Source organism: Colossoma macropomum, unplaced genomic scaffold (genome assembly GCF_904425465.1).
Source record: "Colossoma macropomum unplaced genomic scaffold, Colossoma_macropomum, whole genome shotgun sequence".
Classification (NCBI taxonomy): domain Eukaryota; kingdom Metazoa; phylum Chordata; class Actinopteri; order Characiformes; family Serrasalmidae; genus Colossoma; species Colossoma macropomum.
In genome coordinates this window covers 20,262,867-20,370,336 of record NW_023494786.1, presented here as the reverse complement: position 1 = coordinate 20,370,336, position 107,470 = coordinate 20,262,867, and the positions used below count along the sequence as shown (strand labels likewise).

Here is a 107,470-nt window from a genome sequence, read left to right as displayed (position 1 = left end):
AAGGAAAAACGGGTAGATTTCAAGAACTGTGACAGGAAAGGGCTGTTTGAATGACATGCAAAATATCCAATCATGCACAGTTTAGTGCAACATGCACAACGAAACAAACTTGAAATACCAGGCAGCAATTGCATGAGGATACTTTGTTTGCTTGCCACATTTTCCTGTTTCAGTGACTAGGCCTATATTTCACTCTGAAAGGTGCATGACCAAAACCATGGCCAAAACCAGTTTAAATTCTTCTTGAGAAGTGAATTTCTGAGAACTGTAGTGATTTGTGGGCTGTGTGCGTTCTAAAAATACTTAATCTATTTTTAATATGTTTAATTTATAAAAAAATATTAAGTCACTCTAAAAATTAATATGTTCTCCACAGTAAAAAAAAACATACAACTTAATTCTTGGAAACCAGACACAATGAAAATAGCACCATACACATACATATGTGAAGACAGAGATAATGAAAGCCATGCTGTTGGCCGCACAGTTAAAGTGAATAAAAAAAAGGGATACACTAAAATATCCTGTGGAAAAAAACATATTCTACATCCCAAAAATAAGTGAGTTGACTGACATCAGGACAAATTAAGAGAGATTTAATGACAGGCAGACAGGATTAGATTCAATACATGCTGACTGCCTGATTTTCATGCTGACAGTCTTTCTGCTACTAAACAGATATGAATACTGTTCAGAGTAAAATCACTGTGATTACTTCCTTCAATACTACAAAAGTAACAGCCAGCATTAGAAGCGCCTTTGAAATGAAATAATAAAAAATAATAATTATTCCCTGACTTTGCAATACTGTGTGTTACAATATCAGCACCTTTGCTGTGCAAGGGAATGGCTGGAACCTTTGAATTTACAGTTGTAACAGTCAAACGTCAAACTGTTTCATCATCATCTTACGGCTAAGTTCATAGGCCAGAAAGAGTGCACCATTGGCAGGGAAGGTCCGGATCAAAGTTGGGGTCAAACCTGAGTACAGAGGCCACACTCCTGGAAAGAGAAAAACAAGAACTATGTTGCAGTCCACTACATGCTTTCTTAATCAATGTCAAAATATCTTTTCAAGTAAGATAAAGATTTTCACTAACACTTAGTGAACAAGCACAAGAACAAGAGCTATTATTCATAAAGCTACACAACAGCTACACAGGCCTTTCATGAGAAATGACATAATCCTATTTTTTTGTAATAAAAGCTTATTATAACAGATGTCAGCTATCATAAAGGTTGCTTTTGTCAACTTTCATGTCGACTTGACATAAAACCTACGTGAAGTGACAGATGGTTGTAACATAAGGTCGTGTCATGACACTTTCTGGGGTCATAGTGCATTATGACAACTGACTTTTAGTGGCATTTAATTTTTATCGGTATTGCATCCATTCTCAGTGTACTTTTAGTTGATGTGATTCTTAAAATATCCAAACGGCTAGTCATGCTGGACACTTGAACATTGCGCTGCATCTACGTAAATATATGTGGATTTTGATAACATGAGATTGTGTTCTAATATTTTCTGGAGTGAAATGACATAGCAAGTTATAACTGTGTAGATCAGTGTATTATTGGTTAGTCAAAGGGACATAACGGTGGTGCTGTGACAAAGCTTGCCAAGTGAGGTTAGCTGCAAAATTTAACAGAAATGCTCACATCTGAAAAGATGTAATGTGACATTTGGCCTTTGTGGTAAAAATGTAAATGTATCTGCTGTATACCATTTACAGTTGTATGCAAAGGTTTGAACAGCCCTAGTCAAGTTACATGTTTTGCTTATGTTAAAGATTTTATAATCCTCTACAGGGAAAAAACTTAAATATGGCATCTTTCAGCAAATTTGAGCGCACAATTTCTATTTATTTGCCGAGTTCAACATACTGGAAAAAATAAAACCTAAAAAATATAAAATGTGTCATAACTTTTGCACAGGCCATATTTTATGTTTTTGCTTTCCAAAACATTAAATTTAGTAATAAACAGTAATTGAGCATTAAAATGTGTTCTCTGTAGTAAATGTGTATTTTCACTTAGAAAATCAACAAAAATTGTAATTTGACCAGGGGTGCCCACACTTTTGCATAACTCTGTATATAGTGAAGGCTGGTGATGTGAAAGTCATTACCATTTAATGACAGAGTTATTTATGTTCCCTCAACAAAAACCTATGTGACCTCACATCAAACGCTTAGTGTTAACTAGAGGTCAATTTTGTACACTTTGTTAAAAAAATGATACAATATTCCTTTAGGATTTTGAAACCCAGCCTACTCTGTATGTTGTCAACTCTTTGCTCCTACACCATATTGAATCTGTTGTTGAAATATTGTACTTCTCAACCACTTAAGTTTATTGTTCACATCCTAAGGCTTATTATTCAGAACCTACATTGGAAACAATGACAAATGACAGAGCTATTAATACATTTTAGGCGTAAGGCCTAGAAGTCTGGACGTGTCAACAGATCTGTAGAGATTAAGAAGTACTACACAACAGTCGTACACAGGCACTTAAGTGTAAAGCCAACACATATGATGACATATCATGGTTTTTTTGGCAGTGTATGTACATTAGTGTTAAACTGACCCTCACCTTCATTTCGCACAATCCCCATGAAAGTCCTGAGGAAGCCCTCCTGCCTCCCAGCTAAGGACAGCACTTGAATACGGGACTTTACGCAGTCTATTGGATAAACTACTATCCAGAGACAGGCCCCTCCAAACCCACCACTGAACATCAAGGGAACGACCCCTGACAAACAGATGGACACGTCAGTTAGAAGCATTTCTTTATGATGTGGCATAACTTCAACATTTTGTAGTCCAAGAAAGCCTACGTTTAATCTGGACTAGGTCTCAGAAATTTTCCAGTCAAAATAAAAATCAAGGAAAATAAAAAAAAAATAAATCCACACCTAAAGTGACATCATCACTTGACAACGTCAACTATTTACAATCTTTGGCAGTTCATTGTGAATGAACTTCATGGTTTCATTCAAAATACAATTGTTTCACATAAAAAAACACATTTAAATATATTTTATATTAGAGGTATCAATGTTAATGCTTTACTCATATCATTATATTATTATTGTAATAATACCACCAAAATTTTTTAAAACACTGTTAACTCATTTTATATTATGACCTTTTAAACCATCCTTAGTTCCACAAAGCTGAAGTTAGCTTTCAATTCGCCAGCTTCTTATTTAGATTTGCAGTTCCACCTTAAATTGTGCAGCAGTCAGACTCTCCATTTAAGGTGGACCAGTAAATTCGAACCAAAAGCCAACTTCGGCCTTGTTGATGTTTCGACCTATATGAATAAATCAATTAGCAGTAAAATAACAAAAGCAACAGCAAAGTGAGGAGCTCCAGTTTCCCTAGAATATACTCATATATCAATTTTATTTCAAAGCATCTAAAGTTCATAAAATAATCAGGTTACCTATGTTCTCCTTGTCCCTCCCCATGGTGCGGGCAAAAAGGGAGCGACTCAGCTCATAGCCTCCAAAAAAGCAGAAGTAGCCAGGGATCTCACGTACTATTGTAGTGCTCAAGCCTTGATAGAAGCCCAGAGGACCATTTGTCCTCAAGACATTCCTGACCACAGACCACACTGTGCTGAGAAAGGGAGAAACAGGAACAGAGTGAGAGAGATTTAGATAAGTGAAGTGAGGATTATATTAATAAAAAGACGATTGACCACATGAATACAGTTCATCTGAGATTATACACTGAAACTGTCAAACAGCATTTCAGAATATTTTAAACTTTTTTGAACACTACCTTTTCTGTCCACTGGCGATTTTCCCAGATGCTTCCATTTCGTGCATGGCCTGCAGGCGACACTTCACTAGCTCAGTGGGACAGAGAGCCAGAGAGGAGAAGATGGAGGCCACAGAGCCAGAGCATGCCTTCTGAACGTCACTGAAACACAAAACACCTTTCATTAACCACTGCATGCATTCATTATCTCTCACATTAGGCACTAGACTCAACAGTTACAGTCATCTAAAGCCTCCAACCATTCCACTCAGCTGCTACATATTTACAATATTCATAATAACTACCAAAGGGACCTCATTCCTGTAACCTTACTGCGCAGTAATTGCTAATTACTAAACCAAGTGACGATTAACCCTCCTAGGTCCCCCATGGCGTACGTGCTGTAGAACACATCTTCTTTCATTCTGATGAAATATGTCCCACTTTCTCTTTAGAAACAATTCTGTGCAGACTCTCAGAAAAACGCTGAAAAAATGACTGTGCTGTTCATTAAAACTACATGCCATTGTGGTTGAAAGTGAAAGGTGAAAAGATAATCATTTAAAAAAGTGGTTAAAAAGATGTAAAGATTAGTTTCTGTGCAAACCTTTAACGGATACTGCATTTGTTCTTGAGCATAACAAAAGACATTTTATTATGATATGAAAGAAAAGTTTTGTGGAAAGAAAAAACGTCTTTTCGATTTTTGTCATGTTTTAGTCATTTTTTTTCCAAACAAAAAAGGCAGAAGTGCAAACTCGAACCTGTAGATACAGAATGTTCATTTTACATAAATGTAGTTATTATATAACTATGTAATTAATTATGTAAGTCTGCAATTACATCTAAAAATATCTGTAAAGTACACTGTAAGAAAATGCTGTTTTCTTGAAATATGGTGTGTTGCTCCAATCTGCTATGAAATCTGGGAGTCGATATCCATTCTTAGCACTACTGTAGATCCCAGAATCTCCTACGAAACTTACATAAGTAAAATGAGAAAACTGGGACACTGTTTTAAATTCCACAACATTTGAACACTGACAAGAATATATAATATACAGTCAAATGCAAAAGTTTGAGCACCCCTGGTCAATTTACGTGTGTTGCTGAACTGAAAATTAGTACACATTCTCCAAAGATAACACATGTCTACACATTTCAATGTGCAATTACTGTTTATTTGCTGAGTTTACCATATTGGAAGAAAATAAAACACAAAAAAGTATGACCTGTGCAAAAGTTATGGTACATTCAACATTTCATGTTTTATTTTTTCCTCAGCAAATAAATAGAACTTGTGCATTAAAATTTACAGAAAAATGTCACATTTAAGTTTATTCCCTTAACTTATTTTCACTAAGAAAATCAACAAGACATGTCATTTGACCAGAGGTATTCAAAAGTTTGCATATGACTCTATACATAAGTTTAAAATGCTTTCGACATATCATAGAAGAGAAATAATAATCATCAAGAACATTATTATGGCTTTGGAATCAGCAAATCAGTAGCTTGTTGCTGTAGCTAGTGCTATAGTTACATAACTGTACAGTGTTGCCCCTACAGATTCTGGCTATCAGGCCCTGAAATAAGATTGCAGGTTGCACCTTGGTAGTTCACACCAGTGAGTAAGTATTACCTGTAGCTGTACCCAAATGTACTGGCAACTAAACTGACCTGAATTTGTTGTAACATTACTTGTTTGTCTAGTTTAATGTAGTGTTACATTTTCTGTATACAGGAACATACCATCAGTTTACAATAGTTTCTGTGATTTTAGCCATGACTATAAAATGTCTACTGCAATACTGTACATTTACAATATTTTACTGGCAATGAAGATTCTTGTAATTTAGTGCAATCTATAAGGTAATTTTGAATGTTTAACAAAATAACTATAACAGCTCTAGACTTCTAAGGTAAAATTCCACCACTAGAACAAAGTATCTCACCTGAGTTCGGCTCCTCTGTCCAATCCGATCGCAAAGCGCACCACATCCTGGCAGAAGCCATAACTCATGAAGAGGACAGCGTTTTCGGCAATGTTGGCCAGCAAAGCTGGGGTGGTCCCCTGGTACAGACCACGCAGGCCCACCTGTCTGGAGATGGACACGAAGCAATGCATAAAGCCTCGGTACATGTTGGGGAAAGTCTGCATCTTCACCTTGGCAGTGTCGAACAGCTGGCCACACAGTACACATGCTACACCACCTTAAAAAGGCAGGAGGAAATGTTGTTAAAAACAGTGCTACTCATGTTACCTGCAGGTGCAGTAAAGGTGTAGGGATTTGTTTACAGAAACATCTATTTGTGTTCTACACCTCAAAACATACGTGTTACAAACAAAAACTGCATGTGTTTTAACACAAAAACATGCTATCTTACACTCAAAACAATACATTTCTGTATGAAGTTCAATTATGCCACACATTTCCATTCAATCAAACGGTGCAGACTCAGCACACTGCATACAAAAAATGTAACTGCAATTAAGGTCAAAGTCAAACATCACCCCTGGTTTAGTATATTTAATGGATATTCAACACAAAGATGTCTTCTAACTACACAATACAAAATACATAAATACATGTCTGTCATTTTAGCTTATTGGTATTTAACAGAATCATCATGCTAGTTGTATTTCAACTCTGTAAGTGTTGTAGTAATGCTATATTGTTGTTAAATTTTGGTTGGAAACAAAACGGTTAAAATTTCTTTTCTCTGTAGTATGTAGGTAGATCCAGGCAAACAACCTTTCCTATTGGTTAGGACTGCAGGAGCTGAACTGAATTCCTTGCCTATTAGATTAACCACCAACACAATTAGGAAGCAACAATGAAATCATCCAATCATGTGTTAATTTACAATGAGTGGAACAAAATGTTTTTGTACTAAAAGAGACACTGCTATATATATATTATCACAAGATAAACTATACGGTCCTTTGCTAAACACTCCTGGTCACATTACATGTTTTGTTAATAATGCTGATTAAGTGAAAGTATGTTAACACATCCTCTACAGGCAACTGACGTAAATAAGCCATGTTTCTGAAAAGTTTAGTGCACAGTTTCTCTTTATTTGCTGAATTTAACATATTTAAAATGCGCCATCATTTTTGTGCAGGTCACATTTTATGTTTTTTTCCCCTAATATGTTACATTTCGCAAATATTGTACACTAAAATGTGCATTAGTGTGTTGTCCATAGAGGATGTGTAACCTTATTTTCACTTATAACATTAACAAAACATGTCAGTTGACTAGGGTCTATGTTGATGTCTGTTACAAGCTTCAGATTAAACATATAGAACGTCTTCCACAAGCTTCAAATGCCCATGTGTAAGGCAGAACGGTAAAAAAATGTTCATGTGCATCAGTGAAAGCCTAGCTCTAACATACTATTGGACATCTTATAGGGTTGCTACTGACTAGCTACAGGTGTATGAGCTTATTTTTACTAAAAACAGAGGTAAAGAAGAAAAAGAAAGTGAAAAGTATTAAAGAAAGTTGAAATATTGTACCACAGGCTCCAGCAGACAAGTCTATGATGGCTTGAACGACAGAACTCGGTGCCATGATTTCGTGATCCGCTTTGTGTCACCACCTGTCAGAAACATTTAAATTAACAATGAAAACAACTTTTTCATCACATTTTCATTTGCATGGAATCACATTGTCACTGTTTAAAGATATTCTCTGTAGTTTTAAAGGCAACTCAGAGCTCAGAGTGACTTTCTAACATTTTAATGACCCAGAAAATTAAGGTTTTAGATCACACTGTCCACTAACAATCATAATAGAGATAACATGTTTAGGGCTGGCTTCTTGTTGGTCTAAATTGCAATGCCAAAGGCGTTTCGCCTTTAAAAATCTCATATCGTCTAGGCTTAGGCTAGTTTAGGCTAGTTTAAGCTTAAACTGGGTGTGGAGAACCAGACATGAGAGATTTAAAACACCTTTCATTAGACTTGGCTCATATGCATAAACATTTCAAATGAAGTGGCTGAGTGACTGCAGTTTTACATAACACCATTACATGTGTGCAAATTCACACACTCGCTCATACTCACTCACACACACTTGCACTTGTAATACTATTGTAAAAGGGCAATCCAGCCTAAAACAGAAAATGTAATATATCATTTAATTTGTAATATTATGTAATATTGTATCCTTTGGTCTCATCAGTTTGACAGAATTAACGATTTTGTATCCTTTTGTATTTTCATGTTCCTTGTATTTGTATTTTCGTTCTCTCACTAGCCCATAATACCCATCATGCATTTCTTTCTCGCTGCGAGGGAATCCCCTTAGGGGGTCCTGACTGTAGAGAATAAAAAAATACAAATTCGGCTTCTTAACAGTAACTTTAACTGTCTGGCTTCTTCTGTGTTAGCCTGACAGCCCACCCTCAAAAATCCACCTCAGGCCCCTTGCGATTTTTAAAAAGTTGCTAACACCTTCAAGGTACATCACCAAAAGGGGGTTTTCCTTGACTTTAAACCAGAAAAGCTCACACTAGAGACCACCAAGGACCACAGTAGGAAGCACGTAGGCATGTTTTAACAGATATAGTGATGGTGACTTTTTAGATATTTGCCTGAGTGCCCCTTTAATGCCCCTTTAATTAACATGACTAGCCAGGTTATCTAATGACTACAAACCTAACCACAAAATCATAATTACCTCTTTCAATATGGTTTCAGTTATTTTACTTTAATCAAAACTGGAAATGACAGCTGAGTAGAGACTGTTAGAGGCTCTGAGCTCACAGCGCTGTAGTCTTTCAGCAGTTTCATAAAGCAACAGGGAAACAGCCTGAATTCAGTAAAGCCACGAGTCCTTCTTAACCTAACCCTGTTAGGCTTTTTAAACGTCAGCTAAACGTAGCCATTTAAACGTGTCTTCTCCTCGTAGCTGTTAGACTAATGAATGACTTCATACTCACGGCAGCTCCTCACTTCCTCACTTCAGGTGGTAGTGACTCGCCGGCTAACAGCTCGCTCCACGCGTGTCTGCTACACTGACAGACGGCACTATAGCAGCAAGAGCTCTATGAGCTTTTTCCGGTCACACGGCGAGCGTGTCTTAAGCTCTTGCGAAGGTGTGCGTAGCTAAAGGGTGTGTCAACCGTCGTGTGGCTGCTTGCTGACAGCCGGAAACTTGAGATGACGTCAAAATCACGGCTGCAGCCCAAACCGAGCACCTTTTTGCTGGCACATTGTCGCGGAAGACAGGCCGCTGCTCCTCGGGCGATCATGGTCATCACAGGCGTTTCGCTTCATCCCGGATTGGCCTCAGGGTCTCCCTACAGCGCCTTGCCTGCTGGAAACTGCGTGTAATCTCTAAATCAGCCACAAGGGGTCACCAAAGTTCTGCGAGCCACAATTCAGGCTGTCAAACGAGAGCAGTCAACAGTAAAATGATCTGGAGTAGTGAGGCACATTTTGAGTGATCGGATGGTTATGGGACAAATAAAATAAAAATACAAAAAATAGAATAAAGAATAATAAAGGGCCGATGTGAAAGGAGCCAAAGAGATGTGTGAAGATCTGTACAAATGCAGATATGAATATCTATACATAGGCAGGTCTGAGTAGACATTTAACATAATAACTATATACAGAATATTACAGAATGACATGAACATTTGTAGAAAAATTGCATTTGTACAGTTGTGCAAATAAGCATTACGTTCATATTATGTTCAAAAATGTATATAATAATACAAATGTATAATAATTGTAAATAAATGTATTAAAATAATGTTTGTATTGTATGACTGTATTTGTTGTTTTTTAGTTGTGATTAAGATTAATCTAACATGTTCAAAATATTCAGTCAATAGGATTTTTGACTTTATTAACTTTCAATTCACACTTTAAGACTCTGATGTGTCTTATGAAAGGCTGTGCTGAAAACTTGCATCTATAAATATCCTCAGTCCTTACTATCTATCTGCTGTCTAAGTAAGTAAACTATACTTTAGTCCAGCACTATCAGTTGTCTGACAGTTATGTAATTACACTATAATTACACAGCTATGAGAGCTATTCCTAGATGTACAGACTGTACATGTTAGCCACGGTTCAGTCAGCAAAGTAGGCACAATAACACTGCAGTATTTAAACTCTACAATGTTTATTAATGATATTTGAAAACTCTCTGTGCACTTAAAAGGCAACCACTTTCTAAATTAAAAGTATACCTTCATGTGAGGCTTTATGTGACCGTGTTCACCTGCAGTGTGCTGAGGAAAACTTCACTTTAAAGGGCCCGTATTGTACTTTTTTGTAATTTATTTTTCACCCTGAGGTCCACTTATAACGTTTGTGTGATTTTATGTATCAAAAACAGCTGTAATTCATTTTACGTGACTGTTCTCTCTCTGTATGCCTTACCCTGATATGTAAATAAGCTCTTTTCTGATTGGTTGCTCTGTACTGTGCCTCATTCAAAAAGCACTCCAGGCTGAAACACTCCTTACAACGTCAGTGCGGGGGCTAAACTGCTGTAGGCTGAATGCTTGGATGTATGTAAATAATATGGTTTCTGTGACATCACAAAAAAATTGTCTGTTTTTCTAGCTTAGTTTCATATAGGCACAGTAAAGACTGGAGAGTGAAACTTTGAAACTTTAACAGTAGCGAAGTTTCAGCCTAGCTATTGAATTGAATTCATGCAAATAAGTGCGATATTTCTTTAAAGGGTCCATAACACAGAATAACTGAATTTTCCTCCGTTTTAATAATGAAGAAGTCTGATATAGTATGTAAACGCAGTTAACATTTCAAAATGTACCATTCACTCGCCAGTCCATGCAACCAAATATTTACATATTTCTAAATATTCAGCCTAAAGTATTTTAGCTCCTCCCACTCACGCTGAAGGGTGTATCTGCTTGCACTGTTGTTCACTTTGAATAAGCAGCCAATCAGAACAGAGCTCATTTACATATATCCGTCTTAAGGTAACAAAACAGACTGTTTAATTCTGAAAGTTAAAGAGAAGTTGGTAAATGATCATGTAAAAATGAACTGTGTGTTTTTGGTCAAACAAAAAACCTCACACACATTATAAGTGAACCTCAGGGGGCAAAAAACAAAACACAAGACAAATATGGGACACGGGCCCTTTAAGAAACCGTGTTTACAAGCGTCGAGGGGAAGCCTCGCGCTGTTTCGCTTTCAGAAAGCTGAGCTGTCAGTGGCGCACGGGGCCTGTCAATCAAGCAGTGGGCGGGGTTTTCTGCCATACGAGCGCAAGTTCCACTAACCCCACTTTGAACACACGCACACACACACTCACTGACATGTACACACACTCACACACTCATATACACACTCACACCGCTCAGCCTGCGACATTAGTGACAGGAGCGAGACGGAGACCGGAGCGCTCAACTAGACCACAACTCCGACCAAAACAACGACAACACTTCTCTCATGTGAAAGGCAAACGCTTCTGTCTGCTCGCTTTTTCCTCTTCGGTTCTGCTCTTTCCTCACTTTTAAACCCTCTCAGATGTAGGTTAGTGAATCTCTGACGAGAAAAGTCTAAAGAAACTACTTTCTTTCTATTTTTCCTCGCTGCCTTTCAGTTTTCAGCCCGAGTGAGGTTAAGTTAGTTAGTTCTGTGTGGTTGTTTTCAGCTCACTTTTTCTCTCCGCCGGCCGTTCCTTATGTGCTCGGCGCCATGGCTGAAGCGGCCCCGCGACACACGGTAGAAATCGACCCGGACTTCGCGCCGCTCCCGCGGCCGCGCTCATGCACGTGGCCGCTGCCCCGGCCGGAGCTCACGAACCCCGCGGATTCGGGCACGTGTTCGCCGGCGTCTTCTGGCCAGCGAGAGGCGGCGGCTTCGGCGGGCCATACGGACTTGGTCGGTGGCCTCGGCTTGCTGGAAGAGAGCGAGGACTATGAGGAGCAGAAGGGGCTCGACTTCGACTGTGTCCACCAGCAGCAGCAGCAACAGCAGCAGCAGGTCTCTAGTCCACAGCTGGCTCAGCAGCAGCAACAGCAGCAACAGCATGTACCTCTGCTGTCGTCCGTGTCGGCGCAGAGGAAGAGCAGCTCCTCCCGGCGCAACGCATGGGGCAACATGTCGTATGCGGACCTCATCACCAAGGCCATCGAAAGCTCCCCGGAGAAGCGCCTCACTCTGTCCCAGATCTACGACTGGATGGTGAAGAGCGTGCCTTACTTCAAGGATAAGGGAGACAGCAACAGCTCCGCCGGCTGGAAGGTAAGTTAGGTTCCCATGCGCCCTCATGCGCTCAGTGCTGACCACTGCTGAGTGGGTCAGGGCAGTGTTTTCCAAATCTAGTCCCCACAGTGCACACACTTCTTCAGTCACTTCCTCCTGCAGCAGTTTAGGGGTATCCAGATCAGTGTATGTACCTTATGTAAATGTACTGTACATGCACATATGCGACATATAGGACCTTGCACTACAATCGTGATTGACATTTCTGAGTATTTTCAAATCTGTGAGGAAATGAATGCACTTTTCAAGCCCAGTTCTACACAATTAGGTCCTAAAGTTTTAAACTAGTTCTTTTGTGCTGGTTCAGCATTCCCTCTTTCACTTTTGAGCTTTAGTATTTTATTTTAGACCAAAGAGATTCCAAAAAGACCACCTAACAAACTTCATTTCTATGGTATAGATGCTGGATGTGCTAGGATCAGATGCAGGTCTATAGGGAACTTGGGGAACTTGCTTTTGGTAGCTGCTTTTACTGGCTGACTCTGCTTAAGTCATAATTTCAGATTGAAGTATCATCACTTCAATCTAAAGTTCTGTTGTCCCCAGTAAAACTGTACCAGCAATTCAGTGCTGTTGATTTCTTGGTTCAGGCATATTGAGAAGTTTCAGGTCTATCTGCGGGTCCCCATGGAAGTGAGTTGGAAAACGCTGTTCTTAATGGTTGTTACTTTTCAGCTGGTGTGAAGAATTCGTTCTAAGCATGCAGCTCTTTGTGAGTCGCTTAACTTTTTTCTGTCATGGGATTGTCAGTAAATCCCCATTCACTGATTTGTATAACGGCATTGGGTTCTCATTATATGTGGCACATGGTGAATTTGAGTGGAGACAACAGGTCACTTGCCTGCTGTGACCATTGGCAGTCATATGACTGGTCCCGAGTAATGTTTGATATGAGGTGTCTGCTGACAAAGAGGTTTTGTGTTTATAGACATACTATTTGGTTAGGTTGTGTGAATCTATGTGTTTGTATGTGGTGGGATTGTGCTATTCAATGAATTTTAGCAAAATAATTAGGATGGCACTGATGCTATCATGCTTTGTAGTGTTCTCTGTATGCCTGAAGCTACCTGACAACCAGAGAAACAAGAAAACAGTCCTGTGGAAATCCATGGAAACCACCTCGTGAGATGGGACCAAAGTTACGTTGTTAGGCGTAACGACTCGTCACACCACACGCTATTAATAACCAAAGGCTTATGTGTCTGTGCCCTTATGATGCTTGCCAAGTATCTGTGCGTGAAAGACAGCACTTGCAGGTAAAGCTCTGTTTCCGCCCACAGATTTGGGTGCGTTCTCTCAACATTCCACAAGCTTTGTGCTTTTGTGAGTTTGCCGTGCAAGCTTAAAGTACTATGACCAGCTTTGCTGTGGAGCATGAGTAATGCTGTGAGTGCTAACCATTGTGAAGCGACTTTGCTTTTCACCTGAATTCTGTGACACATACTGCATGATAGTACAGGTAGTGCTTCAGTCACTGTTTTCCCCCAGTATTCAGAGGAGAATCTGTGCAGTGATATATGCAGCATGATGTTGGTTTACAGCCACTGCCATCGTTGAGGCTGTAAAAAGCTGAAAAGTCATGTAATCTCTAAGTAACATTGATTAAATTATCCAATACTGACTCAAGGATGAAAAAGGATGCAGTCTATGAAGCTTGAGGTCTGTTGGGGGCTTTTATATGTTCTTTCTGGTACTATAAAGTTGTGCAGAATGTGTAATGGGTAATGATCTGTTTAACAGCCCCACAGAGACCTAACATACACTTAACCGTGGCCTTATATCACCCCTCTTGTTGTAAGGAGGCAGAGGTCTTCAGGCACATTGGCTTAACTACGTCATGTGTAAATGGTTTTCATAAAATGGCCAGTTTTCAGCAACACATCTATGTCATGTGGCTTGTGGTATCTGCAGGCAAGTTACTGCTGCTATATAACATCCAGAGCCACTTGTGGATCACATACCATATCGTTCCTGATATTAAAAAAATCTCTAAAATTCTTACGTTACAGGAGAGTGCAAAAGTGTTCTTTGTTTTTAATGTTAGTTAATAAAAACATTTCTATTGATCAATTAATCATGAAGTTTTCACACAAAGTAAAGGACATCTTTTTCAAATGATGCAGAAAAATAAAAATCGAGATTTTTTTTGGACAGCGACGATATGTTAGATGCCTTTATACTATTTTATTCATTTATTTTCATCAGTTGTTTGTTTCTTTTGTTCTGTTCATTTTCAAATTTTCAAGTGCATTTTTGCAGATGTATTGAATACATTTTTGTAGTTTCTCATTTCCTTTTTAAATGTGATGTTATTGCATTTTGTCTGCTTTAACTTATTTACAATCCCTAGAAAAATAAACAGTGTGATACATCAGGTATCAGGTTTTGTTATATTTTGACCATTGCTTAAAATGTGTTTCCTGTGCTGTCTGATTGATAGCCACAATTCAGGCAGCAGTCTAGTCTTTGCTGAGATACTTTATGGGCACAGTGCCCTGGACAGGCTAACACTGTGCTGTCATTGACTTTGGTGTGTTTGAGTGGCAGAGAGAGTGAGAGTCTGTGTGGCTGGGGTAGGTGAGTGTGGGAAAGAGAAGCATTCTCTGCACATCTCTTGTTTATTCTTAGATGTCCTACTGAACTCGGATGGGGCTTTTTCAGCTTCCTTTGTCAGGGCCACTTTTTATCGTCTGTGGGTCGCTTGCAGGAGGCGGGTGTGGGGTTAGAAGAAAGAGACGACAAAGGAGAGGACACAAGCGCTTAGCATTTTTCCTGATCTGTTCTCCATGGATATTGGGCATCCTTTTCAGAAAAAGAGAGAAAGTGTGTGAGAGAGATAAAGAGAGAGACTGATTCAGAGCTACTGGCTCCTTTTTGCTCTGCTCATGGCAAAAGAAGGCTCTTTGACAGATGTATTTTTTTCATCCTCCTCCACGACCACTCAAGCTCTCCTGCTGATTCATTGAGCTAAATTGTTGATTCGTGGAGTGGAGAGGAACTCTGAACTGGTTCCAGTTGGACCCAAGTCCAGAGTGTAAACTCATTCTTTTTACAAAGTAACTTTAATGTCATACCTCCCAGGGTGAAACTCAACTCGTCTTGCCACATTCACTATGTTGAAGCTATTTCATCTCCTCTTTGTCATTGAAGACCCCGGACTTTGTGTCGCATAGCCGCTTAATGAGAGGTGGACTATAAATTCAGTTTCATTTATTTTTCTTAGTTGAAAGAAATGACCATAAGAAGAGAAACTATATTAACATACAGAAATGTTGTCTGTCTGAAGTTCCGATTAGACTGATTTCACAGGGGACATCTACAGAAATGTTCCATGACCATTAGGTGTGTGCATTGATATCGGAATCATATCGGTATCTGCAGGTGTTTGCTGAAAACAGTTATCAGCATGAGACAGATGTTTAGATTTGGCTGAACTGATTCAAACTGATATTCGATGATATATTGTACTCTAGAAGAGCAGACCATTTAGGAGACACTGGGATGCTGTGCTAAAATATCTGCACTGAATTCATTTTACTGCATTTGTAATCCTACAGAAATAAATGTTATATTTCTCTGCAATGCTGTATCACATTTTTATAAATGTTTATATATATATTTTCTGAATGTAGTAACCAGTATAAAGTGAATGGCACTAACGCTAAATGGAAGAAGTGAGCCATTTTCATGCAGCAGAAGGTGAGTCATCATACTCTTCTCTGTTGAAGCCTTTTTCAGCCTCTTAGTGCATGTAGACTGCCAGCCATGGCACTCATGTAGTACTGGAGAAATTTCAAAGAAAGAGCACATGAAGTACTGTACTGAAGACCCAGAGCGGCCAATGAAGCACATTTCATGCTGACACAGTCTCTCTCTCTCTCAGTTGCTTACTACATTTCTGCCACAAACTGAACTACAAACTACTTTCAAAAGTAGGTAACAGTTTGAAGTAAGATAAAATGTTGGTAGCATTTATGTTCTCCCTGGAGTATTCTCAGCATTGTGGCATTGTGGCTGACTCTTTGAAGTTCCTCAGTGTGTTCGTGTCTGTAGAGTGTTCAGCTTGTGTGGTGTGCTGTGTATTTAGAAGTCAAAAGGTAACATGTGACTGCGCACAGCAATGTATTTCCACACAAACACACCTAGCCAGATGTCTTTGTTTCATACACAGTTGACCCCATGTCTGCTCTTCCTGTTACTTTTATACAACATGGACGTCACTCCGCTAGTTCAAATATTTGATTCAGCACATGGCCACCAATCATGAGCGTTGTCTTTCATGCTCAGAATCGATTTTTCCTGCCCTGTAGTACATCACACTTTACTCTCATCATACCGTTACCTCAGCCAATCACCTGACACTGTATGAAAACAGGGGAAACTGTTGTGAAAACAAACTCCATGTTCCAGCGTCCTTCTGAAGGTTATCGTATTTCAGTAAAAATCCTTTGTGGCTTCTTTCATTTTACATAACTCATGAATGGCCAGAGTTGCATGACTGCAGATGTACCCACTGATATTTTGCAAAACTCTTTAAAATTTCAGGCTTATTACATGCTAAGGCTTATTATCCAGTAACTACATGGACAATAATACAAACAAGGTCCTGGCTTTTTAAGTAATTAATTACAATAATAGTGTTCAAGTTATTATAAGTAATGGTAGCAAAGGTTCTTGAGGGATCTGTAAGGAGTGGTCGTCAAGAGTGCTATTGTGCTTTAATGTTGGCAAAAAGAACTTTAAGACTGTGTACTGATTGGGACAGATGTGGCCATTTTTATGAGAAAGCATGTAACATACTATGGAATCAATGCATAATATACTATTTTACTGTGTATATAGTGTATATAGCCTGTGAGAGAAGATGGAATATCAAAGACATTGAATTTTAGCAATTCTATTCCAGCTGTAATCATATTGATCTTTCACTATCAGGGGAGAAAAGATGTGTTTCAGTAGGGCTGGCTACAATTATGGAACATATTATTGTCAGCAGGCGTCCACTGCCTGGCTGGCGGCTTGAACCCATCTTAGAGCCCTGTCAGCTCTGAAAATGTCTTCTTGTCCCAGTTTCTGAAAAAAAATACATTTGGTCTGAGCCAATGGTGAAATTTCAGTACATATCATCAGAGAGTGCACTGACCTCTTCTTTCAAGGACCTTTGGTGGCCTTTTACTGCCTTATTCCTATTTTAATTAATATTAAACAAAATAGTTGATTCTTGAACTAAGCTACAGATGATCTCTGCTTTTGCATGAGCAAAGAATATCTGCAATTTGAAGAGCAACATCACATCAGGGTAGAGCATCTATGCCTCGAACATGAATCTCCCTTTGGGATGTACTAGGACATGAAGGATAGTTGTGTTTTCCAGAATGCCCGCCCCTCTCCAAATCCTCCCACCTCTTCCTCCCCTTACATCCTGGCAATAACTACTCTTCCGCTGCTCGTCCCGCAATCAGCACGGGACGAGGCACTCTCTCAAACATGACTTGGCATCAGCTGCGGTGGATTTCAGCTGGCACAGCCGCCCACAGTGAGCTGAAGAACAGGGCGCTTCTCTCTCTCACTGCCCCCAGGCTCTGACTGCCTCAGTGCAGTGTTCACCCTGGGTTCAGATAAGGTGACACCTATTAAAGGTTGCATAACGAAACATTTACTGGAATCCGAGAGCCCCAGGCCAAAGTCTGGTGCCACTTGTTAGTGAGCGGAACTGTTGCGGCGGAGCGTCTGAGGCATGAGGGGTGCCTTTTACCAACACACTCAAAAACTTGAGCTATGTTACTAAACAGGGAGCTAGCTGGGGGAGCAGATTGGATTGACAATGTTTACCACACTTTCATGTTTTAAAATCCACCCAGTTCACTTTAAACCAGCCTACACTGTCTCTGGAAATGAACATTAAATCATTCAAAAATATGGCTAACACAAGCTCTAAGGACCTGTCAGCATTCTGAGATTCTTGTAACAACTATTATTATTACATTTATATTATTACCTGTCATTACCAAAAAGATATTCAAATAATAAGTGAATAATAAGCAAGATTTAAGGACTTAAAATGTGGTCTTTTATGGCCAAAACTAAACTTGAATCATGTAAATTTAGACATACAGTTATCGTCTGCAGAATTATCGCAATAAACTATATGATAGTGATTCATTTTTAGTTAGGAAGTACCACATATAAGCATGAGTCCTACCCTATAGCTTGCATTTTTCCTGATGGTAATGTAATTACCTCACAATCACCTACTGAGCTACCTTCTAATATTATTTATAATGTAATAATGTTATAATTACTTATGTTACTCATAATAGTAACAATATTCTACGTGGCTGGCATGTAACACTGTTAGCATACTGTGGTTATCCATGTTTGTTTGGGCGGAAATCAAAATACTGGCACCTTTTTTCTCATCAAGCTCATCGCTTTTATTTTCTACCAAATTTTCTTTATTTCATGTCAATGTTCCTCAGCATTTTTTGCCAGACTAAAAATGCATTACTACATTATAATCTTTCCAAGTGGCATTCAAAGTACCCAGTGAAAGAATTTGCATAATCCTGCAGTTAGTAGTGGTCAGTATGGCCAAAAATTTATATCGCAGTATAATTAAGACTTCTGAGGGTTTCATTCATTATATGTCGCGGTATAATGTATTTATGAATATTTTTATCAGGTATACCCATTTTGTATGCTAAACCTATTTTTTGTAGATCAGTAATGGCATGTTATTCTGATATGTCCTTTCACTTTTACTAAGCACGATTTTTAACAACTAAAGTAAATCTAATATTTTTTGTTGGGTGAAATAGTAAGAACAGATGTAAATGATAAATAGATAGATGTCAGTATTGCTTTATTACCCTAACGAGATACAGCTTCTCCAATCTTGGCAAAAACAGTGCTAAATGTTGTTGTTTTGTGACTGAATTTCTCACATCTGTCACATCTCTTGCGTTGGTGCTTTCATCTATGACCATTAGACGCTGCTGGAATTTGGTAAATATTACAAGCCATTCACACTATCAGTTTTAGCTGAGAAGCTGTGGAGCCTCTTGGCTTGTAGCGAGAACCAGACCCTGAGACCATGGCATCGCCTAAAGCAGCTGGCCGAGTGAGGGGTGCTGTAGTCAGTGCGCACAGAAGGCCGGCTAGTCTCCAAACTAGGATAATGGGTAATCGCTAACCCCTACGTCCTGGCTTTTTCTTCCACTGTTCTTGTAACTCATTACATTCTGATTTCTGCTCCTTTGACAACAAACTTACCTCAGACTACAACTCACTACAAGGGAGGTGAGGGCATTACCGTGTTTTGTGCTTTATGTATGTTGCTTTACCTTCATTTATTTGCTGCATACCAGAATAACAGAATTACAAAATTGACAACTTTAAGAAGCAGTATATGCTAGATGAACTGATATATCACCCACTACTAATCGCAGTATTTGAAAAAATATCAATTATTGGCCCAAGGCTATTGGAAACCACATAGTCTAGAGCGCGGCAGCTGCAGCAGACGTTCTGGTCCCAAAGGAGTCTTGCTGCTCTTTTTTAAAAACACACTTTCTTTTTTTAGAAGAATAGTTGTAGGCATTCTCTAAGTTGAAAAAATCTTTGCTTTGAATGTTGTTTGAGTCAGTTGCTCTTTGGTGTCAAGGAAGAAGAATCAATGAGGTAAAAACAGAAAAAGCTCTACAAACCAAGGCACTCCTTAAATTAAAATGTCTTTAAATGTTTTTATCGTGCCTTCTTCAGAGCATAACACAAATAAGCTAAAGGAATGTATATTTACATGCAGAGTTAATTAGTCAGGTGCCTGTGATCAGTCAGATGAAAGGTGCACCAACTTTGTTTTTCTTTCCCACCCACATTGTTCTGTCTCTTAGACTTGGCCTATCATCTTTCATTTCATTCTTTCTTTCTTCTCTTTGTCTATCCATTTGAAATTCTGTTTTGGTGAATGTTTGATGTAGTGAATCACTATTCCTGGCATGTGAAGGATAACGATCTTATAAAGCAGATGTGTGTGTGTGTGTGTGTGTGTGTGTGTGAAAAGAATGTACTACTATAAAGGAGTGTATTATGAACTTGCACACAGTTCCTGATTCATTTTAAACAGAGCAAACAAAGCTGAAAAAGCTAAGTGAAGCTAAGTGAGTAATTGGTGAATATACAGACAGATGTTCAGACTAGACTTGCCAGTTGTCATTTATGAATTTCTGAACCCTGTTTACCTTTTTGGCCTTCACCCCAGAAAGAGAGAGAATGAGGGAGGGAAGGAGGGAGGGAGAGAACATCTTTGTGCCCCTTCTCCAGACTAAACATACCACTGACAAGGCAAAAAAAGAGAAGAAGAAAAACGAGCAGTATTTAGCATTCAACGAGTACTGGCGACCTCCAAGAATCGTAGTAGTGAAGCAATGGACAAGTTGTCAGCACCTTTCCAAACTACTACAGCCAGGGCAGTGCATGTCTATACTTTGTCCAAAGAAAATGCACCAAGAGGATTTATGATTATAACAGAATCTGTTCTCAACGCTGCATCATTTTTTACTCTTTTTGGAGTGTCTGAAGCCCTATCTCTCTCTCTCTGCTGTGTCAGTCTTTTTCAGAAGTTAGTACAGTACGTCATTTGGCCTGATTCTACTCGTTTTAACTCTGAGGTGGCTGATTCTTGTTCTGATTTTGTTTATCAAACAAGAGGCTGTGTTTACCCATCCAGCCAATCAGGTAAGGTCATGCATTTCCAGCGGCATTACACAGCCGCCCAAGCTTCCCATAGAGTTCCCAAACTTGAAAGCGAAAGCTCGAGGGGTCAAATGGTTCCAAGTAGGGCAGGATAGGCAACAAAGTGGAGCTCACAAAGCATGGCACAAGCACAATGCCAGCTAGGGGGTTTTGGTGGGGATGAAAGAGTGGAAGTATTTTACTGCATGATAGCAGAGCCAGAATAGGGCTGGCACACCAAGCTGTGCCCTCCTGTGCCCATCCGTGTGCTCGGTCAGGGTGGCGTAACAGAGACCTCCTGCTCAAGCCACAGCACATGCCGTTATTTCAGCATACTGCTGGCCAAAGTCCAGGGACAGAACATCACAACCTCATGATTCAGTTTAGCAGTGCAGGAGATCGTGTGTGCTTGTGTGTGTGTGAAAGAAAGAGAGAGAAAGTGAGAGAGAGAGAGAGAGAGAGAGAGAGAGTGGTTGAACAGTATGTTCAATATTTTTGCAAAGCTTCTGTTTGAGTGGTGGACACTGAGCATATAATACTGGGGTGGGATGGGAGCAGAGAGCAGAGAGTTTCATCAGAATACGATATTTTGTTATGATTTGATCTGATTTTTCAGATCTGACGTTTTTTAAACCACTTAATCTTTAGGCTTATTAGTTATTAATCTTAAGATTTATAAGAGTTATGAGAGTGAGGACCTAAAAAGTAAGCCCATCTACTTAACATTTTTCTCTGTTAAAAAGTGATAGAATTTCACAGTGCTGATGCTGGATTTATTTTGATATGTACAGAACATAATCTAATAGCTGAATATGTGTTTTTGATTTAATGTGGCACGTTTGAGCATACAGGCATATGAATAGGAATGCACTTCTCACATCACTCACCTTTATTATTACTTTAATGAAACAAATAAAAAATACCTTAGTGATCTGACTTCTGTTCTGAATGTGAGCTACTGTAACAGAACAAAGAAATTTCACTTACAGTAGCACAACGTCGGAATGATGTAATTACGTTGGTGACAAAGTTGTTAGGAGTCGTGTCTGTTAGAGCAGCAATGTGCCTTCCTTAGGGAATTTTGAACCCCAGTGTTCCGTAGGTGGAGTGAGTGACTTAACCACTCTGCTAGAGAGCCAGTCTCAAAGCACACCCACTTGCACAGCTCAAAAAATACTCTATACCGTGAAAGGCTAAGCTGTGAAATTAGATCAATCATGATGATTATTCTCAATTCAGGTGTTACATGTAAAATGTGTGGAGCAGTAATGGCCACTGTCACAACAAACCTGCATCACCATAAGAAACTTTTTTAAGGAATTAAATGTATTTTTTTTATTCATTTCTGTTGGCCTATATAGATATATTTTATGATGTAAGAAGCTCTTAGTGTTTCATTATTTTTATTTTGTGCCCAAAGGTGTGGATAGTTAGTTAGATTTCTCTTTAATTACACAGAAAAAACAAAATAAATAAAATCAGAGACTGTACTTACTGCGCATCCAACCAGAGACACGTTATTTTAAACATAATTTGTCACTTCTCTTATTGTCATCTCAAAATCCAATAGCTTTAGCAAATATTGCATTTTCTGTCCATATTGTTTAGCCCTAGTCCACACAGTGCTTCTTTTATACTGAGATAGAATACATGGTACCACGCAGAATGCTTCATTTCTACATGCTGATTCATTTTGCTACGGCCAATATATGGCAGCAGATTTTACGTCTCTAAATGTGGTGCATTAGGCAAGATAAGGTTAAGACTGATGCCAAACTGTCATTAAGATTAAGAAAAAAAGATTAAAAAAAAAACATTATTAGGTTAAATTGATAACTTGAGTTGACCAATAAACCCTGACATGTTGGTTTAGAGGGTGAGTGAGTGAGTGTGTGAGTGAGAGACTGACATGATGTCTGTAGGCCCCCTGAAGTCTATATGACTGAAATAAAATTGTTTGGGTTATGGGAGTAGCATGACAAATTATGTCAGTCAGAGCTCCAAAAGAGCTTGAAAATACTCGTCTGAATCTACTTTTCCTGCGACTGTTTCCCAACATGTCCATGATATTCAGCCTTAGAGTACAGGTTGAATATCTTCATGTGGTACACACTAAACGGGCCACAGACAGTGTATTCAAACAGAACCAACCCCAGCTCCACATGTAGCCTGATTTATTCCAGGGCACAAGCGCAAACCGGTTTCTCCGCCTTGTTTTTCTCTTTCTGCTCCGTTTAGGAAAGTGTCTGATGGCGAGGATAGACATATTGGACCATTTAAAAAGCAAGTAGTCATGGCGCGTGAGTCAGAGTGAGTCACAGAGCTGTTTTGGACAGCGGCGGGAGGAGAGGAGACGCGTGCGAAGAGAAAGGCTATGGAGCTCTGTCCTGCTGCCCCAGCTCTGTGCTCCACCCCACCTCCAGCCCTCACACGCTTCAGCTGCTTCAGTTACCAAGCGTGCGCAGCCACACATTTTTGGTGTGCTTTTTACAAGGAACAAAAATATTAACCCCTTAAACTCTAGACTTATTATTCAGTTATTAGATTTAAGGCTTATTATCCAGTAACCATTAGGAATTACTCAGAATGTACTGAAAATAGAACAATTCTGAGAAGTTCTGCTATAAATGATTCTAAACTTTCAATCAATTTGTGCTCAGGAGACAAAAAAGAGACTTTATGATTCATATTTGATTCAAAGTTGTTTTTATGCGTACAGGCTTGCTTTGCAGAAAGAACAGCATCCTTTATATTTTTTCCATGTTTTTGACATCAAAAGAAATGGAAAAAGTCAGAAGTGCAGAGTTGAAGCTGCTGATCCAGAATGTAAATCGAATTTAAATGTAATTAATTGCTCACCATCAAACTCAACATGTGATAATATGTAATTACATAATTGCATGGTAGTATAGCAAAATGAAAGTAATAATAAGCGGTTAATGTCAGGATATTTTGGAGTAAAAGTTCTGTGAGTCCTGTTCTTTTATCTTGTGTTTGGCAGTGGAAGCTTTTGCATTTCTGATCAGTGAAGTGATTTTGGAGTCGTGCTTGACTTAGACTTTTAGTTTTGTAGTGCTTTGATCTGTAGGCCTCCTCTGTTTTAATGTTTCTTGTGATACCCAGGGCCACTTTATGGCATTTAAAGGGGAATTCCACCAATTGTTTTAACATTCCTACATAATTCAACCATTGAAATGTCATTCAGAGAGGTTTGTTGTAAAATACTGCATTGTAGATAAACTTACTGACTGTGATTTACTGACTTACTGATTTATATACTATGATGCTGATAGAAATCAGAGGTTGCAATGTCTGCAATGCAAATAAAACTACCCAAAGTAACCAGTGAACTTTCATGTGTCTTCTGAGTTTTTATATGTAATGTTTTTAATACTAAAATAGTGGTAAATCTGGAAACATACATTTTTCTTTGGGTACTGTTTGACCTTACAACACGCTGCATGTACCTCTTCACCGTGAAGTTCTAAACATGCTTTAGGTCAAATCTTTACCTCAAAATGATTTCTAAAACAATGTTTTAGAAATCGTGCAATATATTTATAAACATTTCATTTAGTAACTTTCTGTCAGGTAACTTTTAGAGGAAACTCTGTTCCTATCACTGTCACTGTGAACAATTCTGACTCTAGAAAATGATTTGCCAGTAGAGAGGGTCACTGATTATCCACATGGCCATCCTGATCGACCACAAACTGAACGTTATGGACGACAGTCACAGTTCTAGGCACACTGGCCTCTTAGTACTTACAGTGCATGAGTATAAGTGTGTATGTCTGCGTATGAGTGTATGTGTGAGTAAGAGAGAGAGAGAGAGTGAGATATAAATAATATGTGTGTTGATTCCAGTGTCATTGCTTGCGTTTCTAGCAGTCGTTTTTTTATTAGCCCATTTGCCGCCAAGGGCCTAAACCACAGGCATTAGCTTCTCCACATTGTTGTGCAAGTCCTGCCCTAAAGCGATTATAAGTGGTGCCTGTCAGGCTGGCCCACCATTATGACACACACACACGCACACATGCTGCCCAGCTTGCATCACACTCACACACACATATCTTAGCACTCATACTGTCTGCATGACTGCTTGACATTTTATGTATAAACTGTATACAGACAGGCAAACGCACACAAACTCCAGTGCCGGCTTTGCTGGGAGAAGATCCACAAATGAAAATGCGCTATTTTACCTCTCGCTAGATTTGCAGCAGACCCAAAACGGCTCTGCTGTCCAGAGTAGATGAATGTGCTCCTCCTCTGGGCTTATCTGGCACACACTGTGGGAATTCCTTTCACATCGTTTTGCGTATCAGTCTACTCTGGCATGTGTTTTCTTTACTCACTCTCTCTCCCTCACGCTCTGTCTCTCTTACTTTCTCTTTCTTTCGTAGTTCAATATTGTTTTATTGGACTGGCTTTATGAGATATAGTATTGCCAAAATGTACCAAAGTACGGTTGTGACAACTCAGGAAAAACAAACAAAGTAGTAAACATATTTCTCTCTTACCCTCTGTTCTTTGATCTTTTTTGCCTTAATGAAATAGCTGAAGGTCAGCAGTAATTAAAGTGATTTGAATGGAACCTGTTTGTACTGACTGCTCTGCGGTGTGTGTCTTCGATTGGGGGGGGGTTCAGGATGGTAAATTCCTGAACTGACGCAGAGCCAGTCAGGCAGATTAACCGTGTGCCCACATGTGCACTCATTTTTGTCTCAATGAATCATTGATGTTGTGTTGGTTCGCCAGCCCGAGTGGAAGAAGTCAGTAGTTTTGAGCTGCAGTGACCTGCTTTTTACACTGCTGTGTTCATGAAACAAGATTTCTGTGTGACATTGTTTCCCTGTCGCAGGTTATAGCCTGCGCTTGACCTCACAATCATCGGAAATAACAAAAGAAGGTGGAATTCTTAGCTGTGGCTGTGCTTCTACAAGTTTTTCTTTCTGCAGTATTAAATCACTGCTGCACTAATCCCACTAAGCATCCACTGCATATATGCTACTGCCTCAATTTTGGATTCAGAGTACAAACATTGAGTACTGTTCCCAGTATCATCACTTACTCTGAAAACAAATATGTGCCCTAACATGTCCCTTTTAAGAGCCAAAACACTAGTACTGTACGGAACAGAGGCAGTATTTGAAGTGGTAAATATTTGCTTGAACCCAAAGCTCCAGTGTATCTGTATCTCAACCCGCATGCTGCCCGTTTGTGGCCTCCGTAGGTTGCAATTGCAGTTCAAGCAGATTGATCTTACTAAATGTGTAAACAGTCCCCTTAGAGGTCAAAACTTGTTGAATGCTTGGTGAAACTTGGTGAATGCTTGTTTTTTTGCTCAGCATGGCTCTGTGCCTTGCTTTTTAAAGCCCCTGTCAAAATGTTTCAAATGTTCAAATGTTTAGTTTTAACAGTAAAGATATGCTGTGGAAAAGGTGTTTACCAGTGTTATTTACCAAGAAACCTCTATACATTAATACAATTTAATAGTATATAAATGCTCCAGAGATTCTGGCTGCTCTCAAACTGCTCTTACTTGTGTGGGCGTGTCAGACAGTGTCGTCTCCCAGGCAACATAAACATCCTGGCCCTCGCTGCAGTAAAACAGACTGATCTTCTCGACTGGTCTCTGAATGGTGAGCAAAAAGTGCAAAAATGGAAAACAAGTTATCTGATTATTATTTTGCAAATAATGTTCGAGAGCTCAGACTTTCATCTTATGATCGATAGATCACAGAAGTACAGTGTCTGATATTTAAACAATCAGCAGCAATATCGTTACATCCGTAACCTGTAGCTATCTAGCTAACTGCTGGGCAGTGCTCCTGAAACGGAGGTTACACAAACTCCAATTTTAAGTCGACATAGTTATATTTGCAGAAACAGTGGAGAAATTTCTGGTGTGCCTTATTGTGCACCAGGCCTGTAAAGTACAATTGCGGGGAAATACTGTGAGCCTTAAAGTCAGGGGACTAGATGACATATTAGCTTTTTTATTCCTACATATAAGATGGATCCCTATCTGTCACACTCTCCTAACTTAAGTTAATCGCTTATAGTAGGATCTAGCAACAAATGGCCATTGCAGTATAATTAAAATTTCTGGAGGGTTTGGTATATTTCATGGTGTAGGGTATGTACAGTTTATTATTATTATTTTTATTATTATTATTATTATTATATTATTATTATTATTATTATTGGTGTTGTTGTTATTATCCAGTAACCATTAGGAATTAGAACCATTAGAAAAATAGTAACAATAGAACAATATATAGATGTCAATATTGCTTTCCAAACCTAGCAAGATAAAAGGCTTGTGAAAGCACTTAGTGGCTTCTCTAGACCCAGCAAAAAAGCGCTAAGTGTTGTTTTACATCCAAATTTCTCAAGTCTTTTTTCCCATGTGCGCGTTCCATATAGTTGTGGCCAGTGGACACTATCAGATGTTAGTAAATATTAGAAGTTGCTTGTGACATAAGTAGCAGCTGAGAAGCATCTTGGGGTGAAGACCAAGCCCTGAGTCGCTGGCATCATCTGATGCAGCTGACCTTGGCAGGTGGTGCTACAGGCGGTGTAAGAGGAAACAGATGCACAGCAGGCAGGCTGGCGTCCATGCTAAGCTAAAAGCTAACCCCAAAAACTGTCCATTCCTTCCACGTTTCTCTGTATTTCTTTATATTTGTCTGCTCCCTTCACCACAAACTCAAACTTTGTTTTCGTTTTGACTGAAACGCATCGGAAACGTCCCTGATGCAGTCATTCTGCTGAACAGAATAATGTTAGCAAGTACTGTGATGTTTGTTGCATTGCATTGATCTACGCTTATTTGTGGCAAACCAGGAGATTATGACTGAACCCATAACTTACAAGATGGAACCAGTATAACACCCACTACTAAAGTGAAATAGCACAACATACTTTTGTTGTCACCAAGAACCACTGCAAATTTGCAGCATCTTCACTTTTCAAGTCAGCTGACCATTGCGAATGAAGCTAGTGATCTTATTGAATGATGTCCAAAACCTTGCTGAACAAAGAAACCGCTATACCAGATGCTCTGAAGCATTTGAGCATTTTAAACATTGTCAATGAATACAGTGGATATTAATATAGGATAAGATAAATGCCAACCTAGAGTAGATATTACATAACAAAAAAAGACCTCAGGCCTCAGTTGATGCCCCAGAACTTTAGGCTGGACCACATTTCACTTGCAGTATATCTTGTCCCCTGAACTTGGTCACAGCATGACCTAGTTATATAATTTCCAATCACATCACATGCCTCTATCTCCCTTTCTCACGATAGTCCCATTGATTCAAATTGGCCTCACCGCTGATAGGATGTGGTGCTTTGAAGAAGGCAGCAGGGTATGTAGCAGTGCATTGATGATGTCAGCATCAGGGGCGGAGCTTTGACTCTGACGCCAGTCGAGTGTGCTCTTCCTGTTCTACTTCCTCTGTCTCCGGTATCTTTCATCCTTCCTACCCTTATGCTCTTTCCTCTTTGCCAGTCCCTCTCCACCACAAAGCTCGACTGGAATGTTACAACAGCAGCCATGGAATTTGCATGATGGGTTTTTTGGTTGACAGGAAGCCAAGAGGGATTGCAGACAACTTCCGATAAACAGCCTTCCTTGAAACGTGTTTTGAACCAGAGCTTCTTCTGTTCTGTAAGATGTTCTGTCAAATGCATGGTTCCTGGTTATTTAGACTCATAAATAATAATAGACTCATGAATGCTGTATCAGTAAGAGCAATTGGGCAGGACTGCTCATTCGTAAATGTAATTTAAGGTCATGTCTAAGACTTGAAACTTTCTTATAGCCTTCTTTAAATCTTTAAAAGGCCTCACCTGAATGGAATTGATTTAACTTCTCCAAAGGTACAAACCAGTGTTTCTGCAAATCAGATGACCCATTAGATCCTCTATTTAGCTTAACTGTGATGTCATTTGCTGGTGTCTCTTCCTCTTGCATAACTTGGACAGATTTCATTGAAAAAAGCCAAGATGTATGTCAGTGGTGGCCATCAGTATGAAACCGTCACAGAAAGTTTGGCCATAAAGTTGTATATGCACTCCTGAAGGACACTGGCGTATTTTCTAGCATTCATGAGAGAAGATACAGCACCACTCTGAAGGAAGTTTTCTGTTGATGTGTATTTTTCTCTTTTTCTCCATCATTAGCCAACTTCTGTGAGCCATATATTCTTTTTTCAGGCTCTCTTGTTGTTATCACCATAAAGTAACCAGTTTCTTAGTTCATAATGCACTTTAATACATATGTCTGGCCGTTGGTCTGGGTGTGGAACAAAAGCTGACTCAGAATCTTGCCCACAGTTAACACACACTGTATTCCATAGACACAATATAATTACACAAAGCAGACACAACCTGTTCAGCATGGACTGTGCTAATGTAATGAAGGCGCATGTAGCCTGACTTGTGTCTGTCTGGTGACGTCAGCAGCGTCATGTACTTGTGGTTGATGTAAGTAATGTTAGACGCCTGTTCAGTTCTGGCTCGTTTACTTGTTTATTTGTTTCTAATCATCAAAAAGCCTAAACTCAGAATTTTCCAATTAAAGGAGAGATTGCGTCAGGACATTAACTGAAGCTTGGAGAAGAACATGACATTTATGTAGTATTTGTTTTAGAAATAAGCTTAGCTGTTGTGCAGCTGTGGTTTTGCTCAACTAGGCTAACCAGTGTTTCAGGAGAAAATGGGAGGATATAGAAATAGATCCCATACTGTTTCTGATGGCACATATATCTCAGCACTTGGAGGTGTAACAAGCAAGGATAGCGGCTATAACTACAATAAATACTGTCACTCGTAATACTGTTGCTACTTTAACTTCATTTTACTGAATTCCCATTGTTTTTTAAGAGTTTAATGTAGTATATAAACATCGTAGAAGTTTCAAAATACGCTGTTTACTCCTCAGTCCACTCTGTCCAAAGGAAAAAGTGTATCTCCAAAATAGTAGCTTTACAGGAGAGAAGACAGCACTGCTGAGTGGTTTAACCCATTCAGGTTTGGTGGAAAGTAAATATATAAAAGCAGTAGAGCTTACCATTAGGGGATGCTTGAGACTGGGAAAGGATGAACTGAACAAATTGGATCCTCAGTGAGAGCTCTGCAGAAAGTAAACAACGTTAGTTGTATGAAGCTGCCTTTGTCCAAGCCTACAGAAGTACTCAGGTTATTGCCCACAAGCCCTACTTTTAAAGGGGTAAATAACCTAGTTAAAGGCCGCTTTGAGCCTCATTTATTCTGTAAATTACATTTCAGTGTTTGTTCTTATTCTATTTGTTTTCTCATCACTTGTAAATATTGCACACGTTTTGTTGCTTTCTTGAAATTTAATAAAGGCATAGCCATTGGATTGGAACTCCTTTTGCCCTGGCTTCCCTAGCACCTCCCCTTAGACACTTTGACCACACACTCTCATCAGCAGAAGCTTAAAGCTGTTTAGCCTGCTGATTCACGTCAAAGCCTGGCCTGAAACGCAGTTTGAATATGACACAATGCCGGGCAGCCGATTAGAAAAGAGCTGATTTACATATGTCAGTCCAAAAGTCAAGTGAAGTTTATTTATATAGCGCTTTTTACAACAGGTGTTGTCACAAAGCAGCTTTACAGAAAAATCCAGGTCCAAGCCCAAGAGCAATATGAACAGAGAATAAGGTTAGTATAAAATATTAAAAATACAGAAAAAGGGAAAAGCATGTGAGGCAGTGGTTATGATTAAATGGTACAATATTGAATTAGCCTGTTTAATACCAGGAAAAAATCTATAACATATGTTTGCATGAAGTAGTCTTTGGTCCTCATTCTCTAAAGCTGAAATCTCTAACCACCCTCACCTTAGCAGCAAAAGTTGCGTGACAGTTAGCCTCAGTTAATGTCCACAGGTCCTAAAGCGGGTCTCCTGTGGCCAGGCTGTGACAACACCCCAGGGGCAAAAGTCTGTGAGGCTGCACTTGAGCACTGTACCATAGTCTGCCTGTAGCAAACACGCTGACTGTAAGCGAACCCACCAATGAAGCCCCGCCTCACCAACACTGACATGAGCTTGTGTGTCACTCTTACACTGGGTCTTTATACCAGTACAACACAGCCACTCTACCCCAGGACACAGACACACTCATGCACACACTCCAAAATATCGCTTCCACCACCCCTGACCGCTACAAACATGGCTCTGTCCATTCATGGGGTCATTCCGAGAAGACAGCAGCAGCACAGATGCTTGTATGATGGCAAGTGCAATTTAGAGTTGGAGTAAAGATGAAGAAGATATATTTTATATGTTTTACTGTTTCTTAAAGGTGTTCTTTGTAGAGCTGTGAAATATGTCGGTCTCCAATGAAAACTGTTGTTTAGAGTACTTAACAGCATCTCAAAAGTTCTTTATCAAAGGAGGAAAGCTTCCTTTACTGCTAAGGATCAGCTCATTTCACACTTTATTTTTCTTTGTGTAGTTAAGATTTCAGAAACAATGCTTGTAACCAAGACTTATTATAGAGATGTATGCCGTAAGACAAGATAGTACATAAAACAGAGCATGATGGGAGCTGTTGACATAATTTATAGCCTACTATCAAGTTGGCTGAATGTAGGGGTGGGCCATTGTGGCAAAAATACAATGTCACAATACTTTTGATAGGTTAAAACAGAAAAAAGGCTCCAGTACTGTCACATTAAAAAATATACAATCAAAAAATGAGGGATCCAACTTTTATTCGGCATTTCACATACTGCACTGCACTAAATCCAATTAAACAGGACTAGTAATGCTATCTTTTTTAATGAAACATGAGGTTGGTTGGTGCTCTTTAGAGGGGAATTCCACAGTTTTTTAAATTTTCTGCATAAATACAATGGTTGAGATGTAAATAAAGTTATTTAGAGTGGTTTGTTGTGAAATGGTTCATTGTAGAGAAACTTACTTACTCAGATTTCTTCGGTGGTGGTGATAGGAACCAGGGGTCACGATGTCTACAATTCTGATGTGTCCATTTTATTTCTTATCCAAAGGCACCAGTGAATCTGCACTTGTTGTCTGTGTTTTTATGTGTAATGATGATGATGGTAAAGTAATTGTAAATCTGGAAAAATAGTCTGCAAATAAACTGTTTTCTTTGGGGGCTATTTTGCCTCACGGTGTCCTGCATGTACCTCTCCGCCACATGTCTGGTTCCTATCACCACGGTTGTAAGCAATATAAAATATTGCTAGGATGCCTTCTCCTAATTAAAACATGCGTAGGTGACAATGAATAAAAACTACTGAGGACCAGTTGAGTATGAGCTCATTTGAGCACTAGCACTGTTAAATAGTGTTAAATGTATTTATTTCTTTCTATCCTCATAATAGACACACCAGCAGCTGTTCTCAAATCAGCTTCTCTACACAGCTCTGTAAAGTACCTGATCTTTTGCCCACATAAAGGTTACCGAGGTATTTCCTGTCACTAGAGGAACATGGTGGATCTATAGAGTCTGTGAGAATCGAAGCGTGAGAGGTGCTATCGCTATGTTTCCTCCAGAATTGCTTACCCAAGCCCTCAGCAGCTCTCTCAGTTTGATTCATCACCTACTTTCATGCTGACGTCATACTGGTTCGTTAGTCATTCTTCGGCTCGTCACTGTGTGGTGAAACCCTCATGCGTCCCCTGAAGGAACTTGCTTCTTTCACATGTTCTGCAGAAGCTTAGTTGACCAAAGCGAGTTTTTTTTTCTTTCTTTTTTTTCCTTTTTCTTTCAATCTGGATTAGTTATGACATTATTAAGAACATTAGCCTGTTTTCTGTGAGAAAAGCAGCACCCATGCCAAGAGGAAATGGCTTATAGAGAGAGGTGCTTCATTCTGTTGAGTAGTAACTTTGTGTAAGCACCTTTTTGAAGTGCTGCCTTACAATCTAGGCCTTTAGGAACCATTGCAGCTGCAAAGAGAGGAAAACCTGTAGGAGGTTTCCTATTTTCCTCTTTTTCCTCTTGTTTTGCGCTATCAGAATGGCGCGTTTTGATTAGGAAATGTTAGCTCTTGAACCCGTCGTCTTCAGATAGTTTGTAGCACTTGCCCTCGCTAGGCGGACGATGACTCCAGTGTTTTTGCACACAGTGCGGAGACATTAGCGGGATCAGTATCAGTGCTAGCCAGCACTTCCTGTGCGGATACAATGGAGGAGGAAGTCTGCTAATAGCAGCACACTCGGTGGCTTTGCTTTACTCTGTTGCTCTTTGCCCTCTAACCCACACCCACCACCGATTCATTCCCGCCTAAATGCCACAGAGGGGCCCTCAAAGTGTCACTGAGTACACAGGGCTAATAAACCAACACACTGCATTGCACTGCAGATCACCCATCACAACATTAGACTATTATTCATTATTATTTTGTTGGCAGCACACAATACAGCTGTATTTTTCGGTGTGAACCATTCAACTTAGCTTTCCTACATGTCAGGTCTGGCCCAAGCCTTTGCATACACATCAGTCACTGGTAGATTTTTGCTGATCAAGGACCACCTCCCCCTACTCTTTCCTTAATCTTTGTAATAGAAACTATTAACCTGGTCTCCCATAAGCAGCAAATGGCATTATACGCAGAGACACTGAGCTATATTGAGATCAAAGCATTCTGTGCTATTCAAACTTGTAGCATTTGCAAAAGGGTTGACTTGTATGTGAAACTGTTTCGTTTATGAGAAACAGACTATTTCTAATGAATTTAACAACTGAAAGAGAGCCACAGTCATCTGTGTCTGCGCTCATTCTTTTTGCAGACAGATTGTATCATTGCTTTTCCTATCTGTCTCTCTGAGGGCAAGCTGATTACAAAATGAATATTATGCTTCATTTAACATGCATAAACACACACACACACACACACACACACACACACACATATATATATATATATATATATATATATATATATCATTAGCAACATTTTAGCATAAAGATCTACTGATACTGTGGATTACTTTGGCAGCAGAACAAGTTGTGTAGCATTACGTTTATGTGGAAAGACAGTATTCTCAAAAAAGTGCTTGCATGCAGCTTCGCCAGCATTTAAAATTCAGTGGAAGTCAGTGGGGTTCTTCTTTTATTTTGCCGACGTATTGAGCATGCGAAAAATGGTCCATTAGGACAAGAGTTCCTCAGTATCTTCTAACTCTCAGCAAGTTGAGCAGTGTAAGGTCAGAAGAGTGACACAAGCACTTTTTCCAGGAAGCCCAGAGCAGTGCAGAGAGAGCAAATTGGATTGAGGATCTCCACACTGAGCACTCTGTCTAGCAGGCCTCTCCTCACCCATAATTCAATTAGCCAGGGCTGACGTAACTGCGTGACTCAAGGACTCTTTTGTGACCACCGGGCTCAGCAGCACAAGTGCATGATCAGCTGGGCTCTGTGTGTGTGAGTGGTGTGTTTCAGAAGAGGTGGAACCAGTGGGACAAGGGGAAGGAAGGCCCCTGATATCTACTGGTTCCTGAATGGTATATTGGATATTGTGACATCAAAACATCATTTAAAAACACTTGAGGACATTTGGATCAATGGGAACCATGTATTTAACAACAAGAATATTCAGAATGGTATATCTAAACTGTCAACACCTCAGATATGTTTTCATAACTGTGTTTTGTGTATTAAAATCCACTTACTGCTTTAGGATTTCCCTCTGATCTGCCTCTTTTTCCTCAGCTGTGATACCTTGGTAACATGACGCTGGTTGCCAGGTACTTCGGAACTGCAATGACAATTGTCAACGGGAACTGTTCATAATGAGAGGAGCCATGTAAATATGAGTGGACGCCAGTGGCATCATTGCTCCCCATGATCCTCTCTTCCACCAGACGTTCACAAGCTCCTCTGTATTGACTTTGCAAAAGTAGGCCAGCGCGCATCATCGTGATTGTCCCCCATTGGCCGAGATAACTTATCAAAGTGCAAACACAGGAAATCAACACCGGTTTGAGGAGTTGCCATTGTCTCCAGTGAGCCTCCCAGTTTTATGGTTATTAGACCTTTCTTCCATTGCGGCCCTTTCTTGATAAGTCCATTTAATTGTTACTTGTGAATTGCTCAGGCGTGGCTAGGGCCATCAGGCACGTGTTGTGGTTGGGGACTATTCACACGTGAGAGGATTGCTTTGGTTTCTTGAATAGGCTAATATTTTAGAGTTTACTGACTGCGACCCCATGCAGACAAGGGAATATTTGACCCTAATGGTCTTTTTAAAGAAATACATCAGGATCCACACAACAATGTAATCATCAGCTGTTGATGTACTGAATGGAACTGTGGGGTCCATCTGTTGGTTCCCCGAAGATGAAGAGTCCAAAGCGGCACACATTTGGCCTCGGCCTCATTTGAGACCCTTCAGTGTTGAGTTCATATCTTCGTACTGAAGAGCTACAGTCATCATGCTTTTCCTAAAAGTGCATCTTAGGACGTGTTTACACTCGGCAGATTTTGGTTTGGTTAAAACAAACCGTGGATTGCTATGTTAGTGCAGTTCGTCAGAACAAGGGAGAACACTGGTATTCGAACCCTGGTGTGCACCGAACAACAGACCTCCTGAGGGGGCCAGTCTCGGTCTGCTTCCAAATGAAGTAGTTTATTTGAAATATGAGCGCAATACAAGCAAGGACATTTAAACAGACCAAACACAGAAAGAACTATCATCTCTTCTTTACATACCTGCAACAGATGAATTGTTGAAGCTGTTTTCGCATGTGGGTGCATTTGATCATCTTTTCATGAGCTCTAGATCAGTATGGTATGAATAGTTTCTGGATTGTCTGTATGCATAATTATATTATGTGTTTTGTTTATGTTTATGTTAACTTTTGTTTACATCTTATGGTTTAATGTGAAATACATGAGTACACTCAGAGAACCAGAACTGAAATGCAACAATGTCATTTTCTACTGTGTTCCAGACCTTGGGAACCAAACTACAAATGTAAACACACCCCAGGATAAACTTACTTGACTGTTCTGTGCAAAGTACCTTCCTTTATTAGGCTACATGATGTTGTAACAGACTTTTATGTAGAAACATTACAAAGAATGCTTATAATCTCTGATTGGCTCTCCTCTTCTGAGAAACTTTCCGTCCCAGGACATCTTTGTAACCTGCAAATTTGCAGCGGTCAAAAGGAACAGGAAGTGCATGGCAGGAAGTGGTAAAGCACAGTGTATCTGCCACAGGGTGCAAATCTAGGAGCAGATTATGTTTGTTTTTTATGCAGCTGCAAGTAGGACCTACGTAATTCTGACAGAATTATTGTATATAGTGATTTATATTGGGATTGTGATTAGCACAGATTTGCAAATCTCAAGAGATAAAAACACAGGAACCTGATTTGTTAGACTCTGATAAGCTTTCTGCATGTACTTATGGAATAATATGTGCTATCGTCTGAGATTGGACTCTATTTTAATTAACACTGTTTACATTATCCACTAAAAATATATCCATTAACTTCTATTACCTTACTCGAGGATCCCCGTTTGCCTTTGCTCTGACTATAGCAATAAGATTCTTGGGTAACTGAGAGGGGTCATTTTAAAGGGTTACACTTCACGTTGCCCACCCAGAGAATTTCCATTTAATCTGACTGGATCTTTACAGTATTTATAAAGTATTTAGTTGTATAAATAACATAATTTGACTTTGCTTTTACTGGATGCTCTGGTCAGTTCATAGTTTTGTTTCACTGGGGTGTTTGGGTGTCTTTTAGGTGATTATACATGTTTTAAAACACTTATCCTTTATCCCTGCATCTCCCCCTGAATGCTCTGTGCTGTCTTTAAAGAATTCTTTGCCTTGCTGCACAAAGGATTTGTTTTTACTAGTCCATGAAGCAAGTCATATCTGCTCGAAGGCTATTTAGTTTTTATGACAGAATCCCAAATTTATGCTTCCTTTGCATTGTTCTTACAATGGAGTGATACTGGGCTAAAAAGAAATTTGAAGAGAGTAGCATAATTCTAAGAAAACATAAAGTTAAAACAGTCCCAGATGTGAACATCAACTATCTGGCAAAATAACTATCAGATTCTGTTTGTTATATTCCCTGCTGAATTACAATACGCTAACACCCAGACAGCTGCAGTGCCATGCTGTCATCAAACTAGTGCATGTGTCATAACAAAAAGTCACATGTGTTACATTAGCGGTCATGAGGAGCCATGACATCTCATAAAAGTTGAAGTCTAGTCTTGCATAATGACAACCCTTTCCATTTCAGATTGAAACTACAAAATCTCAGTGTTGGCACCCAAGCAAGCAATCACGTTTGAAGCAGCCTCAGACAGAGAGTTTGCAGTGTTATAGGTGCAACATCCATAATTGGTTATGGCATATGCACCTTTAACAGTGTCATGTAGGGGCATGACAGTGCGCCAGTTTCACAGTATACAGTACTGTGCAAAAGTATTAGGCACCTGATCAATAGTTTAAAACAATTTATCTTGGCTGTCTGTTCTGCCAGTAAAAACAATACAAAATATGAGAATAACACAAATAAACTTGAACAGTAAAATGTAATTCACCACCAGTGCACCTGATTTAATTTAATTAGTGAAGGATTGATTAGCCAAACCAGGTATTGGATGATAACTGCAAAAAAGGGGCTTCCTCAAGGACAAGTTTGGACATGGTTAACACACTCACACATAAAATCACTACTCAGTGTTTTAATATTATTTATATTTATTTTAACATTAGCTTTTTTTCCCTGAGCAAATAAAGGCTTACTGCCCAGATCGCTTTTTAATTTTTTTTTTATATATAATAAAATAAAAAAATAGCCTTTTAAAATACAATTTTCACAGGTGCCTTAAACTTTTGCCCGGTACTGTATATATTGTGTTTTTGCACCACAGTATAATACTTGTGAATATACAAGGAAAAATTAAAACCAGCATTCATTTTGATGTTATTTTTTTAGTCAGCGTGGGACTTCCTGTCATGGTCGTCTCTTTTTTTGAATATAAAATATTTTTTCAATTGAACAGTAGAAACCATTTTAGTTTGTCAGTATGTCTGATGTTACAAATGTTTTTGTAGTACAAAATGAAGCAATGTTTTATTGACAGCATGTGTTTTGCTACTCCTTCATCAAAAAAAAATTAAAGTTAATATGTGTGTCATAACACCCGTAGTGTACAGTGTAGTGTCTTTGTCAGGTTTGGCCTAAAATGCTAACTTTTTTTTTTCTTTTGTTTTCTTACCTGACTTTACCCTCTGTAAGAGCTGCAAGCTATACTTAGGGTGTTAAGCTGCTAGAAACCTGCTGCGTTAGTGATGGGGTAATGACAGGTCTGGGCTGTCTCTCAGTCTCTGCTAACCACACACACACACACACACACACACTGACACACACGCTTAGATCTGTCAACAGATGGCTCTTCAACCAGACATGACCCAACACGAGCCCACAGACTGCGTGTACAGGGCCTAATGTCAGGCACCCTCTGTCTACCTGAGGAAAGTTCTTGAGAAAAATCTAGTTTTCAGGGGTTTTACCATTTCGCCAGGCCTCTTTCATAATCCTGCATATGCGCCTCAACACTGCCTCACGATTTGACTGTAACCTCCTTCGCGAGGGCGTGAAAATGACTTTGAAGTCTTCTCTTGTAATTGCATACTTTCTTTTTTTTCCTCAGTCTGTCCTGACGCCTAAACATCAAGTGCGAGTCGCCCCCTGCTTTCATCTAATTCTGTCCCTCCACAGAGAAGCTCTTATGTGGCCTTGGCTGACTCAAACCAGTCCCTGCGCTTCTTCTCCATGCTCTTTCTGGGGAGTGTTTTTTTTTCCAAAGAGAGTGATGTGGCATTTGAGATCTAAAGAAGAAGTCAGTGATTTTGATTGGCCAAGTCTAGTCTGGAGGCTTCTCTAGACCCCAGAGAGAGACAGAGAGAGAGAGAGAGAGAACAGTATGGCCTTTCAGGCTCCTTGGAGGGAAGGAGGGATTGGAGGAAAGCTAGAGAGAGAGAAACGGCACACTATGTCCTTGGCTGTGGACTGCCCCAAACACATGACCCCCAGCTGCTTATGGAGCTTACAGGCACACTCATACGCACACACTCGCACCAACTCATACAGAACAACACACAGAGCACTAGGATCTATAGGTACAGTGTATGTAAAACCTGCACGTTGACAACCACAGCAATATATGATACTGTGCAAAAGTCAGAGACCGCTCTTTATTTATTTACTTTCCACTCAAAGAGCTGTAGAGTTCAAACTTAAGTTACTGAAAGATATAGAGAAAATGGGACTTTTAACAGTCATGCAAGACCTGGTCAACCACCAACACTGTCCCCATCAGATAAACAGTACTTAAACTGTATTCATCTTTGAGAGATAGGAGAAGCTTCTCTTGCTTCCGATCTGAAAATAAAATCCACAGGTGTTTCTGTCCGTCCTTCCACTGTGGGAAGACAACACAACACTGTGGGTCTCAAAGTATGTGTAGATGGCAAGAAGCCATTACTGATAAAAGACAAAACAATATGAAATTTGAAAATCAATTAAAGAAGAAGCTGCTACCACCCCAGAGTCCAGACCTCAACATCCCTGAATGTATTTGGGATTGTTTGGATCATGACAAGCAGAAAATGAAACAACTTCTAAGACTGAATTTTGGAGGTGTGGAAAAATATCCCAGCAGGTTACTTTAAAAAACTGAAAGCAATTCTGTCAAAAGAATTGAAGCTGTAATAAAGGCAAATGTTCTATTTTTTAGTCTTTTTAGTATATAAATGAATAACTTGTGCCTTTTGGCTCTTTGAACTGGAAATTAAATAAATGAAGGATGGTCCCTGATGTTTGCATAGTGCTGTCACTGCTACTCCACCATTTGACATTATTGCAAAAAGTCATCCAAAAAAAGTATTTTTACTGGTAAACAGTAGTAAATGATAGACAGTAACACTCTCTAAATGAATGTCATGTTATCAGTGTTACTGAGACAACTCAAGAGAACTTGCTTTTGCAAAAGTCATGCATATACTTCATTCCAATGGTAGCTTAGTCATTTATGTACCTTTGCCTACATAATAACAGCTCACAACCTGGTTAAACCTGCTTAAACATACTTGAATTTTTAGCAAATATCAGCACTGTCAATCTATCTTCTCAAAGGTGTTGCCTAAATATAAAATTTCCTGTTAGAGCCGTTTTAGCATAATAGTTTTGGGTGGGCTGTTTAGGAGGACTTCTGTGCAGAAATCCGACAGCATGTCCAGTGTCTGACTGCCTCCAAATGAGAGGAGATACAGTGGGACTTTGTGCTGCTGTAGTTGTGTAGTTCAGCTCTTCGTGTGGACTCCAGCCCATTGTGCATTCTGTCCTTCTCTCCAGTATGTGTAACCACCGCTGGCACTAGAGCCAAAACAGAAGGCTGATGGGGTGGAGGTGTAGCCAACAGCCCCCGCACCCCCAAGCCACCCCCCCAGCCTGAGACTTGGCTCTGATTGCTGCGGGCTGGCATTCCAGTCCTTTCTACTCACACACATCCACACTCTGACCTGCAACCGCTGTTTCCTGAAAGACAGGAAGTGAGACTGGCTTCCTGTGACAGTCCTCTTTCATGTGGTCACTTCCTGGTGTTTGGCCATTGCTGTTGACTTCATTTGGAGGATTCCTGCCACTCTGGGCTTCAGACACTGAGGCTCTGAGAGGTTTTAGCCTTTTACAACTCACACATAACCTTTTTGTATTGTGATTAAAAGTACTAGCAGAAAAACTGATTAAGATAACAGTTGAAGTTAAGATGTGTATATGTAATGGGGGGGGGCAGGGTAATATTCTGGCATATTTTATATCTATGGTCAGAAATACTTTACAACACCATATGACACCTTAACTATCGTGTTGAAAACAAGGCAAGTGAATTACTGAGGCTTTACCATAAGATGTGTACATTTACAGTGGTCTGCTGCTATGTTCTTACAGTAATACTGACAAAACACAGTCATCACAAAGTGGAGAGTGAGGGAAACATGCAGCATGCTCAACGCTGATAAGAAAAGTGTGTCCGTTTATTCCATAGATGCAGATAAGCCTGCTTTATCTCTGCAAACTGACACATTGTGTTCTAAGTAGACTATAACATTCTGTTGAAATTGCTCCATTTGGGTTGTGTCATTGTATTGTTGTGGTATTTATGGAATGGTGGGATTGTTGCAAACCCGAGATTAGAGTGTCTCCACAGCAGAGGGACGGTGGCTGGGTTTGGTAACCTTGCTGAGGAATGTGGATTGGGACAGCATAGGATCCCACGTTCTTCGTTTCCTAAGAGATTGCACCCTGGCGGACTGGTCATGATTGTGCTTGAACTTTGAACACAGTGATTAGTTGGAATGCTGAGGTTCCTGTGTGCTTTCACAGCTAATAAATAAACTATTGTCAAAACCGGAAGAGAGATTCCACTAAAATGTGTCAAAATTGGAACAAGGTTAGATAACCTTGGAGACACATCATTATTATTATTATTATTATTATTATTAAAAGTACATTAGACCTCAAAGAGTTAAAGTTAAGTATGTTTTTTTTTCTTCTATGAAGTTACCATTTCAGGGTTAGAAGGTATTGTTACAATGTCACGCCTGTTGCCTCTTATTGGCTGTCTCCAGCCTGCAGACCTGGCCAACTTTTGCTTTTGCAGTTTGGACTGTAAATACACGCTCATAAACATACACAGCGGAGCATTCAGTGTGGATAGACACACACAGCGTTCCTCTTTCCCCAGGCTTAGGTAATGGCAGAGTGAGGACCTGGTGTTCCATTAGTTCACGCTTAGTTCACAAGAGCCTACACACTCCCACCCACACACAAACACACACATATGACCTAAAGCGGGAAACTGGGCTTCTCTGAGTCTGGCCACATCCAGACACACTCTTTTGCCAGACTCTTCTCACACAGCACGCAGAGTTCTGCCATGGTATTTCCCCCCATGTCTCCTCCTCCTCTTTTACAGGCCTTAAAAAACTCCTCCTCCTCTAAAACCCCACCCTCGGACCTGCCTCCAACCTCAGAACCAGAACACTGCCAAACTCTAAGCCCCCCCTTTCAGATATTCATCATGGTCCAAATGTTTTGAACACTGCGTCGATGATTCAGCAGTAGATTTGCTTCAAGTAAATGTGATTTAGCTGTAAATGTGTCCTGAATTGACATACTTAGTAAAATCACTGTTTACAAGAGCACATCAGGTTTGAATCTTAGCTGTGTCCTCTGCTGTTCATCATCAGGACTCTCTGAGAAAGGTTCGAGGAAAAGGTGGGGTTTTTCCCTGCTTTGTTATGTGACATACCAGCCAGTCTAGTATTTTTGAGGTCAAACCATCACAGTAAAGGTGTGTCAGGTTACAGTAGGTAGAATCAAAAGATAGAGTAAGAGTTGTAATTAAGTTATAGTATAAATAAAAAAAAACTTTAAGCTGCAAGGTTTTTATTCAGATTATAAGATTTATACTACTATAAGTAATTTGGTAACTACTAATAAAATTGTATGCAAGTTATGTAGTTATAAGTAACTGAAGTGTGCAATCTGCATGCAAGCCCTTGTTAAAAGGGAACTCCACAGGTTTTTTTTTTAAATGTCTGTAATTAAATCAATAAGATGCAAATAAAGTCATTGCTCCGTTCTAGAGAAACGTACAACATTTGAATTGTCCACACTGGCATTGATTAGAACCATACATCCAAAGCATTTATTCCTTCTGAATGTTACCTCACAGAAAGTTATTACGTGAAATGGTTCCGAATGCAGTGCCTGATGCCTGAGACGTACTTTTATGATAGTTTTGAGATAAGATTTTGATCTAAAACGTATTTTTAGAACTCATTCATGGTGGAAAGGTGCATGCAGCGCGTTTTAAGGCAAAATAGTCCCCCCCAAAAAACATATTTTTTCAAATGTTACATTATTTTACCAGTATCATTATAGAAAACCCCCAGAAGGCATATGTAGATTCGCTGGTTGTTTAGGATAGTAAATAAAATGGCTATATTTGTTTTGTAAACATTGCGACCCCTGGTTCAAATCACCACCTCTTTAAAGAAATCTGAATATGTGTTTCTAAAATGAACCATTTCACATCAACCCACTCTGAATGAGTTTGTTTACATCTCAGTGATGAATGAATTATATCGAAATTTTGAATATATTTTCTTTCTCTATCCTCCCAGCTATGCTATTACTTTCCAAGTTACAAGTAAGAATAACAGACTTGTCCTTCCTAGAAAGCAGAGAGAACAACAAAGTTGCTTCACTGAGCACTCACCATGACCTGGCACAGATGCAGAGAACACATCCCTGATATTGGAATTGGACACTCACAAATTCTTTCTGAATGGAACACAAGCAGAATATTTTATCTCTCTTGCACCACATGTGAGCTTAGGGTGTTATTTAATGTGCTGCTGTGTTGAATTGCACAGTTTCTGTGCTGCACTGGGCTGAGAACCATTCTGTTACTGGTGAAAGCCGCATTGTGGGGACTGCATAATGCTGTGTGTCATAAGGTATTAGGTAATGTGTTCTGCTGGAACTGGACAGACTTTGGAGTGTCGAGGCTTCTCTCTTTCCTGCAGCTCCACTGATATATGGCGGTCATAGGATACTCCAGCGTCTGCCCTGACATCACAATCGTTCTGACACCACACAAACCCACTGCTGACCGCTGGCCTCTGTGGTTTATAAAAGCTGTGTCTTTAGCCAGATGAATCATCATCATATTCTTTATTTAAGCTCTGTTTTACATTAAGTGGAATTCTCATTTTCAATGTAGCCGAGTGCCACAAGATAATAAAAAGCAAAATAAATGATAACAGATTAATGATAACATCAACATACTTAATTGGAATGAATGTTACTCTCACAAGGCCAGACATTATCTCATAACAAGAATACATGTCTGGGTACAACTTATACTTTTTGCTAGTGTAGTAGGTGAGACCAGTAGAGGTGGGTCAAGACTGAGACCTGGACACAACGAATCTGAGACAGATTAAGATATTTTCAGAAATGTGAAAATAAAAAGAAGAAAGGGGAAATACGAAATTCAGTTGTGGTTAGTTGTACATTCAATGTCATTCATTGTACTTGATACATATCAATAAATGTCATTGATTATATTTAATAACATATTTTGTAAAATACAGTCTTAGTCCAACTTTGTATTGTAACCTTTGGAAGCAAATGGTGCTGAGGCTATTTTCTGTCCCTTCTGCTCATATACTTATTCTGAATCGCCACCTAAAGTCAACTGAATATAAACTATTCAATCTATTTTTATTATTAAATGAATAAAAAACATGTAGAGGAACGACTGTTTCTTTTGAAGGTTTTGTTGATACTCAGTAATGATAAAAAAAAATCAGTTTCCAGTTACCAGTTCCAGTTACAATTTTTGAGTCCACCTTAGCTCAAGACAGAGTCAAGACTGAGCCAAAATGATGTCAAGACAGAGACAAGACTGAGACCCGAGTACTAAAACACTACGTTTTGGTGCTGGATTGCACTGCTAATAAGGGTACACCCCTTCTAAAACTTGTACTACTCTAGTTCTTTTTAAGGCTTAAGTACAATTGATAACCAAAACAAGCTAGCTAGCGAAATGCTGTTGTTAGCTAACGAAACTGTTTTTGCTTGCAAGAGGCGTTTATTATTACTGTAAGTAAATTCTCTGCACACATGCCTCATATCTACATGCTGTTGGAGTTTTGGGGGGCACTTTTGAGCCATGCCAGCTTATGGTACATATGTGGTCTAGCGACAGGCTTCTCCATCGGACAGTGTTGATGAGTGCACCTTCGCCCCCTACTTAATTTGAGCTCCGCCTTCACAAGGCATTGAACTGGTTTAGAAATCACACTCAGTTTGTGCCAGTCTTGTACACATTTTACCCAAATTTTCTCATGATTGTGTCTGGATGTCTTCATTGCAAGGTCATGTCTGGCCCTGCAAGAACAGATTAATGATTCTCTCATTCTCTCTTTGTCTTTCTCTCACTTTCTCTCTGTCTTTGTTGAATAATGTAGTCAAGCATTTATCACAAATATGAAGCAGGGATTTTACTGACTTTTTTCTAAAACACAAATCCATACACACAGATGCTCTCTCTCTCTCCCTCATTATCTCAGTAGCAAGGCTTCTACCTGAACCTGAAGCTTTTTAGTTCAAAAACAACCATCACGTCCTGCATCCATCCATTAACAACTCTAAAGTAGTCACACAACCCATTAGGCTATTGCCTCAAAAATACCGTTTTGTTAGACTCTATGAGAAATAGCCATAATAGTGAAGATCACTTTGACAGCTTGAGTAGTAAGTCTCCAACCACCTGAATGTTTACCTGCAGTGTGTTTCCCTGGGATCCTGCTATTACGGGATGGAGAGCACTGTGGTCGCAAGTTTTTTGTTTTCTGTAAGAGAACCCAAATTAACGACAGAGTGGGAATACTCTCTACATGAGTTTAGATGCATTGCAAATGACCCTTATAGAGAGTCACTTGTTTCATATGCAATTTGGCATGTTGTTGATATGTTCTGTTGCTATGTTGCAACAAGTCCATTTGTTGAACAGAAACACTTCTTCTCCTTAATGCTATTGTGTGTGACTGGTGAACTGGACAAAGAAAAAGATTCCCCTCTTTCACTTGGCAACAACATGTGGGCCAATGTTTGTACGGTCATATCACCTTGGCATAAGCATTCATTCTTTCTTTAAGCTCCATCGGTTTTGTATTAGAGGACAAACCAAAAGGCTTGGCTTGTGAAATTCAGTTTTTCTAGTTTTTGCCCACTACGAATTATTTTATTTTTGTCTCTTCTGGTTAAGGTTTAGCAGGGGATCTGATAAGTAAGTGCTATCCTGTTTATTGGAGTAAAAATATAATATAATAATATATAATTACATTACATATAATCACTTCTCAGTTAACACACATATGCACATATGGAGTTTGCATAAGGAGTTCTTCTCTTGTGATTAAACATAGTCTTTTCTTGTTTATTAATAAACAGTTCACTGCAAGGACATCATCCTTCCCAAAAATAACTTTTGTTGGCTTTCTTGGCTCTCGTAGTGAAACGTGTAGTGAAATGTAGAACACCACAGAGATCCCATGATGGTTTTACCTTTCACTACACATTTGCATGTTGGCATATGAGTTTGTTGTAAAATATTTGTATGTATTTGCTTATGAAAATTGAGGGTGACTACGTTATATTAAGGACAAAGTGATCGTGATCTTATTGACTATTGACGGATGACTGGAGGGTTGTTAAGTTGAAAAGGGGGGCAAATATAAAAGAAAAGGTCAAGAGAAAAGAGGGCGCTGAATAGAAAACAGCTGCTATGAGGATTTGCACTGTGGTGATTTACCGTCAGAGCAGAATTTACTGGAAAAAGGGCAAATGCTGGTCATAACAGTCTCTCTCTCTTCCTCTCTTTCTCTCGCAGAACTCGATCCGGCACAACCTGTCTCTGCACAGCCGCTTTGTACGGGTGCAGAACGAGGGGACGGGGAAGAGCTCGTGGTGGATGCTCAACCCCGAGGGCGGTAAAAGTGGTAAGTCGCCCCGCCGCCGCGCCGCCTCCATGGACAACACCGGCAAGTTCGCCAAGAGCAGAGGGCGTGCAGCCAAGAAAAAGGTACACTGCCAAAGTCTGTCCTCATCCACCTCCTCGCGTCCTGGCCAGCTATTATTCATGCAGTAATCCTGTGAGGTCAACACATTGGAGACATATTTAGTAATGCTTGAACTCAGAAAGCTTTTAGATGTTTTGAACTTAAAATGTTTTCATCAAGAAAGCACGGGTTCATAAGCATATCATCACTGTTGCAAGAAACCTTAGATCTTCGAACTGTGGGAGAAGGAAAGAAGTTCGTAACCTCTGTTGTAGCTTATAAATAGTTATGTTTGTCCATTCATCATGAACGGTTCACACAGTATTTTTTTAATAAAAAAAATGAAAGATTTTCAAAACTACTTTAGTTATAATCCTTGATAGTGTCCATTGTAGGTAGGTGACTCCTCTCCTGTGCTCTACAGCTTGCTCTTCAAGGTGGTCCTGATGGGGGTGCAGACAGCCCGGGTTCTCAATACAGCAAGTGGCCCGGCAGCCCCAACTCCCACAGCAACGACGACTTTGACGCCTGGACGGCCTTCCGCCCTCGCACCAGCTCCAATGCCAGCACAGTCAGTGGCCGCCTCTCGCCCTTCATGTCAGAGCAGGATGACCTGGGTGACTCAGACATGCATATGGTCTACTCTGGCCCTGGCTCTGGTGCCAAAATGACCTCCACCCTTCCAAGCCTGTCAGAGATGGCCAGTTCCTTGGGTCACAGCAGCTCGGAAAACGTAATGGAGAATCTCCTGGACAACCTTAATCTGCTCTCGCCCAAGAACCCAGCTGTGGGCTCTGCAGGAGGACCTGGGACAGGCTCTAACCAGTCTTCACCTTCATCTCTCCTTCAGAGCAGCCCTGGATATCCCTCTTACAGCTCACCTGGCCTGGCTGCCGTCAACCAGCAACCACAGCAAGACTACCGCAAGTGCCTGTACGGTCAGGCAAGCATGGGTAGCCTGTCCTCCATGTCCATGCAGCCTCTGCCAGAGAATAAGGCCAGTTTCGGAGGGGGTCCTGGAACCATGGCCCAGTTTAACTGCACCGCAGGACTGCTGAAGGAGCTTCTGACTTCAGATTCGGAGCCACATGGTGCAGACCTGATGCCCTCTGTAGATACAGTGGTGACCCAGTCTGCCAACTCTGCAGGGCGCATGCTGCCCCCTTACACCAGCAGCCGGGGCGAACTCATGGGGGGCGGAGCCTCTCACAGCCATACTCTGTCTCACCCTCACACCATTCACAGCCAGGCTCCGCCCACCACAGCGGCCATGAATGGCCGCACACTGCACCCCCTGACCAGCATGAGCCATGGGGGTGTAAGCGGACGCCTTGGGTCAATCAAATCAGCCATGCAGATGCAGTATGGAACGTCCAGTCATGTGGGAGGGGGAGGAGGACTTTCCTTCTGCAGCCTCAATGGCAATGGGTACAGCCGTGGCCCTGGCCTGGCCCCCGAGCAGCAGCACCACCAGCACCTGGAAAAATTGCCCAGTGATCTGGACGGCATGCCTGTGGAACGCTTTGAGTGTGACATGGAGTCCATCCTGCATGACACTCTGATGGATGGAGACTCACTGGACTTCAACTTTGACCCAATGACGAGCCAGCAGGGGTTCCCACCACACGGTGTCAAGACCACCACTCACAGCTGGGTGTCGGGGTAAAGATACAAAAATTTACTCAATTTTCCTTCTAAACCGAAATGTTCTTAATTAGTTGAGACACGTTTGGCGTCTATTGTTTGCTTCTTTAGTTTTGTGCTGTATTGCACAGTGTCATCTATAAAAATGGACAAAATACAGTCTTCATGATGACTGCTTGTGCTGTTTGTATGTTTAGTACTGTGCAAAGTCAGAGACTACCCTTCACTTATTTAATTTCCAGTCAAAACTGCCAATAAGTACAAATAACCCTTTTTGTAGTGTCAGGAAAAAGCAGAACGCATATATTTTGCAAAAAAAATACACAGGAGCCACTAAAAATATATATATTTAATTTTTCCAGTATTTTAATGTGATCAATCAGCCAGTTCAGTCTTTATTACAGCTTCCATTCTTTTGGGGAGACTTTCTTTCCGTTTTTGCAGAGATATTTTTTCACACCTCCAAAATTCAGTCTTAGAAATTGGTTGTATTTTCTACTTCTCACGATCAAAGTAATCTCAAACATACTCCATGATAAAGAAGTCTGGTCTGTGGGGTAGCCAGTCCATTTTTCTGAGAATACCAGCTTCTTTGTTTTATCTGCATTTTTTTTCTTTTTTGTGTATTTCCTTTTCTTAGTGATGATGTCTACATGTTGGTTTTCTCAGATCTGAAGCAAGACTGGAGCTTGATTTTCTTCTCTCTCTTGAAGATGAAAGCTTTAAGTCATGTTTTTTTGATGGTGACAGTTTTTTTTCGTCTTCTTGGTTGTTAGGAGTCCCATTTTCTATAGGTCTCTACATATTATAATGTTTTGGAAACTCCTGTGTTTTTATTTTCTTTCACATTCTCCTTATCTCATTGATTATTTTATATCTAATCTTCTCAGAAATATCTCCTGAGAAATGAATGACTGGAAATTAAGTAAATGAAGGGAAGTGTCTGACTTTTACACAATGTAAGGTTTCAAGCAGAGTCAGACGCTCGCAGATGTAACTTACAGAAAGGGCTTTACTGATAGGAACAAAGTTCAAAGTCGTCTTCAAAAACCAGGCAGTGTTCAGATCCAGAAGGCACAAGAAATACACACAGACATACATCAGACAATGCATCAAGTCCAAAAAGGGAAAGGCAGAAGCGTGGTTTAAGGTGCAGGCAATTGGTCAAAATCCAAGATCAGAATCAATGCAAACAAATCCAAAGGGCAGAGCAGAAAGGGCAGAGTCGAGAAAACGAAAGGCAAAATCATACACGGAATACACAACAATAGAAACCCGCTCAGTAGGTCACAATAGTGGATACAATACCTCGCAACTTTACTAAGCTAAAGCCCGGGCTTATATACTAAACTAACTGTGTCATATGACAACTAACACAGGTGATTCACATCGATACTCCAGAGATCTAGAGCGCTGATAGGAGCGCGGAGTCACGTGAGAAGTCATGCAATTCCCAAGGTTCTTGGGATATTGAGTCCGTCTCAGTGTTATTGCCTAAGGGAAGCTCGGAAGTCATGTGATCTCCCAGAGGATTCTGGGAGATTGAGTCCGAATCCACAAGGGAGTTCAGTGGATGCGTGACACACAACACTGTATACACTATTCTTTTGTCCATTTTTAAAGATGATATTTCAAAGATGTCAGTCAGTTATACAGTGTCTACAACTACATAAGTATGCATATTTGAGATTAATTAACAAGTAGACACAATTTGAGGCAAGTGTTTGATGACATATGAATGCATTTCGTACTGTGCTAAACTGGTAGGATAAATGCTTCCGTTACTTGTTAATTACATTAACCTTGTAGCTCCGGTGCAAAAGTATGCCTTGGCTAATCAACTACATTTGAGGCAAAGAGAAAAGTGTGTAATTTTTTTTTTTTGGCTGAACAATTTTTCATAGCTTTTCTCCAAACAAATATGTATGTTATATAGTATATAATAAGGAAATATAGTGCATTGGCAGCAGTTTTTTAATGTGTTGGTCTGTTTTGATTTGGTTGTTTGCCTGAACCTGCTAGTTTGACCCTCTGTTTTTTCTATTTGCAATGCATTAAGTACCTACCTTTTTCTTACAGGTAAAACATTTCTGCCTCTCAGACTGGAGAGTAACAGTCCAAAGAGGCCATCCTTGCCCATTCAAGCAATGCTCTCTTCTACCGCTTCTCATCAAGGACATTCCCCTGCTCTCCCTCTGCTCAGCCGTGGCTGTGATACGACCGCACACTGCCAAGGACATTAGATCTGTGAGGAGCAGAAGGATGCTCTGCTCTGTCGCTATGACGCACCTTCAAACCAAGTGCCAAACCAGGTGCCTGTACTACTTAGCCAAATCACATGTGCTTTATTTTGCTGCCTTTTTCTCGCTTTGAGAACCAGTGGTCAAATCAGGGCAAAAACAGCATGGTCCACAACCATGGCCCACATATCAGCCACAAGATACATACACATACATACATGCACATTTAGACATATGCAAATATGCATCACAGTTACCATCTCGATTATCAGTACAATCAGATTATCTCTATTAAATTCAAACTGTGATCAGGTGATTTTTTCCCAGCATTATAATCAGACCCTCGCCCTTTATCCTTCACAGCCCTTTAAATTGACCATTGCATGTCAACATGTCATCTTTTCTTTAGTCTTTAGTGCTGTTAGAGCTCAAACTGCTGCCCTTGGCTTTCTGCTGGGCATCCTAATGTCTGTATTCAGTGCTTAATGCCCTGGATATTCCACAGCTGGCCTTAATGGGAAAGAGAACTGGATCCTAAAGATGAGCGTGTGTATATAGTCATATCCGGACAAAGTCCTCCACGGCAGGACCTGGAAGAAGTTAGGGAAACCTCTTGGCCTCCTAGGACTATGTTACATTATAACACTTTCTGTTCTCTCCTCTGTTTTAGATTCAGAGCAGATGTACTACACTTTTTAAAAAGAGTGTATTGCGATTATGTTGTGTCCAGATCGTTTACACAAAGAATTCAGCAATCAGGGCAGCAGATTTAACATGTTTTATGAATCTGAGAGAAACTGGATCTGACACTTGACATTTCTGTTGGCTCATTCGCACTCGTGAGGGTGCTTCTCATTCAGACTGCGTACACGGTTCCACATTTCTTTGTAAATACATGGTAAATACATATGGCAGAAGCATAAAGTTGATATATTTGAGATTTTTGTTTTGAAATTTTGTTATTGTTATTATTGTGTATGGTTGGCTTTAGCTGAGGATAGATTAAGCTGTGTATAATGCATGCACGTTTCAGCAGTGTTTTGGGGTCCTCAAAGGACAAGTCCACCAATTTTTTCAAAGTTTCTTTGTGTTCTTACATTGTAAGCTCTCCTAAAAACTGAAATGTGAGTGTATAGCCTGTCATATCTTCAAGATGCTACATTTACAAGTCTCAAGGAACACAGTGTAAAATATTTAAAACGGTTGTATGATAAAATTCAGTATCATATTAAACATACAGCAAGGTTTCATTAAAAAAAAAATAGAATAAACAGACCTGAGAACTGTCTAGGTGTGGTTAATATTGTGATGAGGACATGCAACTGACAGTCCTCAGTCCAACGACCTGCTACAGTGCTGAAGCAGAAATGAGAAATGAGTCAATTGGGCTGTAAATATGAAGGTTATGTTGTAAAGTTATGTTGTAGACTCTGCTGTGTCCAAAGCTCACCAAAAAACATTATCCAGGTTTTATATGGCAAAGTCTTAAAGAAGGTAAAGTTCTTACTCACTTTACTGCATGATGTACATCTAGGGAATTCAGGCGTGGTCAGCTGAACGAATGGGTGGACATTCAGGTGACAGGCAGACAGATAGGCTAACTTACTAGCGCAGTTATGCTTGCCAAGTTAGCTTTCGCTTGGTCATTATCTTTCACTCAGTATGTTTCTCCAGCTGAAACACAAACAGACTGCAGGGGTGATCATACAGCCCACATGAACCATGTGAGGATACTGCTTATATATGCATGACCCAGGATTAGGGCTGCTCAGTTTACATTGAAAGAGGAGAATGCATCTGCCATTTAGTGGACATTGAGAAGTTATTCGTGCGACATGCTTGGTACATGTATGTTGAGTGCCCACAAAAGCAAGAGTAACCTACTTACAAAGAAAACAAAGATTTATATTCCTTTAACCGTAGACCAGAATCTTGACTTCATAGTCTTCTATTTGACTTTTCAAAACTCACATAGGGTAGGTCAGAAAGAACAAAGAAATTTTGAAGAACTTGCTGGACATGTCCTTTAACATTTCTCATGGGGGTCCCAAACACAAGAGTCTTGTGATTGTGGCTAATTATGTAGTTGAAAACTACAGTGCAGGCAGGCTCTTGCCAGTGTGACAGCATAGAATGGGCCTCCCTCTGTGTTATCAGAAAAGCTACAATCCTCTGCCTTTAAGAAAGCGTAGGGAGATTTATTTACTTTTGTTTATTTATTAGAGTGAAGGAGAAGAGATGTGATTGAATCACGTCACAGATTATCACAAATGTGTTGTATTTTTTTTCTCTTTCTCTCAAAATGCAGGCACTGTGATGTACATGTCAATATGTTTGTGATGTTCTGAGTTTGTGCTGCCTTTAAATTTATTGATATAAAAAAATGCCTTATTCAAGACATGACAAAGTAGCCCCACTGCCATGTTTCTTTCACGCTCTCTTTTTTCTGGTCACTGTTGTTTGAGCATATGTCCTCAGAGGCGGTGATTCAATAATAAGCTTCAATATTGCTGACACCTCTTACCTCGTACCACCATTATGAAACCCATGAGCTTTCATTTTGTTTTATTCACTCTGACACCCCTAACATTTGTATGTATTGGCACTGCCAGAGGGCAATTCATAACATTCTTTCTGAATCATTGGATCAAGCTTCAAAAGAACAAGTCGGGTGAAGAGGGAAAGCTGCTTGGAAATTGAAGAATAGCTTTTAAAGCAGAGAGTTACAGTTATTTAGAATAGTTATGCTTTGCAATTCTGCTGGTGAAATGTCAGTAAATTTGATCTAAAGGACACAAATCTAAAGGGCTCAAATGCATATAGAGGACAAGGTTATGAATGGCAGGTGTATCAGGCATATAGTCAGAAAGTTTTGAATTAGTGGAAGAATTAATGAATGTGAAAATACATTGAGTGCACATTTCAGCAGGACATAAACTGGATGCATTGAACCTTGAGGATTTACAGAAAGCACTCTGAAAAGGCTTCTTAAACCTTCTGGCACAATTCACCTCCTCTTACTCATCTGGGTGTGGGATTTGGTATGGATAGTTAGTGAAAATGAATAGGGATGCACTGATTAGGAATTTTTATGGCTGATTCTCATTCCTTTATTGGCCAATGGATGATTTTTTGTGCCAATTTTCATTAGTCTTTTTGTTTTTTTATTATTACCCAGAGCTCACGCTAAGTGGGGTAAATAAACATATCACATACATTAGCACATCCTCCAGTACTTTCAGTTAGCCAAAGCCGGAATCTAAATAATATTATTTGCTTTTTAATGGCAGAAACTGGCATTTTAAATTCTTAAAGACTTTTTAAACTTAGTCATAGATCATTGCTTTAAAAAAATCCAAATCCAAAATAGCAACTTTACAGGGTAAGACAAAATGTTCTGAACTTGAATTTAATAATAACATTAACTTAAATTTAAATTAATGTTAAGATATTTATATTTAAGTGATTTTGGAGCATTTCTATTGGTCCGATCATCATGAAATTTTCACACAATGTAAAATGCTGATGATTAAAAAAAAAATGAAAAAAGATACATGACTAATTCAAAATAATAAATTCTTGGTTGATCTTTGCAGATTCCTATCATGCATCCCTAGAAGTTAAGAATAAAATCCATGACAGTTCATATTAGATAGGGCCAATGTGGGCACAGGATGAAAAAATATTATGAATTTCCACTTCACATTTTACTGATTAATATATTTTTGTTAGCCATTCTGAGCCCTCTGGCTTTGTTCCCTGTCTACTCTTCCCATAATTCAGCCCTAGATAAAAATGTAAGCATAAAACAAAATGAAAGTGTGGAAGTTGCTGGTGGTTGTACGAGGACATCGCTATATTTACTTTTCAGCACTTTTTTCACCTCTGAGTATCAGAAAGTTAAAACAGCCCAAAGCTATCGAAGCCTCGAGCATATTGTGAAGCAGGCTGAACGAACAACGTTTTTGAAATAATTAAGCAGTACATAATTGTAAGACTTGAATCTGTTCTGCAGGCTGAACTATGACTTTATGAATACTGACTTATATAACAAGCGTACACTTTGGAGCAATTTGGACATGTGAAAGCATGTGCAGTTTGAAGTGCTATGCAGTGGCTGCTCTTTAAATGTCAAACAGTTGAAGTTGTCACAGAAATGCTTTCTCTTCAAATAATGGCATTTTTTTTCTTTACCTGAGGTTAGTGTGGGACACACAGGCAGCAGAAAGCTGCCGAAAAGTCTATTCTAGAACATGATTGATTAACCTATGAATTATACTTCTTGTGCAGGCCACTTGTTTTAAAGCAGAGACAGACAGACTATATATCATGGAGACAGAACTCTTCTACTAATATTAATCTGTATACATATTTCACATATGGACAAAACCTGACCTGTATTGTATTTGCTTTGTTAATTCAGCGATTGCTCACACCTATGCATTCTTGTACTTCATTTATTATTTTTGTTACCTTTGGTTTGTTTTTACTGATGACAATATATTTCATGTACTATGGAGCTGTGGAGAAGTTATGATGTTATGAAAAAAGAATATGAAGTATTTAGACCATAGATGACCTTTTACATGTAAAGCTTTTTTTGTAAACTGACTCTGTTATTCTTGTATTTAGCAGCAGTTTTTAAATTAAATATAAACGTAGATAAAAAATATAAAAACAAAAGCAAAAATATGTAATCTAAATCAAATTTGAAAAAAAAGATCTGTTTATTTAGATTGAGGGGTTTGGACCAATTTTTATAGAAAAGAATCTATAAATTAAGACATTGCACTTTCATAGAGGGACAAAGCAGTGAAGATGTGACCTATTTTTAAGCAAACTGTTACATTTCTTAACTTATGTACAGAAATGATTTGATTCACAATCAAAAATTATATATATATCTATATATATATATATATATATATATATATATATATATATATATATATATAATGTATGTGTATCTCAACGTGCAATCAGCTTATGTAGAAAAAAATAATAAATCTTTATAAGAGAGAAAAGGATGTTGTTTGGAGATCATTGTTATGCTGACATGTCCTACCTGATCCAGTACATCTTTCTGTTTTACATTCAGCTTATTGGCAGTAAGCAACAGTCATAGCCAGTTTGTATAATGTGAGGCCATAGCTCTTTGATTTAGTTCTTGATGCAGTCGCCTGATGTGCTTGTATTCCCCATACAACAACCAGATTGTTGCTGCTGTATGAAGCCATATGTGTACATAAATGATCTTACATAAAGAAGAATCCAGTGTGCCTCTCTCTCTTGTGTCTTCTTTTTTTAAAGACAACTTTAAAGGTTATGTGGTGGGATTTTAAATGTGTGGCATTCCTTCATATCGCCTCGAGTTAATGACATTGTCTGGAATAACTGCTGCTCTATTTCTGCTTTAAATGAAGCCTGGGGTTGTTTAAGGTCATGGGTTTTCACAACACAGGACTGAGAGTCACAGTCTGACCTGTCTGATGCTGGGATACATAGAAAGTCTTACAGAACTTCTCATCCTCTAGTTGGAGCAAACACAAAACCTATTCATATATCAACACTATATGACCAAAAGTTTTTAGACACTTGTTTATCTAATATTACTTCTGAAATTAAGGGTGTTAATTGGGAGTTTGTTCCCTGTTTGCTGCAGTAACAGCATCTACTCTTCTGAAAAGGCTTTACATAACGTTTAAACGTGGTTAGGATTTGATTATATTCAGCCACAAAAGCAGTAGCGAGATTGGATGATTAGTTCTGGAAGATGTTGGATGGTGCTCCGTCACTAGAGAACACAGTTCCACTGCACCACAGCCCAGTGCTGGGTGACTTTAGCCAACACTGTTGGTTATGGTGACCTTAGGCCCAAATGCAGCTGCTCCAGAACATCCCATTCAATTTCCAGTGTACTTTTAATAGAGATGATAAAGATCAAGCTGTGTGCACAATTGGACGCCCGTAGCAACTAATTAGGAGTACCTGGATACTTTTGGACATACACTGTTAACTCATGAAAATCCCAGGCTTATTACATACTAAGACTTATTATTCAGTAATTACAGGGACTTCAATGCAAACTGGCTAAGCTATTCTTAGATTATTGAAGTGTGTAATAAAACTTTGGGCCTGCTGATAAACTCTGGCCATGTAAGGCTTTAAAAAATGAGGTGCCTGTAAGTCAAAGCCATAGAAGAACCATTTTTGTTCCCTAAAGAGCCATGTTTATAAATGAGATGTGCGAGTCTGGAAAACTTTTAAAGGTATAAATAACCTTCACGAGTTCTGTGTATTTTAATAAGTAATTTTGGACCATTTTATTTGTGCCATTTATCATTCAATTTGCACACAATGTGAAGGGCAGCTGCCATGTTCATATGGTGGAAAGAAAAAAGAAAAAGATGAAAATGGAGTTACAAGGTTTTTACAACAATAGTATAGATTGGCCACAGAAACTTAAACAACTTTTTATCTTACAGGCTGAGGTTATTTACAAGTACAGTCCTAGCAAAAAGGTTCTATTTTACAATTATGGAAACTTTTTGGTGCTGAAAAGAAGCATTTTTAAAGAGTCTTTAATGAACCATTTAGAACAGATGATCCATCATGCAAAGGAACTATTTAAGCATTGAAATTGTTTTTTTTTTATCATGGTTATATATAACCTTTGCCTTTACAAAAGCACCTTAAAAAGCCCCCATTTTTTCAGCATGATAAACAATTAAATAAACCTTTTGAATTTGCTTTTATAAGTCTGCAAGTAAAATGCTTTTTATTACAAGCTTGGAAGTTCTGAGATGCTGCAGGAGGAGGAAAATCACATGAACAGATCATTCTTTGAAGGAACCGATGAAAGTTAGTCAATTCATTAGAAGTATCTACTCATGAAGAACCCATTCACCCCCGCATAGACTCGATGTCCTTTTGAACTCGGCACAAGCTTTCTCCTGACGCCGAGATACAATCAACCGTGGGCTTCAAAGCCAGATGGCACTGGAGAGAGCAGGCCGTGAGAAAAGCTGTGGGGATCTGAAACCCTTCTCTTTCGACAGTATAGAAAGCCAGCAGGGAGAAAATATGTGCAGGTCTGGCACTTTCTCCTCTCTGTGCTCTCCTCCAGGTCTGGGTGTAGAGTTTCTGTTATGGCTCTGGCTTCCAGCTGAGGCCTCAAGGCTGGAACAATCCCAGCCTATAGAGCCCGCCACCTTCCTGCCTCTCACACTCGCGAGCCAGGAGTTCTCGGCCCACCGGCTAGCTACCAAATAACTCTTCATCCCTTAAGAACCTTCAGATGAAGTTGAAAATGGCCCAGAAGTGGCTCGAACCTTAGAAGCGGTTCACGCAAGGTCTCGGGCGCAGCTGGGAGAGGACAGGTGGAAAAGCTCAGCCCAGACGGAGAGCTGGCTTTAACTTCTCCTCACTGCTCTCCTGAGGTTTACTCTTCTTTTCTCTCTCTCTTAGTGCAGCGGTGTGGTCCGATGTTCCCTTTAAACAGCGTGTGTTGACAGAGGGGAGAGTGCAGGGAGGAGGGAAAGAGAGCAAAAGAGAGAAGGAGGGAGGGAACAGATCCCCCCCAGAGGCTGCTTATGAGCAGACTCCTGAGGAATTCACTGTGTGTGTAAGGCTAGCATGGACAGCAGCCAAAAGCATATGCAGGTCTGTGCATTCTCCCAGGGGCCAGGCAAGGCAGGCAGGCAAAAAGCTACATCAGGACACAAACTTAATGGCTTTTCAGCCAAGAACCTTTAATTTTCACCAACAGCTTTTTATTTTCTCTTCTTAGTCTTTCATTTTTAAGCAACCCTAGCGGGGTTCTGGGATTCTGGGATACAAAGAAAGCCTTAGAGAACTTTTGATCCTCCAGCCGTAGCAAAAACAAAGCCCATTCACACTGTATATCATCATGATTATAAGAAAACTTTATGCATGATATGTTTAAAAGACACCTGCTTTTCCAATGTTTCCCTTGAAATCAAAGGTATTCATAGTGTAGTAACAGTAACAGCCTTTATTCTTCTAGGCTTTGCATTAGATGTTGGAACATTGCTGTGAGGATTTGACTAATTTCATTCAGCCACAAAAGCTTTGGTGAGGTCAGCTACTGATGTTGGATGATTAGTTCTGGATCACAAACACAACTTTAATACATCCCAAACTTATCAGCTGCTGCAAATGTTAGGGGGCCATGGTGACCTTAGGCTCATGTGTGGCTGCTCCAGAATGCCCCATTCTACTGACAATGCCTTTCTATGGAGATTACACAACGCATGTGCATTTGTATGCCTGTGTCACCTTAAACTAGATGAATTCACTCATTAAAAGGGGTTTAACCAGTAACCATGAGGAGTTTGCTTAGCACTGCTCCCTCTCACACTCACTACAAACTCATCTATAGTTTTCAGCACTAAATCTGGGTACATCCCATCATTCAATTACAAGAAGTGTAAATTTGTATAAAATGCTGCAGTATTGCTGTCAGCATTTTAAAGATAAACGTTAGGAGATCTGGCATAAATACAGTAACTACAGTTATTCAAATCTGAGCGTTGCATGATCATCAGCCAGCATATTAACACAGAAGGTACATTAACAATGAAATATATGTCATGATTTTATAACTCATCTGAGCAATCTGGACTTCTGTATTGAAATCGCTAAGTACTTTCCTCAGAATGTATATTACCTTTTTGAGAAACATTCAGCAACCGCAGTGGGAAATATGAAGGGGGCAATGGAAAGGGGCTCAAAAGATCTCATTAACCCCCTAAAACTCACCTAAAAATGCTTCAGTTCCTCAGTCTCATAACACTATAACTTACATATTAATTACATAGTGGTTACTGAATAATGTATAGTAGTTACTGATGATAACTGAATAATAAGTGCCTGGAGTTTCAAGAAGGATGGGTTTCAAAAACAATCTGTGAAAGAAAATCCATGCTCAAGAGCTCTTCATCTACACTGCTGAGATGAGTGAATACATTTACACTGTATAAACACCACTACTCAATATTTTATTCAACCTTTAACACTCTTGTGGTGTCTCTTTCTCTCCCTCTCTCTCTCTCTATCTCTCTCTCTCTCTCTCTCTCTCTCTCTCTCTCTCTCTCGCTCTCTCTCTGAGGATAACATTCTGTGTCTTTGCTTATCAGGATAGCTTCACCTCAGTCTCCCAGGCTCCTCTGGGTCCTATGCTGGAGTAAATAAGGCACAGTGGGACACAGCAGAGGGCCCAATAGCTCATGCTACCCACCAGGTTTCTATCTGGGGAGTATACTGAATAGGAACAGACACATTGGAAGCACTCATGGTTCTGCTTCCAATCCACATAAGATACTGTACTGCACGAAGATCTGAGCCCAGCAAGAAAACTGTTTAAAACTATTTATCTGAGCAGTAATTTCTCTGCTCATCATGAAACATTAGAGTCAATAAATAATAATACAGTAAAAAGAATACAACAAAAATATAGTAATGTCTTATAAGCTGGTTAGATCACCACAGGTTTGGTTCCTCTTTTTATTGATGTAGCCCAGCCCTTGCATGGATTTGTTAAATTCCACCACCAGCACAGCACCTTACTAAATAAAGTGCTAATTTTATGTATTTGAGCAGCTAAACAAAAGGTATTGGATGGTAAATAATGCAAATGACTTGACGAGGGGTTTGGAATTGGGTAAGCTGACACATAAAATCACAGTGTCCGTTTATGATCTTTGTGTGGATTTACGTACCAAAAGCAGTGCTAATTCACTTTCACGTCCATTTTTGTCATTGCTTTATTCCTTAAAATTAAACAAGCTGTTTTTATTACTGTTATCACCTTTAAGACAATACATGTAAATGAGTTCTGTTCTGATTGGCTGCCCTGTATTTTGTCTCATTCAAAAGTAGTTCAAGTTGACCACTCCTTACAACTTGAGTTCAAACTGCTATCAGCTGAATAGGCTGAATATATTATGTAAATGTGCTGGTTTTTGTAACATCAAAAAATACACTTAAATTAGTTTCCATATATGGAGTAAATGGAAGTGGAGTGAATGGTATAATTCAACAAAACTTTGATGGTGTTTTCATACTACTTTAAAAAAAAACATGGAAAATGTGATTTTTCTTTGGTCAGTTCAATTGTGGCACTAAACAAAACTCCAAAAGGCCTGAAACGCATTAAAATGCACACAAAACACAGCTGTAATCAAACTCACGTCTCAATTTGACATTAAAAACATAAGTTCTGTCAGATACTAGAATGTAGGTTAATGACTGCTGCCCCGTTTCTGTTGTTCCAGGTCTGCAGGTCTTATTTTCCAAGAGCTGAACTGACCAATTAAATTTATACAAAAGTTTAATGCAACCCTAATGACAGAGTTCCAAACAGAAGTAGAGCTAGAATCCATTCTAGCATACAACTAATGAAAATGGTCCAACTTTGCCATCAACAAGTTTTGGTTAACCCACAAAAGTTGAATTTTAAAAGCAAGGTTAGTCAAGAAAGATGTGTGTGTATCAAAAACACTTAGTTGCATCATCAGAGAGGAGTCTGTGCAGGAAATTAGATGGAGAAAATACTATTGATGTTAATAATAGTAAGCTGGCAAGCACAATAATTATCTGTTTGTAATTAAATGCTAACTGTTCAACTGGCTTTGAAAGCAAATAACATACTGTATATTTTACTATACATTTTACTGACCTTTTAAAACAATGCGCCGTGCAATTTCTGTAGGACTCTTGCTGGTAGCACTGGCCATCCAATAGCACAGCTTAAATGAACAACTTTTGTTGAACATCTGAACATGAATTCTGCAGATGTGGTGTTTTCATCTCCTGCATTTCTCTTGATATTTCTTTGGGTCAGATGTGTGCGTAAAGGAGTAAAACACTGAGTTTATTTACTTAATATTACGATGACTGCAGAAAATCAGATTTTGTCCAATGGGAAAATTCAGAAAGTAATGGGAGTCAGGAAATAATGGGAATTCTGCTTTGCAACTAGCCATGATTGATTGATTGATTGATTGATAGATAGATAGATAGATAGATAGATAGATAGATAGATAGATAGATAGATAGATAGATAGATAGATACTTTATTGATCCCAAAGAAAATTTACTCACAGAAGTAAACGTGACATTAACATTACATAAAATTTGACTTCATGTCACAACTTTGACATTAAACACAAAATATGAACGTAAAGCATCTAAAAGAATATTTTAATTAATTTCATCAGATATGCAATTGGTTTCAGCATCACTCCAAAAGTGTTTTGTTGTCGTCTTGCAGGCGCTGTGTTGAACACTGCTTGCTTATTTCAGGTACCGTGTTCTGTTTTCGCACATGTGCAGACTGAGAAATCAGAAAGAAATCTGAGTAAGAGTACATGTGCTGAGAAATTATGTTTACATGACCATATGAATAATAAGATAACTGCAGAAATCTGAATATGATAGGATTATTAAGTGCATGTAAACACACTCAATGTCAGAATGTAAGCCGCATTTCTTGGCTGTATTTGAAGGATGGTTTGATTGGAACAGATTTCGATGACATAGCAGTCTATAAATGCAGCCCACCTAGAATGCAATGCAGCTGATAACTAAATGTCCTGGATTCCTGAATGGCCACAGAGTTTAGCATTCTATCAAGACTAGGGACATTCTAGGGACAAGACTAATCTCCTCAGAGCTGTGGCCTGAAGGGAACTGAGTTTTGAACCCCCTGGATTAGAGAGTTATTGAAACGCTGTGGGAAAAGCACTATTTAAATAAAAGGAATAATAAGAATTATAATCTATATTATAATTATATATAGATTATATACTATATATAATTATAATTATAATTATATACATGTTTATCTCACAGTTTCCTCCATTCTCACACTTTCAAACAAATGTGCCCTGCAGTTCAACACTGTGCAATTCTTACTTGTTTTTGACCTGATTATGGTGGCAAAGAAGACCGGAATTCATACAAGTCTCACTCTGTGTATTCAATATGCTATTTTTTATCATTGCTCAGAAAAGAGCTTGTACATACCTGAAAGTATTGCGAAAGTATTGAGCCAATGGAAAATTCAATGTTTTATATAGGTAGATTATTAAACACTGTAGAAAGGGTTAAAAATAACTCCACAATGATGAATAACAAGTATCATTTCTTGCTCACTTATGAAATGTGACTGGTCTGGAGACTGGAAAGGAGCATATTTCTGCTCCACCATTTGGAGGCATGTGAGCACTCTGACATAGCAGACTGGCCCCAAATCACTGAAGCTGCACACAAAGTGAACATGACCAGCAAATTCATCAACCCATATACACAGAGAGAGAGAGAGAGAGAGAGAGAGAGAGACAGAGAGACAGAGAGAGACAGAGAGACAGAGAGAGAAAGAGAGAGAGAATGTGGAAAAGCAGAAGCAGATGCAGTTAGAGTATGTTGGAGTGGAGCTGGTGTGTTCAGACTGGCGTAGACACGGCTGTCCTCAGATGACTTTTCTGTGGAGATGAGAGCAGCAGAACTGTGAAAAGCAGTCCAGCTTCAAAGTAAAGACCAACCAAGTCATATCTACACTCTGCAACTCACCGTGCTTTTAAAAGAAACCACCACTGATGAACTCAAATGCATCAAATGGACTGGCACATTATGGGAACTCAAATGTTTACTAAAAATTTGATGTTTGAGAAAAAGTAAAGATGCTGGCAAAAGTCAATTTCTTCAATGTTTGAATTTGAGCTGGAAATCTAAAATGTAAAAAAGAAGAGAAAAGAAAAGTAAGAAAGAAAGACATGAAAAGAAATCCCAAATAGTTGCATTGTCATCACACATATGATTCTGACTCGCAGGCATTTGAGCCTTTGTGGCCCTCCTGCTCTCCACGAATGGATTTCATTAGCATAGCCTTATGTCATGCTGCAAAGCATTAAGCATGCCAGAGAAAAGAGGTTTTAGGGAAAACAGGCCATCTCTCACTTCTCTCTCATCCTCCCAAGCCTAAACCTCAGCAAATACCCAGAGATACACAAGACTGAAGCACTGAAGAAGAGAGATATATACACATACTGTATACTGTGAAAAAGTCAGAAACCATCTTCTTTTATTTAATGACTGGTCAAAATGGTCATTAAGCAAAAGTTATTTAGTTTCAGCATCAGAAAAAAGCAGAAAACATGTTTGACAGAAAATTACACTGAAGCCTCCACATCTGCAAAGTTCATTCTTAGAAGTTGGTTGCATTTTCTGCTTCTCACCATCCAAGTACATCTCAAACACATTCAATGATATTGAAGTCTGGACTCCAGGGTGGTCACTCCATTGTGAGAACACCAGCAGCTTCTTTTTTTGATTTGCCAATTCTCTGCCTTTTTGTCTATTTAATTTCTCAGTAACAGTTTCCTGAAAGCTACATATCCTTTCAGACTCATAGTGTTGAGTTGTGGAAGGATGGACAGAAACACTTGTGGATCAGATCTTCTCTCTCGAAGATGAAAGCTTTAAGTACTGTTTATCTGATGGTGAATGTTTTGGTGGTCTACCAGATCTTGCATGGTTGTTGGAAGTCCCATTTTTTTCTGTATCTCTTAGTAAGTTTTTGAACTCCAATTTTGGAAACTACTTTTTTCCCTCTGACTTTACTCTTCCTTATAAACAGGGATTATCTTAAATCTAATCTCCTCAGAGAGTGTGGCATCCACTCTGCCAAGGGGAGCTAATGGGGTGTTTCCATGCAAAGTGGCTCTCAGGAGGCATCACACTCCCAGTTAAAACAGGACATTTGTTGTAGTTGTTGTTGCTGATATTGTTATCAGTGCAGTTGTGTTGCTTCTGTAGTTACAAGCTTGACATCATAATCAGAGAAGAACCCTTTTTGGTGCTGTATAGAACCATTTCCGAAAAACAACATTCAATACAATACAATACAGCATTCATCTGAAGAATGATTTCACCATGCAAAGAATCATTTAAGCATGAAATGGTTCTATATAGGTTTTAAATAGAACCATTCCCTTTACTAAAGAACCCTTGAATAACCATCTTTTTAAGAGTGTAGAAATGTTAGAATTGTTTATAAATCAGGTATGTTTGACATACACAGCAGACTGCCTCACTCGTCTCTGTATGAGTTAAGGCAGAGGACACACAAGAGGCTTTTGGTCTTCATAAGCTAATGGTTCTAAAACATCCAGTGTGACCTGCTTGAAAATACTCATCTCCTTTACGGCAGTAATTTTGAATTTGTAAAAAGCTGTGACACAAAGAACCCGTCTAGATAATGACTCACATGTATTCCCGCCCACACACAGTGGACAGGTCAAGAGGCAAGAATCTCTGCCTGGATCACAGCTGGAGAATCTGCAGATGTGGATTTGCATCTTAGGGTCACCAAGTTTCCAAAACTATGATAACATAGCACGTCAACAAGCTATTTGCAAAGCTTGCTGGAAAAAAAAGATGGAACTTTAGTTGGAGTCAAGTTTTATGATCAGATGAGACCAAATTAATCTTTTCTCAGCTCAGCTACTAGAGGTTGGTTTGGTGTAAAAAGAAGGATGTTCATGTAGAAAAGAACCTAACCTACCACAGGAAGTTTGTTTCACTTCTAAAGGGAACCTGGTTAGGATACATGGCTCACGAGCAAAACATTATAAACAATAACAAAAGCTGACCACTTTGCCAGGAGGCCAAAACTGGGTCAATGTTATTTTTTTTTTCCACCGGGACAGTCATCCACAAATGGAGTTACGCAATAACTGAAGTTTGGGAGAAAAACCATGCCTGAAGCTCCTCCCACCAAACTAATACATTCCCTGCTCATAACTGTAGTTCCCTGTGATGAGTTTTCACCACAGACATAGATTTAGGGGGTCAAGGGGGCTTGTCCTCTTTAATATTTGGAGGGGATGAATAATTTGCTCTCAACACATCTGGGCTTTATAGCAGTGTGTTGTGGTATTTTACCCCCTTAAAATCCCAGGCTTAGTACATACTAAGGCTTATTATTCAGTTACCACAGGGACTTTAATGCAAACTGGCTATAAAAGTATAATGTAGTGATAGGAGCAGCGCATCCCCCAGTGTGGTGAAATTAAACCTACCCCACTGGTTTTCTCTGCACTAGTCTCGGATCTTCATTAAGCAGGTTCAGCCTTCAAGCACAAAGCTGTCTGAGTGTTTTCCTCTACAGTATTGAATTTACTCCTGAAAGCACACTTGATTGATTGAAGGCTTGATCTGTAGGCCTAGTTCTATTTCAGTTCTGCAAGTGATTAGAACACTATTGGGACTTTCCTTGTACTAGGAAAATTTGACCATTGACAATATGAGCATGGGGAGCTTTAGTGATTCATGTTTTGTATTATTTTCCTGATGAAAGCATCCCAGATTTAACACTGTTTCATAACATCAGACATCACATTATTTCTATGCCTTAAAAAATGCCACCATTGTGACTTCCTAAAGGCGCTTGTGGCGGACCACGCGCAGCACGATGTTTCTCTGCGGGTAGTGAGATGATGAGGAAGCCGTACCGTGTCTCGTGCTGAATCATGGCATGTGTTATTTTGTTATACTTCACTGCCACTATTACCGACAACTTCCTCTTTTTAAATGGAGGGAACTCAATTCTACGTACTTATTTACAGTGTAAACAGATCTGTGCATTTCTAAGTATTTTCTTACACAATACTTTTACTTCTCAAGTACATTATATGTCCAAAAGTTTGTAGACGCCTACATGTCTAATGCAAAATCAAGGGATATTAATAGGGAAATTGTCCCCCCTCTTTACTGCAGTTACAGCATCTTTTCTTCTGAGAAGGCTTTACACTAGATGTTGGAACACTGCTGTGAGAATTTGATTGCATTCAGACACAAGAGCATTAGTGAGGTCAGGTATGACTCTCCAACTCATCCCAAAGGTAATGGATGGTACTCTAGAGAACTCTGGAGAACTCCAGGGAACACAGTTCCACTGCTTCACAACCCAGTGCTGGGGGACTTTATACCTCTGCAGTCAAAGCTTGGGCTCATGTATGGCTGTTCCAGAGCATTCCATTCTATTGCCAATGCTTTACAGTGTACAAGCTGCATGCACACAATGAAATGGCTGTGTCAGCTGATTTCACTAATTATAAGAAGAGTAGTAGCACTGATAAATTTATTACTTTTCTTTAGCTCTACAACTGAAATGTGCACACACTGGGTACACTGCATTCTACAAAAAAGTTGCTGTGTTGTATTGAGGTCTCCCCAACATTCCCAGCCTTTCAGCTATGGTCCTAGATACATTGCCACTATTGGAACAATTTTTTTTTAAATGATGTGAAAATGCCCCTTATGCTTTACATTGTGCAAAGAATTTCATGAGGAACGGACTAACAGAAACACTAAAAATTACTTGAAAAAAAATTTGTTCCATTAATTTACATTAAAAGAATGTTTTTTCTTTCTCCTGAAAGTTACCATTTTGAAGATGTGAGGTTTTGTTCTGACTTCAGGATTTTCTTAGTCAGCATGTTGCTTGTTGGATAAGTTTTGAGCTCTGGTGCCCTTGGTTTGGACTCTAACCATGATGACATAGCTCTGATTGGTCAGTGTAATTTTTAACACATCTGTACAACACAGAAAATCGAGCTGGCTCTGATTAAAATCAAAAAGTTCGTCAGTTAGATACATATAGAAGATTTGGTTCGTGTGAATGGTCCTACAGGAATGCACAGGAACAAGATAATTAAGTTGTGATGATTAAATTGTGAGAATGAGGTAAATAAGTCAGGACTATCTCGTTTCCCACATCTTACTAAGTCCTGACCATGCATTAGGATCCCATGTCTATGCTTTAGTAAGTTGGGGCCATGCATTACTTTTATTAAGCAGGGATATCACCAGCTCCGTACTTTTCCCAGAAGACCGACTTGAAAAGCTTATTTATAGACATTCTAAAAAAATGCACAAGACCACATATGATGCACTAAACTCGGGGTGATGAATCAAAGAAAGGGGTTTCTCTTCTTTCTTAAGACCTCTTTAGAAGATTTGGGAAGAAACCAAAAAAGGGATATGACCGTTTTTGTGTTTGTAGTATATTGTCATTTCTCAGCGATTAGCAAGGCAATTCTCCGTTATCTGAGATGTTGCTTCAGAAAGAGGTCATGGAGTTTACAGAGGGGAAGTGAAAGTCCTCATCTTTTCCTAAATCCATTTATGCTGTGCAGGCCCAGTATCATATGACAACACCATCTGGATGTACGTCCAGGAGGGAGAACATGTTTTTAAAGTTCTTTTGCACTGGATGGCACGATGTACCAGCAGTTCAGTGGAATAAATACTTTCAGCCTGAGTGAGTGTGCCTGCGTGTGAATAAGAGAGTAAGACCTTCGCTGGGTTATGACCCACACACGCACCATACAAGGTTGAACAAATGAACTAAACCGCTCTCCAACTTCTCAAAGCCCTCTGTTTTTTTCCTGAAAAGCTCCAACGGTAATTGTCGCTTCAGAATAAGGTTTTAACATGAGCCTGACAGCAAGCTGCACACAATTAGGAGGCTGAGGAGGAAGTGTGTTCTGCTTGAGTGGCGATGACTGATCAGCGGGCTATGATGATTATATGTGCAGGCGTGGGGGATTGGGCAAAGCAACGCTCGCACTCATGGGTGGTGCCATGCTGGTGCCCAGCACGAGTCCTGTGACTGCACTGTCCTCTATTTTTGAGCACAAAGCACTGGCACAGCCCAACTCCCTCAGCTACAGAGAAATATGAAGTCTGAATTAATTTTATCACATCTTCTGCTGTTGCTTGATTTAAAAGGGCACAAATTTTTGAAATAAAAGAGTTTGATGTAGTTTGTAAACACCAAATCAAGATTTACCATTCACTGCCTCATCCATATAAGGAAACTACACTGCAAAAATGGCCTGTTTTGTATTCATTGCTCTTGTAATGTCACAAAAACAAATGCATTTACAAAGATGCAGCTATTCAGCCTACAGCAGTTTTAGCTAGAAGGAACAGAAGTGACTGATGTTACAAGGAGTGTTTCAGATAGCACTGCTTTTCGAATGATACACAATACAAGTCAATCAATCAGAATAGAGCTAATTCACATATATCAGTCTTAAAGACACAGTAACAAAATAGCCTGTTTAAGAGATAAGAGATATTTTAAAAACAGTCATGTAAAAATCATGTTCCTCCTGGTAAAAACCCACACAAATGTCCTAAGTAGACATCAGGGAAAAGTCATTTTAAGGCCTACATGTTTTTGCCTTAAAAGTACATTTTTTTAATTCTCCTCTAAAGTTAGTATTTTTGATTTCTTCTTTTTTTTGACAGCAATAATATTTTAAAAACAATGCAAAGCTCTGAGAAAAAAACAACCACCAAAGATGAAGGAAATGATCCACTTTGTTAAATGAGGAGTTGCTAGTTAGTCCAATATTTCTAGTTTCACAGGGGAAAAAAATTAAAAGCTGAGGAGCAATAATGCTCTAAAGACAAGTTGGGTTTAACAGTTCATGTGTGGCAATTTGTCTATAATAATAATAATAATAATAATAATAATAATAATTTTTATTTATGCAGCCCCTTTCATTCTAGTTATAAAATCCCAATGTACTTTACAGAGGAAGAGAAGCAAAACACAACACAAAGGCTACAGTCTACAGGAAAAAAATAGATGCTAGCATAAACAAATATGTTTTTAAACTGGATTTAAAAACACCTACTGAACTTCCTAAACATCCCTAATATTCCACTGTTGCAGAGATTGGAGCTATAAAAGAGAAATTAGGAAAGCGTTTGGGTCAGGTCATGTTGGAACATTACCAACAGTGGAGAATGAATGGAGCACAATCAAAACAAACCAGTGCAGGAGAGTAACAGGATGACAGCAAAAACAAAAAGCACAGTCAACAAAGAGAACCAAACAATATGTGCTAACTCAGTAAATCTCGAAGAAAATCTCCAGTGTGGACATCAGTCAGTTTTGCACCAGCTTTGTGATCATCTATAGTAGCTGCTCCTTTTTACACTATTAGGCTTCAACCACTATTCGACTTTTGGAAAACCTTTTTTTTTATTCTTTATTTTAAAAACTTTAGAAGTGTCACACATTCATTAACTAATAATTAAGTATTAGTTATTACTTAATAACCAATTAAGTGCCTAGTAATTAGTTACTAAATGATAGTTTAGTTTCTCATTAATTCATAGCTTATTTACCAATTAACTGTGCAATAACTGATGCTTATTACACTGATAATGAACTGATAAGTGTTTTTGCTTATATAGAGAAGTAACATGAGAACTTATTAGTTCATTAGTCCTACAGATTATGTCAATTACCCTATTGATTTATCATTTCATTTTCACTCCATTGTGTAGCTTTGGGCATTACTGGTCACTTTCCTTCACCTCCATATATTCTGCTGTGTCACTCTACAAAGAGCTGTCTATATATTTTAACTATAAATTAACTATTACTTACTTCTTTACGTGACCCTCCATATAAAGTGATGATCTTTACTACTAATTGTACTACAAACTCATGATTAAACAAGGCTAGTTAGTAATATCTTAATTGCCATCTACTTTTTTTTACTTATCTTTTAACTTTTGTTGACTATGACCTGTATTACATAGACTGTATAAATCTATATCTGTCAAACTGAAAAATCAATACATTACAATATAATTTTCATTTGCATAACAAGATCTATACAATAGCCTCACTGCATTAGTTGCTTATGAATCCCGTAAAAGTGCATTCAGGTATTAATGAGTGTATTAGATGCTGTTCCCATCACACTGCTGCTGTGTTTTGTATTAATCAGGAACACATGGCGGTTACCTGAACCCTGGCCACAAACTTCTCGGCGCCACGTGGGTGGTAGAGGATCGACAACAACACCTCGTAGCGCTGCAAAACAACAGCAGAGCGCGCAGGTTTACGTGTGTGTGTGCGTGTTCATGTGTGTTTGTGTTTGGGCCAGTGTTTCCTTCCTCAGTCCTGTTGCCCCACTCTGCTTTCTTCCATTGAGAACGACAGAACACTCTGGACATGGAATAACAACATTGACCCATAACTCATACACTGTAGAACAACAGTGATATTTGCTGCACTGTAAAGGATAGAACTTTCACCACATGCTATTCTCCTTCACGCAAGGATGTGTAAAGACCCAAACATGTTTTTTGCTGTTTTTCCTTTGAGTAGTAAGGTTCATTACCTGCATGAACTCTAGTGCACTCTGGAAAGCTGCAGCTCTTTCGCTTCACTCTATCACTTAAAGCAATAATTTGGTGAAAAAGAAATTTACACATTTTTCTTATTTCCTTAAGAGTTAATGGAATCATCAGCCAAGACATGTTTTTGGTGTAGAAAGCTTTTAGTTTTGCACAGGAGCTACAAGGCCAATGTATCTAAGAAGTAATGAAAGCTTATGGGGGGACAGTGGGGCACAAACTAACATTAGGTAAAGTGTAACATGAATATTTCATGCACTTAAATAGATTCAAAAACAACATATTTTGGTTATTTTCTTGTATCAACCTCATCTGGCTATTTGGACAGTAATCTGACAAATAGTGCTGGAGATTCACCCTGAAACCTGTTTTTGTGCTATTAAAGAAGCTTATTTTCATCATAAAAGCTTTTCTATTACTGAGTTGTATGTATTAATGACAGATTAATGTCAGTAATTTAGCACCAGCATATAAACATTCCACAGCGAGAGCTAGCCCGGCTAAATACAGCCTCCACATGGCAGAGTTAGTTTTAACAATGTTAGATCATGAAAAATAATGACAAAGTCTGTCTTGCCACTTCTGGTCTTGGTCTTGACTCAGATTTAACCATTACAAAGTCTTGATCTTGACTTGGACTTAATGTGTCCAGGTTTTGGTCTTGACTACAACACTTAATATGAGCACTAACTAAGCTAAAATCAGATTTTGTTACATAAACATACACTTCAAATGTCTCTTTTTAGTGCAGGAGAATGGTGGGTGTATACAAGTAGTGCTACAGTAGTAACAGCGATATAGTATATTTCTGATTGGTGAAACTGGGCGTGTTTCCCATGTTACCCTCCCTGGTCTCCCCTACAAGGTTTTGTTCCAACAGCAATGATAAGTATGAATGAGTTCCCTTTAAACGAAGGACGACAGTCGATCTGCATTAGGAAAGATACAGCTGTATATCTGATTCTCGCGACAGAGCAAACTGTGAAGCATGTCTCTCCCTCCAAACTAGCTTACCTGACTCTGTCTCTGATCTCCTGAGGGCTTTTTACCTCCCTGTAGACTGCAGCAGTAGATAAGCACTCTGGGCATTATTACTAAGCTGAGATCTCACTCAGAGACTCAGGTGAGAAAGACAGAAATAACCTTTCACTTGCTTGAGGAAAAGTCTTAGGTAGAGTGTTATGTGAGACAAGGTGTGTTGAAACTGACTGATCTTGAATTTGTCTCTAAATCTGAGTAACTTATGTTAACTTATGTCTTCCATAAATTTCATCATGCACTCTAAATGCACTGTAAAGGTACCAGAAGGTTCACTAGAGTGATGCCATAGAAGAACCACCTTTGGTTGGCTTGCACTAGATGCCTCTCTTTTCCTGGAGCCATACATCCAAGAACCCTTTAGGAACCTTTATTTTTAAGGAACTGTAATTTTCAAGATCCTTATATTGCAACACAAAAGCACTGGTGGTACTTGGATTTGCTAAGTTATAAATAATGACATTAAAGATATTCAGACAACGGGTGTGCCACTGGTGGATGTTTTTGTGGGTGGTGGACAATCCCAGATGCATACATGCCACTTCTGAGCATGAACAACCCAAAACCCCAGCAGTGTTGGAGCTCTTCACACTTTTAAACCAGCACATCTGGCATCCATTATCATTCCCCATTCAAGGGCTATTTAGCATTTTTTCTTACCTACTTTCCCTCCTTAAACATCCTTAATTAAACCATCTCCTCCTCTTTATATTACACTGGTTGAAGTGTGCCTAAATCACCACACCCTCACCAAACTGTGTTGACAATACAAAGACATTGTTCAGAAATCACAGAAGCAAGTCTAAAAAAAAAAGAAGCAAGTCTATTTAAGACCACAATCAGACATGGTTTTAAGCAAGTGAGTAATGAATTAGACATATAGTTTATAGAGATGGCACTAATTGGTGATTATAGGCTTCCTTTACTTGTTCATGCTCCATTCCTGCCAAGTAGAGAAGAACAAATCACCTCTTTTTTCTCTTTTTTCTCTTTCGCTGTTTCTGGCAGCTGTCAAAATATTACCAAATATTGATTTAGCATCTCAAAAAAGTGAAAACATATACTTTCTCCATCAAAGCAATAACTTAGTATTTCATAATAATTATCATTCTGAAATAATGATTACTTTCCTGTAATGTAATAACTGATTACTTTGACATAGTATTTCAAAAGTGTGAGAAAATAAGTCATGATTTTGAGATACTAAATCAACATTTGTCATTAATTTTGAGAAATTAAGTCAATAGGTTATTGTTTTGAGATAGTAAGTCAGTATTTTGAAAAATAAGTCAGTTTCAAGATTCTGAATTAGTGTTTAGAGAAACATTGTCATTATTTTGAGACTTTAAGTCAATAGTTTGAGTCGATGTCATTACTTTGAGATAGTAAGTCAATATTTTGTACAAAATATGTCATTATTATGAGATACTAAATCAACATTGTGACATATTTTTCTCCTGTACCTAGTGTAAATGGACTTCTGTACTTGTTAGCTAGTGCCTTGTAGAACCAGTGCAAAACTGAAGAAGCAAATTTCAGACACTAAACATGTTGTAACAAGATTTGGAGCACAAGAAAAATTGTGTACATTTGATGATTTTTGACAAACTATTCCTTTAACAATTTGTACAATTGTAATTACGTGGCATTATGTTGTCCCTGAGATGCAATTGTATGCCATGAATGAGACTAGCATTCATTTTATGCTGATGTGTAACCCACCACATTTCAAATCCCATCAGCAGAATTGAATCTGTAATCAATAAATTGTTGCCTTCAAAATACATGTATAGTTGAAACACTCAGCCTTAACTTATTTACTGGTCTATTAAATATTTTTGAAATTCAGACATTATAGAAATGGAAAGTTGTGTCCATTTGTGAACTCTAATATGTACCCTTGTACCAGATCAATCCCATTTTTCCCCATCTCAGTAGAATTAATCACACACAAATGCCTCCATATGCTCTCTAATGCTACTTATAACCATTTCACCTTTTAAATGAATGATCTTTCACACCGAGGGCAGTTTTACAGCCTGTTTCATTGACTGCAGGCCATGTGAATGGGCAGGGTCATGACGGCAGGCTGTGCAGAAGGAGGCACTGGGCTGTAATTCGTAGCACAGACAGAGGCCTGGTGCCAGAGAATTAAGGAGCCTGACGGCTGGAGATACTCTAATTTGCGCTGCCATGTGCAAAGGCATGCACCCCTCTCAGCCTGCTTCCCTGATTAGTTGGCTCAGCTTGGTAGAACAGCAGCAGATGAGACCAAGATGGTGAACAAAGTGGGATTTGGATCAACAGGGCAACATAGGGAGGGATGAGGGTTATCTAATTAGCTTACAATCATAAAGATTAGGGGGAATTTTATATAAAAATAGATTACAAGTCAACTTAATGTGACATGATAGACTACATAAATAATAATAAAAAAAAATACTTAATGGAACTCAATAAAGTCTCTAAACTCTACAGCATCTTTAAGCTTTAAAAAGCTTCTTCAGCCTCACACATCTAGTAAAGAAGAACCAATCCATTTTAAAGAACCAAAAGTAGTCATTTAATGGCATCCTCCCAAGAACGCTTTATGTTTAAAAGTGTACACCCTTAAAAATAATAAAGGTTCCTAAATGGTTCTTGGTTTGGAGATATGGTTCCAGGAAAAAAAATGTCTAATTGGTATAGAACCTTTAGATTATATTCTTTAAACTTTGAAAAAGTTCTTCACATTCATATCTCATTTAGAAAAAGGATTCCACTGAAAAGTTCTTCAGGGAACCCAAAGTGGACCTTTTATGGCATCACCCCAAGAACCTTTCCAGCAAAGACCGTTATGGTTCCTAGATAATGTTTGGTTTCTACATACGGTTCTGTGAAAATAAACTTGAATTGGTATAGAACCTGTGTATTATGTGGTTCTTTAAAAAGGATCTACTCACTCACACATCACACACCATTAGAAAAATGATTCTGTAAAGAATCATCCATCATCCATTGAGAAAAGGAAATTAAAAGTGGTTCTTTTATGGCATCACTCCAAAAACATGACCTTTTTTTGTGTTTACAAAAAAGTGGATGTTATTGACCATTAACTGTAACTAAAGATTAAATGCTTGAGTAGCAAATTTGACATTGTATTCAACCAATGTCAAAAAAACTGGCATTTGGCAAGTGTCCTGACAACAGGATACAATACATCATATCAGCATGCAGCCCAAACATCCATTCATGCTCCTTTTATTATTCCCTGTTTATATTTGTGAATGAGGTCAGTGGGTTTGCATGCTTGCCATATACATAAAACACACTAGAAGTGACTCTCTACTACTCAATAACAGTTAATAATCAGCCACAGCTGGGAGTCTTTTCTGTTGTGCCAGCATAAGAAAAGGGAAGTTGATTTAGGTGGCGTGCAAGGAAATTGAGCAAAACAGCAGAGAACAGGAAATGACTTCAGAACAATCAAGGCAATTAATCACTGAGCTGTGGCCTTATTGAAATATTTTTTGTTGATCTGTTTCACGAAAACAAGAGGACAGTGTGTGGAGAAGCAGTTAATTAGGTGCCAGTTAAATGTGCCAAATGCACCTGCATGTGAAATGAAAGCAAACTGCAGGAAGAAACCTATGTGTTATATATGTGTATCTTGTCTCAGTAAGCAGAGTAAGCACTGGATCAGTCAGACTGTGGTTGGGAATACAGCCATATTGCTACGGTGACAGATTCCCTTGAAAGCAAGCGAGAGGAGCTCAGTAGACTGTGGTCTACAGAGAAAGAAGAGCTCAGATGGGAGCAGACACTCCAGCATTCACAGCACTGAGGCCTGAAAAGCTACCCAACACCGCTACTGTAGATTTAAAAAAGGATTAACTCCTTAAACCAAAAGCTTATTCTTCAGTTATTAATCTTAAAAATTATTATCCAGTAATTACTATAAATTGTATAGTAAACACTATGCAATTACTATGTAAGTTATGTAGTTATAAGGAGGAAGTCTAGACCCAGTGATTCCTTAAGAGGTTAAAAGAACTCAGTTCAGTGAGGAACGAGTGTCGTTTGCTTTTATCATGAGCACTGCGCTTTGGAAATAAAGATCCTGAATGGATGTACGATTCTAGTTCTTTAAACTTTGAAAAGATTCTTCAAAGTCAAACATCTCATTTTCAACAATGGTTTTCAAAAAGACAATTCACTGAAAGGTTCTTTAGGGAACCAAAAAGTGGTTCTTCTACGGTATCACTCCGAAGAACTGACAAAGAGTGTGAAGTATTCAAGTTTAGAGTAAAAATTTAATAGAATAATCCAACCGCCATTCTAAAAAAGTGCAACAAAGTTTATTTGATTCTGATCTCATAGAGAAAGCACTTTTGGTTCCATAAAGAACCATGTTTGAAAAAAAGTGATTTGTGGCTGGGAATATTTTTTAATAATTTAAAGAACCTTCACATAATGTAAAGGTTCTACATCAGTTTAAGGGTTCTTCCTAGAACATTTACATTACATAGGAGGTTCTTTAAACTTTAAAAATGTTCGTCAGAATCACACATTTCATTTACAAAAGGACAATCCCTTAAATGTTTTTTTTAGGGAAACTGTAGCATCACACAAATAACCCTTTTTAGTTCATGTATTTTTAAGTCTGTAAAATATGTAAGAACAATAATGCATTATAATATGACCTACACTCTTCATAAAAGGTGCCACAAAGGGTTCTTTGAGCGATGCCATAGAACCACCAATATTGGTTACATACAAAAAACCATGTTTAAAATGAGATTTGGGAATGTGAAGAACCTTTTAATGGTATAAAGAACGATCACATTAGATAAAGGTAGTATATCCATTTAAGTGTTCTTCTTAGAACATTTACATTGTTTTGGAGGTTGTTTAAACTTTAAAAAGGTTCTTCACACTCACACATTTCATGTACAAAAGAATGATCCCTTAACAGGTTTTTTAGGGAACCAAGAACCATGTTTGAAAAGATGGAACCTAGAACCAGAGTTTTGAAGATTGTTTTAATAGTTTAAAGAACTTTGACATAATGTAAAGGTTCTATACCAATTTAAGGGTTCTTCCTAGAACCTTTACATTGTGTTGGAGGGTCTTTAAATTTAAAAAGGTTCTTCACACTCACACATTTTATTTACAAATAACAAAAAATTAAAAGATTCTCAAGAGAATCATCTTTAGGTTCTTTAGGGAACCTAAAGTGGTCCTTCTATGGCATCGTAACAAACAATCTTTTTGTGCCTTTATTTTTAATAGTGTACTTATTATTAGTTTCTATGATATTTTATGTGTTTCATAAGGACAGTTTTAGTTAATAAGAGTGAATAGATGTGCTTGAAAAGTGCTTCCTCATGCTTCTCTAATCCCTACACTGTCTTGTCTTCAGTGACAGAGAAGAGACATGGCAGCCTTTGGGTATTCCTGAGCCAAAGTTTCCATGGTGAGGGCTCTCCATAGTCAGGCCCACACGAGGGGAAGAGAAGAGAAGACACGAAAGGAGAGGAGAGAAGAGGGAAAGACCTGCTGTCCTAATTAGCAAACGAGGGAGAGACATGCTTGATGGTGAACCAGCGCCAAACAGGCATGTAGACCAGAGTAAAGCAAAATAACAAATAACTGCAGCACAGATGAAGATGGAGTTAGTGCAGAGCTCTCAGTCGGATTTTACATTCCTTTCCAAGCATCGGTAAAAATAGTGGCATTTTCAAAGCACTTAAACCCATCCATCCATCCATCCATCCATCCATCCATCCATCCATCCATCCATCCATCCATCCATCCATCTATCCATCCATCCATATTCTAAACTGCTTATCCTCCTGGGTCGGGGGGGTGTTGGAGCCACTCTCAGTGGTCATTGGGCAGGAGGATATACCCTGGACAGGTGCACCTAAACCCATTACAGTTAAATATTAACATCAAAGTAGCCTATACTGTCAAAAATGATAATTTCTTATGATATAAAAGACTTTTGTAAAATGCTGCATTGCACTTCAGCTCTGTTATTTCAAGCACCAAAGAAATTCCCCCTTCACTTGTAGCAAATATCTGCTAATAGTGAGCTCTGACTAAAGAGCAGTTTATCACTGGCACACTCCAGCAGCATCCTATATTAACCCCTTAAAACAGGGGTGTCCAAAGCCCAGCCCCAGGGCCAAATGCGGCCCATGGACAGATTTTAATTGGCGCCTGGTTCTTGTATTATAAGTGGCCCACCAGCCAGTACATTGCAGTTCTTCGATCTGCAGCATCATTTAGTGAACAACATTTTGTCAAGATTACAGACATAAAGCTCAAACTAAACACTGAAAACTGCCGATTTTGGTGAGATGGGTAACTTGTTATCAGAGCAAATTCATTAGTTCAGTAAATATTAACCCTTTATAGTTTAACAAAAACATGGCTATGCTGCATTTATTTGATATGTAAAGAATATTACCTAACAAAACCAAAAATCTATAGATTTTTTTTTAGTTTTTCTCACAAATTATATTTTTCAACAAGTAAACACTTGAATAGGAATATGATTTATATGTTAGACATGTTGTATTGTCACTTTTAAACAAATTATTTATTATAAGCGCTAATCGATCCAAACTGCTCTGATTGAACAATCCAACAATAAAAGAAGCCTCGTGCATCTTTTATAAAGTGATAGGAAAACATTGTAGCTCACAGAAATCTCAGATTCTATTTGTGATATTTTGAAAACTTAATACTTTGAATCACTTGTGAATAATATGTCGGCCCTCAGGTATTTTAACACAGTACATTCAGGCCCTCTTTGAATAAAACTTGGACCCCACAGCCTTAAAATCTCAAGCTTATTACATGTATACTCTTAAAAAGAGTGGACAAAAAAGGGTTCTTTGAAGCAACACTGTAGAAGAACCACTTTTGGTTCCCTAAAGAAATTTTCACTGGATTGCTAGTGAGAGACCATTATTCTGAATGAGGTGTGTGAGTGTGAAGACATTTTAAGTCATTAAATTCTTTGGCTTATTACATCCTCATTTTTATTTATTATTCAGTTTATTATTCAGTAATTACATGCAAACATCATTCTTCCACCAATTCTTTCTAAATTTCTATATAATTCTATATAATTCAGGTTGCAACATAAACATGAGTAATTCAGAGAGTTTGGATGTGAAATAGTTCATTGTGGAGAAACAGAGAGAAACTCAGATTTCTTTACAGTGGTGGGGACAGGAACCAGGGGTCACAAATATGGACATGTTATTTACTATCCAAAGTCACTAGTAAACCTACACATCTTCTGAGTTGTTATATACTGTATTGATGATGATACTGTGTTAAATCTGATCTCTCAGGTATCAGTGTTTTCGTAAACATTTTAAATAGTAACTTTGTGATGTATCTTTTAGAAGCATTACATTCTGCAGATGTCTGGTTCCTCTCACCACCATGGCAACAATCTTGACTCTGCACGTTTCTTTAGTATGGAGCATCTCTTCAAACCACTATAAGTGACTGTTTACGTCTTCATCAACTAATTATGCAGAAGTTAAGAAAAATTGGTCAAGTTCCTATTTAAGTTACAACAGTGTAGTGAGGAACGGAGGCCTGGTCAGGCCATCAGAGAGTTTAAAGTAAACAGGATAAGTAAAGATTCTCAAACCTGTGATAAGGATTTGAGTTACATGCTCAGGCTGCTTTTAGTTTTCAGCATGTACTCAGTCTGAGCTGTAGTCTGAAGATCTGATTTTACAAAGCTTTTTTTCCCTTCATGGGGAATGATCACATTAGGAAAGAATGACACCAATTTTCATGACCAGAAATGACAAGATCTCAGCATAGCTCTGTGGATGTGGTTTAGGCCACATGAGGCGCATTCGGTTACCCCCTAATGTAAATTAAACATAATCACATACCATGTTGCTCTCTCACTCTCTCTCTCTCTCTCTCTCTCTCTAACACAGAGCACTGTAAATAATGTTAAAAGGTGCTAGTGTAATTTGATGAGTCTATTAAAGGAATGACAGCAAGACAGAGTGAGTGTGGAGGAAAAACACAGGGAGAGAGAGAGAGAGAGAGAGAGAGAGAGAGAGAGAGAGAGAGAGAAAGAGAGAGAGAGAGAGGTACTCTGCCTCGCTAATGACTCCATTCCCCAGACCCTAATCAAAGATTTGCACATCTAATTGCTGTCAAGTCGGCGCTTGCCACCTGCCATGTCGTGCTGCACATGTGCTCTCCTCCTCTCTCCACGAGCCATTCCAGACCCATCCGTCATCACGAAGACATCACAACCTGCCAGGCGATCTCCATCCTCCATACTGTCCAGCCCCACACTGCATGAACACACTCACACACCTACACGTACAAGATCAGGACGTGGGATCATACATATCGTTTCTCTCCAAAGAAAAAAAAACATTTTTTTCTATTGGCCCACTCATCATGAAATTTTGACACAGTGTAAGGACAGCTGCTGTGCATGAATGATGTAAAATAAAAAATATATTAAAAAAATGGACATTCCTTTTTTTTGGTCTTTATCTACTTATCTATCTTTTTTCTGTCTTTATCTGCTTATCTATCTAAACACTAAAGCTAAAGACTGAAGCTGGAGGGCAAAGCCCCAACTGCACAGAACAGTCTGAAAATAGCAGCAATAGTGAAATTGCATTCAACAGTTGGAAAATAGGGATTTGAAACATGCAGAGACGCTACAGCAAACAGAAAAACTGCTGTTTTCCACATGCACATATTTGATTCTGGTCATGTGGCCATAGCCTGGCAGTGCTGGTCTTCTAAGGCAGGCTGAAACATTGGTACAGCATGATGGTTACCTGACTTAATGTCGTGTTTACAGTAGAATTTTATTTTTAACTCAACAAAGTTTAATTAAAATTAAAATTGAAATTTTGAATGAAATTATCATTTGAATATATGCTTATATATAAGTGCAAAGCAATCACATTATCTGCTTCATCTCTTAACGTTTCTGGTAGTTTATAAGCACTTTGTGAGTAAATTACAGAAACTAATCAAAGTTGACTGAAATTTACTCTGAATCACTGTGTTTTCTGTTGGAGTCGCTGTAGCTGTTCCTGATGCTTAAAGCCATCAAAACATAAATTCCCTTTTGTAGCCATGAAGGAGAGTAATGAGGCAGATGAACCTGCAGCTGAACTAAAATGATGGTATTTATTAGAGTAAAGGTGCACAGTGCACAGACTAGTGAAAGCAGATAATTTGAACTTATGTACCAAGTTTAATATAGCCTGAAAAATTACAAGCATTGATTTGACAGTGATTTAGAGTATATTGTTGCTGTTGGGACAAAACCTTGTATCTCCATTATCATTTTTTTGAAAAGAATAGAAATGGACCAAAATTACTTGGAATAAATAATTTTGCAATTAATTTCCATTAAATGTTACCTCTATGGTGATACAAGACTTTGTTCTGATGTAGTTATAGTTATTCTTTTAATCTAATTTGTCTTTATCCTTTACAATTGTTAAGGTTTTTGTTACAGTATATGTCAATGCGTATGTAAATGACCTCTGCCAGTATTGTTCTTCATTCAAGAAGCAGTTTGAGCTGAAACACATCTTAGAAGTTCAGCATGAAGTTAAACTGCTGTAGGCTAAAAAAAACAGCTTTTTGTACATGCAATGGTTTCATGACATCATAGAAACACCACAACAAGCTATTTTTTGCAGCTCAGTTTACATATATGGACTGGAGAATGAACAATACATTTTAAACTTTAATAATGTGAGGAAAATTTTGTTATCCATGATGTAGGCCATTTAAAAAAATGTAGCATTAAAAAATTAAACATTTTACAGGAGTATAAAAGACATGAATGTTTATACACTGGATTGCATTAGGCATAAAGCAAGGACTTACTTTTGCTTAAGACTGGAATAAAATGGATGGATAACGAGCACAGCATCAACAAGCACCAGACACAACCTGATGTGAAGTAACTTCAGTGCTACATTATGTGCCACTGCCCATTACAGGCACAACAGCATACCAAAAACCCATCATGCACTTATTATCACAGTAGTCCAAACTGACTGCGCTCAGAGCTCAGAATGATGATTGAAGTATCTCATTTCAGGTTTTTTTTCCTGACGTCTTCTGGGCCTGCTCTCTCTCTGTCTCTCTCTCTCTCTCTCACTCACTCCCTGGAGAGCTCTTCAGTTTTAATTAATACTGTCTGTCTTTGTCTTGCTGTGTCCAGATTGCAGTAAGAATGACATGGCCAGGTTGGCTCCCCAGAGCTTTATGCTCCTGAGTTGTAAAAATACAAACCCCTCATTAAATCCACAATAGAAAACTGTTTAACTGAGCTTACATTTTTGCTTATGTTTCTCCTGCAGCAGTGACAATTTAAAATGTAGTTAAAGTGTAAAAAGAAATAATAATAATAATAATAATAATAATAGTATTATTATATTTTGTTGTTTTAATGCTGCTTTGCGTTCCATGAAATTAACGAATAATAAACCTTAGAAAGTAAAAACTTTACAAATTGCAAAACATTAAAAAAAGCATAAAAAATTACTTAAAATGAATAAATAACATAAATAAACAATAAATAAGGTTACACCTTTCTTGAACCCTGCTACATATCATTGACATAACCATGCCATAAACATGTCATTGTAGATGCCATATGTGGTTCAGTAAGTGATGTTACAGTATCATGTTACCATTTTACCAGTAATTGTCATGACAGGTGGCATAATGTTTGATGCCGTAACAGCTTATGTCACATGATTATGACAAATTGTTGCTAAGTGAACAATTGTCAGCTGTTATGACATCACACTTCGAGTAACAAGTAATGGCAACAGCACTTTTATATTACTGAACTAAATCTGTTGTGACAGTTTATAACAACATATTACATCTGCGATGACATGTTTGCTATGGTTATGTCAATGTTATGTAACAGAGTGTTTATGAAAGGTCTTTATCACCACCTAAACCTAGACATTTTTACATTAGACGTATTACGTATTTCTTTAATGTTTCACGTGAGTGTCTCTCTTTAATGTAAGAAAGTGAGGAAAGCTTGACTCGATGAATCATGTGTTATTACGGTATGCGAAGCATGAACAGGCCTTAAAATTAAATAGCAGAAAAAAAAGTTTCAACAAAAAAGCAGCTCTCTATAAAAGTTCTGATCAATGATTCTGGCATTTTTGCAGCTATTTCAAGTTTGATCCATCACAACCGTCATTTATTTGTCAGTCTTGCTGTGGTGTGCATAGCAGTTAAATGCCACAAACGCTGGTGTTGGTTAACAATAGCAGAAAAAGGTGGGTTTTTGTCACACTCTAATGCAATTGCAAATCCCTCATCAGTCTAAAATTAAAATAGATGTTGACGGCACTTAAAATCAGCGGAATTGTTTTGGGTAATTATTCCATGTCCTGCTTTTAATAAAGGCGCAATGATCAGGCAAACAGAATCAACAATCACACTCATCAGTACCAAAACACAATCAAATGTACAACAAATGTTGACGTTTTCAATACTAGTAAGATTTCTTTTGATAACCATGTGCAGAGAATGTTAATACAATTTTTAAACGAAGTTTTGGCAGATCTGTAAGTTAACAAGGCCTTTCCAGGATTAAACTGCTTTTATTAACAATTAATGTATCACTTTCACTTCAACAAATCTACTCAGTTTTAAAGTTACAGTCACAGATTTAGCTAGACAGCTGTCTTGAGAGCTACCAGACAGGCTAATAGATAAATAGTTTTAAGACAAATCAAGTTTGCTTTCAATAATATAGTAAAAGCATCGTCAAGACAGCCTACAACATACAGTACTGCAATCTTAAAAAAGATGGTTCATCAAAGGGTTTTTAGTAAAGACAATGGTTCTATTCAGAGTTCTTTATAGGGCCATTTCTTGCTTAAATAGTTCTTTGCATGGTGAAATGGATTGATGGAGAATGTTTTGTATATGGTTTTGTATATGCTTTTTGAGCATTTTTGGTTTGAAAAATAATTTCTGGTGCTATATAGAGTTTGTCACTGTAACAATAGAGGAAAGTTTTTGGTGCTATATAGAACCATATACAACACTTTCTCCATCAATCCAAAGAACCATCACACTATGCAAAGAACTATTTAAGCATAAAAAGGATCTACATTGAACACATGGTTCCATTGCCTTTATTGAAGAACGCTTGAAGAACTAAACATCAGAGACCACCACTCATTTACTTAATTTCCAATCAAATCCTCAAAATTAAGTCTAATATCAAAAGTGTTCTGTATTTTGTTTTTCACTCTTTAACTTCATAACAGCTTCCATTCTTCTTTGGAGACTCGCTTCCAGTTTTTTAAGAAATTTTCTGCTTCTCATAATCTAAGAAATCCCAAACACATTCAATGATGTTGAGATCTGAACTCTGTCCAGTTTTGGTGCAAATTGTAGTGTTTTAGTGTAAAAAAATAGCTACACATCCTTTCAGACTCATAGTGTTGTGTTCTTACAGTGGAAGGATGGACAGAAACACCTGTGGATTTTTTCAGATCTGAAGTAAGAGTGGAGCTTAATTTTCTCCTCTCTCTCAAAGATGAAAGCTTTATGTCCTGTTTATCTGATGGTGAGGTTTTACTGGTCTACCAGGTCTTGCACGGCTGTAAGGGGTCCCATTTCATTGTATTTTTTTTTTATCTTTTTTGGATCTGTTTTTCACTTATTTTTCTTTCAAAATTTGGACTTAAAATTCAATAAATGTAGGATGGTCTCTGACTTTTACACAGTACTGTAGATTAGCTTTATGCAGTAGATTTAATTGTATTGTAATAACAGCAGTAATTTACTTTTACCTAACTCAAAGATAAGGATTTCCAGGACATTGTATCTTGACTAGCTAACCTACAATCAATGTGAGAGAAAGGCTATTTTTAATAGTTTTCTTTCTTTCTTTCTCTTCATTTTTTCTTTCTACTTACCTACCTACCTTCAATGGTCCTTTTTGTTGCTGTGTTAAACTTCCTAGCAATATTTTATAAAATAGAATGAGTTTATCATACACATCACCACAGATAAAAATCCAATATTAGTCACCATCATGGATACACAGATACACACTTCTCTCTCTATACAATAATATTCAAATACTCCCACAAAGTAACTCATGAACTCCTCATTGCAGTGAGTCAGTCATCTCCGGCAAACACGCTGACAGGAAACTAGCCATTACAAGGGAACCTCCAACTGACTTGAGCAATAATGAGCTAATCAGTGAATAATGCCACAGATGCCACGCATTATCCACACCTTACACTAACTGGATGAGTTGAAGTCAGACAGACTCTGTTAATTACCTCGCTTGAGAGTCTTGCTAAATCTGTTCTAGATAAAAACAGGCCTGACTGGTACCAGTGGGAGTTGGGTTGACTGTACAACGACAAGCCTGAACAGGATTCAGTGCTTCAGTTGGGATTTACAGAGGACTGGTAGACCTCCGTGTGTGTTCAAGTTAGCGAAACAGGTAGGTGACTCACAGGATGACACCATACCCATTGCTTCATTTTTTTGACCTGGGTTTCTTCTCTCTTCTCTTTTATTTAATGGATAAATTGTGTGTGATTGGCTAAATTATGCATTATCAAGTGTGCCTGAAAAGAGCCCGAACGGCAGATGTGGAGAAAACAATGGCTGGAGCAAGGGCAGTGACCCTCTAAGCACACCAAGTCCTTGATGCAGGCCTAGTTAATGACTACACCTACACAAAATGGGCCAAGTATCACTTTCATGCCAGACACGTGGAGTTTCTGAGAGTTTCTTGAGGGTACTACAGCTATGATTAATCTAATTTCTTTAATAGTTAATTTTATAGATAGACCACTGCAAACAGTTAGTGATGTTCAGCTAAAGTAAAGGGGTGCCCAACCTTGTCCTGGTGGTCTACCACCGTGAAAAGTTTAGTTTCAACACACCTGGCTACGACATTCAAATTCAGATAGTTCAGAAGGCCCTCATTAACTGGATCAGGTGTGTTAAATTAGAGTTGGAGCTAAACTCTGCAGGGTGGCAGATCTCCAGGACCAGGGATGGGCACCCCAGAGCTAAAGTCTAATATCAAACTAAGCATTACCTTAACCCATCGGCCTAAACAACTTAACATTTTAACATTTAAATTCAATCAGAAAACAGTTTCTAATGCAGAACCTAAATCCTAACCTTAACCTTCGTTATACATCTCACTAGTCTATTGCTAATCTGAACTGCCAGATGCAGAGTCATTGAATTAATTTCCAGTCAAAACAGATATTAACAACAAGCTCTTCATTTTTCAGCATCTGGAAGAGACGCAGAAGACATATTTCACAGAAGTTAGACAGAAACCTCTAAGCAACTGAACAAGTAAATATAATACAGATTTTCTTTAGTATTTAGTGTGTCCTCTCTGTCCCTTTAATACAGCTGCATTTCTTTTCAGGTGATTTGCTTTCAGATTTCCAAAGAAAACTGCAGAGATATTTTTCCACACCTCCAAAGTTCCATAGAAGTTGGTTGCATTTTCTGCTTCTCACCATCAAGTAATCCCAAACATGTTCAATGATGTTGAGGTCTGGACTCTGGGGCAGTCAGTCCATGGTTCTGAGCATACCAGAAGCGTTTTTGTTTGATCTGCAATTTGCCTTCTTTTTTGTCTGTTTTTTTTTTCTCATGAATGCTTTCTTGACAGTTCCACATCCTTTCAGACCCTTGGTGTTGAGCTGTCTTCTCACAGTGGAAAGATTCTATTCTTTCCAGCTATCCAATTCACATAGGCATGAGTCGTGATAACGATTATGCAACCAGTCCTAAATATCCTCACATATCGTGACAGCAGATGAGATCTCAGAAGTCTAATTGGATGACTCACATATTTGGATAACCATCAGATCAACAGTTTCTATAACGACCAGCAAAAGACCTTCTCTGTTGCACTCTCTTACTGCCATTAATGGCTATAATATTATTCATGCTTTTGGCTCCATCACCTCAGAATGCATACCTCATGTTGTCAGTGAAATATACTTAGTTTAAATGTCTTATACCTTATGACTGCTCACTGCTCAGCCTATTGATATGCTATCAAAGTCCAGATTTAAACAGCATTAATGCAAGCTAAATTTTCCCTACAACACAGAGGCACATTGGACCTGAGCTGTGCCATGTGTGGTACAGCATTACAGCTATTACTAAAAAGTTATTTTGCTTTCCATGTAGCACTAGATTTCTAGATGTTTCATAATAAGTGATTACGTATTGAGGGAGTTAAGCCTGAGTATATGTCAACAATGATGTGCAGTAGGGTGCAAAAGTCAGAGGCCACACTTCATTTATTGAATTTCCAGTCAAAATGACCACTGAGTTATGCATTAGATATTTCTGAAGATATTAGGTATATGATCATTTTCTTGCATAAGGAAAGCCAAATGAAAATAAATGAAAAAAATGGTTCTTAAAACTGGAGCTCAAAAAAAGAAATACAGAAAAAATGGGATTCATTCTAACACCTGTGCAAGACCTGGTAGACAACTGTCACTATCAGATAAACAGTGCTTTAACATTAGGAACTGAATATGACACAGTTGACTGAAAGGCAAAAATACATCAAAATGATGCTAAATCTCCTGACAATTATCAGTATACTGCATATCATTATGATTTAGAGGTTGTTATAGCTTATGAAAAAGATGAATCTCTCTGTTGGCACCACAGTGACATTAATAGCTTTGTTGGACAGAGAGCTCTCTAGAAGGCAATCTGCCAACAGTACAAGGAACTGTAATCTGACAATGGTCCAGTAGTTTCATAAGATCCAGTCACTCGAAGGGCTGAGGGAGCATTATGTAGTACATGAATCACTCATTATGGAAAATGGAAAAGACCTGTTTACTAATTTCACCGAGGCCTTTTCACGCATTAGAATTATCTAATTTCCTATTATGATCTCCCCTTATTAGCTTGAGGCAGCTCAGTAGTACTATTACTGTTATTTCCTCGCACAGATTTATAAAACCAGTTCCAGAGTCTTGTTGGCAGCCAACATCTTGCAAAAGTGAGTGGATACCATTCAGAGTTGAATGACGGGAAATGACCTTAAGAGTTTAGCCCGGGCGCCAGAGAAACTTGAAACAATATGAGGCATTTTTTTGCCTGTGAAAGCCTTTGTTATTCCTCGCAGTCACTCGAGCTCTTGTGTGTTTATTTTTGAACCTGTTTTTTAAGGGGCCGCTGCTTAAATTGTGAAGCGTAGTCCAATTGAATGTCTCGCACACAAAAAAGTAGTCCAAAATACGCCCACAGAGGAGGGAAAACAAGCCCCCCGTTGGAATGATGGAGAAATGTAACCTTAGTGTTGAGACAGCTGCTCTTCTGACTTCAACTCACGACAGGTTGTCTGACTCATCTTCTGAGTCAGGACTTGGACCTCAGTGGTATCCCATATGTGATTCACTTGCCATTCGCCATTCATTTAGCTATGCATGTATGTCCTAGGACACATAGCTAAAACAGCAAAATGGAGCCATCTGGGGCCTGAGATGGCTTTTCCGAAGCAAGCTCTTATTCTCTAATTCTTATTCAACTCTTTGTTTTCATAATAAGTGATTATGTATTGAGGGAGTTAAGCCTGAGAATATGTCAACAATGATGTGCAGTAGGGTGCAAAAGTCAGAGGCCACACTTCATTTATTGAATTTCCAGTCAAAATGACCACTGAGTTATGCATTAGATATTTCTGAAGATATTAGGTATATGATCATTTTCTTGCATAAGGAAAGCCAAATGAAAATAAATGAAAAAAATGGTTCTTAAAACTGGAGCTCAAGAAAAGAAATACAGAAAAAACGGGATTCATTCTAACACCTGTGCAAGACCTGGTAGACAACTGTCACTATCAGATAAACAGTGCTTAAAGCTTTCATCTTTGAGAGAGAGGAGAAAATCAAGCTGCACTCTTGCTTCAGGTCTGAAAAAATCCACAGATGTTTATGTCCATCCATCCACTGTGAGAAGACAACTCAATGCACTGGGTCTGAATGGATGTGTAGCTGTCAAGAAACCCTTGCTAAGAAAAAAAATAGACAAAAAATAGGAAAATTTGCAAATCGAACAAAGAAGCTGCTGGTGTTCTCACAACAATGGACTGACCACCCCGTTGTTTTCCTAAAAATGAATAATTTGTACTTAAAAGCCATTTTGTCACCAGCAATTCAATAAATGACTTTTGCACAGCACTGTAGTTCACATAAGATTGTCCAGGATTATATTACCAGTATCTGTGGGTATTACAGACTTAATCAGGAGGTCATCTGTAATTCTCTCTCTGGTTGAGACTGGTTATCAATCAGTCTGACATCAGTTTCATGTAACTAGTGCGACACTGTTACAGTGGGCTTGCTTTCCCACCAGCTTTTATAGAGAAACACCATGAATGATATTTCCATATCATTGAAGGATATTATCATATTCAAGGTAACAGCAACTCATTTAAGCAACATTTGCATAACAGTCTCTGGAACTCTTCATTTTGACTTGTTGCACAATCAAGCACAACCTTCATGTCATATGTTTTGTTCAAAACTTCAAGTCTGGAGGACTTTCCTCAGGTTTTTTTAATCATTATTTCAAAGTCACTTACTGTACAAACTTAACTCAGAGAATCATTGTCTAGACAGCCCAGTGAGCAAGGGGGAGAAAAAGTTCATGTTTCACTTTCAATTAACAATAATGAGCAGATCTGTGTGACCCTCTGTGACACTACCACAAGTTTGTTTGTCTTTCTCTCTCTCTTGAAATGCTGACAAAAGTTTCCAGAAATGGTCATGACCTACAAAACATCAAATGAAATTTTGTTGAATAACTCAGTTCTGCCTGTGCATTAAGATTCAACTTGAAGCATTCATTGTTGTTAGAGTAGTGCTCTACAATGTACTGATCAGACTGTAATGTGGACCACCAAAGTTTCACCAAAGGACGTTCTGATATTTTTCAGACTCTCTGCCTAACATAATGAACTTGTGGCACATGGGTCAACATGAACACATGGAAGGGAATATTATGATGTGTGATGACACAAATATGTATTAACCTTTGCCAAAATTTAATCACCAAGCAAGCACTGCACTGTTATCTCTTTTAAATATCGCTCCTGCATCTAAGCAGCCTCTTGGCTGAGTGAAGGGTTACAGCGATGTTCTCCGTAATCATCAGTAGATGGGCAGTTCTCTAGACTGGTTTAGTCTGGATCTCCTTGCCAGGATGGATTTAACTGCGTGAGAAAGAGGGAGGAGAGAGGCAAAGAGAATCCTTACATGCATTCAGTAACCAAGGTCACTTCCAAGGGCGTAGGAGTGAGTTTGGCATGAGGGGGGGCATACTTGCTACTATAAATCTGCCACTTAAGTCACAGAACTGAATAGCTGTTTGAAAATGAGACTCAAGGTTTATGAGAAACTAAGCATATTGTATTATTTCAGTTTAGTGATCTGAGAATCTGCACAGAACAGTATGGAGACACTCGGAGAAGCACTTCCTTGTGTTCTCTGATGAAGCCAAAGTCAGCTTCTTATTCGCCAGCTTGTTCGTATTTTCCTGTTCCACCTTAAATGCTGCAGCAGTTATTAGCGCCAGAATGTAACTGCTGCACCATTTAAGGTGGTGAACAAGAAGCTGACTTCAGCCTCATTGTTCTCTGTGGCTAAAATGAGGCCGATATGTAACTTTACTGTCCTATCCCACATGTACAACTCAGTACATGTACAAATTACAGAAAAAAATGTTTGATTTAACAAAAGCTAAAAGAAGGCCCAGGCCAATTTTTAATTAAATAGGAATTTCACTGATTTTTCAAAAATTTCTACAAAATTAAATTTCTGAGACATAAACAAAGTCATTTAGAGTGTTTTGATGGAGAACAGTATAGCGTTGAGAAACTTACTGACTTAAATTACTTTACAGTGGTGGCGATAGGAACCAGGGGTAGTGATGTCTACAACAGAAATATTGACATTTTATGTGCTACACAAAACCAAAAGAGAATGTACACGAGTCTTTATATGTAATGTAGATAATGGTAAAATTGTGGTAAATTGGAAAAAAGACTTTTGGGGAAGACTATTAGACATTACAATACCCTGCAAGCACCTCTCTGCTGTTTTTGCCCTTGGCCTCCCCCTACAGCTGCTAAGTGTATTTCAGTTTACACCAATGTCGTAAATACAATTTATGCTTTAAGCTCCCCTCATGCACAGCTGTACACATGTAAACAACATCAGAAGAGAGAGCACCATGTTGACTTACAAGGTAGAGTAATATTACAGGATTTCGTTACAGCAGGTTTTAAACCTTCAAAGCTTATCTGACGGAGATTGACAAAGACTGACTGAACTTCTTGGTGTGAGATGAATTTATTTCTTTGCTTGCTGGCTTGAAACAGGCCCGAGGTAAGACTTGGCATACGGAAAAACTCAGTGAGACAGTTATGACACTGATAAGGTTGCAGCCTACATCACAATCTTTCATAAATAACACTGGCAGGGATGTACACTCTGCTGACAGATTTTCATTGTTTTCCCTTTAACCATGAAACTGTCTTGCATCCTTTATCTCTTTTAGCTCCTGCCAACCAGTAAAAGCTAGCCCACTAGTCAGTTTTTCTCTTCCTCCGACAATATCTTAAGTCTCTTTGCAGCCTCTGCCATGATGTCCATGCTGGGAATACCAGCTACTTCTTATAGCTAGCTGAAGAGCCATAGTTGTTGGTGTGTGATATGGTGCCATACAGCATTACACAGTTCTCCTGAGAAGTCTCATGCCTGCTCCTCCAAAGTTACATAGAGCTGTAGCAGGCATTCCAGGCCCAGAATGGCAATGGTTTTTCTTCCACTTAATGCGGCCCTGGGCAGCACTGGCTTAAAATGATGCATGCTGGTTAGAATTTTTTTAAAGTAAAAATGTTACAAAATATTGCTTTAATAAGAATTTACTCAAATCACATAAATGTGATTTACTTTAATATGTTAAGTAAATTTCACTAAATGACACATCTTAAAAGCACAGTTGCATGGAACCATATGAAATACAATTTTCAAGTAAATTCACCATTTTATGGAGTGTCGAAAAATGATTGTAAATGTGATTAATTGCATAACTAACTACACACATTTGAATAGTATATGTCTAAGGGTTAACCCCCCCTCTTTTTTCTTCTAGAAGCAATTTTGCAGCCCAAGGCTTGCAGAGTTTCAAGGTTATCATACTCTGCCATAGTCAGATTTCCTATCAACATTTCATTTGCTCAAGGCCTTTTTATTGCAAAGCAAACAAAAAGAATGAGCCCCACATTTGTGTTTACAATTAAGTGACTCAATTTCTCAGTGATCATCAACCTCATCCATGACCAAACCTCAGCATTTTAAATGTGAAGGCCTTAGTGTACTTAGTGCACTTGAGTAGCAATGAAAAGAAATTATGTAACCAAGGCTACTCAGTGCACAGGGGAAAACAAAAAATTTCCAAGAAGCTACTTTTAAGTAATGAAGAGAGCTGCCAGAGCCACAGATACTGGAACCAGAGGCTTCTTCAGGTCAAGCTAGCTACCATGCTCTAATTAATAGTTCTGCAGACAATGGCTATGTTTACATGCAAAGATTTCTGCCAATCTGATTGAATATATGCAGACTATAGATTAAGAATGAGGCTTATACGCTTGTTTGTATGCTTGTAAAGTGCTCAGGAAATGCTTATGGAAAACTCAATTTTCCTCATTTTTTAAATGAAAGTCTCTGATGTAGCATACACAACAGCATCACTGTTAAAGTTTCAAAACATAATGTTCATTCCCCAGTCTATGCAGTTTCATATATGCAAACAAAGCTGCAAACACAGCTCGAATTCACTGATTTTATGATGTCATGCAAACCATCACATTTACTTATATCCACCTATTCAGCCTACAGCAGTTTAGCTCTGCCCATTCAAGCCGAAGTTATAAGGAACATTTCAGCCTAGACTACTTTTTAAATGAGGCACAATAGAGGGCAGCCAATCAGAACATTGATCATTTGTATATATCAGGCAACCTGTTGAACACTATTGAACTCTATTAGGATGAATTATCCTAAGAAATAAATTATGACTGTTTTGGGTACATAAAACCACACAATTGTCATAAGTGGACCTCAGAGAGAAATATATATATATAAATATATATATATATATATATATATATATATATATATATATATATATATATATATATATAATAAGGATTATATGCCCTTTAATGTCCATATCTGAAATATTACATGTTCTTTGGGCTATATCTAAAGGGTTTTTTTTTGTTTATTTTTTTTAATCACTTATTTTTTAAAACCAAAATCAGTCTTTTAGTCAGAGATTCCTGATTTTTAACAAAATAAAAGAAAATCTGCATTTATCTGTAAATAAAGTATGGAAATGTACTGCTTTTTATTCATCCAGTGTGTATCTATATCAAATTCAATCACAACAAATCTGAAGTATTTCTCCTACTAATACTAATTTTTCCTGCTCCTTCTCTTGGACATAAACTGGGTTGGGTTCATACCTGTCCACAGTTATTATGAGCCAACGCTGTAAAAATGGCTTGTCAGATCAACCTAAAAAAATACTTCATCTGGTAACAAGTAAAGGAGCTAGTTTTATTCAACGCAAACAATTACACTGACTGAAAGAATCATTCATTCAAACTATTTATTTAGGTTGAACAATACTAGTTAATTTACTTGTTACTACATGAAGTAATTTTTAGGCTGAACTGATGAGCCATTTTTTACAGTGAATACATTATTTATAACAATTAATAATATTTAAATAAAATGTATCAATTCTTTGTAAGAGCCAAGAAACTTCCATCAGCATGCCATTTCTTCAAATTTCATGCTGACAGAACTTTTCAAGCTTTTCTTTTTACTTCAGCATACCGCCGCTGTTGTGACAAAACACTGTATCTCCACAATGGTAACTTTACAACCTAATTCCTTTGATTGAAAGAATCCTTTATTCAAAGTATTTAGTTAGGTTGAATAAAACAGTTAATTTACTTGTGGTTGAACTGACAAGCCATTTTTACACACACACACACACACACACACACACATTAGCTAAGCTGCTTATCCTTCTGGGTCACGGGGGGAACTGGAGCCTATCCCAGCCATTTTTCTGTTTAAAAACATTCTTAACTTCTAATGTAAGTTAATGGGACAAGTAACTTTAGAGCATTTCTACTGGTGCATTTATCTTTTATCACAATGTAAGGGATGTTTTCATATTCTGTAAAAAATAGAAACTGACAAAAATGGAGATACAAAGTTTTGCTCCAACAGCGACAATATGTAAGAAGTACGGCAGAGTTCCACTGGTTATACAGACTGGTGAGAGAATTTCTTTCAATGTGTCATACACAGATTCAGTTGAACCTTATAATTATCCTAAATGACTGGACTGAGGGTCAGGCCTACTTCCCTGCAAGTTTCCTCTCTGACAGAGCTGGCCATGATATGCATTATGTTTGTATTTCTATTTTAACATAGTGGAAAAAGTTCAACATAAATTAAGAAATGTGCCATAACTTTTGTACAGGGCACATTTTACGTTCTTTTTTTTCCAATATGTTACATTCTGCAAACAAACAGTAATGATGCATTACCCATTATTCCCAATTATCACAGTGTAACTGATCAAAGAGCACTCTTAGACGTACATTTGTTAGACCAATGTAACTGATGTAAACAAGCAAACAAAACAGTTCTACTTCAGCACTCATACACTCTCACATAGGCCACTGGTCTGACCTTCTCCTGAGTGGTCTTCTGTATTTCTAGCTGAGTTTATTCTGCTGCAGTGTGTGTACAAGAACAGGGTAGCTCAGAGCAGTTCTTCTTCACGTGGGCCGGAGGGTGAGAGGGTATTAGGGGAGAGGTGAGCAACAACTGTTGCCCTGGGTTACTAAGTAACCAGGACGATTGCCTCCCTCTTAGAGGCCTCTCAGACAACCCTTCAGCTCCACATCCACCAGCCTCCACTCAGTGCTGAGTCTGCTACATGAAAGTACATTTAATTATGGCATAAGCGAATAGATTATTAAGAAAACCATAATCTCCACTACACGAAATGCACTTCACTGCATGCGTTTTTAATCTTCGCAAATGTACTGTTTATCACAGACAATCAGTTTTTCCACCATTTCGCATTTTAGATAAAAAGGGGACAATACTCATATCCTTAACCTTGCCATTAACTTCAAAATGACAATATACATTAAAACATTTAAGTGTATATGGACTGTTCAGAAAATTCTCTCTCTTTAGACACTGTACTGTTAGAGAGACAGGTTGGAAGTGTTATTGTTATGTACAATAATGTGGAAAAGTTAGAGACCCGTTTTCATTTCATTTAAGTTAAAACAGGTATTAAGTTAAAATAAATTAAGTTATTTATTGTTAAGGGGATATTTCTGAGGAGATTAAATATAAAATAAACCACTTGCATTAAGATGGGGAAGGTCAAAGGAAAAAAGGGAAAAAACTGCAGTTTCAAAAAATGATGAAAAGATGCAGAGAAAATGGGACTCATAACAACCGTGCAAGACCTGGCAGACCACCAAAACTGTCAGCATCAGATAAACACTACTTAAAGCTTTCAGAAAAAAAAAGTTGCAAATCAAACAAAAAAGCTGCGGCTGAATGATCACACTGGAGTCCAGACCTCAACGTTATTGAATGTGTTTGGGATTACTTGGAGAAAATGCAACCAACTTCTAAGACTGAACTTTGGAGGTGTGGCAAAATACCTCTGCAGATTTCTTTGGAAAAACTGAAAACATGACCTCCGGAAAGAACAGAAGCTGTAATAGGGGCAAAGAGTAGACACATAAAATGATTAGTTGAGGCTTCTGTGTAGTTTTCTGTTAAGTATGTGTGTCTGCTTTTTCCTGATATTGATACTGTTTCCTTCATAAACAGATGCATAGCTTGACCACTATGCATTGCTTGAATACAGATACACAAGAAACTTCACCATGATTAATAATAATGCATGGGAGAAAATACTGGCCAACTGATCAGATCACTATTATCAAGTCTGTCTAATAAGTGCAGTGAGTGCTACCCAATGACCCATTATCCAAGTTTACTATGTCTGCTGACAATTACAATACACATTAAGGAGATACAGCTGTATTTTCAAGAAAAACAGTTAAATACTATTCAAAAGTCAAACAGGTTATCGTTACTGCCATGAGAAAACAATAGGTTAGCATGGTAATTCTAGAAGAAAAAAAGGTTCTCTACTTTTGTAAGGTGAATAGGTTTGCATTTCAAAACACTTGTAGGTCCATTCATCATGACATGTTCACACAAGGGGTGTTTTTAAATGGAGCAGAAAAATAAAATGAAAAATATAGAGTAACAGTGTTGCAAGGTTTTCTTACAAGGTTTTCTCTTTTCTAGTGGAGGTAAATCTGACTGTACAGTTTTATAAATAAATGTGCCAAAAAGGGTTCTCTGAAGTGATGCAGAACTGAAGAAGAACTGCTTTTAGTTTCATAAGGAACCTTTCAGCAAAGGTTAAAAGCACCATTTATGTAAATGACATGAAAATGTGAAGAACCAATAAATGATGTAGTGTAGATAAAAAAGTTCTTCTCACTCACACATTCCCACTGAAAGATTCTCTAGGTAACCAAAAGTGGTTCTTCACTGGTATCACTCCAAAGAACCCTTTTATTCTTAAGCATACAGTGTTAACATACTTCATTTACTTGGTGTAATACTGGACTCAGTATTAAGATGCTAAATGTGTTTGCTCTCTCTCTATGTGGAAGCCAGTGTAACAATAAACAGCTCATGTGCCAAACCACTCCAGCAGATCAGTATGTGCAGACTATCTCTCATAAGTTTTGTTTACTGACCTTGAGCGCCCGAGAGCCACCAAAACAGGCCAAGCAGGACTCCTCACTATGACCCTGAGATGTACCACAACTGGCCACAACAAGAGCTCACCACCATGCACCCTCTGTATGTGTAGAACTATGTAGATGCACGGGACCACTTTCTTAATCTGCAGCTATGCGGCAGGGGAGCTCAGTTCTGGTCCTGGAGATCTAAAACCCTGGAGAGCTCAGCTCCAACATGTTAGTCTCTAATATTCAGATGCCAACTAAAGCCTTCATTAACTGCATCATGTGTGTTTGATTAGGGGTGGAGCCAAGCTTCTAGTTTTCCACATAATTGGAGCTCAGCAGCTGTTTTTTATATTGGGTGACAATTTCATGATCTTTGGACCAAATGCTCCAAAAATGCTTTGATAAAAAAACTCCTTATATTAACTTAAACCAAAAGTAAAGGATGTTTTTGTCCTCTTCTGTAAACTTACCATTTTGGAGATTTTTTTTTTTTTGCAGAATTATTGTCCAGGTATGTTGACACACACAATGAATTTGGTGTCTTTCTAGTATTTTATGCAATAAACAGATAATGTACATATATCTTACAGACAACACACAATATACACAGTATACACAGTAATTGCAAGCAATATGCAGACTATATAAGGACAATGAACATATTATTTACAGGCAATATACAATATACAAGCAACATACAGATAATATAGGGAAAAACAATACACATAAGTGTGTGGTGGCAGTGCAAACAACAGTAATCTAGATCATGTATGGGAATGAAATGGGTGTAATAACCATATGGAGAAAACAGGAGAAGCTATAGTAGAAGATGAGGCCTGAGGAACAAAACTGCTCCTGTGTCTGCCAGTCTTAGTGTAGGGTTCTGTAGTTCCTGCTGGAGGGGAAGCATTGAAAAAGGTTGTGTCCAGGGTGCGAGGAATCTGGGCTAGTTTTCCCTGCCCATTTCCTGGTTTGTGAAGAGTACAAGTCCTGGAATGTGGACAGGGGAGCATCCATGATTTTTTTCAGCTGACTTTACTGTTCGCTGCAGTCTGTTCCTTTCCTGTTCCGTGGCTTCCGAACCAGACCATGATGAACGTGCGGTGACTGTGGTGCAGAACTGGCTTAACAGCTCCTGTGGCAGACCCAACTTCCTCATCTGCTGCAGAAAGTACATCCTCTGCTGGGCCTTTTTGGAGTTGATGTTGGTCTCCCATTTCAGGTCTTGGGAAATGGCAATTGCCAGAAACTTGAAGGTCTCCATAGTTGACACAGGGCTGTTGGATATTGCAAGGGACAGCAGTGCTGGGGGGTGTCTCATAAAGTCCACAGTCATCTCCACAGTCTTGAGTGTGGTCAGCTGTACAACACCAGTCGTTCAAAGGACTTCATGACCACAGACAGACAGACACACAGAGCGATAGGCCTGTAGTCATTCAGTCCTGTGATGGAGGGTTTCTTGGGGACCAGGATGGTGGTGGGGCATTTAAAGCAGGATAAGACTTCACACAGCCCACTGATCTGTTGAATATGTGTGTGAAGATTAGAGCCAATTGGTCAGCACAGGCTTTAAGACAGGAGGGGGAAACACTGTTTGGTGCTTTCCGGGTCTTCTGGAAGAGCTGGCTCAAATCCACTTTAGATATCTTAAGTGCAGCCTGAGTGTCGGGGCAGGGATAAAGAGATTGCCAGAGGTGTGATGGGGGCTGATGTCACTGAGCTCAAGTGATTGAGGGGTGTGAATTTGTCCCTCTCAAGCCTAGCAGTAGAAGTCATTCAGGTCATCAGCCAGGTCTTTTTTGCCTTGGTCTTCTCTAGTTTGTGATGTCTTGAAGGCCTTGCCACACTGATGCAGGGTCTTTGGCTGAAAACATTGGTCATTGGTTTTTCAGCTTTTCCATGTAGCCTCTTTTAGCCATCCTGATCTGTTTTTTTAGTGAGTTTCTGGCCTGTTTGTACACAGGGCCGTATCATAATCTATAACTGAATACAATTCCATTGTTTACAAAGTAGCGTTTCTATCACTATTACTGTAAAAATAAAAGTGACTGTTCATTCCAAAGCTTAAATGAAAAAATGCCAGCTTCATACTTTTAGACCCCACTGTAAAAGTTTTCTTCCAGGGTTCTTCAGTTACAGTCCTGGAGGGCTGAACTCCAGCACAGTTTGGTGACTTCCTTGCTCAAAAACAGTTCAGCAAGAAGTTGAACTTGGTGTGTTTCAGGGAAATCACCAGACTGTGCTGGCCCCAGCCACAGTGAAAATCTGGGATTTTCCCAGAAATTCTGGTATTTTTTCATTTAAACCTGAAAATAACAAAAAGTTTTAAAAATAAAAAAAAAGTTTTAAAATTTTAAATTAGAACTTGAATCAGGAATTTAAAACAAACAAGTGTCATGACAAGTAGGCACATTTATGACATTGCCTGTTACAAAAGTTAGGTGTAGTATATAAACATTTCCAATTGTACCCCACAGTCCACCCAGTCCATATATGAAAACCAAGCTGCAAACAGCCATTTTGAATGAATTGTTTCTGTGATGTCACAGAAACTCGTTCATTTACAGATTAATACTTATTCACTTATGCCCCGCCCACTCACACTGAGATTATAAGGAGCGTTTGGGCCTGGACTTCTTTTTAAATGAGGCACTATACAGGGCAGCCAATCAGAACAGGGCTCATTTACATATATCACTCTTAAAAGTATAGGAACAAAATCAGTCTGTTTAATTCTAAGGGATAATGAAAGCTAAAAATGAATAATGACTGTTTTGGGTACATAAAAGACAAACACAAACATTAGAAGTGGATCTTAAGGGGAAAAAATAATCACAAGAAAAATATAGCATATGGGCACTTTAAAGAACCATCCATTGAAAGGTTCTTCAGGAAACCAAAAGTGTTCTTTTATTGCATCAGCCTAAAGAATGATTCTGGCAGCATTATTTCTTAGAGTGTAGCTGCTACAACCACTTTTACCTTTTGCTTATTTTTACAACTGCTTTTACTAACAGCTTTCTATATTTCATACATACTTCATTACTCAAATATGATGACATGATTATATTTCATGTGTTGGTGAGGTAACATATCAAACAATATTCAGAAATGCAATTGTAATGCTTGCTGAATAAGATGTTTTTACCATAATATGTCTGCTCACACTGGGACATTAACATCTACAGAAGTTTTATTGCAGTGTTATAATGAAATGTGGAGAGAGAGGCATGACCCTGCCACCTAAGCTGTAGTTAACTGAGCCAGACATGAACTCATGAATGAAAACAGCGAATCCGCCCAGCAGTGTTGTCACACCTCGTGTGTAACGTGGGGTGTAATCTGGCTAGCCAATCTGCTTACGTGGGAGTTGTCCGCCTTGAATATTAACGTTTCCGACTTCATCACAGCACATCAGTACTCCACAACAATAACGTCAACAACAACACCACGGAAAGAAAACAATGAAACCGTAATGCGGCCAACAGCGGCTTGCAGCAGCCAAGGTTCTAAAGTGGCACGATTTGGAAATTATGTAACAATTTTTGTTTATGTTCCAGGAATCTGGACAAAGTGTTCACATTAGCAAAGCAAACACATTTCTGCGGGGTCGGGAGGAAAAGGGCTTGCACAATAGGGCATCACCGACACACGCAATACTGTACAAGCTTTCAGAGGCACTGTAAGGGGCTTTTGGATTCGTTCTAGCGAATAAGAGAGCTTACTGCAGGCCCTGCCAACATTCCATGCCCCACAAATGAGACTGCAGGGAGGAGACAAAGAGCGGATGGCAAAGTTTCAGTTCATTTCTTCTGCTGTGGTTATTATTGGCAGTACATTACTATTATTATTATCGTTAATCTCATTGTATTGTATTCTTGATTTTAATACTGCATTGAAGTTTCACTCACATCTCACATCCAAAAGCACTGAGAGCACAGTTTTGTTGAAGAGCTCATTATGCTCTTTTAAGATATGTTTGAGAACAGTGGTTCTAAACTTGGTCCATCAAGGACCTGCATAAAACTAAAGGAGACACAATACCTAATCAGCTTCCATTCTCTGTAAAAAGGGTTGGTTAAAAAGAATACCTGCAGTTGCTGCAGCACCTGATAGGTTCAAAAGACGAAGATGACACAGGTAATAATGTGCCTGAAGGCATATAAACTGAACATTTAGAGTTAACTGTTGGAAAATTAACAAAAGTTTTAGATCTTACCTACTGATGGCCTTCAGTCAATAGCTAATAGAGTATATTCAAAACTCTATAGCCTATAGTCAACAGCTAACGTAAGATTGTTTACACTGTGAGCCAGATACAATCACCAAATCATCAGCATGTGCCAGTCAGGCATGTGTTTACAAAGCAATGCTTAATGCAGCAACATTGTAATTACATTTTTTAAAAAGAAGATTCTGTTTAGAAAGCTATTTGTTTATTTTAGCAGTTTGCCACAGCTCATTTCAGCTAGCTTGTTAATAGGGTTTTCAATGTTATGCTGGCACCAAACTAACAGTGGTGAACTTTCATAGCAGTTCTCTGGATTAAATGCAGACTTCAAAGCTCATAACTGGCGTTCAAGTAACAATTTATGAATGTCTCTGAATATTACTGGAGTCAGTTAGCTTAGCTATCTGCCCAACTTGAAAACAAAATATGTTCCAATTTGCCCACAGAAAGCCTTTTGAGTCACTTCCTAACACAGAGATTATTGTACTGTTTGCAATATGTGACATTACATCCTTGTTTTACACTGTCAGAGATGTCTTTATATGAAACTTCAGCTGTGACAGTAAAAGTACAAAGGCTAGGTGAATGGGTGTATTTGTTTGATGTGGTGGGACATTTGGTCAATGTGATGCAGCACTGAGTAGCAAATCTTAAAAGCCTGTAGAATCACATGCTTTCTGTAAAAGACAAATAAGCAAAAATGGCAGAGACTTTACATTTCACAGTTTCTTGAATAGTAAACATAGTGACAATGCATATGTGAACTGGTAAGGAAAACACAATTATGCTTATTACGTCTACTTTAAAACCTTCAAATGAAGCTTCCAATGAATCTGTGGAGGTATCTTGAAATGGCGAGCACCTGTAGGAGAATATGCTGTCATAGATATTTATTTCTAGAATAAGCACCTTGGCTTGAAAGAACTTCATCAAGTATTGCCAAAAGGATCACTCATGGACCATAATGTGATATAATCCACATACAATGCAGTAATTACTAAACCTGGATTCCATAAAACCAGGCCAAGTGTCAGCTCAGCTGGCTGAGAAACAACTCCATGATACTAATAACTGTGTTGAGCTGAGGAGATGTGCTCAGTGTCAGCAGAATTAGATTTGATATCAGGGGAACCAGAAATAAATTTTAAAGAGCTATTTATCATTTTCATGGATCACATCACAATCCTATGCGGTAACACTTGAACTTTGCTATAAAACATTGGCATACCTATGACATATGTGTGTGTCATAGCAGATATCATATTCTGTCATGAATTCAGTAATAAAACAGTGTCAGCTTAGCTTTAATTGTCATGACACATGCCATAATGCTTGAGGTCATAACAGCTTACGTCACACATTTGCTATGTGTACTCTAGCAAGCAGTCATGACCTCAAATATTATGACATCTTTCAGAACACTTACCAGTAACTGTAACCTAACATATATCACTGGACATAATCTGTCATGACAACTCATGACAGTATATGGCATCTGTCATGACATGTTTATGACATGATTATGTCAATGTTATGAAGCTGGGCCCACGTAAAATGTGGCCGCCTATTCAAAAAGGCTCCCATGTTGTTTTCTAGTGTTTTTCTCCAAAGCTTCAAAATGATACTATGACATTTTAAGCCCTGAGACAAACCAGAAAAAATGTGTGTAAATATGTGTATGACTGCATGATTCCTGCCTAATGGAATAACAACTATCACAGATGTCAGAGTACCTGATGACTAGTAATAACTAATTACAACAGCACAGGTACACATTTATATATTTAGTACATACTTCAAATAAAGATCTATTTATTCCTCCTCAAAATAAAAGCAAACTTAAAAATTAAGCTAATGTTATGATGTGGTATTAGACCTGCCAAAAGCATTACATAGTGTCAAGCTATTAATACACTCCTGTTTACACTGAAATAGTGTCAAGCACACAGAGAGTGTTTCCACTGCTCTTTAGAGTTGGTCCAGTACTGGGCGTCTGGCCCTCTGACAAAATGATGAATAGTCAAACACTGAAGTCAAAAAGAACTGCGCTCCACTGGGCCAATAACGCCCATTCCTTATTCATGTTCCACTGTCACAGGCACACTGTGTCCCTCTGGTTTATATCACATTAGATAATCTTACTCCTCTACTCTTCAAGCTTCACTGTCTCTATTCCTGAGCACTCAGCCTACATGAAAAACAGCATTAGCACTGTACTTTTATGCTTCTACTAAAAAACCTATTGCTTTTTGTTGCCATGACTCATGCAAGGGTTTTTAAACCATTCTGAAAGCTTAATGTTATTCCCTGTGTCTCAATTTGAGCTCAAAGTACTACTCTCCCACACTGTATTATACAGTTGTGAGCAAAAGCTTGGGCACCCTGGACAAATGAGATGCTCAGTTGATTTGTGAATTGGTAAAAATGAAAGCAGAAAATATAACCTCTGCAGCAAACTATTTTAAAAAATAACATTTGTCTACAAATGTTAATGCAGTTACTTTATATTTGAGGTACAAAAATAGAAAATAAAAACAGTAATTGTGGCACGTGTGAAAGTTTGGATAGCCTTCCAGTTTTTAATTTTCCTTTTAATTAACTCTTTCGGCCTTATTTGACTTGTTTGGACTGGTTAGCAGCTGGGTGAAGATCTGAAAATTAAGCTAACTGATGCCTTGATGAAGCAGGGGAAGGCTATAAAATAAATAAAAGTGTTTCCAGCTCAGTCTCCACTGTCCAAAATGTTAGTAAGAAATTGGAACTTCAGGGGAAATGTGAAATCCAAGGCAAGATCTGGAAGACCAAGGAAACTCTCTGATAGATCTGTTTGAATGCTGGTTGGAAAAGCAAAGCAAAACCCACATATGACAGCAAAGGACGTGCAGAAAAATGTGGCTGACACAGGAGCGGCAGTGCAGCATTCTATTGTGCAAACATGATCTGCACGGAAGAGTCATCAGACAGAAACCTTGCCTGCGAAAGCTTTGCAATGGCTGCAACAGTCCTCTAACTTCATCATTACTGAAAATCTGTGGGTAGATTTTGAACATAAATAGATAAAAAGTATAAATATAACTTTTGCACATACATAGTGGTGCTTGAAAGTTTGTGAACCCTTCAGAATTTTCTATATTTTAGCATAGATATGACCAAAAACGTAATTAGATTTTCACATGAGTCCTAAAAGTAGGTAAAGAGAACTTATTATAAAAGTATAATTTTTTGTCTCATTTTTAACTATCATTTATTAATTGAGGAAAATGATCCAGTATTACATATCTGTAAAGGGGCAGATGTATGTGAACTTCTAGAATTAGCAGCTAATTTGAAGGTAGAATGAAAGCCAGGCATGCAGAGTGCAGAATTTGTGATTACTTCTTTCCCAAAAATCAATAAACTATATAATTTGGCCAGGGGTGCCCAAAACCTTTGCATACAACTGTAAGTGCGTCAGTGTCTAGAGCCTGGGTTATTGTACTGTAGTATCATCAATACTTTTTGCAGCACGTTTAAAATTGTTCTTCACACTTGCACATCTTGTTTACTAATATAGTTCCTGAAAGAACTTTACATGGAAACCTAACATGGATCTTCTACAACAACATTCAAAAAACCTTTTTTGGTTTCATTCAGCACCTTTATTTTTATATAACACAAATAACTCTGAGGCCTCTTTCAAACTGCATGGTTTTAATTTCTATTCTGAAGAGTGTAAGAAACTTTCAGCCTGTTCCACTGTAACTTTCATCTTTGTCATAACACCAGAATTATTAGCATAATTAAAATTAATTTAATGCACTGCACTGTAAATGAACTCTACTAATCAATGTGGAATGAGATATGGCTTTTGTGAATGAGACTCATGGCTTTCCCCATAAGCTGTGGCAGGCAGTCGCTGGAGTGTGAGCGTTGCGTAACGGCTGCTTTTATTCTGATAGGATTAATGCTGAGAGTGTGGACCCAGGCGCCAAGATTAACCACACAATAGGTACCTAAGAATTTGGCTGTGGTAGTGAATTCCTGCAGAAAAAAGAGCTCCCAAGAAAGGGAAAGAGCAGAGAAACCGAGAGGCCGGAGAGGAATGCCTCTATCTGTACCTCCCCTCATATCAGCACATGTGTTAAGAGTACAGGACTGCATTGATTGTTGCACTGGGTTTCACTCTAAAGGGATCGACGTGTGACAACAAGTGTGTAAGAGAGAGAGATGTCAATAAAAAAGTAGGTCAGTGTCTTAAGTAGGTGTCTGGAATCATCTTCAGCATGTGGAAGGGCTGTTTAAAGTCCAACCCTGATTGTTTCACGTACCACTACCTGTCCTAGCAGTTAGGACTCTGTGCTTCAGTGCTGATGAAAAGTTCACATAAAAGGATATGTAAATGAGCTCTATTCTAAGTATTGATGTGTTTTCTGAATAATTTGAGATTTGATATTGTATTTCTGTTAATGAAGAGACTTCAGTCAAAAAGACCAAAGGGCGGTAGGACTACTTCTTATATGATAGCATTGTAGGTTTGAAAAATGTTATTATTTAAAAATAACCTTGGAAAATTGGTAGGTTTGTGTCAAATAATAAAAGCTGCCTCTTCAGAGGAGCTAATGAGCTAACACTAGTTACTGGATGATGTGCTAATGTTATTTTGTCAGAGGTACACTATATGTCCAAAAGTATCCAGATATCCCATCTAATTAGTGAATTAGCTACTTTAAGCTCCACCAATTGCTGACAGTTATATAAGCTTGATAGAAAGCTTACATAATATTGATAGAAAAGCACTGACAACAGAATGGGATGTTCTGGAGCAACTGCATATGAGCCTAATGTCACCATGCCCAATGGAAAGCATAAGCTAAAGGGGCATAAAGAACCACATCATTGGGCTGTAGAACAGTGGAACTGTGTTCAGTGGAGCTCCAAACAACGCCTGTGGGATGAGTTGGAGCACCATTCGTAATCCAGAACTCATCATCCAACATCAGTAGCTAACTTCACTAATGCTCTTGTGGCTGAATGCAATCAAATCCGCACAGCAATATTCCAATCTAGTGTAAAACCTTCTTAGAATAGTGTAACTGCAGCAAAGTGGGGACAAACTCTTTATATTTATAACTTTAATTTCAGTAGAAACATTGAATAAGCAGGTGTCTACAATCTTACAATTAAATCTTTTTACATTAACTTGCATTAAAATTAAAGAAAGTTTTTGCCTTCTCCTGTGAAACTGCAATTATGGAGACAATGTTTTTTCTTTGGACAGCTATGATATATGTTTTCACTGTTTCTGGATCTAGCTGAAATAGAGTTGTTAGCCGTTAGCTAGTGAAAAAGCAGCACCAGAACCGACTGCGCTCTCTCTGCCTATTTAGTCCCGTCCTTGGCAAGGGCACATTTTACAGTCACTTTTTTTTTTTAAATTGGCATTTCCTTGAATTGTTAACCCATACAGTGATTTCAGTATTTGAAAACTGACACCCCAAACCATTAACTGAGTACTTGAGTACCCAAGTACCCCTGCACACCCTAGTTCTGACTGGCTACCCTGACTGAAACACTCCTTAGAATTTCAGTGTGAATGGGCAAAGCTAAACTGCTGTAGGCTGATTAAGTGGATATGAGCTGTTTTTCATGACATTTAAAAAAAATAATGAATTTAAAATTAGTTTTTGTTGCAGCTTTTCATATATGGAATGTTTGGACTGGGGAATGAACGGTATGCTTTAAAACTTTTAATAATGTTCACATACTACAACACACTTTCATTTAAAAATGAGGTTTTCTATGAAATGGAACAATTGGTCAGCCACTCCCTTTACCCTTTTACACTCGTATGTATGTCTGTGAAGCAATGTTACTAGAGGACATCTGTAATGTTTCACTAATGCTTAATATGCATGCACTACAATTGTAATACAGTTTGTATTCAGATTCTGACTGGTCAAACGATTCTGACTGGTCAAACTGGTCAACGGCAGATTTCCATTAGCCTTTTTTCTTTAAGCTGAAGCTCACCCTGAAACACATTTCTACTACTTTCTGTTGCCACAACATAAATAACATTATTTGATCTTTAACAGGCCAAACAGGCATTTTACATTCTTAAATGAACAATCAGTTTCATTATTTAAATAACATGAATGAAATAAAATGCTACTTCGAAAGTAAGAGGCAACTGTTTTTCAGCTCAATAAGTCATATATAATTATGCTACAACATTTTTGTATAGGAGTAGCTGAAACACATACAAATACAGCAGGAGTGCATTTACCTGCCTACATTATTTACATCACAGAATTGCTACACAGATTGTCGAAAATCAAAATAATAATGCTGATTGCATGTTTGGAGCACAAATCCGCCAAACATGCCTAGTGTTTACTCAATTTATATGCCATTGCAACACCAAAAACACTCTATATATCAACTGCCCCGAATTACAACGTTGTCCTAAAGTTTAGTGTAATTTCTCTTATGCTAACCATCTATCTACTCAGTTGTCTTTATAGAATGCAATGTGTCATTAGCTAGAAAGTTTGCAGCCAACCATCAAAATCACCACATAAATTCAATCTACAGGGGGTATTTATCTGCATCGTACACTGGACCACACAGAGCACAAGTAAATGCTTCAAGTGC

The 107,470-nt window shown here is 38.6% G+C and overlaps 2 protein-coding genes across 3 annotated transcripts; one reads left to right on the top strand and one right to left on the bottom strand.

Moving 5' to 3' along the window:
- Positions 1-575: 575 nt before the first annotated feature.
- On the bottom strand, positions 576-9,410 carry slc25a15a (solute carrier family 25 member 15a). 2 transcript variants are annotated; one of them, XM_036563425.1, is made up of 8 exons: positions 8,727-9,410; positions 7,300-7,382; positions 5,729-5,987; positions 3,795-3,935; positions 3,454-3,629; positions 2,599-2,757; positions 836-1,002; positions 576-757 (listed from the first exon to the last, which is right to left on the bottom strand). In XM_036563425.1, the coding sequence occupies exons 2-7, from the start codon at positions 7,352-7,354 to the stop codon at positions 881-883; spliced, it is 912 nt and encodes a 303-aa protein (XP_036419318.1). In that variant the 5' UTR covers positions 7,355-7,382; positions 8,727-9,410; the 3' UTR covers positions 576-757; positions 836-880. The 2 variants fall into 2 exon arrangements, with proteins under 2 accessions (XP_036419318.1, XP_036419309.1); XM_036563416.1 differs by having other exon boundaries at positions 576-1,002.
- A 1,556-nt stretch (positions 9,411-10,966) lies between these two features.
- foxo1a (forkhead box O1 a) lies at positions 10,967-55,624 on the top strand. Its single transcript, XM_036563405.1, has 4 exons — positions 10,967-12,021; positions 46,293-46,484; positions 46,886-48,123; positions 50,185-55,624. Exons 1-4 carry the CDS (start codon positions 11,473-11,475, stop codon positions 50,186-50,188), a joined length of 1,983 nt encoding a protein of 660 aa, XP_036419298.1. The 5' UTR covers positions 10,967-11,472; the 3' UTR covers positions 50,189-55,624.
- Positions 55,625-107,470: the final 51,846 nt, after the last annotated feature.

Bases quoted from the DNA above. Each gene is read 5' to 3' on its own strand.
- slc25a15a (XM_036563416.1), bottom strand. From the start codon at position 7,354: ATGGCACCGAGTTCTGTCGTTCAAGCCATCATAGACTTGTCTGCTGGA. The intron at 3,630-3,794 runs GTAGTGTTCAAA...TCCCTTTCTCAG, and splicing joins ATCGCCAGTGGACAGAAAAG to CACAGTGTGGTCTGTGGTCA. The intron at 1,003-2,598 runs GTGAGGGTCAGT...TTCTCTTTCCAG, and splicing joins GGGGATTGTGCGAAATGAAG to GAGTGTGGCCTCTGTACTCA.
- foxo1a (XM_036563405.1), top strand. From the start codon at position 11,473: ATGGCTGAAGCGGCCCCGCGACACACGGTAGAAATCGACCCGGACTTC. The intron at 12,022-46,292 runs GTAAGTTAGGTT...TTTCTCTCGCAG, and splicing joins ACAGCTCCGCCGGCTGGAAG to AACTCGATCCGGCACAACCT. The intron at 46,485-46,885 runs GTACACTGCCAA...TGTGCTCTACAG, and splicing joins GGCGTGCAGCCAAGAAAAAG to CTTGCTCTTCAAGGTGGTCC.